General features: G+C 27.5%; 3 protein-coding genes across 6 annotated transcripts; all 3 read right to left on the bottom strand.

Annotated features, from left to right (window-relative positions):
- Positions 1-5,105: 5,105 nt before the first annotated feature.
- On the bottom strand, positions 5,106-18,113 carry LOC100202233 (dual adapter for phosphotyrosine and 3-phosphotyrosine and 3-phosphoinositide). 3 transcript variants are annotated; one of them, XM_065799133.1, is made up of 10 exons: positions 17,966-18,113; positions 17,756-17,875; positions 17,405-17,544; positions 11,677-11,807; positions 7,779-7,826; positions 7,634-7,696; positions 7,378-7,463; positions 7,134-7,221; positions 6,837-6,892; positions 5,106-5,668 (listed from the first exon to the last, which is right to left on the bottom strand). In XM_065799133.1, exons 1-9 carry the CDS (start codon positions 18,028-18,030, stop codon positions 6,857-6,859), a joined length of 777 nt encoding a protein of 258 aa, XP_065655205.1. In that variant the 5' UTR covers positions 18,031-18,113; the 3' UTR covers positions 5,106-5,668; positions 6,837-6,856. The 3 variants fall into 3 exon arrangements, with proteins under 3 accessions (XP_065655205.1, XP_065655204.1, XP_065655203.1); XM_065799132.1 differs by having other exon boundaries at positions 5,540-5,668; positions 6,818-6,892; XM_065799131.1 differs by lacking the exon at positions 5,106-5,668 and having other exon boundaries at positions 6,674-6,892.
- A 15-nt stretch (positions 18,114-18,128) lies between these two features.
- LOC100207114 (eIF-2-alpha kinase GCN2) lies at positions 18,129-93,985 on the bottom strand. Of its 2 annotated transcripts, none has more exons than XM_065799129.1 (21): positions 93,372-93,985; positions 85,006-85,121; positions 76,778-76,880; positions 71,728-71,898; positions 69,849-69,917; positions 68,399-68,534; positions 62,934-63,076; positions 59,711-59,818; positions 59,477-59,626; positions 59,205-59,402; positions 58,110-58,210; positions 57,778-58,039; positions 49,235-49,368; positions 42,139-42,372; positions 38,528-38,693; positions 22,455-22,670; positions 21,961-22,299; positions 20,291-21,823; positions 19,976-20,113; positions 19,704-19,865; positions 18,129-18,522 (listed from the first exon to the last, which is right to left on the bottom strand). In XM_065799129.1, the coding sequence occupies exons 1-21, from the start codon at positions 93,459-93,461 to the stop codon at positions 18,298-18,300; spliced, it is 4,794 nt and encodes a 1,597-aa protein (XP_065655201.1). In that variant the 5' UTR covers positions 93,462-93,985; the 3' UTR covers positions 18,129-18,297. The 2 variants fall into 2 exon arrangements, with proteins under 2 accessions (XP_065655201.1, XP_065655202.1); XM_065799130.1 differs by having other exon boundaries at positions 76,783-76,880; positions 93,372-93,907.
- Positions 93,986-104,336: 10,351 nt separating this feature from the next.
- Positions 104,337-104,912, bottom strand: LOC136081162 (uncharacterized). Its single transcript, XM_065798459.1, has one exon. The coding sequence runs from the start codon at positions 104,910-104,912 to the stop codon at positions 104,337-104,339; it is 576 nt and encodes a 191-aa protein (XP_065654531.1).
- Positions 104,913-123,848: the final 18,936 nt, after the last annotated feature.

Here is a 123,848-nt window from a genome sequence, read left to right as displayed (position 1 = left end):
TATATATATATATATATATATATATATATATATATATATATATATATATATATATATTCACACTTATAGTATCACTTACGGGGACAGATTTTACAAAAAAAGAACACTTATGGGGACATTTTTGTGTATCTGATAATTTTTTGTCCACATAAGCATTGTTTTTTTGTAAGAAAAAAATGTCCCCGTAAGCAACTTTTTGAGAGAGCGAAAAGTACATATATCGACTACCAAATAGCCTGACTCGCAAAAGACTGCTACATCGACTGAGGGTTTCGTTAGGGTCAGCATCAAAATCAGGCTTAGGGTTAGGGTTATGGCAAGGTTTAAATATGTATTGTTTAAATATACATTTATACAATATAACTACTGTAATTAATCATTTTTGTAAATAGATGAATATAAAAATGAAATATAATATATAATAAATAAATAAAAATAACAAAAATAAATATAAAAAAATATATTTTTAAAATAAAATAAGTTTAAATATATATAAATAAAAATGGAAATAAAAAAAAAACGTTACGCATAAATTAAAATTAAAAATCTTAGTGCAAGAGAACCAATGATTTATTTCTTCTATTTGAAAGTTAAATTCAGCATGACGTTTTTTTTTTTAAATTCCTGTTCAACTTTACCATACACCTTAATCGTACCCTGGTTAAGTCAAACTATTCACTAACTTGCAGAGTTTTTTGGGTCCATTTGACAAAAAACTTTGCTTAACAAGGACTTTTACTTTGAATTACATAAAAGTCTATTTAATAAAACTTTAAATGCTTAATAGGATCACCAAGTGCCGAGACAAGTTGTGTTTATATCATAAATAAACATTAGAAAATAAGTTAAAAGTTAATTAAACTTTTTAAAACAAATTATTGAATGAGATATTAACAAAAGCATTTGTTGTTTTGCCATTATACTTCTGGTTGAGAGCCTAATTTTAGGCTCTCAAATCTGCATAGTTTTTTCCGTCAAAAAAAACATCTGGTTTCAATTATAAATGTTTTCGCTCACCGCAGAGTCTTTAAACTCAGTTCAGTTACACAATTAGATTGGGTTTTCCCCTTAATATTACTACGGCGGTTATAAAAAACGTTTTACGGTGGTTATAAAAAACATTTGCTGTAGCATATTTTTGTTTTTTGTTTAACGTATTGTTAAGGGTGTGCCATGCTAGACAAGAATAAAATGAGGATAGAAAACTAGGAAAGAATATTTTCAGAATAGAATGTTTTATGATAGAAATGAAGAAACCTTACTAGAAAAGAATTTTTACAAAAGAATATTTTTTGGCAGAAATTTTGAAAAGAAACTTTAAATACTTTCTAAGAAAGAATATTTTTTAATAAACGTAAACAACTTGCTTGGAAAGAATTTTATTTAATAAATGCGAAAAACTTGCTAGGAAAGAATTTTATTTAATAAATCTAAAAAACTTGCTACAACAGAATTTTTTTTTATTAATCCAAAAAAACTTGCTAGGACAGAATTACCATTTATAATAAAAGTGAATCACTGATGAATGATTCAGAAATTTCAGATAATCTTTATTATTTCACAAAGATTTTGTTAGAATTATATTATACTTATTTAACATTTATTCAATTAAAAATCATAACTGTAATTACCAAATTGCGCGCAAATTCTTTCTTAAAATTTCTTTGCTAGAACGTTTTTAAAATTTCTTTTCTAGTACGTTTTTCCAATTTTCTTTGCTAGAAAGAAATGACTTTTACTTGTGCAATTTCTATCCTAAAAAAGTCTTTGCTAGCAAGTTTTTCATTTTTCTTTGCCAGAAAGGATATATGTATTTCTTTCTTCTTTCCTATCCTTCAATTATTCTATCCTAAAAAGTAATCATGTTTTTTTCTATCATAGCAAGAATTTTCATGTTTCTTTCCTAGAAAGGCTTTCCTGAATTCTTGTCTAGAACCGGCCACCTTGTTAAGTGTTTGAGTTAAATAAACTAGCATAATAAAAATAGTAATTTAGGCAAAGCGAACTTTAAAATTCTTAGAAAAAATTAATTAATTTTTTTATATAACACTAAATACTATGTAATCCAACATGGTTAAATTTTGAAACATTTTAAAATCCTAATTTTTTTAATAAATTGAGGAAACCGTTTTAAAAATAATCTTATATATATTTTTAACTTAAGTTTATAATAATTTATATTTCTAACTCAAGAAATCGTTTTTTTAAGATGATCTAATATATATTTTTCAGATGTTTATAAAATTGATTAAAAACTTAAATCTTATACTTTTTTTGTTTAACCCCCAAACGGGAAACCCCTGTAATTTAAACTTGATTTAAGTTTTTGAAAGAAACTTTTTGTATTGACGTCAAATATAAGCACATTAATCAGACCTGATTTAAAACATAAAACTAGTAAATCAAAAAAAAAATTCTTTTTTCAAATCCATGCTTTATGCAAGCAGAATTCTATTGGGCCTAGAAATTCTTTTTTTGTTATCTTTTGTAGAAGGAAAAATTACTGTTACGTTTTTAAATTTTTTTTTTATTAATTCAGTGTTCTTATGGGGAAATACAAATTAAATTTTTGTTAACTTAATTAACTTTTTTTGGTCAAATTTTTCCATTTCCTTGTATTGTCATCGAAAATGATTAAGTGTGCAAAATTTGAGCAAAATTGGTTGAGAAAAAAGCTTTCAAAAATTGATTTCAAATTTTGTGGCACACAAACATATATATATAGAAAGTAACCTTATATAAAGCATGGAAAAAGTCAAAGAGACGGAACTTTCCTTTGCCAGAAACAAAATGGCGTTAAAAATTAAAATTTTTTTTGTTAATATCTCATTCAATAATTTGTTTTAGAAAGTTTAATTAACTTTTAACTTATTTTCTCATGTTTATCTATGATATGAACACAACTTGGGGATCTTTTTAAAAATTATTTACTTTATTTATAATAATTTTTAAAACTAAAACTTTATTAATAGCTTTGTTTTCGTACAGGTTCGATCACATTCTATTTATTAATGACTACTATATATAAAATTCAAAAACATCAAATAAAATTCAAAACGTTCAAATATCAAATACTTCTGTGTCAAATATAATTTAACAAGCATTTTAAATATTTAAAAATAAAAATATTTAAACATAATTTAAATATTTTTACTGATACTTTTATATTTTTAAATTTATAAATTGGCTTTTAATAAAGTCTATTTCGTCGTTGGCCAGGTAATATCTCACTTGTGTAAAAAGCAAAATTTTACAGGAGACTGAAAAAACTATATATTTCAATGAAATGAGGTTTTAAAAGTAAGAGTAAAAAACAAATAACTAACAAATTATATTATAATTTGTTAGTTATTTGTTTTTTACTCTTACTTTTAAAAACTCATTTCATTGAAATATATAGTTTTTCAGTCTCCTGTAAAATTTTGCTTTTTACACAAGTGAGATATATAACTGGCCAACGACGATTTATGAAAAAACTTAGAAGCTAAACGAAAATAAAAATAAGAAGTATTAGAAAAATCAGAAAAATTCCAATTAGAAAAATTCAAAATATAAATTTCTTCTATAAATAAAATATATAATTCTAATATACAAAATGATAAAATTATTTATAGATTTTTACTTAACTTATTAGTAAAATTTTAGTAACTCTGTCATTAAAAATGTTTAACGCATGATTTTTTAAACTGATTTTTTAAGTTTTCATGTCCCACTTTCCAAATTTGCAGTTTAAAACTTTTTATTTTTCAAAATTCTATCAAGTTTTAATTTTATAATTAAATTCTCTATTCTCATTTGGACAAACATGTTTTGAAAATAGTAAACATTCCAATCTATCTCTTAGCAGTAATGACTTCATAACTTAACATTCATTGTTTATACAAAACAGATAACTGCTTTCTAATTTAAACTGAACGCCCAATTTAAGGTACAATTTTATTTAAGGTATAATTTTCTCTCTCAAAAGTTTAATTATGTAATATAGTATAGTAACTAAAACAAAAAACATAAAGTCATTTTTATATATAAAAAAAAATTAATTTCATAAAAAATTGCAATGCTTTTTGAATAGCACGGTTGTCGCAAAAAAAAAAAAATTAAAAAAGATTTAAATGTAACTGATAAATATAAAAATTATAGTGATAAAATATAAAATTAATCAACTGAAAAAAAATAAAATTATTATACTCTAAATCATTGCATAATAATTTTTATTCCATGCAATGAATTATATGTTTTATATATTAATTACTTTAATATACTATTCAGCTTTATTGTAGAATTTTTAATTGTTGTAATAATTGTTAAAATTCCTTTATTCTATTACAATAAGAAAATATAAAAAAATTGTTTATAAGCAGTAAAAACTTTTATAGTACTTTGTCAAATTTTTATATCAAATAAGTAATGTTGTATATAAATATTAATATAACAAATATATGTAAATGTTTTTAATAAATAAATGAAGAGCTAGTGTGAAAAGCCAAAGACAACGCTCTAAAGATTTTTTTATGGTGCAATAAATAACACTTGTTATGTTTATTCTTGTATTACAAAGATATGCTTTTAACAAGTATAAAACCAATTTTCATATTTAATAAGCAATTTTTTAAATGAATAAACAGAGAGATTGTGCGAAAACCAAAAGCTCTCGTACCAAGCTGCTTAGAGGAGCAGCTTGCATAGCTCGCCATGTTTGTTTTAGAAAAGCTTTTCTTCACTCTCGCACTCATTTACTCCCGCCGAGGCCTATATATATATATATATATATATATATATATATATATATATATATATATATATATATATATATATATATATATATATATATATATATATATATATATATATATATATATATATATATATATATATATATATATATATATATATATATATGTATGCTTAAGTTTTTTTTTGATTTGGCTTTTTATATGATTTGGCTTAAATCATGGAAAACCTGGGCTTTTCCAGGTTTTCCATGACTTAAGCCAAAGTTAACTGATTTACTAGGTTTTCAGGTATAGTATGAACCTTGTACTTTCACCCTCACAACAAACTTCTGAATTAGAAAAAAATCGAAGAATTTATTTCATATTTTTATTCAATACTAATACTATTTCAAAAGTTTTTCTTAAATTTTATTTTACACAGTTACTGTTTTTATATGTTTACAAAATTGAAAACTATTTATTTGACAACAAAATTAATTTAAAATAACTTAAAGGCTTGGAGATAAATGTAAGATCACCATGCAATAACAAATTTATTTAGTTAGTTGTTTTAAATATTGTAACCACTTCCTAGAAAAAATAAAAAAAAGGAAAAATTCAAAAACTTTAATTTCCTTTTCCCAATTAAGATAGCAAGATGACTTTATGTGACTACATAAAATTCTTTAACATTTTTAATATAAAAAACATGTTATTTGATAACAATTTAATAACAATATCCAATAATAATAGACATAAAATTTATTTAAAGTAATAAAAAAACTAAATATTTTCTTTTGCTATTATCAAATTAGTTGCTAATGAACAATAAAACACGCCATTCAAACCAGTATTAAATATTGTATTTATAGGCATGATGCAAAACTCTTTCATAGCTGGATGGCTCGGGTACACCTTTCATATTTGGATATTGAAATGATATTGATTCACTTTAGCTAAAATTTGTTTACAACAAATTTACAAATGAAACCAAAAATCACATAAATATTAGTTTCAATGCAAAAAACAAAAAACAACAACAATAACAACAACAAAAAGCATAAAAGACAAAAAAATATGAACTATAAATAACAAAAATGACAATCAAAAAATTGCTAAGGTAGTAAGTAGAACTATTTAATTAAAATAACACAAAATGAAACGTACAAAAAAAAACACCAGTTTCTCCAGTTGATCTATTATGTCATTGTATGAATCATAAAACCTTTCTCAAAAAGTATATGTATTATCCTGAACACTTTGTAGATTACGAAGACCGAAATATCTAATGAAACTCAGACATCTGGAAAATCATATAACAACTGTATTCATCAAATATAACAACTGTATTCATCAAATTAATTTCAATATATTAAAAATTCGACCTTCCAGACAGTGTATAGCTTCCAGGATCAGATGTATTATTTATTATCTAAAAATTCTGAGTCACCTACATATTCATCAGAACTATAAATCATTCTTAACTTCATCTATTGAATGATCCAAATTAATAGTTTTAATAATGGCTTTTTTTTAATATTTTCCCTAAATTTATATATTTTTATTTTTGAAAATAATACATTCCAAAAATGAAAACTTTTTTTGAATTCTCAAAATATAACTATTTAAAAAATATGTTCAAAAAGCAAATTAAAAATATACATAAAATATTAAATTTAAAAATTAAAAAATCTTGAAAAATATTTTAATATTAAAGTAACAACGAGGTTAACTTAATAAAAAAATAAAAAAGCATCCGACATTTAAATAGATAATTGAACTGAGAACTTATGTACTGTTTTTATTATCATAATATGATAAATAATTTCCTTTAAACAGAAAAAAAGAAGTTTTACGTGTTTAAACATGTTTTCAAGTCTCAAACATAACTTAATTTTTCTTGTCAAAATGAAAATAAGAACTTAATGAAAAAATCTGACGCGAAAAAATTTCAAAGAAAATAGATTTGAATATTTAATCTAAAAATAATTACAATAGCAAAAAATAAATACTAAAACATCTAAAAATATATAAAATAAACCTTTATAAAGTCTAAAAAATATAAAACTATAAAAACCATCTTCAAATAACTTAAATTTATAAACCTTCACATAGAATATTTACTTGGTCAATTGCTGCAGCTTTTAGTGAGTTTCTTGTTGCAATTTTTGATAGTAACTCTAAAATTAAAACAATCATGAATTAAATAAGAATTCATAACAACAGCAATGTATCCAAATAGCTAATATAAAATGTGTTTATAAGAAAAATTGAACAAGCTTAATGTATTCAAATAGTTTATATAAAAGGTGTAAACTGGTTTGACCAGTGAAAACAAAACAATGTGTAAATAAATGAGCGCATGAAAATAAAATATTTTTGGACAAATATTTTCCCACATTTAAAACAAATAAAAATTACAATTTTCCATTGAAACAATTCAACCCATTCTTTAACTTGAGCCGGAGATTTTCCAACAAAATAATATGTTCTATTAGGGAACACAAGCCTAATAAAAATATAATGTTCTATTAAAAAACAAAAACAAGGTTCAAAGAATACTATTACTTAGAAATAGTGCATAATTATCAGAATTTTCGGCATAAATTAATGCACATAACTATGGCTTTATAAATACTTCTATAAAGATTGTTAAAATCAAAACCTAAAACAGTGCATTTTATTATCGCAAGTATCTTCTCCAGTTTCTGTAGCTTTAGATAAATCCAATGTTTTTATTGGTTTCTTTGCCTTAAATAAAAAATTAAAAAAAATAGTTTTAATGTCGTTGCCAATGGCTAAAATAACAAAAAACAAAATTTTTACGAGTTTATTTTGCCCAATTTTTATAAACATATTTAAAAAATTTGGCAACAGCCATTTTTGACCGCTGCCAAAAATTTAATTATATAAAAACGTACTGTTTTTGTATGAAAGTATTGAAGTGTATTTTTCTGTACCACAAACCATCGCTCTTTCCAATTCTAAAAATAAAATTATAATAAAACTTTTAAACGCATTCCTCATCTTTCTTTATATCTAAAAATTATTAAAAAAAGAAAATACTTTATGTATTTCTCCACGCTTTGTGAGATAGCCTTCTTTTGAAGCTACCTAAAAAATTACACAAAAAATGAAATTAAACTACTGTAATCAAACTACTTGTGTTTTTGGTTTTATTACTTCTAAAAAACTTGAAATAGTTTTTACATTTAGAATATGTGAGGATTTCTGAATATTGCATTATTTGGGGTTAAATTTGATGAGTTATATTATATGCATCTCTTTATTGATTTAAACTTAATAAATCAATATATAACATTAGAGAGAGTTTTTTAAATTATCTAAATTTAGATCTTTTACTTTTGCAATTTTTCAAGTCGAATTTTAATAGTTATCTTGCTCTATAAACTTCCAACTCTAATAGCGGTTGCTTGCAGCCTTTTCGGAAATAAAGATATTGAAAAAATGTGTATATAACAAAGAACTTTGGCTCAATGACTTTATAGGATTGTTATATCTGTGTGTGTGTGTCTTGAATGTCGTAATTGCATAAAATAAGTAATTATTTTTAAAAAAAACATATTTTTTATTCTCGACTTGTTTCGTAAAATAAATCTACATTTTCAAAAGATTATTTTACAATAAAAAAAAACAAACTCTGAAATAAATATTAAAAATAGAAGTCTTTTCAGAGAAATATTACCAGACAAAAATTATGCATAATAAACCAATATATTTATTACAAAATAACTCAGTAAACAACCAATCAAAATAACCAACTGTCAAAAATAGAAACTAACAGTAAAATTAAATAGATAAGTTTATAGCATAATGTAAAGTTTGTTTATTAATTGAGGGACTTTCCCATTTAATGTATAGGGCTTCTTTTATCTTTAATTTGTTTTTGGTTGGGGCATTATCCAAAATCTCAAAAGAATCACAATCATTTTTGAAATTAATAGATAAATTTAAGTGTTTAAATAGATGAGACTTCTATTTTTTAATACTTATTTCAAAGTTTTTTTATTGTAAAATAATCTTTTGAAAATGTAAATAAATTTTATGAAACATGTCAAGAACAAAAAACATGTTATTTAAAAAAAATAAATTATATATATATATATATATATATATATATATATATATATATATATATATATATATATATATATATAAATTTAAATTCTTTATTTTAAGCTCAATATTTATTTACACATCATTTATAATTATCTAGATAGCAATTATAATTTATCTATATAACAAATTTAAGCTCAATATTTATTTACACATCTTTATAATAATAAAGATCTCCATTAAAAAACAACAAATTGACAGAGAATTAAGTAAACAATTTAAAAAATATATATAGTAAACTACTTGAAATGAATAATTTTACAACAAAAAGGATCATCACATGGATGATGCAAATTATTGACAATCTTTGTGAATTGTTAATAAGACAGCAAATGAACAATAACTTTTGTTGCGACATAATGATGATGCAGCAAATAATTTATAAACTTTGCAATGTGCGATGGAGAATATGATTGACAACCTTTGTTGCAACATGTTGATGGTATAGAAAATGAAAGGTGACCTTTGTTGAGCCATACTAATGATGCAGCAAAAATGTTGAGCCATGTTAATGATGCAGCAAATGAATAGGAGATGTTGTAGTTAAAAAATAGAAAAGTAAAAAAAGTTTAAAAAAAAAAAGTTTAAAAAGTAAGAGACAAAAAAAACAAACAGAATAAAGATAAAGAACAAGAGTATGTAGTGCGCTAAAAAAAGGCGTACAATCAAAGAAAAGAAAAGTACATTAAAATGTTTTTTACTTCTTTTGCACTATTCAATATATGAATATCTTTGTTAGAATATTTAATATATGGAACAATATCAATATCTTTGTGAGAATAAGAAAACAATTTTTAAAATTATTTAAAACAAAAAAAATTGAATTAATATTGAGCATCAGTTCACCAAATATTTCAATAAAAAATCAAATATAAAGTTGTGTAGGTAGTGTTGGTGGTGGTGTGAGTATGTGATGTTGGTGGTGGTGTGAGTAGGTGGTGTTGGTGGTGGTGTGAGTAGGTGGTGTTGGTGGTGGTGTGAGTAGGTGGTGTTGGTGGTGGTGTGTGAATTTGAGTATAACAGACTTGAGTGTCTTTGAGTATAACTGACCTGAGCCTTTTTGAGTATAACTGACCTGAGTGACTTTTAGTACAACTGACCTGAGTATTTTTAAGTATAACTGATTTCAGTGATTTTGAGTATAATTGACTGAGTGAGTCAGAGTATGACTACAAGTGTGCAGAATATATTAGTGTAGTGTAGACATAAATCCACAAGTTTATTACAAAAATCATTCTAGAGATACTTGTTCTTTTCTTGTCCTTTCAAGCTATAGCTATAGAGTAATTGAGATGTGCAAAAAGTTGCTCCTTTATATACTGACATAGGAAAGTGTTAACTTTATGAATTGAACAATGCCTTTTAAAACATGTAACAAATATTTGTTTGTAGAATTAGAAACAAAACATCATACAATTTTTTATTATATAATTATGAGAAACTTTTTTTTGGCTATTTAGGTAAATATTTAGTAATTCATAAGTAAAAATAATTTAAAAAGAATTCTTTATTTTTCAAAACTAATTTTGTTGTTAGAAAAGAAGTGCAGTGTGTGGTGCTACCTAAAACTAATTCAGCTGTTAGAAAATAAATGCGGTGTGTAAGTTAATAATTGGGTTCAAATCATGACCACAGAAAACTGCACCACTAATGCATTGTTAAACAAAGACATTCCAATCCAAATTAGGTTTGAGATTTTTTTTTTCACTTCTAATCAATTCTAATTCACTCCCAACAAAGCTGCAAGCAATCACTATTACTTGGGAGTTACTAGAAAACAAGGAATAGAGTTAAAGAGCAAGAAAAGGTTGACAGAAGACTTGTAGGCTGTATGAATCAGGAAAACATAAAGATGGGAGAATGTTCTAGAGGGTTGAACGGTTGGAAAAAAAAACAAGTCGAATAAAAGTTTTTAGAACATGCAGAGACGGATACATGTGACTTTACTGAATGGCAAGTCAAGTGAGAATGAGCTTTGGTTGATGGAACTAGAGACAATAGCTCTTTTGAGCAGCAACCATAAACCAGTATTTTTAGAAAAGAGAAAAAGATGCAACTTTATGACAATGGGTGAGGCTCAAGCATGGCAGATAAAGCAGGTCTAACTTTGTTTATAATGCATTTTTATACCTTGCCTGTATATATGGTATATATGGTTTCCATGAGAGGTCAGTAGTGAACAATAAACCAAGAAGACCTAAAGTAGGGGACTCAGTGAGAGGGTTACTATTTATTAATATAGGAACATCAACAGTATTGCGATAGTTGTTTGCAGTAAATAACTGAGTTATCTTGAAGTAAAAATTCACAAGCTACTGCAAGCTTGTAAAATCCAATATGTTACAGAAGTGAGATCTGATTCAAGATCAGCTGCTTGTTTAAAGCGATTGAAAAAGGAAGACTTTTTGTCAAGATAGGAGTATAAAGTTGTCAGGAAGATCATTAATGTTGATAAATAACAAAACAGGATCAAGGATAGAACATTCACGTACCCCAGAAGTTACTGGAAATAAAGAAGATAGTTGGGCTTTGAGTATGACTTTAATAAAGCATTTAGAAAAAAATGATTTGATAACCTTGAAAACTGTATTTTAAAAATGTAGTTTAAAAATGTAAATAAGGTGAAACAAAATAGGTTTGAAAAATTATTCTACAGATTGTTCCACAAAATGTTCCTGTAGAGTAAAAAATTAGGATGTAAAAGTAGTTTCTTTTAAGTTATTGAACTTTCAATCACCTTTTATTGGAATAGAAAGAGAAGTTTTAAAAACTATTGAATTAAAAATGAAATTCTTGAAATTTTTTGTTAAAAAAAATTTATACTTACGCATATGTCTATTGGTTCATTTTGCGGTGAATAAAAATCTTTACCAGCTTCTCCATGTCGAGATACAGGTGTGTAACTATGCAGCTCATTGTCTTTGTTTTTATAAGGCTTTTGCAGAACAACTGTTTCATCTAAACAATTTTAGCTATATGTCACAATGGTAATAAAATAGTAAATTCTTTATGTAATATCATGTCACATGTCATTTTTTAAATTATAGTAAAAAAGAAAAAATAAACAAGTAAATATATGTATATATATATATATATATATATATATATATATATATATATATATATATATATATATATATATATATATATACACAGTATCAGACAAAACGAGTGCAACCAAATAATGCTAATTTAGTTTCTTTATATAAAAGTGCTGCATTTTTTCAATTTAGAGAAATAACTATGTAACTGTTTAGAGACAAAGTTCTTCAAGTTTTATTCATCACAAAGTTCATTATTTGTACACAAAAATTAATAAATTAATCAAAAGTATCAAAAAAAGTTGATTTCCTTCTGGACAAAACAAGTGCAACTCGACAAAATGTTGACCAAGCTGTATTTCGCTATCAATATTTCGATAGCGAAATACGCTTGGTCATCAACCTTGCATCTTCGAGGCATAGATTCGATCAGGTGATCAATGAAACTTTGTGAAATCGCTGCCCAGGCCTTTTGGATTTGTTCAAACAGTTGATCCTTATTACGAACACCTTCACGATTAATTCTGCGGTTGACGATCTCCCACAGGTTCTTGATAGGGTTGAGATCCGGAGATTGAGGCGGCCAATCCATCACCGATAGGTGGTTTGTCTTGAAACCACTGCTTGACTACTTTTGCAGTGTGTTTCGGATCCTTGTCTTGCTGAAAAACCCATTTTAATGGTATATTCCATTCAGCATGAGGTAACATAACATCTTGTAGGATATTTTTATACATGAAACGGTCCATTATTCCATCGTTTCGATGTATTGGACCTAGACCGTTAGCAGAAAAACACCCCCAGATCATTACATTGCCTCCACCATGCTTCACGATCTTATGGAAGTAACGTAAATCGAGGCTTTTTCCGGCTGGTCGACGTACACAGCAAATGCCATCGCTCCCAACGATGTTGAACTTCGATTCATCACTGAACAGGACAGTTTGCCATCTCTGTACATTCCAGTCAATATGAGATTCAACAGCCGAGCTGCCTGTATCGGACCAAACAATCAGACGACGTGCTTCAACAGCATGTCGTCTGATTGTTCGGTCCGATACAGGCAGCTCTAATTGCTTTTGTATCCCGACTGATTATAAACAGGGATCCTTCTTGACGGATCTGACGATCATAGAATCCTCTCTAGAAGTGGTGGAACGCGGTCTTCCACCTTTGTTATTTGCTGCCAACTTCCCCGTAGAACAATATTTGGAACATAGTCTTGATACGGTCCATTTTTTCACGCGATATTTATCACAAATACTTTTTTGTGACATTCCACTTACGTAATCGCCAATATTTTTCTTTCTCAATTCCAATCCAAGACTGTCGGGAGCCATTTTTGCACTTGAAGTCATAAAAATAATAAAAATAAATAATCACTTCTCAAGGCTTACCGTGTTACATTTACCTTGTGATGATACAATAATGCTCTGTGGAACACAACGTCTTGGTTGGATGTGGACTGTATTGATGTAACACTTGTTGTATTTTACTTCTTGTATTGATGTTCTTCGATAAAACACTTTGATAAAACTCACTTCGATAAACTGTCTTGATAATACTGACTGATTGACTTATAGAGACCATATACTGACTGAATTACATGTCGATTTACATGTCTCTTATATAATAAAATGAACCTGTGTGAACCTGTTCTGGAAGATTCTAGATGCTTCTTTTTGATACTTCTGGAAGCTTCTGGATGCTTCTGAATGTTTCTGGATATTTCTGGATGCTACTGGATGCTTCTTCTGGAAACTTCTGGAAGCTTCTGCATGCTTCTGGAAACTTCTGGATACTTCCTTTAATTATTAAATAACTTCCGTGACGTTGACACAGACCAGACTTAAGAAAATGAAACATACCAAAAAAGTTGCACTTGTTTTGTCCGCTGCAAAATGGCACTTGTCAACAAAATTCTGCATGTGTGCTGTCACCTGTCAGCTGATTGCTCATGTCATGGCATGCTATGACTTTAGACTCCTGAACTGTTTGCTGTGGTAGTACAGTTCGTTTCGTTTTTAAGACATGTAAAATTAGGAACACTTTTTAGCATTGTTCGATGTTGGTTGCAAATGTTTTGTCCAATACTGTATGTATATATATATATATATATATATATATATATATATATATATATATATATATATATATATACATATATATATATATATATATTTATATATATATATATATATATATATATATATATATATATATATATATATATATATATATATATATATATATATATATATATATATATATTGTTCCCATCAGTTAACAATAAATATGAAGCCATAAACACCAAGATGCTGTAGATATATTTGCTGTGATGACATGACAGAGATAATTCATACTTTCTGGCTTTCTAGATTTTATATAACCTTATCTATATATGGATGAGTAAAATCTGTATTTTTTAACTAAAATCTGTATATAAAATAAAATACTGCAAAAAAATATTCATTCATCCATACTGACTTCCTAAGTATTTAAAAACATCAAACCCTGACTTTCTTTTCATTAAACCCACTGAAAAAATGAAATAATATCAGTTATTCTTTCTCTGTGATTTTTCTAAACGATGGCAAGGCTTTTGGTCCAAACAGTGTTCCAACTTTTATTTTAAAATTTCTTGCTAATGACATTTCTTCAGAACTTTCTAAACTATTTCATCTCTCATTCGCTACTGGTATATTCCCTAATCTTTTAAAAACTGCATTTGTTAAACCAATCCATAAAAAGAACTCAAAAATTGACTGCAATAACTATAGACTAATATCATTATTATCAAATATCAGCAAAATTCTTGAAAAATTAATGTATTCTCATTAATTGGTTTCAATTCAAAAGTAAAGTTATTAAGTATGGTGTCCCACAGAGTTCTGTTCTAGGGCTTTTACTGTTTTTAATATATATTAACGATCTGCCTTACTCTATAAATAATTTGATTGTTAATGATTTCGCTGATGACACTAACCTTCTATGCATAAATAAATAACTGGTGCAGCTTCATAAAAAAGTTAATTCAGATCTCCATCATTTGAGTCATTGGTTCAATAGTAACCGTATTTCTCTAAATACCAATAAAACTGAATTAATTATTTTTCATAATGTGAAAATTAATGGTAAAAGACTTTTCCCATCTAAATATATAAAATACCTCGGAGTATTTCTTGACAAAAACGATACTATCAACTAATTCAATTAAATAAAAAACTCTCACGTGCCAATATTATGCTGTCATTAATACCACACTATGTTCCCCAAGATATTCTAATATCAATTTACTATTCCTTGTTCTCCTCACATCTAAGTTATAGTTGCACTGTTTGGGGTCAAAAAGGTAGTTTTCTATTAAACCGTATAAACATTTTACAACGCACTTCCATAAGAATTATTACATTTTCTCCTTTACATATCAAAATAGGTTTTCTATATATTTCTATATATTTTTCTATAAATAGGTTTTTCTTGAATTAAAAATTCTAAAATTTCAAGACCTTGTAAATCTTTGTGTTTGATTTCCTTCAAAATAAACTACCAAACTCGTTTAATAACTTTTTTTATTAAACTAAGTGACACACAAATATTACACTTGAAATACTGAAAATTTCAACTTGCACACTTCCTTTTTCAACACTATCAAATATGGCAAGCTCTCTTTAAAAAATTAATGTATTTCTCACTGGAACCAAATAATTATAAAAAAAAAAGGTTATAATTAAGCAACCTTTTATTACCAACTTATTACTTCTTCCCAATCGAAACCAAATTATGAAATTTTTATTTGAGAATATATTTAATGAATATTAATTTTATCTTTTATTATTATTGCTTTTTTTATATTACTGTTTTTATAAAACTATTATTACTTTTAATTTATATTGTCTTTTTTAACTCTACTACTATTATTACTATTATCATTAATTTATCTTTGTTTTAGAAGCCTTATTAATATTATTTATAATGATAGTGATAATTTTTGCAAATGTTATGTTTATTTTTATAACTTCTGTCATAGTTTTAAACTTTACTATAGTTATTTTTACCATAGTTTTTATCATTATTTATAATTTTTGGTAAAGTTATCTTATTATAGTCACTATTTATAATGTTTTTTTATTCACATTATTAATAGAAATGTTTTTTTATTCACATTATTAATAGGCTCAATAGAGTAAAATTTGAAAGTCAGCATAAGGATCAGCTTTTTTTGTTTTGCCATAATACTGATGTCACAATATTATGTCCAAGTATAATCAGGGTTCCCACTATTAAAACTGAGGCCAAAAGTAAAGATTATAAGGAAATTTAAGGTAATATTTTCCGAATATTTAAGGAGATTTGATTTCGAACGACAATTTTTTATAAGAAAAAGTAAGGAGAATTAAAGAGAAAACATAAAAAACAGAATTTTATTTCTTTCAATAAATTTTAAATATAAACAGAAAAATTATTGTAAATTAATTTATATATACATATATATATATACATATGACTGCTGGCACCCCCTGAATATGTTGTATATAATTAAAAAAATGCTAGATCCCTCGAACATTATATAGGTCCCTAATATTATTAAAAAAAAAGTTTTTCAAAATTATGTCATGTTGGGTCTCAAATGAAGGGAAATTATATAAAAATTTTAAAATATTAATCATTTTTTAAAAAGACATAGATAAAAAAAATTATAATCAAAAAATCTTGTTAAATTCCCTATTTTTCATTTTAGTTTTCATCTAAAATAAAAATTTAATTATAAAATGATTAATATTTTTAAAATCTTTATATAATTTCCCTTCATTTGAGACCCAACATGACATTATTTTGAAAAACTTTTTTTTAATAATATTAGGGACCTATATAATGTTCGAGGGTCGGTAGCAACCCCTTAAAATATTTTTTATTCAAAAATTTCTTAAATCTAGCATTTTTTTAATTATATGCAACATATTCAGGGGGTGCCAGCAGTCATTTTCAGAAAACGTTGTTTTTAGAACCACCTTTATATATATATATATATATATATATATATATATATATATATATATATATATATATATATATATATATATATATATATATATATATATATATATATATATATATATATATATATATATATATATAATAGAAACATAGGTCTGCAAACTATCACAGAAGTATATATTTGCTAGATGATTAAAAAAATATAAAGAGAAATCAAGGAGAGTTTTTACTTTTATTTTAAATAAATTTTAAGGAAGTAAAATTGACTAATAAAAAAAAGTTGATTGTTTAGTTTAATAGTTGACATTACATGTTAACCTGATTTAAGCTGTTGCTGTTTGTATTTCCAATATCTAATGGAACATCTGGCAGCCAAAGTAAAGTTTATACTTTCATTAAATAGCAAAAAGTAGAGTTAAAGATGTTTTCATACTAATGCTTGTTTGCCATCAGACTACCACACTAGTTATGTATAGTATGTAATACAAGTGTAAAATAAAAAAAACAAAAAAATACTTTCTGCACTGCTAAGCACCGGATGTGATTCAAAATGATCCAAAAGTTCTTTCAAAGAATAGAATGTAGCTATTCCAAATACAAAGATATTTTTTTTTTTATCATGATTAATCACATAATGTTTGACAGAGTTCTGACAGCTGTAAAAAACAAAAAACATTTGCAAAATTATCCTTGTAAATGTTTATAAATTCATTTTATATTTTATCAAAAAATGACAAACAAATACATTTTTACTGTAAAAATGTTTACTGTGTTCTAAAATTCAGTATATGTATATTTGTACTTTATGCAATACTTGGCTGTGAGATTATACTGTATGTGCAGTATACTATTGATACAATGACTTACCGCACAGAGACAGAATAGTTTTGCTTATCAGAATTAATTCTTAACAAGTAGGTTCCTTCAGTTGCATTACTGATCAAAACAGTTTCTGCTGTTGAACGACTGATATCTCCGTGAAACCAACTAAAAGACCATTGTCATGTAATATTATAAAATTGTTTATATAACTCAATAATATGTAAAAAATTATTTAAAAAAATGTGGCCTACATACTCTAGATCTGCCAAAGATGTTATTTCTTTGACATCTGTTGTTGAGTTAATGTTGTTATTAGCCATTTTTTTTCATCTTTAGATCAAAAATTATTATAATAAAACCATTACAAATACACATATCCTTTTTCAAAATTATTTAAAAAAAAATAAATTAGATTGTATGACCAATCAGATCTTTGATTTTTCATAATATAACTATAAAGTTAAATACAAACTATTAAAACATACATGAAAATTTTTTATAATAGTAAATATAATAAAAAACAATAGTTTTTTTTATATACAATCAAGTCTGTTGGGTAAAACAACAACAACTGCAATATTAAAAATTTATGTAAAAACTTTATAACACTCTGCAACATAAGAATACAGTAAAACAACAGATCGGCTTTCAGTGTAAACTTTATGTATTGTATTGCAGACTCTTTTCATAAATTGACCACGTTCTTTAAACATATCCATCAATGAACGAACACTGGAATCAAACTCATCATTGGAACCATTTAACTCAAGATAAGCTGCAACAGACATCAGCTCAAGACGTTCTAATTTTGTCTAAAACATAATTTTTTATATTAGAAAATTAACATAGTAATATTAAAAAGCAAATACAAATTAATATATATGCAACATAACAACTACACACACACACACACACACACACACACACACACACACACACACACACACACACACACACACACACACACACACACACACACACATATACACATAAATATATATATATATATAAATTCATTACTTAGTCACCCATAAAGCAACATTTTTATATAATAATTTTATCACCTCATAAATGTATACTTTATAATAGTATAATACCAAGTTTCAGAAAATCTTGTTCAATAAATGAGACAACCAGCTTTAAACTCTCACATTTGAAGCAAAAATTTGAAAAAAAAAAGTTTTAACAATTTGGATGTACATTTGGGGTCATTATTCTGCTAAAATATCTAATTCTACAGCATTATTTCATAGTATACAACTTGATAATAAACTTTTTTTTAAATTTTCTTGTAAATAGAAGCGTTCATATTTCTGTTGATATCAACCAATAGACGGATGGAAATGTTTCAAAAACCATCACACCTCTTACACTGTATTTTTTGATTGAAATTTTTGTACCAAAAATTTTTTTATGCCAATAGGATGTCATACATGTAGAATACCATCATTTCCAAGGAAATTTAACTTAGATAAGTTAAAAAAAAATTTTTTTCTTCCAATCTTTGATTGTCCTGGTATCAATTTGGTGAAGATCATTTATTTAAGTGAAATTTAAACATGTAGAGCTTCTTATTTTTTTTACTTAATAATAGTTTTTTTTATATAAAAAAAGGTGCCACATCATTTAGTTTTTGTGTCCCAGAACTACAAACAGGTGTTTTTCGTAACATGTTAAGAGTCATGTTTCTGCTTCAATAAATAAAAACACATAACAAGCTATTATTTAAAAATTGCATCTTTGATCATCCTACTGTTTCAATATATATTATATGGTCGGAAACTTTTGCACACATAATGGTTACATATGAAATATTTGAAATGTTTACATACTGAAACATTTGCGCATTTATAAATTATATTGTATATTATGTATACACATGCATATTATGGATACATATGTATGCATAAACATTTACATACAAATACATCTATACAAACATATACATATATATTTCTACATAAATGAATACAACTTAACAAAAATAACTTACAGCAACTACTTGAATTGAATTAATTCCAAAACATCTGTTAACTTCACTCAGAAACTTTGAGCAAAAACTGTTCTCAAATTTTTTCTTCTTTCCAGAATCAATCTTATCAACAGAAACAAAAGTGAAAAATAAAGTTGAATTAATTGGTTGAAGATGAGTAGCCTAAAGTAGAAAAAACAATTAAGATTATTAGTATTCTGAAAAAAAGTCATTATGTTAGAAATCAACTTGAAGGAATAAAGCATAGATAAAAAAATTACCAAAACTGTTACCTTGGTTACTGTTTCCAATTCTCTAGATTCTGTTCTATGTTCTATTTTACATAACAAGCGTTGAATAAGGTAATCATTTAGTTCTTTTCCAGAAAGAGCACGCCAATCACCAAATTTTTCTTTCTCTCTAGATCGTACCTATGCATGTTCATAAACATATATAGTACTAAAAATATTAAAAAATTAAAAAAAAAAAGTAATAAAAAGAAAGTAATAAAAATTTTTTTTTTAATAAAAATAAGTTTACATTTGATTTGCAACAAAATTGCAACTAAAAAAGATTGCACTTAAAAAAGTTTAAACTGAAAAATTTACCCCTATAAAAGAATCTTTTATTGCAACAATATGATTTACACTATTTTCCTTGCAGTAATTTTGAATGTCTTCAATAGTATAACTTTGTTCAGACTCATAAGAATATAAGACAGCACTAATGCCTCCAGCCCACAAGTCACGTATAACATTAACTAAAGAGTTTAAATTAGTAGAATTTGTCAATGAACAAACAATGACACCACAATTACTGATGTGCGGATTCAATGAGTCTATTTTATCCTTACGTGCAGCATGTAAAAAATACTCAACTTCTAAACTGACTCCAACTGCATGAGGTAACGTTGATTCAGCATATTTACTCAACGATTCAATTTGTTTATCGTAGCATCCGCCTACAGCTATTATGTCCAGTCTTCCATATTTATTTTTTCTAGGATTTTCTGCAACATATTGAAATATAAGTCCTGAATAACAATTAGAATTGTAGATAAGTGACGTACAAATGTGAACAGGAATGTCAACGAACATGTTTTTTAAATGTTTTATAAGTTTTTCTATTTCAGAAAACGCTTGTTTAGCTAGGGTACTTACTTCTGCTTTTGATTTGCATAAAATCTGTAAACTCTCTTTCGCTTTTGCCAAACCTCCTTCAAAAGTAAAACATACTAGCAAGCGTGTTATAACATGCTCTGGAAGACCCAAGTATATAAAAAAATCTTTTAACATTGAATTTTGCTGCTTTTTATCAAAGACATGCTCAAGTATATGATATACTTCTTGTTGAGCTTCATCACTAAATCCATTTTGCAAAAAAATTGCTTCAATGAACTTTGAATGATTAAGTCGAATGTATAAATTTCTTTGAGTCAAAGATGGAAACTCTTTGATTATTTCATAAACACTATACATAATTTCTGCTTCTGGCAAGAAGCTTGAGAATGAGTTTGAAACAATATCAAAAGAGCAATCCCATGATTCAACTGGATGAGCTCCTTTAATACCAAAATCTTTATATAATTTGCTAAAACAATATCTACGAATATGGTTTATTTTATTTCTAATAATAAATCTTGAAAAACTAAGTCTAGAATCAACTGGAAGACATAATTGTAATCCACTAGGATCCAAAACACAAGCAAGATTATGAATATTTTCATAATTTTTTCCTTTAGGTGTTAGTAAAGGTGTATCAATAAATACAGCTCCATGTTTCTTAAATATATTAGTCATAATGCTTTGCACATATTGCAGAATTCGAGCTTGTTGTATTGTATGGTTTTCGTTTTTACCAAGCAAATCACTATCATATATCTGGTCAGAGACTGGAGAAACATTTTGAGTAAAAAAAGCTGATATTAGTCGTTGATATCTTGTTGAATTCTTTTGAAATAATGTGTGTTTAATTAGCTCATCTAATTGGCTGTCTTCAATTCTCGGGGGTAAATATCCACTTTCCATTAACTCCAAAGCAGTTGGACGAGAATCAGGGGAGTGATTGAGAAGCCAACTTATAAGGTACTTTTCTTTTTCATATTTTTTATCAGTAAAGTCTTGAGGAAAAATGATTTTATCCTGTTAAATAACACAAATCAAACATCAAGAAATTCAACTTAAATTCATTAACACTATTTCCAAATGCTAAGTCAGCCAATCAGCTTTCAACAATCCGCTGGAGTTTATTTACCAATAAAAACTTTAATACTACTTACCGTTCGAAGTAAGGCTATATTCTTAACCCTCTCCATAGATGTTTCAAAATGATAAAACATTTCAAACAAAATTATGCCTAAACTATATATATCAACTTTTTGTGAGAATTTAATACGACTATTTGCTTGTCCAAGTTCTGGTGCGACATAAAGAGCTGTTCCAACTTTACCTGTCATCCTATCATCGTTTGAATAAGTAGAGTCACAAGGTTGAAAAAGTGCTGCAGCATCAAGATTAAATGATGCATGTGAAGTGGCAAGCCCAAAGTCACCAATTTTAATTCTGTCAGTAAAATCCAAAAAAATGTTTACTGGCTTTAAATCACGATGAATAATACCCTAAAAATTATTTTAAATTAAAAACATGTTCATATATATTATCCATTTTTCAATATATTTTTTATTAAAATGATTTCTGAAAACTGATTATCTGTTAATAAAAAAAATATCTCTAATATAATAAAAAAACAAATATAAAAAGATTTACTATAAACCTGGGCATGAACATGAGCAATGCCTTCCACAATCTCTCGAAATAACTTCCAAACTCTATCTGGTTGTTTGTATAATCCCTCATCAATAGCAGACTTAAGTGTTTGCTTCTCACAAAATTCCATTTGAATATATAAAAACTGAAGAGGAACATCTGAACTTTCGGTTGTAGAAGTTACATTTTCTGATTTCTGCAAAAGTGCATCATCATCAGATTCCTATAAAAATTAGTAAACAAAATTTTCTTAAAAAATATTAAATATTATATTTAAAAATGTAAAAAATGATAATAAAGTATAAGTAAAGAAATCTTTGAAAAAATAAATATTAAAATGTAAATATAAAAATCATAAAATACTCCCACTCATATCATAAAACACTCTCTTTAACACACTACTAGTAAAATATCTAGAGATAAGTTTTTAACTTAATGAAAACCCTGGAAATTTTTTTTTGTAAAAATCCCAGAAAACTATTTTTATAAAAATTATAAAAAACCATGAAAAAATTTACGGTCAACAAATTAAAGTTATTATGTGGGTAAATTCTGAAACATTGGTAAAGAAATAAATAAAGTAATTAAAAACTAATAAATATAAATATTTTTTAAAAATTCTCTTAAGTCAAATATAATATCTTAGTTTTACCATGAATAATCTGCAAAGCAAGATAAATTAATTTACTTTTTAAATATAAAATGTCAGACAATGGTCCAGAAATCAACACTCTTTATTCCTATAATTTTTTGTCGCAAAATATTCACCAGCTTTTTTTTTCTTGCACTTATTTGCATGATCAATAATAGATTATTATACTATTTTGCACCATTCATTGGAGGGGATTTTTTTTTTCCATGCTGAATTTATATTTTAAAAAACGCTTCTGTTTTTCTAATGAAATTTCATTTTTTTAATATAGCAATTAGTTGCAGTTTGCAAATGAGCACAGATGTTTTTGTTCATGCAAATTTTGTTTTTTTAAGTGTGCTGTGGACTTGTTTGCTAATAATTGATACTTAACTGAAGCTGAAGCAGAGTATGATAAAGTATCAAGACGGTTTGTTTTTTTGTTAACTATGGTGTTCATCATGATAACTGATTTTCAACATGATGACTACGGAATATCCTTAGGCCTTAGGATAATTTTACTAAACTCTAAGTAATTTTTACACTTAAAAACTTCTGGCCACCATAGTCAAAATTTACAGACTTTCCATCAGCAAATACAGGTGGAATCGCTTTATCTATCTGAAGCTGCATAGCTTCTTGATTAAGTTCTACTTTATTTATATTAACAGTGACAAAGAAGGTTGGGAGTTTTTTGATCATTCTCTCTGTAATTTCGTAACCTTGAGTTAATCACAAAAAAGCATTTTAATAAAGGGTTGTTAAAAGGAAGTAAACTGATGATTCTAGCTTTTAGCAAGGTCTTAAAAAACAATGATTAGAAGTCAGGATTTTAAATAATTATTCTTGAAAAATAATTTTCTGCATTACTTCCAAGGTATATGTAATTCGAATGGCGATTCGAATCTTGTTTTAAACCCGTTGATTTTTCCCCTCATATAATTAGTAGAATCTGATAAATTGGAAACTGGATAACTTAATGATATTTCATCTTTGTTAAATAAATGAATAATAATATTGAAGAGACTTTCTGCGTTGACCTAACAAGCAACAATGAACCATAGTGTTTGAATACAGCTTTATTAGCTTTATTGTTTATTTTTGTTTGTTTGTTAGCTTTGTTGAAAAAATATGCTACTAGCATACAAAGAACTTTCTCATTTTTTGTCGAGAAACACTTATCTATGTTAAGGGAAAAATTTTTATTTTTATATCAAAAACAAGTTCAGCTAGAAAAGCTTTACCTGTTCTTTCTCCCAGCTTAAATGAAGCAGTTGTTCTGAACATTTTCAAATTTTTCAAAACATGATGATCATTAGATATTTCCTTTGCATGTTCAATCATATGGGATTTTAAAGATATTGGAAGATTGTGTTCACAAATAAATATGAGTGTCATAGCTTCTGCATTTGATATCCGGTCTCTAAAATAGGTTTAATGGTAGAATGGTAGGCATTACTCTACTTGTGCAAGTAGGGCAAATATGCATGTTATCCAGAGTGCTGTTTGGTAATATACATGTACCTATTTTTTTTTTAAATTAGAAAAAACGATATTTTAGCTTGATCATTTGAATTAATCAATGTGCAGCTCAGAAGATGTATTTTAGATTTTTAAGTGGCCAAGTAAAGGCTTTTTACCTTCACCTCCATAATAAAAGTCTTTACACATTGTACATCATACTTATAACATCAAATCAAATAATATATAATTATGATTAAGTTGTATATTACAGTGTCCGGTTTATTGAATAAACTTACCACTCCAGCTTTATCAATCTTTCTTATAAAGGTTGAATAATCCTTTTTATTATAATCTTTCTCTTAAAGCCAATTCCAGTAAAACTTGTTTTTAATAATTCTTACATCTCAGCAATGTAAAATAACCTTTTAATTTGCATTATTTTCTGCAATAACAAGAACTTTTTACTTATACTTGATTTTTTCTTCTTGATAGTGATAATTGACAACAAAAACTTTTATAAACTATTGAAACTGAATTTAAATCAATTTCTCAAGAAAAGGAATTTTTAACATTCTGAAAGTTCATTTAAATGAATTAAAAATAAAAAAAATAAAAAATATATTGCGAAAAATGATCTTGCAAAAATTTCAATTATAGAAAACGAAGTTGGTTAAATGCAAACTTTGCAGTATTTAAAAATATTAATTCACAAATCAGTAACAAAAAACATGCAGAAATTTCCAGAGTCATAAACAAATTTTAAGTGAGTTTCTGGAATTCCTGAAATTCACAGAAAAAACTCATCATCATCACACATTACTTTAATTATAGCAAAATCAAAAACTAACTCAAAATACAAGAAATTCTATATAAAAAATAATGCCAATACTAATAAAAAAAAGTTTAGTTGTAAGGATGATAGTAACTCAAACAAATAATAAACATAAAAGTTTTACACTTAAAAGAGAAACTAAAAACTCCTTGCTTACCTCTAAATATTAAAAAAAAAAATTATATATATATATATGTATATATACATATACATATATATGTATATATATATATACATATACATATATATATATATATATATATATATATATATATATATATATATATATATATATATATATATATATATATATATATATATATGTATATATATGTGTGTATATGTGTGTGTGTGTGTGTGTGTGTGTGTGTGTGTGTGTGTGTGTGTGTGTGTGTGTGTGTGTGTGTGTGTATATATATATATATATATATATGTATTAGGTTGTTCCAAAAAAAACGAGTTTTTTGAATTTAAACTAACATTGCTTTTCGTAAGGTGTCCCAACCTTGATATTACTAATAAAAAAATTTTTTTTCATGATTAGATCACTCCATGACTTCCCTCAATGGGTCCAAAGGTCATTTTTTTGCCCATATTTCGTAATAGCTGAGGGTAGTGTTACCATTATCCAAATTAATTTTTCTTTCTTTTTTTTTGCTGTTTTATCTTATTGAAGGAAATAAAAATATAATGTTAAGCGTAATTTTTTTTACTTGAACAATAGAGATCAAAGAATTAAAAAAAAGCATTTTTAAGCATTTTTTGCACTAAATTTGTGTTCTTCTTGTTAACAAGATATTTACATAATAAAATCATATTTATGATTAGTTTCTGAAGTAATTAGTTGTCAAACATAGTTCATGTTTAACTTTGTAAACAAAGAACTCTTTACATAATCAGATTTTTTTAATTGTTCTTTTACTCTTATATTTGTTTGATAAAGGTAGGTAAAGGTAAGTACCTTCTTTAGGAAGGTAAGTACCTTCCTCGTATCAATGAGGATAAAAGACTAGACTACGAGGAAGGTACTTTGTCTTTTATCCTCATTGATACGAGGAAGGTACTTTGTCTTTTATCCTCATTGTGCGATTTATTGATCAATTCCTATTAAAGAATATTTAAAAGTAATGAGCTCGTGAAATAAATTGAGATTTTTAACATAAACAGCAAGGACCAAACATAAAAAATATATACCTGAACTAGTTTTATAGCCCTCTCACTACAGTCATTTACTACTTGAAGATTATTCACAAATTGTTTGAACTCTGGGTAATAGTCATTTAGATCCCATGTCTCAGATGGAGTCTTAAGCCACTGTACTTCAGCATTTGCATGGTTTAAGATATGAAAAATTAACCAACTCTGGTCAGTTATAAGCGGGGTCAAACTTGGGGGAGCAACATCATTAAACATAAGAGAGTTCAGTATATTTAAATTAACTTGATCCCTCTCTATGGCATAAATTGTAGGTCTTGGAGTTGAGTACAACTTATTGGCAATGTCACTTTGTTCTTGTACATTTTTATCAACAAGAGACATAACTAAAATATTTGGGTCTTTATACCAGGTGTGTCTCTTTAGAGACTCTCTAACAGGTTTTGCCTGGACAGGATTAATTTTTGAGTATCTCACCATCTGCCAAAGAGCTTTCAAATCCTAAATATTTTTAGACTATTAAATATTTTTTGACTATTAAATATTTTTAGACAATTAAATATTTTCAGACTATTAAATATTTTCAGACTATTAAATATTACAAAAAATTTTCAAACAAAAAAAAGTAATAAAAACCAAAATGATCAAAAACTTTTAAAACATAGAAATGTCACCTGATGTGGAGCGACAGCCAGAATTTCAGCCTTTATAAACCACTCAGTGTAAAATAGAGATGTGAAGAATGCCATATCATTTATCTCTTCTCGAAATCTGTCAAGCTAGAAATGTTGTCTAGAAGGTGATACATTTTCAGAAAATATATTCCCTTTGCCATAAATCTGGCATGGTGTACAGGCCCAGGTTTTCTTAGTCTGTACTGTTCATCATTAGATAAAACTATTGTTGTCAATTCCACTAACTCTAGATAATCAGACCTACATCCATCTTAAATAAGACTATTTATCTAGACACAAAGTAAAAAAAGATAAGGCTTCCTTGAACTGTACCTGCAGCCAGCTATCAGAAATATCTTCAATTTTTACTTTGTTTAACACAATGGAATTTTGATCGATTGAGTTATATCTTTAAGCTTCTTAAACAATGGATTACCTGGGCCATTTTTCGTAGGATAAATGGCCAAGGTAATCGATTTTGCTTGGATAAATGTTCCAGCAGTGAATAATATACCTTTCATAGATGTGATGCCTACATGCTAGGAGAAGTAGAGGTCTACCAAGCTCTGCAGCTAATCTAATGCACACACTTTTTATTACCAGTATTTACAGAAGTTGTATCAAAAACGCATCCTTGTAATTTATCAAAAATATCAATTTATTTACCATTATTGTAATTGCCACTATTGCAGTGTGTTGTCTAACCGAAAGTCCCTCACCTACTGCTGTGAGAGTTGTTTTTTTTTAAAAATATTTTTTGGTAACAAACCAACAGAGGTAGATAGTTCTTTTTTTATATTGGTTTCATATTCACAGTCAGAATTATTATCATTACTTGAAGAGTTTTCTAAACTGTCTAGATTGTTACCATTGTTTAGTTTAATTTCCATGTTTAACATGGAACACAATTTTTTGTGGGATCTCTTAATAGTGTATTTAAACCTTTTATCATTTGTTCCTATTCTTCCCATCCCAAGTTGGTATAAGATGAACGCAATATCTTCATTTTTGGCTTTGGATGTCCTTCTCCTGTCTTTTATAATATCTTCAATTAGTTCTTCTTTTTTTTTACTAATTTAAAAGCATTTTAACATTTCTTCAAAAAAACTCCTCATTCCTTTTTGTATTTGTTGGGCTGTTCCTTTTGCTATTCTTCTTTAACTTGTAATAGTTGTTCACTATTTTATCAATTTTCTTTCTTCAAAATGAAAAATTTATCTAATGTTTAAAATAAAAATAAAAAGAAATTTGTTAATAAACTTTGATTTCATAATTTACCTGATATTTTCAAAGGTTATGATAGGGAATCCTGGGCCCTATCCTATAAAACAAATCTACAATGTAAATTTTTACAATGTAAGCTACATTGTAGACATTGTAAAATTACACAGTCCTTTAAAAAGTTTACGGCGATTTTTTGTGTACAATTTTACAATTATGTAAACTACAATTTTACACTTTCCGAGCGGTGTGTAAAATTGTAATTTATATTGAATTTTATCAAGTTAAAAATGTAAAAATATATCAAAGATATTGAAAATAAGTAAAGTACTGAAAATAATTAATATTTCTTATTTTGTTCCCTTGTTGGGAACTTTTGCAATCTATAAAGCTATTTTAAAAACAAAAGATTTTTTTTAAACTGCAAACAACATTGAACATTTTGCAAAGTCTCTTAGTAAGAGAGTTGCTAAGAATACATTTACGCCTTTTTTTAAAATTTGAAACATCTTAGAGATTCTTTAATATGCAGAATTTCGAGTCCTTTGTTTCTTTAGTGTTTGTTAATAGAAATACTTAAGAGAGATGCTTAGACAAAGAACAACACATTTTGTAATTATTTGTTTTCTTGTTAGAGTAACTTCAGAGTGCATTTCAAAGTAATACAAATTTTAATACAAAAATTAAATTTTTTGTGTTGTGTAAGGTTATTAGATTCTGCTTTTGGTTTTTCAAAATTGTATTACAAAATTATTCAAAGTTGCCAAGAATTTGTACCACAAGGAAGTAAAGCTATAATTAAACCCAAGATGGTTTTTTTTTAAAGTTAAAAGTAAATTTAGCAGTAATAACAATCAAAAACGATGCTATAAAACAAATTTTTGTTGTTGAAATACACTTATATTTTTTTTCTTAGCCCTGTAAAATGAACAGTTCTGAGTCAGAGTCAGAGATCTTGAAGATCTCTTAGATTTTCACAAAAGATTTACTGACAAACCACCTCAACAGGTAAAAACCAACAGTATTTTCTTAGATTTCAAGTTGTTAATTACAAAGTTTAATTCTTTAGTAAAAATGCAATGATATAATATATATATATATATATATATATATATATATATATATATATATATATATATATATATATATATATATATATATATATATATATATATATATATTAAAACATAAAATAGTTTCAAAAACGCAAGTTTCAAGAGAATATCTCTGAATCTGTCTTTGGTGAGCAGCACGAGTTCCTGCTTCAGTTTTGGATAGCCTTGGTGAAATGCTCCACGAGATCAAATTAAAGTATTTCTACATTTTCTAGGTATATTTTATTATTTTTTAATAATGACTAGACTTTACCGGTTTAAATTTTTGTACTGAATAAATATGTATCAAGGTGCTTGTATAAATTTAATTTATTATTACTGGAAAGGCTGCAAACATTCCAACAATTTTAATTTTTGTTTTCACCCACCAGTGTAAAATTAGTGTTTTACACTGGTGGATTTTTGTGTGGTTGGAAATATTCCTCATTTGTATAATTCAAATATACTCTTTTCCCAATAGTATTTAAAATAGTTTAAAAATTGACTTCCTAAATTTCAGAAACTGCATCTTTCTATCATTTTGAGCGAGATTGCCATGGTGTTGGAAAAGTTGTTATTAAATAATTAATTGACTGGGCAAATAAATAAAGAATAGGAATAAAGAGTAATACATAGTTATGATAGAGGTTTAACAATTCTTATAAAATAAACTTCTTACAGAGCGTTTAATAGAGCTTGTCAAGATAACTGGTATATTCTGGGAAATTGATCTTGCAGCAAAAGACTTTAGAACTGTTTAGACAGACATTTTAGTGACATATTTAGGCTAGGGACTGGATTAAATGAAAACAATGTCAGAATTTAATGTATTTGATTCTTGCCCAATTGAGATATCTATAAATTAGAGAATTCGTTTAAAAATTAAATGAAAGCACTACAAATTTTATTTTACACATATTGCAATTATCAACCACAGCATATCTACTACATAATTTAAACATCAATGTAATTTTTATTTAGGATATTTTTATCAATAACAGTTTTAACTAATTACAATAAAGTTTTTAAATTCTCTAATAAACTTATGCAAAAATTAATTTTCTAATAGCAATGCAAAACTAGTCTGGGATGTCTACAAAGTCATTTGAAGTAATGTGTTCATTTAGATTGGCATCTCTGGTGAGTTTATTCGTCGAAACCTTCTTTCCAACTCTAATGTCATCAACTTTGGCTGGGAGAATATGCGCTGATTCTCTTCCAATGATATCCATCACAGTGCATTCATAGTTAGAAAGTTGGCTACCTTCAGCACCAGATTTTTTAAGTTTCTTGAACTTATCCACGGTTGATCTCTTCAGGTTTTACCACTCAGTTGTCCGAATATGTTCAACAGTGACAGTAGAAAAAAGACCATGAGCTACAAGAAGTTTACCAACTTCTTGCCATTTTTCTTTTCGATCTTGATTGCTACAAGTTGGAGAGAGAAAACCAATCATTTTCTCTTTGTTTTGGAAAATGAAATTAACCATAACAGTTTTCTGTTCTTTTGTTAGCATATGCATAAAAATATTAGTTTTCTTATTAATTTTTTTGTTTTGTTTTCATGTAATTATTGTATAGAAAACAATCTCCTTTTTATAAAATTACAAGATCGATAAATTATGCTTTTGGTTTTTTAAAATCATTTTTAAAATTATTCAACAAGGAAGAATTTATGCAACAAGGAAGAATTTATGCAACAAGGAAGTCATATCATAATAAAAACCAAGATATATTTTAAAATTTAAAAGTAACAATTATAATTAAAAATGACACTACAAAGCAAATTACTCAGTAGCTATTCTTTTTCTCAACGGGTCTGAGAGTAAGTATACTTATTGTTTCAAACATACAGAGCCCGAAGAATCAGAACAGCATACCATTTTTTCCATCCGCTAATTTTAGTTATGTTCCGGTAGCCCTTGACGCTGCCATTCTACTATTGTTTATCCTAAGGTTTTTATCTTATTTATCTGTAAATAAAACTATAGTTTTTAAATTATTTAAGAACTTAAAAAATAAATTTGTAGAAAAAACCAAAACATTTAAATGTTTTTATCATTAAACAAATCATGTAAATTTATTTGAAAAATTAGTTATGAAAATAGGTCATTAATTTTTTAGAAGTTTCCTTTTTCAATTTATAAGTGTTGTTAAAGCGGTATCTTTAGTAATAATATAATATCAATAAAATATAAAAAGTCATGAAAAAGGCATTTGAGGTTTAGGCGGTAACTGGAAAAATCCTATTGGATGTCAATTAAAACTTTCTTTTATTTTAATTTGTGAAAAATTTAATTGAGATTTCAGGTGAATAATAAATAAAACACAAATAATTTATTTAGATAAAAATTTAAAATCTAAATTTAAACGTCATTAAAAATCATTGCAATATTCAGTTAAGCTCCAACTTGGATGTCTTCCATATTTAAAATCATTGCGTAATGCGTGGTCATATGCTGTATAGTGCGTGCACAATCACCTCTCATTATTGTACAGGTGGAATGCGAACAACAATCGCCTCCCATTAATACAGGTGGAATGCAAATAACATTTTTAACGTTTATTTTTATTTTGGACCAGATAGCTTCCACTGGGTTTAACAATGGGCTGTAGGGTCCTAATTGTAACAACTGAGCCTGTAAATTTTCAAACACCCTTTTCAAACAAGTGTGACATGGAGCATTGTCTGTTACGATGACCAAATCCTCTAAACGATTCCCTTCCTGGTTAAATAAAGCCAACATCCACTCGTTACAAGAATCTGCTTTAAGTTATCCTCTGCAAGTTTCCATCATGATGGTATTTGTTGGTAATATAGCTGCAATCAAATGTATGTTTGCACCATTTGAACATGGTGTTTTCATTACTTCTCTTTTCCCCTGTTTGGCGCGTCCTTGCATTTTTATACAAAAAATATTAAAATTTGTTTCATCCAACCAAGCTACCTGATGACCATTTGTGATGTGTTCATTAATGTTACTAACATATTCAGCTCTTTTTTGTTTGTTTTCATTATTATTCATTGTAGTAGGCTCCTTGTGGACTTTTTTAAATGAAAATAGTCTGCCTTCAAGGTAATTGGCTAATATTAAATTGTTTTAATACCCTCGTTTTAATGGCCACCAATGTCAACTTTCAATCCATGTTAGTGTTTCTTCGATTTGATCATTGGTTAAATTTTTGGTTTAAAACCACCTCTTCTAATAAAATTTAAATTTCCGCTGCGGACCCAATATATGATTTCTTAATTTGACACCTAAAGTTTGCGCCAGAGTCACCCAATCGTCGTTTGGCTCAGCACATTCAATTACTCTTCTTCTATCATTCGATGAAGATAAAACATAATGTTTTCTTTCAACTTGTTCAGTTGTATGTATTTCATGTCTATAAATTGGACAAGGTAATTCTGATTGTTTCAGAAGTGGTTGTAAACAAATTTGGTGAAATAAATGCTTGCACGGATTCAATTTAATAACAGACTTTCTATTCATAGTATATTGACAAATAACACAATGATCTTTCAATTCCATTACTGTATTACTGTATTGCTGGTGCATACAAATGCTAAATTTGATATTATTAACTTACCGTAAACTGGGGTTACTTTGAACGTTTTTGAGATATTTTAACTTGCTCTTCCTTCACTATTGACAATATTTGAAATTTAACAAAATGAATATAGGGGCTAAGATTGACTCTTACATAATTCAAAATCAAAATAATATTTAAATAAAAGGATTTTGTATAATATTAACTTAAATAGTCATTCAAAGTTACCCCACAAATGGGGTAACTTTGAATGCATCTTTTTGTAAAAGCAAAACCTATTCAAAAACGTACTGTTTTGTTTAAATATTTAATAAAAACAACAGTCAAGTTTCACACTAATTCATTTTTGCCAAAATAAAATAATATTATTTTATAACAAACACCCATTTAGTATTTTATTTTATTTTAATGGGTAAGTTTTAAGTGGACTAGCATAAAAAAAGTCTCATTTACATCAGTTTTACTGACAGACAATGCAAGTGGAACATCTTTACATTTTGCAAAGAAGTCCTAAAAAAAAACTTTTAAAAAGGGCAAAAGTAATTTTTTTTCTTCCCTTTGAGCCTGCTTTTTCCTTGAAATCAACATAAAACAATAGTTAAGTAAATTAATTACTGCTTGGCTTACTAAAACTACAACTACCATCTGGCAAATGATTGAAGATTATACTTATATCTAATGGGTAAATCCCATACTTCTTTCAAAACCACTAAGCTACTAAGTTGCTGATTACCTTTTGATCTGAAAAATGTAATGTTTATAAGCAAAGAAAGAACAAAGGAGATTTATTTTTTGTAATTGTCTGTTCTTTTTTTGGTTTTCGATTGATCAAGTATTTTCCTCTAACACCATTAAAGAGGTCCATACAATGTAACATCATGAGGTTGCAATAAATGGGTAGAGATACCAGTTATATAACAAGATACTGTTTTCTTTGCAATATGATACTATTTTCTTTAGTAAATTCAAGTACCTTTTTACTGCATAGATTGCTTAGATTATAACTAATAGGAACTTTAACTCCTACAATTTGACAAAAAACAAAAACAAACCCGTTAAAAGAGTGAATAGAAACAAACCGTCCAGACTTTAATTGTATTGTACATTAAGTGGTCCACTTTTGGTCCTTGTTGTCCATAAATGGTCAGCTTTATAAACATAACCAGAGACAATTTGACTAGAAGCACATTTTTGTATATTTGTATACTATGGATTTTCCATGCGTTTTCAGATTAAGTTTTTAAACTCTATTATGCAAGGTGGTTACTTGCACCCAATGAACATCTAATGCTTTCATCTTATAATGTTTATTGTTAACATAAAATTTGAAAACTGGCACTCAGTATAATTTATATACTGCCTTATGTCAGTTTTTTTTCGTATAAACTTGGGATAGTACTGCTATGAAATGCTAAACAAAAACAAATTTAAAGATAAACAACAGTACTTTCAACAAACTTAATTCAACACAATATTGAATGTTCATACACATATTACATGACATAATTTTCATACAAGATATAAAATTTTTTAGTGTTTTGCAAAAAAATTATTTAGATACACAGACACACACAGACAAATATATATATATATATATATATATATATATATATATATATATATATATATATATATATATATATTTATATGTGTGTGTGTGTGTCTACATCGACACACACACATATGTTTATATATGTTTGTATGTATATATATATATATATATATATATATATATATATATATATATTTATATATGTGTGTGCGTGTACATATGTTTATATATGTGTATGTGTTTATGTTTATACACACATGTATATAAATATTTATATATCTGTGTGTGTTCAAATACAGAAACAATGTGTATGTATGTGTGACTAACTGTTTATACAAATAATACTTTAATTTTTATTCATAATAATATTATATATAATACATGTATGACAAAAGAATTTTTTAAGTTGTTTCATGTTTTTGACTATTTATGTAGTGGGGTTACTTGAAACCTTATTCAAAGTTACCCCATATGCGAAAAAATGTATACAATAAAGTATGTTATGCTATAGCAATGGAACATAACTATAGTAGGCTAACAAACTTCTTTAGATTTTACATGCCTAATAAATTTATAAACAAAAATTATACAACTTAGACAACAAGCTGCTACACTAGCTGAGGTTGTGTACAAAGTATTCTGACTAATTTTTTTGAGAAAATTATCCGAAATATTTAAATCGTTTTTTAAGGAATAATAAAAACCAATAAACTAAGTAAAACTTTAAATAATCAAAATAAAAACTATTTTTAACATTTTGATGTTTAATGTTTGAACAGATTCGTATAAGTACTTGCCATAATTACAACTTGAAAAAAAAATAGATTTGTATTCAGCTACCCCGCTATTCAAAGTAACCCTGGTTTACTGTATTAAAATGCATGTCCAAGAAGATCTTTTATAATGACCTTTAAGCTTACATTGAATTTGCAATTACAAATAATGTATTCTCATTTACATATTACGATTTCAAAATTACAACTTTTGTTTTTCAAATTACATATTGCGATTTATTATTTACATGTTGGGTTTCTCAATTACATTTTAAAATTTCTTAATTACATGTTGTGTTTCTAAATTACATATTGCGACTTCTAAATAACATGTTTTATTTCTCAATTACATCTTACTTTTCTTAATTACAACTTTCAAGTTCTGAATTACATCTTGAAAAGGTGTAAGTTTAAAGTTTCTTTTCAAAATTAAATTAGCGCGCAGTTTCAAATTGCTTTTTGCGAGATCTATTTTTAGATTTTACAAAAAAACGCCAATTACATAAAAGCGTCAATGTTTTATAGGACACATTAAATTTTACTATGTAACTACACAATTTTCGGTGTAGTTACATTATTTTCCGCGTCATTACATTGTAAAGTTTACAATATTGTGAAAGTTTTATAGAATAGGGCCTTGCAAAATTCCGAGACCTTACCAATTTAGATATTACACAATAGTCAGCTGGTGGAGGGCATCTGAGCTCAAATGAATTAATTTCAAAATGACACCTAAGTAAAACCATTTTCTTTACTTTGGGATTCAAGTTTCTTAGAGTAGGATTTCTATAGGTAGTATTGCAAAACCTCTATGCCAGTAGGAAGCTTATAACAAAAAAGATTTTCTCTAACTTTCTTTACTAGAAATACTTCAGCCTTATTTCGAGTAAGCTTCAGCTTCTTTTTTGGTGGCATTTTACTTTAAGTAACTTTTTTTGAGTTAATTAGTTACTGAAAAGATAAATGATAACCAAAATAAAAAATAAGTTAAAAATCAAACTGCATACACAAGTTAAAATATAATTGTTCACAAAATAAAACAAATATATGTGTATATTTAAAATATAACAGAAAACACATTAAAATGGTACATAGGACAAAGGTAGTAAAAGATAGAGAATTATAGTACAATAAATCAATTTTTTTGAACTTTTTGATTTTCATTGTTCAAATAAAAAAACAAATTAAGCTTAACATATATATTTTTATTTTCTTCAAAAAAAAAAAAAAAAAAAAAAAAAAATTTATTGGGATAATGGTAACACTCCCCTCAACTAGTCCTAAATATGGGAAAAAAACAGGCAAAAAAAAAACCTTTGGGCCCATTGAGGGAAGTCATGGAGTGATCTAATCATGAAAAAAAAAAGTTATTAGTAATATCAAGATTGGGGCACCTTATGAAAAGCAATGTTAGTTGTAATTCAAAAAAGTCATTTTTTTGGAACACCCTAATACATAAATATATATATATATATATATATATATATATATATATATATATATATATATATATGAATATATATATAAATATATATGTTTACATATATATATATATATGCATATATATACACATATACACACATACACACACACACACACACACACACACACACACACACACACACACACACACACACACTCACACACACATATATGTGTGACCTTTTCAATTTTTAGTTTTTAACTAAAAATTGAAAAGGTTGTTTCAATTTTTAGTTAAAAAAAAGCACATAAAAGAATAGTTAGTGGATTCAAACCTAGTTTCCTGACAAATGGGTGAATTCTTATGAATGTTAATGCCCAGGCCAAACATGTGACTATTAGTTTAGAAAATTAGTGATGATGGTTTTTTGTGTTTTATAGTTTTTGGTACTTTAGTTATTTTTTAAATTTGTTAAAGATCTTGACTCAAAGCATAGATAGTACTATGTATACTATTTAATAGTCCAAGCAATTGCCTTATTACTATTCATAAACCCGAAGCTGTAACAGAAGGCTCCAAATGTGGTCTCAATAATGCACACCAAAAGTATGAACAGGAACACCATTAATGCGCTACATGGCATTGTTGCATTTACAGCTGTTGATGGAATCAGCCTCTCTGAGAGCTTCCACACAGTTCAAGAAACCTGACTACCACCCCACCTCGGAAGCATAAAAGTGAGTTTTAGAGCTATACTCTTATTAAGAGATAATAGAATGAGTTGCCTAGTCATAAAAACAGAGACACAAGCAAAACTCATGTATTGAGTCAAAAAAATCGAGCATTCAACATCCTAAATTGAAAGCAAGGTATTATAAATACATCTGTGCCAGTCTAATAGGTGAAGAAGGGGTGCTAGACTGGTCATCAAATAGAATTTGTAAAAGACCGTTCTCAAACAGAATTTGTTTGAGAATGATCAAATATTGAATAGAATCATTTAGCCCCCCAATTACAAGATCTCTCTCCTATCAGATTTTTATGGGAGGAATTAAAAGCAATATTAAAACTAGTGTTTAATGATGCATAAGATGTGAAAAAAACTTATTAGTTAGCGGTATAAAGTTGACTTCAAAAAATTGGATAAGTCGTTAAGTAGTTTGCCAAGAATATGTATGGCAGTTATTGTCACTGATTAAAAGGCAAGTGAATTATAAACTAATCTAATAAGATTTTTTATTATTTTTTTGTGAACCTAGTTAATAGGAAAATAACATACAATTCAGGTAGACTTTGTTTTCAGTTTCTCTTCCAATTGTAAATAAAACTTTGATAACTTATATAGAAAAGTAGGACCATTCAAATAACTGAGGACAGTAGTGTGTATATATATACACATATATATATATATATATATATATATATACACATATATATATATATATATATATATATATATATATATATATATATATATATATATATATATATATACACACACACAATATACAATAATAATAATGAAAATAATAATAACAATAAAAATAAGAATAATAATAAAAATAATAATAATAACAATAAAAATAATAATAAGAATAATAATAAAAATAATAATAAAGTTATAGTACAAATTTCACAACCCTTTTAAAAAAATATTTTTTTCAAAGGTATAAAACAAAAATAATACTTTTAATAAAAGCTACTCATACATCTGAATCAGATTGATTTAATGAGTCATCAATTTCAAAAACAACTGCCTCTGACATTTCTCCACATGAATTTTTTAACATATCTTTTGAAGATTTTGATTTCCAATTTCTGTTATTTTCATCAGATGAAAATGATGACGAGGATGAAGAAGATAAGCTTTTAGCCCTAAAATAAATATAAAAAACAATATAAAAAATGAATATGTATGAAAAAATACAAAACATATGTAACAAAATTCATGTAACATAAAAAAGAGGTAATCAGATGAACATAAGACAAAATTTTCTAAAGAAATAGTTATTGTCTAGAGGTCACTATTATAAATTTTTATTTTTTGACATATTTTTTATCAAAAAATTGTTCCAATAGACTTAATAGCTTAAAGGAAATTGTTGCATTGTATGCAAAATATGGATGACTTAGCACCAAACCAGCCTATACAATGAATATGTTGAAAGGAGATAATTTGACACAAAGTTTAAGTCTTTAACAAAAAGCACTAAACCAAAAAAATTAAGAGTAATTGCAGTTTAGTGCACTTGAAAAATTTAATTATAGTATTTTGGTGTTTGCAAAGAAACACTACATAAATCATTTTTTAATATAAACTAATTTTTTTCAACTTTGTTATATAGACTGGTTTGGCGCTTAACCATTCCTATATTTTTGACCACTAAAAGTCATTGTTTTTCATTAAATAATTTGTATAAATAATATAATTTTTACAAGAATAATTTTAGTTTACCAATTTGCCTTTATAAATAAACATATCTATATAAAAATTTTTCTGTATTTAAAATTTTTTAAACTTATAAAAAGAATTTGATTTTAATGTGTAATGTTAACATCAAATGTAATGATGGTAACATGTAACCCAGTACAACCTGCTTCATGTCCTGCTGCGTTGTAGGATATGCTTTTATAGGCAAAGGCTAGGAGAAGTCAACTCCAACTTAAAACACTCCCTGCCTTCGGGCTCTTGGTTGAGTCAAAGCTAGAGATAGTGTCTCAGTATAAATACTCATCTTGGGCAGATGTTAAATGCATTCCGCTACTGTCTTGCAGAAGACCTCCTAGGCAAAAACTTAAAGGGTAAACATATTTTATTTGTTGACCAGCCTTGCACCCCTTCTTCATCTATTAGGCTTGCGCAGATGTATTTTTAATACATTGTTTCCAGTTTAGGATATTAAATGCTGGATCTTCTTAACTTAATGCATATGTTTTGCTTGTGTCTCAGTTTTTATGACTAGGCAACTCATTCTAATATCTCCTAATGAGGGTACAGCTCTAAAACTCAGTTTTATGGTTCTGAGGCCAGCTTGTAGTCAGGTTTCCTGAACTCTGTGGTAGCTCTCAGAGAGGCTGATTCCATCAACAGCTGAAAAATATCAAAGTATTAACAGTGCCATGTTGCACATGGATGGTGTCCCTGTTTGTACTTTTAGTGTGCAGTGTCAAGGCCATATTGCGTTTATTAATAGTAATGAGGCAATTGCTTAGGCTCTTATCAGTGTACTGAGTACTGTCTATGCTTTGAGTTCTTTAACAAATTTAAAAAATGAATAAAGTACCAAAAACTATAAAACACAAAAAACCATTGCCATCACCAAATTCTCTAAACCAATCATTCACTAATATTCTTGGTCTTTGAAGTAACTTTTCTTCTTTAGAGTCTCTTGCAAAGTTTACCAGACCTACTTGCTCTTTGTGGGACAAATTTGAGTCCAGCTGTCCCATCTTGTGATCTTAGTGTTGATGGTTATCTTCTTTTGATTCGTAAAGACTACAATAGTCACATGCTTGGCCTGGGCATTTACATTCGTAAGAACTCACCCATTTGTCAGGAAACTAGGTTTGAATCCACAGACTATTCTTAAATATGCTTTTGTTTAGCACCACTTCACTCTACCTCTTTGTTCTATATCGTTCTCCTCTATCTCAAGACTGCACTCTTTTAAATATTGTTTCTGATCAAATTGACCGAGCCCTCTCCCTTTATCCATCAGCCAATATTGTTGTTGTTGGTGACTTTAATGCTCATCACATCATTGCAGACAACCCAAATCATTTACCTTCTCTACTCGACTTATGTCTTGTTTCTGATCCTAGTCAGTGCTTAGTTTCTCCACATTCACCCTTAGGAGTTTCTGATCACAATTTGATCTCTCTTGAACCATTATCTCATTCCTCTTCATCATCAGAATCTCCCTATCATCGCACCTCTTACAACTACCTTAAAGCTAACTGGGACTCTTTCCATAATTTTGTTCCTGATGGCCCTTGGGTAGAAATCTTTCCTCTTCCTGCTGACAAATGTGCTTCTTTAGGCTCTTATGACTTTTGGAGAATCTTTAACAGTGTCTTTAATAAGGGCAAACCTGTTATTCTCTCTTGCATAAATCAGATTTTGTTACCTCACCTAAAAACAAAGCTGATTTGTTTGCTAAGGACTTTTCATCAATATTATCTATTGATTCCTCTAGTTGCATTCTACCTGATTTAGCTGTCAAACAGGTTGTTCGATTGCTTGACATTCGTATCACTCCAGCTTCTGTATCTAAAGTGATTTCCTGCTTAGACTCTTCTACAGCTTCTGGTCTGGACAACAAACCTGCTATTGTCTTGCAGAAGTGTCTTCTGGAGCTGTCGTCTATACTTGTAAAACTATTTAACAAGTGCTTATCAGAGCCTTATTTTCTAGCCTGCTGGAAAGCAGCATCTGTTATGCTTATTTTCGAAAATTCTGGAGAGCGATCCAATTTGTCTGACTACCATCCCATTAGTCTTCTTTCTATTATCATATCAAGGTTTTTGAATCTTTAATTAGCAAACACTTAATCTCTCATCTTGAATATAATAACTTACTTTCTGACCATCAATACGGATTTTGATCTTCTCATTCTACAGTTGTTTTTCTAGCAGTAATAACCGATAGGTTTTATTGTATATTAGATAAAGGTGGAGAGGTTAAGGCCATTGCTCTTGACATTTCTAAAGCTATTGAAAAAGTTGATAAAGTTTGGGATGTTGGTCTTCTCCATAAGCTTTCTTTTTATGGTGTATCAGGTAACATCTATAAGATTACTGAATCCTTAATTTCCAATCACAGTATAAAAGTTGTCCTCGATGGACAGCACTCTTCTTCATATTTTGTAACTTCAGGGGTTTCTCAAGGTTCAATCATTGGCCCTATACTCTTTTTAATTTACATTAACAATATTCCAGATATTCTCACATCTAAGGTGGGATTGTTCGCTGAAGATACTGCACAATTTTTTCTGAAAATTTGGTCAAATGTTAATCTGATAAACTTTAATATGCACACTAAGTAATATAACATAAAATTTGTTATTTTTTAAGTTATTTTAATTTAAATTTGAAAAAAATGTAAAAAAAATAATTTTTTCAAGATGGCCACGTCTAAATGACACTTTAAAATTTTGAAAAATTTACAGATGGGATTTTTTATTATTTACCCAGTTATGAAACTGTTTTTGGAAAACTTATCAAGAATAAAACACCCTAATGTAACACATACAAAACAAATGTAACACATAATATCATAAAAAATTAAAAAAATAATAATTTGTAAAATAATTGAACAAACCTTTTACTGATTTCACACCAGGATTGCTCTGTACTCGTATTTTTCTCTATATTAAAATCATCAATCATACTCATTTTTAAAAGACTTTCTTCCAGCGATTTTTTTTTCCTTGGAATTTGTGGTGAACTATTTTGAGTAGGCTTGTCACACATTCCGCGATAACTTGGATCACTTTCTGTATTTGATTCTAATGGCAATTGAACATCTTCTGCTTCAATCCATGAGTTATAATACCTATAAAAGCAATCAGTATCAGTAATAAGTACCTCCAATTTTTTCCAGTTGCCCAGCAGGCGACTGAAATATTGTATATGTCTTATTTAAGTCATTTACTATTATAATCACTAGTCTGTTATTTTTAGTTTTGGGGTTTTTTTTTACTCAGGTGAAAAAAACTGACAAAAAAAAATTAATTGATTGACTACTAAAATAAGACTAATAAGAACTATTTAATGAAAAATTAATTATTAATATAAAAAAAGTGAAATCAAAGATTAGGAAATAGTGTAATCAAATGTTAAAAAATATTACAAAAGCGTAATATTACTGAATAAATAATACTAAATGTAATAAATTAATATACTGAATATATAAATGTTAAACACTGTTAAAAAAGTTACCAAGTAACTTTTGTTTTATTTATAATACATTGCTTCCAGTTTAAGATGTTGAATGCTGGATCTTCTATACTTAATGCATTGTTTTTGCTTGTGTATCTGTTTTTATGACTATGCAACTCATTCTACTATCTTGTAATTAGGATACCACTCAAAAAATCAGTTTTATGGTTTTGAAGCCGGCTAGTAGTCAGGCTTCCTGAACTCTATGGTAGGTCTCAAAGAGTCTGATTCCATCAACAGCTGTAAAATATTAGAGTACTAACAGTGCAATGTTGCACATGGATGGTGTCCCTGTTTGTACTTTTGGTGTGCATTGTCAAAACCACATTTAAAGCCTTTTGTTACAGCTTAGGGTTTATTAATAGTAATAAGACAATTGCTTGAACTAAAAAAAATAGTGTACTGAGTACTATCTCTGCATTGAGTCAAATTCTTTAACAAATCGAAAATGAGTAAAAAAGTACCAAAAACTATAAAACACAAAAGACCATTGCCATCACTAATTTCTCTAAATCTATCATTCACTAGTATTTGTGGTCTTTGAAGTAAATTTTCTTCTGTTGAGTCTTATCTCTTGTAAAGTTTACCAGACCTACTTGCTCTTTGTGAAACTAAATTAAGTTCGGCTGTTTTATCTTGCTAATAAAGTGTTGATAATCATAATTCACCAATTAGTTGAGAAACTAGATCTACAGACTAAGCCTTTCATTTTATTTTTCAGCCATTTATCTATTTTATTATTTAAGTTTATCTTTTCATTCGTTGTTTGTGAATTTAATGCTGATCACATTGAATGTTTTGGCTCTAGTGTCAATGACTCAGCTGGCGTTAACCAGCTCGCGTTAACCAACTCAGCTGGCGTTAACCAACTTGCTTCCCAGACAATCAATCTGAGTCATTTACATTCTCTATTCAGCTTATGTCTTGTTTCTGAATCTAGTCAGTGCTCAGTTTCTTCACATTACACTAAGGTGCTTCTGATCATAGTTTGATCTTTCTAAAACTCTAAATCTCATTCTTCTTCACCATCAGAATCACTTTACCATCGTACCTCTTACAACTAACTAAGCTGACTGGGACTCTTTCTGTTATTTTTTTGGTGATGGCCCATGGGAAGAAATCTTGGCCCTTGGGTAGAAATATATACTTCGTCTTCCTGCTGAAAAATGTGCTTCTTATGTAACTTCTTAGATTCAGGCTGGTATGGAATCTTTTATTCCTGCTTGATAATTCCAAGTCACGCTTCACTCTTCACCTTGGATTTCCTCTCATTGTGCAGCTATTTACAATCATAACCATTATTTCCATATCTATCACCAAAACTTAGTTTACTATTGCTAGAAACCATTGTAAAAAGGTTTTGTCTAATACCATAGCCCATTATTCTTATGACATGAAATTGTTTATTTCATCTTAATAATTAAGCTAAAATAAAAGCTCCTGAAACTTCTAGAAAATCTTTAACAGTGTCTATAATAAGGATAAATCTGTTATCCTTCCTCTCTCGCATGGTTCAAATTTCGTTACCTCACTTAAAGACAAAGCTGAATTGTTTGCTAAGACCTTTTCATCAACATAATCTCTTGATTCCTTTAATCACATCCTACCTGATATAGCTGATAAACAGATTGATCCATTGCTCGACATTTATATCACTCCAGCTTTTGTATCTAAGGTGATTTCCTGTTTAGCATCTTTTATAGCTTGTGTTCTTGACAACATACCTGTAATAGCCTTGCAGAAGTGTTCTCCGGAGATCTATTCTTTCAAAACTATTAAACAAGTGCTTATCTAAGTCTTGTTTTCCAGCCTGCTGGAAAGCGGCATCTGTTATCCCTATTATCAAAAACTCTGGAAAGCTATCTGACTTGTCTAAATACTGCCCCATTAGTCTTCTTACTATCATAAGCAAGGTTTTTGAGTCTTTAATTAACAAACACTTAATCTCTTATCTTGAATCTAATAACTTACTTTCGGATTATCAATATGGATTTGATCTTCTTGTTCTATAGCTGATTTGTTAACAGTAATAACTGATATGTATTTTCAGTTATTACTGTTAACAAATCAGCTGTAGAATGAAAACAAAAAGTTTTATCAGCTATCATTAAATAGATGTGGAGAAATACTATAATGGGTGCTGCTCTAAAGAGCTAAAATTCATTCTCATTTTACTTGTCATTCAATCAAGTCTCATCCTTTTACTGTGACTGTTCCGAAGTGCTTTAAAAATTCTGTTTTATCTAGTTTTTTCCTCAGTCAGTTTTTTCCTCTATCAGTATCAGTTTTTTAAAATTTGCTCCATTTGTCTTGTTTTCCTGATTTATATAAATTACAATATTTTAATTCAACTGTTAATTGTAATCTTACTTCTTAAACTTCATCTTTTCTCTTTCAGTAACTTCATTTAAATTAAACTTTTACGTTTATTAAACTTAACGTTTAAAAAAAGAATGTACTAGCATTTTGAATTCAAAAAAAAAGAAATTTTGAAATTTATTGTGAATTGAGAAAAAAAAGTCATTTAAAATGTGACAATGATGTTAAAATTTTTTTTTACATTTTTCAACGATGTGTACTTTAAATGCTTTTTTAAAGGTTTCTTTCAAATAATGATAAATAATAAAACCTTCATAGTTCAAAATATGATTTTATTAATAAACACTCTTTTGTAATTAAAAAACTGTCTAGTCATCCTGCCGGGCTATCAACAGGCATTTATTCTTTAAGTCACTCTTCAAGAAAACAAATCGTCTTGTACTGCTGATTTACCATGAGGTTCCACCCTTGAGTATCTTATGTTCAAACTTCTTAAGAAACAAGTTCAATGTACTTTTAACCTTCATTGAGTTTTGTGTTTAGATCTTATAGTGATTATGACATTTTTCATGTGCTAGAGGATATTTGTTAATAAACAAGTATATATATACATACAAACACACACATATAACTTTGCATACTAATAAATGTAATTGATGTTATGCCATGAAGGCCATTACAGTTGAGGCGAGGCGAGCAATCAAGGCTACTTTAGTCGTGGTTACAACCCTCCCTAAACTCTATAATTCTGAAATACGAAACTTGACAAACAAGGCCACTCCAAGGAGAAATAAGTTGAGCCCGGTACTACCAAGGACGTGGTGGGGATTGAAACTTCTCACTTATGAGACGAGCGCTCTACCACTATACCTGTACCGCCTGAGGTAGTGGTGTAGATGCCTTGAGGATTGGAATTACATAAGTTCATTTATAGATTTTTATAACAGTGTCAACTTCATCAGTGTGTCTATAATAAGTTTGTTGTTGTTGTTGGGAGCAATTTGATATAAATACAAAATCTCTACATTATGTAAACAGCACAGAGAAAAAGTTGATGAAATTATATGTATTTCATGTTTCGAAACTACTATGCTTAAGACTAGGAAAAATTCAGGAATGGCTTGGAGAGAGAAGATATCTAAGGTGAATTATATTTTTAATAAAAGATTTTAAATTTTTTTTCTGTTTTCATTTTTAACAAATTTAAGCATTGTTGCATTCATAATAAATATATGCTTTTTTTGGAAAAATACTTTTCATGAATAATATTAATTTTTTCATGAATAGCATTAATTTTTTTTATGAATAATATTAATTTTTTCATGAATAGCATTAATTTTTTTTATGAATAATATTAATTTTTTCATGAACAATACTAATCTTTTTATGAATAATATTAATTTTTTTATGAATAATATTAATTTTTTTTATAAATAATATTTTTTTATGAATAATAAATTTTTTATGAATAACATTAATTTTTTTTATAAATAATATTGGTTTTTAAGAATAATGATACATCAAATAAGTTTAATTGCTAGTTAATTATGAACTAATAAGTTTAAATGAATGCTTTAATATCTATATAAATTAAACTTTTAAGATTGACTAAACAAAGAAGAATGACATGACAAATGTTTAAATTAAATCTGAACTAGAAACCAAAAACAAAAAGATTTTATGTTCAAGTTGTTTATTTAGCATTGGAGGAGGGTTACCATACCACTGTGGGAAAAAAATTGTCAATCTTATTAGTTTTTTATCTTGGTTGTCTTTAAGCTGAAGAGGTTGGATGAGGAAGATCTAAAAAAGCTAAAGAGGTTGCAGCAGGAAGATCTAAAAAAGCTGAAGCGGTTGCAGCAGGAAGATCTAAAAAAGCTGAAGCGGTTGCAGCAGGAAGATCTAAAAAAGCTGACGAGGTTGCAGCAGGGTTATTCTATATGAAAGCACCTAGTTTTTCAAAAGTGCCCCAGGGTACCACCTCAAATTTGCTTCAAATTTTGACCACCCACAGCTTTTATGAAAAAAACATTATCTTGAAAATTTCAACTTGATTGACCAAACCATTCAAAAGTTATAATTGAATCAATATTGACCAAAATCGGCAAAACTTGAGTATCTGGAGCTTAAAGTAGATATTTTGATTTTTGACTGATAATAACTTTTTATATAAAATAGATGATCACCTGAAAATCTTTACGGTAATAGTTTTTAACCCAAATTATCTATTTTTGCAGGTGTTTTTGACTAATTTTAAGCAATTTTTTGAGTTCTTGTACCTCAAAGTTGCTAACTAATGCAATATTAGAAAAAATTTTGGAAACTTTAATGTACTACAGTTTAATACCAACAGACAAGCTGTACCAATTTTTTGTTACTTTTGTGTACTTAGAGTAATCACTTGCAGGAAAAATTAAAATTATGTGTTAAAAGTTATTTTAGCACATGCAGCAGAGCCTGTTAAAATATCACTTTTTTAAAATAATATGATAAATTACATTCACTTTGTAGGCATAGAAAGTAGTGTAGGCAGTTAAAATAAATTATGAAACTTTTTACTAGCAAGGTTCTATATATAAACAATCACCAAAAAAAAAATTAAAGACCTATAATCTATCTTATGACATGATTGTAGCCCTATGACTTAGGTAAAATACCTCAATTGCTTCAATGTTTGTATTAAAATCTAAATCTGCACAATATTTTATGGATTTTATTATTTTAGTTTTTAATATCGCAAGAACCAAAAACTAAAAAGTTTTGTGTATGCAGAAATAGTTATATGTAGAAATAGTTTATTGGTTGCATTTTAGACAGTTTTAATCACATTTGTACTTGAGATTTCATTCATACTGATTTTATTACTGGAAAAATATAAAAAGATTTTTTTTAGATCATGTTACATGTTAAACCCTCAATTTTAATATTTTTAGATTAGTAAAAAAAGTCAGAGAAATGTTGTGGGAAGAGTTTTTAAATGAAGATTGTGATAAAATGTCATATTGTAGAATGGTAGGAAGAATAAGACTAAAAGATACTGATATTAAAGTTTTAATTCAAAAAATGGGATACACTTTCGAACCAAATGAAGAGATATGTTTTCATCATGAAAAAGCCTATATTTCTAGATACGAAGCACTTCAAAAATACTGTTGTGATCCATTTAAAGTCCACAAGAAAAAAATTATCAAGAGATTGTGTAAAGTCAAAATATCAATAGCAAATCAACTTAAGGTCAAACCTGGTCAAAAAGTTTGTACTAACTGTATGAATGAATTCAAACTTGAAAAAATTACAGAAGTGATTTAAAAATTACAAATGTCTGTTTTCTGGAGAATTTTGGTTATAGATATGAAAGTAATGGTTACAATTGACAATTGACTTAACACCTGCAAAGTCACTGACACTGAACCAAGCCATTCATTGTGATGAGCATTAAAGTAACCAACAACAACCCTGTCCATTTGTCAAGTATCATATAAATGATAGTTTTAAACTAACTTGGTCTAGATAACAGATGGGAAGGACATTCCTAGCATAGGAATAAGTTTTTAGTAGCTGCTAAACATTTTCGGAACTTTTGTAATGTGTAACATAATTTTTTCAATTGAAAAAAAAAAATTAAACTAGATTGACTAATTGTTTAATTAAATTTTAAACTTTAAATGTAAAAAAACAAAACTTAAAATAATGAAGAAAGGACATTAAAAGCTGATTTTTTTTTTTTAATTGTGATTTCATTTGAGGAAAAAACTTTCCATAATTGAGTAAAAAGAGGTAACCAACTATAGGTTATTTTAAGTGTCAATATCTCTAATGGCTGGTTACTTAAAACCTTATTTGGATCATAGTAGCCCCTACTTCCAGTAACCCCTACTTCCAGCTGTTATTTCAGCCCTTTAAAAAAGTTAAATTTGTTCTAAACCAAAATTTGTTTGAGTGACACAACTTTTATCCTGGAGGTCTAAATGGGGAACAGAAAGACATTCACCTCAGCAAAGGGTTGTTTTTATTTTTCTTAGTTTTTATACTACTTTGTCTGGAGAATTGTCTGGATTTAAGTCAGCACTTTAAAACTTATAGTGTGAAACATTAAAACAGTGTATACACAAATTTCCAAAAATATCAAACAAATTAACTACTAAAAAAGAAATTACCTGACTACATTTTCATGATTTAATCTTGATAAAAGTTTAACTTCTCTGGTAATACGCTTGTTTAAATGTGAACTCTTTGGGTTCAATGGTATTCTTTTAACGGCATAAAAATTACTGTCTAATTTGTTTCTTGCCTGAATAAAAAAAACATAAACAACTTTCATTTTTTTAATTTTGAATAAAAAAAACATAAACAACTTTCATTTTTTTAATTTTTACTTTAAACTAATTAATACTTTAAACTTTTTTAGTTTTGCTCATTTAACAAGTATACTAATTAAAAAAATATACCAATCAAAATAGCTTGAAAATAAGCCTGAATAAATGGAACCAATGGTGTACGACTCGCTCTTTTTTTTGCAATGCAATAAACAAGGATTATAGAATGTCTAGTACAGCCAGATTTATAAATAGTAATACTTATGTAAAATCGTATTAAAAGATTCGTAAAGAATAATACTCTTGTAAAAATGGCTTAAATTGTTTTAAACAATAATCCTTTAATAAGATATAATACCAATTTTTGTTTTCTAAATGAAATAGTTTTTTTTTTTAAACGCATTATATAAGTTTTCAAAATGTTAAACATTGCTAAACTGTTTACAAACGACGAAGCAATTATTATATCGTTAAAGGAAGTAAAAATATATGAGTTATACAAACATGTTTTTTTTTTTTCAATAAATGTACATTTGAATTCTTAAATACCCTGTGCAGTATGCTAAAAGATTTTAAAACATAAAAAAATTTTTTTTACAACCCTAAGATGAGGCTATATTAAAGTTTTGTAAATGTTTCAAAATTTAGACATTTTATTTAGTAGATCAAAATTATACAGCTGCTGTATGATTTGTTAATTGAGCTCTGCTACTATAAAACATCTCAAACATTCCTTCTAGTGTTGATATGTTTTTAATATTGCTTTTTTTATATTTTTATATATTTTTTTGTTACTTTTATTTCCTTAATCTTAAATATGATAAAAGATTGTTAAGGATATCTAAAATTTAAAATTTCAATTTAGTAAATTTCAAATAAATAAATATATTCATTTTTCAACTAGATATAATCTTTAACTAGTTATGAGTTACGAGCCATTCAGCTTTCAGCACATTTTTTATAACATGGAACTATACCACGATTGTAAAATTTGACATAATAATCATTTGAATGTCAACAAAATAGTATATCATTTGTTTTTTTCGATACGATGCATGTTTCGGATGAAGATTATATAGGCAAGTATAATTGCAGTCTTTTTTAAAACTTTAATTAAAATTTCTGTTATTTTTTTGCATAAAAATATCTAAAATAGCGTATATATAACACATATAACTATGCATACACATATTTATAGAATGTATATATGTAAGTTACTTTTATGTATTCTACAGAGTGCTCAATTTTCTTAAAGGATAGAGCAATAATAAATTAGCAAAATCACTCACTAAATATCTTCTACAATCTGTTTCGCCTTGAGTAGGTTCATCAGAAAACTTTATGATGAACCTGCTGAAGGAGATTATATATATCTATCTATATATATCTATCTATATATATCTATCTATATATATCTATATATCTATATCTATATATACATATATATATATATATATATATATATATATATATATATATATATATATATATATATATATATATATATATATATTGATATTCTTGATCTTAATTAAACTTTAAAATCAAATTCTGAATTTATCTAAACCTTTATCGATGATCTTTATTATTGATGATCTTCGCAGTCTTATAAGTTCACCTACTATTTTTCCAATGACGTTTGGAATTTCAGAATCTTAATTGTACTTACTGATTCCAATATAACTGACATAGGTATAAATGGCTATAATATCGAATAATCCTCTACTGAAACTACTTTACTAAACTATATTTAATCCCTTATTATCTATGATAAGCTTAACTCACTGTTCTTATTCTTTTTTCCCAACAATAGTTCAACCAATGCAAACAACAATCTAAAACAACTATTGATAACATTTTTTTTAATTTTCAAATTCCCAATCTTTTATCTGGCAACTAACAATATCAATTTCAGATCACATGGCACAGTTTGTTTGTGTTCCTAGTACTCCTTTCAGAAGAAAAATTTTCAAAATTCATAACAACTAAACAATCATTTAGAAATTTCAATGATAATGTCAATAAATCTGAAAACTTCTTTTTAAAACATTTAACATAATTCTTGGTTGTCATGCCGGTACAAAAAACTCAAATCTAAACCTTGGATCACTAATGGAGTTCTGAAGTCAATTACAATTAAAAATAAACAAAAAGCATAAAAAATCTAAAAATCGTAACACAAAAAGTCAATTATTCAATAAATTTAAATTCTACAGGAATGAAATTAGCAACTTATTAAGAATTTCCAAAAAGTCTTGCTTCATCGCCTTCTTTAACAAAAATCTCTACAATACAAAAAATATATGGAAAGAAATAAAAGATATTGTTAACATCAAACCCTTTACACCAATTAAATCTTACATTCTCAAATCTGATTTTACCACTAGCTCTGTCAGTATGGCTGTTGCTAACATTTTAAACACTACTATAAAACAATACAACACCCACCTAAAAGTAAAACAATTTACATACGCACCCAAAAGTAAAACAATTTACATACCCACCCAAAAGTAAAATGATTTCTTATAAGAGTATCTTCTCTGACTACTTAAAAAAAATTCTAATTTTAATTCTTTCTTAATCCAGTGACCAAAAATGTCTGATTAAATATGCGGAAGTGGTAATGCGCTTGCCTCATGAGCGAGAAGTTTCGAGTTCGATCCTACCAACCCCTAGTAGTATCAAGGTTCTTAAGTAGCCTCTTCAACTATAGTGGCCTTCTCGGGCTTGGGGAGGTGAATTAACATAAAAATAAAAAAATACCTTAAAGATGATAAAAGAGGTCTAAATAGTATTCCCCATACACCTTCCTAAACTTACTTCTCATGTTATTTCCTAGCCTCTTTGAACCATATTGAATAATTCTTTTAATAAAGGTCTTTTTCCAGATGTTTTTAAGATAGCTAAAGTCATTCCTATCCATAAAAGAGATTCTCTAATGAACCACACAAATTATCTACCAATTTTTCTTTTATCTAACATTAGCAAGTATTTAAAAAAGTCACACACAACAGACTTCATAGCTTTCTTGAAAATCAATGTCTCTACAAACATCAGTATGGTTTTCTGAGCAAACTCTTTACAACTCATGAACATATTAAAATAACTGAAACTATTAGAAAAGAACTTGACAATCAATTTTTTGCATGTGGAGTGTTTCTTGACTTAGAGAAAGCTTTTGATTCTGTTAATCACTCTATCCTCCTAATTAACCCTTTAGCGCCCACCAAGGCCTAAAATTTTCAAATTTTCAAAAACTTCAAAAAGCAATTGTTTTAGAGCCTTGATTATGAACAAAAAAAAAAAAAAATTTAATTTCACTAGCAAAGCCAATTATGTCATTGTAGCATATCTGCTACAATGGGAATTGGAGGAATGAAATAATAAAAAAAAATTTTTTTAATTAAAGGATTCTGTTAAAAGAATTTAAAGCAATTTGAAAAATGAAACTTTGCTATTCATTTCAATTTACAAAATCTCTTCTAATCAAATAAAAACATGTAAACCATAACAATACTTTCATCCGATCATCCAAATTTTAAAAAGACAAATTTGATGTTTTTATGCTTTCATTATCCAATTATATTAACCTGGCTAAATCGGATCAACAAAAGTATGTTGTAAATATGCTACAAAAGTTGTTTTTGAGATCACTGTTATGTAGCAGATCTGCTACTTGGGGCACTAAAGGGTTAAATTGGAATATTATGGTGTTCCAGGTATTGCTCTCTGATGGCTTTCATTGTATCTTCTTAATAAATAACAATTTGTCTCCATCAATGATGCCAAAACTTTGCTAATTATTTATAATTGTAGTTATTATTATTACTAATACATCTTATACTGCTGATTTAGGTGAGAAGTGTGGCATCATACTGAAATAGCCTGCTGTGGGGGGCTTCAGTACATACATCGACTAACAAATAACCTGACTCGCAGCGGAGTGCTGCTACATCAACTGAGGGTTTGGCATGGGGCAGCAATTTTTTCATTCATTATTCTTTGTTTTTGTCTTCTTTTTCCAAAAAAGCCATATTGATTAAGATAAGTAAAAAAAGTGAGCAAATGCAAATAAATACACTATAGTAGATATAGATATAATAATAATTATTGTTATTACTATATCTAATAGAATCATTGTTATTATTATAATACTCCTTGTTAAATTTACTTTAATATTACTATATGATTACTACTATTATTTAATATGTGTATATATATATATATATATATATATATATATATATATATATATATATATATATATATATATATATACATACACACATATTACTGCCACAACAGATGAGGAGACTACTTGTGGTTATAACCCTCTATAACTCCGAAACACGAACAAGGCCGCTGCATGGAGAAACAAGTTGAGCGCGGTACTACCAGGGACACCTCTCGCTTATGAAGCAAGCACTCTACCACTACCGCATTTTTTATATATACAGTCTTGGACAGGAAGGCGTGTGATTTCACGCCAAAATATGACTACGCAAATACTATTTCATTTTTAAAACTTGAGCACTGCTGGTAATATGTTTTGAAAATTTGTATACATTTTAAAAACGCACAGAAAAATTATCTTAACTATGAAAAAATTTAAGAAAAAACTTAACTACAATAAAAAAAAAATAACTTTACTACAATAAAAAAAAAAAAAAATTTGAACTTAAATAAATAACAAACTATAACGATAAGACTATCTAAATTACGTTTGGAATAAATAACTTTGAATTGCTAATCTTTACTAATGTTTTTATAATATTATGTGAAACCCATTAAAGTAACAACTTACATCTAATGATCGTTTAATAAATGCGCTTAAAATTGTTTAATAAATTTATTTAAAAGTTTAAAAAAAGATTCTTAACAACTCTTTGCAGTAACGTAAACAAAAAATTGAAAAGTTGGTACAAGTTTTTTTTTATTTAAGGACATTTATAATAAAAAATACACACTTATATAAATATAAATAATATATATATATATATATATATATATATATATATATATATATATATATATATATATATATATATATATATATATATATTCTGGTCAATTAAATTTGCGTTTTTGTGGTTTTTTTAAAAAACGATTTATTTGTAATTAAATTAATGGTTTTTACTTTCGTCCAACACGCAAATGTTGGACGAAAGTCAAAAGTAATTAAAAGAGACGTATGTGTTGGCGTAAGAATCACTTTTTTCCTTCCGCTCTTCCCAAAGACAACAAACTATAGATCTATATATATATATATATATATATATATATATATATATATATATATATATATATATATATATATATATATATATATGTATATATATATATATATTATTCATTAATATTTTTATAAAATCTTAAGCAGCGATTTGTTACTTTATTTAAAGGCATTTCAATATTAGAAAAACATAAGTAAAAATCAAAGTTATTTAATTCAAAAGGCTTTCAAAAAAGTTAGTCTTTTTCTTCTCAACAAAATCTTTCTACTTTTTGAGTGAATTAACTTTTTTTCTTCTATAAAGTTTATTAAAGAGACTATTGCTGTTTAAAGTTGTTATAAACTTTAATTTTTTTTTTATTACTTTCTTTTTTTATTTTACTTATAAATAATCTTATATAATTATTATTAAAATGAATTAAAATTTTATAAATGAATGAAACTTTATTAAACTTTTATAAATGAATGAAATTTTTAAAATCAATTAAACTTTCAATGATACTTTAATTAAAATCATTAGCTACTTTAAAAGCATTTTGCTAATATAAAAACATTAGCAAAAATAAACATATCGAAGTTATCTATTTTCAACATAATTAAAAACCAATTTTTTCAGCGCATTTGTTAAAAACCATGGTATATATATATATATATATATATATATATATATATATATATATATATATATATATATATGTATATTTATATATGTATATATATGAGTGTGTGTATATTAGGGCTGTCCAGAAATTATTACACAACCCAGAACATAGCCTAGTGAAGTTTTTCCCATTATACTATCAATTCTTTATTGAAAAACATTTTTTACAGATTTATTTTAAGTCTTCTAGGGGTTGCTCAAAGCTCATGAACATTTTAACTAAAATATAACAGAAAATGTATTAAAACGCTATCTTACTTTTGTTCTTACTCAATTAAATTTATTAAAGTAATTATGGAAATTGTTATTTTTTATATAGTAATAATATGATGCACAACTTGTGCATGTTTGTTTACGTTCTACATATATTTCTGGAAAATAATTTAATATTTTCATAGTTTTTAAGGTCCAAAATGAGGAAAAATGTCGAAATTGTCAATTCAAGTTAGTAAGTTCAAGTTATTAGTTTCAAATGTTTAGTGTTTTTTTGTCAAAACTTGAAAACAGCTTCCGATGTTGTTCCACACCTTGCAATAGCCATGCTCTCTGTTGTTCATCTGGTGTTATTATTGTTGCAAATTCTGAGATTAGTTTGACGCCTTGTTCAGCAGCATCGTTGATAACTTTTACTGTTCGAACAAACTTTTCAGCAACTTCATCTGCTGCCCATTGATTCACTGGTTTAGCAAGCCAATCTCTTCTGATGTTGAGATCATATGAGGCATCAGCTTGAGTTTGTCCTTTAGAATCTCCTAGTTGTGGCACACCCAGCAATTTTCCCGATGAAAATTCTGGTGAACCTGACAGAAGAATTGCTAGACGTTCAAACTTATCACCAAGAGAGTCCTGCAGTAACTTTCCATCCCAGTGCATGGCACCAAATTGAGGTGGTTTTTCCTTTATTTTCTCCATTATGTTTTCTGCAATGTGCTGTCTGTTTGACATTCGCTTTCGACGCGTAGTTGAACGGGATACATCAAAGTCGTCTAGATTGCCACCCGCTGCTTTTATTATAGCTGAAACTATCATTGTAGTTTGATTGTCAGACAACTTTAACCGATCGGCTGCTGTCGTTAACTCGTCACATTCCATAATTTTTCTGGGAACTTGAAGTGTAACAAATTCTTGAAACTCTATTTTTTCAATAATGTGATCTGGCTCAAAATCCGGATCAATTTCCGTACAACCAACTTGTGCATCATCCTCGGACTCTTCAAAAAATTCATTTCCTTCTAGCTCTGCAGCTGCTCTTTTCTCTAGTCTTTCTGTTTCTTTTTCTTGTCGTTGTTGCTGCTGTTCAATTCTGGTCAGAAACTGTAAAGCCTTTGCTTCAAAAGTTTTATCCTGGCCATTCATACTAGACTTTCTTTCATGTTTCTGATCAAGATAAAACGCAATGTCATCATCTTTGTGTTTCTGAGATAGAAGTCTAGATTTTCTTATGTCATCAATTGCATCTGGAGCACCAATGTCGAAAAGCATATCAAGCTCTGAGATGAAGTTTTCTCCTTTGTTACCAGGGTCAGTGGCACGACTTCTATTTTTTTTTAAACTGGTCCATTCATTCCATAATCCAAGAACATCAAACATACAGTTTTGTCTTATTTTGGTTTTGATGCGGGCCATGTGCCAAAAATCTGCAACACTGTCTGCAACGATGTAAGAAATTTCTTTATTCTTAACACTGTTACCAACGCTATCAGGATCATGTCTCAGATATAAAACATACTTCATCACCTGTCTGCGTGTAGGTAACTTTGCTCCTGTAATTGATGAACATGGCTGACCAATCAACCAAAAATTTGTACTAGTTCTAGTGGTAGGTTTTGAAGGTAATGGCGAAGACGGTATAATTGGGTTTGTCACTTTTAATTCTTTTCCACTCCTAGTCAACATTTTCTATTTTTTCTAAACAAAAATGCAAAATTGTATGTACCCAATCATAGCATGCAGGTAAAATAAATAACTATTATAATAAAAACATTATTTCCTATGTGTTTTAGAAAATGACATACAATTTGTTTGATGTGGGCCAAATTTGGGTCAAAATTGGGTCAAAATTGTGTAAAATTTAAAAAAAAATACTCACAATAACTTAAATAATCATCAACTTATCAATTGGCATCCATAACTTAATTAATCAATAACTTAAATTGATCAATTTCAACATTTTTCGACAGTTATACTAAAAATAACATAGTGTTTTTGTACATTTTCTGTTAAAATTTACTTAAAATGTTCAAGAACTTTGAGCAACCCCTAGAAGACTTTAAATAAATCTGTAAAAAATGTTTTTTTTTTTTCGTTAAAAAAATAGATGACCCAGGTTAAGCCAAGCCCATTTTTAGTGACTATTTACATTTCTTTCTAGCATTCTTCAAACAATATTTTACAAAATTACAAGATTTAACAAAAATTTCATTTTAAAAAATGTTATTCTTATTTTTTATGATAAACTCATCTACCCAAACAAAAACTATTTTAACAAACCTTAAGAACACTCCCAAAGCCTCCTTTGCCCAACCAATGAATGTCTTCAAATTCACTTTTTAACCTTGACTTTCCTGATACTAATTGTTCATTCCACAAATGTATTTTAAAATCAACTTTATCTGATTTATCATACATGTCTTTAGAAACATTCTCTTGCATAAATCTTGATATTTGAACAGATGATAATTTTTCACAAACAAATTTGTGCTGAGCTAGCTCATGTAAACTTAGTCTTTTCTTTTCATCAGCAGCAAGACAACTAAATAATATTTACAGATTAGAACTTAATTCTAATATTAGAAAAATCCTAACAATATAGTATACAAAACCTTTTAAGAAATGAGTTGAAAGGTTCCGTGATAGTGTTAGGAATAACTATTGGATAGCCATGATCTACTTTCCCAGTGTACAATGATAGAAGAATTAATCCCTAAAAAGAAAAAGAAAAAAACTAAAAGTAATATAATTCTGAAAGAATAAGCTTGCAGAACTCTTAATTTCATTGTCCACGTGTTTTTTTATTGTCAAAGATAGAAGTTAAAATGTGCTACTAATTTGTATGTTATTGCATTATTTTTGATTAGCCAATTTTGATAATTTGACATGGTTTATTTAGAAAAATTTTGAAGTTGGTGCTTTGAACAATAAATCTAAATTTCAAAAAAAGAATAAATTTGATTTTCAGCAAAAAATTTTTTACAAACTTTAGCAAGTCATTCTTTCAGAAGAACTCTTTACGGTTCAAATCACCCAGTTGATTTATTTAGAACAGGTTTTGTATCATTACAACATTTCAATTTATATCTTTTGTTTATTTTCATATCATTATTCAATTATACTAACTTTTAAATAAACATTTAATATAGGACTGCTTTAGACTGCATGGCATTTTTCTTTAGTATTTAAGTTATTAAATTTACAGATTTGGTATTCAAATAACTAAACTTACAGATTTGGTATTCAAATTATTAAATTTTACCATTTTAGAGATTATGCATTTCTAATATATTAAAGAATTAATCATTTCAGTTTCTTATCAAATCTTGAATCTAAAAAATTAAATCTTGAAATCTTGAATTAAATACGATTAAAATGATAACCAGTTTGATATTACTATTTTAAAATATTCTCTGCAATCCCTTTAATATTAATTCTCTGCGATCCCTTTAATATTAATTCTCTGCAATCCCTTTAATATTAATTCAGAGTACTATTTTCATATTAATTTTATAATAATTTAATTTTATATTATAAATTTTAATAAGTACATCAAATTAAAAACCAAAAAAAAATTTTTTTGGGCAATAAAAGGCAATAAAATGAGAAATCTCATTGACAATAAAAAGCAATTAAAACACTTTGTTGGCAATAAAAAAAAAAAAAAAAATTAAAAATTAAAATAAAAAAAAAGAAAGTTGACTAACCATATAAAAAATATCTCCCTTTTTCCCTGGTTTAATTAAATTTTGATAACTATGAAAAAAAACATCTTCCTTAATCTTTGCTTCATTATCACAATTGATATCTTCAGTAAACATATTAACATAATCTGATATCCGCTTCATCACACCATATCCACTAATAATTAATTTGTTACTACTGCCAATAAATGTATTGCACAACTAAATAAATGTATTACAGCTAAAATAGGGAGACAAATATATAAACTAGGAGTCGTAGAAACATATTAACTCACATTTAAGTCCCTATGAATCACCAAAAGACTATGAAGAAATTCAAGCTTCTCTATAAGTTGCTCAGAAATCTCACGAATAAAAGAAATAGGCACACCACCTTTTTGAATAAAACTGGATAAAGGAAGACCATTTAAGTTGTCTACTAAAAGCTAAATAAAGTATACATGTCACCATATTTTCATGTTAGAAAAAAGATACTTTATTATTTATTATTAAGTAAATACAATTAGTACCTTAATGTTCAAGTTATCTTGACTTACTTCTAGCATATGATAACTTATGATGCCATCAAATAAAACCTTACTGCTTAAATGTGTACTTTCTTGTTCAATTAATTGAACCTAAATATATAAAATGAGATAGTGCCACAATAAGTTAAAAATTATTTAAAATTGGTTTAAACATTTTTTTTAGCATGTACAAACAAAAAGAGATTTTAATACTCATGTTGTAGATGCTAAGAGATTGAATGTGTTTCCAAATAACTTTTAAATTATAGCATTGCACACAAAAATAACATTACAGGACATCCCATAATTATTTGAACTAGTTATTTTGAAAAACTAATAACTGTATCAATAACTAGACTGTGAAAGGATCGGGGTGGAAGGGTAATGGTTAGATTGACTTTTAAAGGGGTCACAGAATTTATGGCAGAAAATATAATACTTGACAGAAAAGAGGAATGTAAGATTACTTAAAAGTTGTTGACATACTAATATGTGATTTATATGACACTAATATATATTATGTTTAATCATGAAAATTTTGACTTAAAAAAAAAAGTGAATTGATTTTTAAAAGCGATTTTAAAAAGTTCTATGAGAAGAGTAGGTCAATTTGTAAGCAGTCAGTTGGTTTATTATTTATAAATAAATATAAAATTAAAAATTATAAATATATATTTAAACTCTTCCGCAGATTGTGGTCCCGACCTGTCAAATTCCTTTTAAATCAAACTTCAATCAAAACCCTAGATAACTTCTGGTGTTCTGGTATTTCTGCTAAAAATATACTTACTGAAAAATTCACTAGGTCAAAAAATGTCAATAAGTTATACAGAAATAAAATTAGCAATTTGCTAAGATATTCTAAAAAATTGTACTATGCATCTTTAATTACAACATCAATAATGTAAAAAACACTTGGAAAGGAATTAAGGAAATCATAAACATCAAATCTTCTACTAATGCTCCTTCCAAATGTGTATTTTGGAGTTAATTTCGTAACTGAAAATTTAGGTATCTAATCTTATGAAATATACTATTAAAAATAATTAAAGTCTTGGTCCCAATAATCTGCCAAAATTTTTTCTAAAGCTGGTATCATAATCATTCTTTTAAAATTTTTTTTTTTTCCAGAAGCTTTTACAGTAGAAAAAGTAGATCCTATACTCAAAACACTTTTGGACAACTTCAATTATTTACCCATTTCTCTTCTTACTAACTTAAGCAAGCTGTTTGAAAAAGCAATGTTCTGTAGACTTCAGAATTATTTGGAGAAAATAAATGTCTTTACAAATACCAATAATCTTTGTAATAGAAAACAACTTGTTTCAACTAATGGTATTAACTCAGAACTAGCCAAGTCATTTAATGGTGTTCTACAATGCTCAGTTTTAAGGCCATTACTTATTTATATTTTTATCAATGATTTGAATGTTTCACTTGAATTTTTTAGTTCTTATGACCTGCGAATAACACCAACATTCTTCTAATTAACAAACCACTGAAAAAACTTACCAAAAATTTAAATCGCAATCCAGCCAATAATGGCTCCGTTCTAATAAATTATTCCTTAACTCTAAAAAAGTTGAAACTATTATATTTAAATCTGTTTAAATAAAAAACAAATAAGCAAATAAATTTCAGTTTAAGTGGGCAAAATATAAATCCAGTTAATTCTAAATATTACAATATCTTAAAATCAAAATAGACTCTAATTTATCTTTTGCATCGCATCTTCAAGACTTAGCATTGAAATTAAGCAGATCGAATGTAATATTAGCTAAAGTTATTTGTTTGGAAGCAAAATCATAATGACCTACCACTTACATTCACTAACTTTTTTAATTATAAGAAAAATTGTAATTATCGAACTAAATATTGAACTGTTCATTATGAATTCATACAATATAAAAGCATATAAACATGGAACTTATGGAATCTTCCTTCCCAACTAAAATCTCTTAAATCACTCTCAAAATTTACAACTGCTCTCTAACTATTTTTTTAAAAAATATTATTTATAAATTATATACCATTTCACAGCTCATTTTTTATAACAATAACTCTGAGCTTCTATTTAACTAATCTTTTTCTCTTTTCTGTTACTAATATAAATCTTTTACATATAATTTGTTATTTTAATCTTTTTTAAACTGAAATATTTTTACCAGTATTCACTTCATTAATATCGTTGTTACTTTTATTATAAATATTCTTATATTTATTGTTGTTATTACTATTGTTATTTTTATATTACTGTTTTTGCTATATTATTATTATCAACTCTCAGAATTAGAGTTGGCATTTGGTAATGCTGAACTAACTGCTAACCTCAAAGTGTTTGAGGTCAGCAACAAATCTCTAACTTTGTTTTTATGTTTCATGGTAACCCTTTAGTGACAAATTTTTTTTTGCCGACCTCTAACAGTTTGAGGTTGGCAATATTAATTTATATATATATTATTATTTTTATTATTATTATTATTTTTATTATTATTTTTTTATTATTATTATTATTATTATAATTGTTAACTATATTATTTATACTACTACTATTCCTACTTGAATTATTATTATTTTTATAACTATTACAATTTTTATTACTATTGAATTTGACAGGTGTTTACTTCATATTAATATTGAAATTGTATTGAATATTATTACTATTGAATTTGACAGGTGTTTACTTCATATTAGTACTATTTGTAAAAATCCTTGATGTAACAACTTTAATCAGAATATATTTTGACTTGATTTGATTTTTCAAAGTTTTTGATAAAAAATATCTTAAAATACAAAATCTTACAAAAGTGTTTTCCAAAACTTTTCTTCAATACTCTATAGACCACTTGCAGTTCCGACTTTCAAAAATTCTGAAGAACACTCTGATCACTCTAACTATCGACCAATCCTTTTTTTCTCTCCATTATTTTAACTAAAAACTTGTAACTTTAACTAATAAATTTCTAACTTGAGACTAACAACTTATTTACTGACAATCAAATTTTAATCCTATCATTCTGACTCGGCTGACTGGTATAAAATAAGGTTATTTTAAACCAATTTGGCTTCAAAAATCATGTGATATAAATTGTGAATCAGAAAATCACACATATAGTTTCTTTCTGAAGATTTTGATCAAATCAATTTTTTAGAGAAAAAAAACTGTTTAGTCTAAAAGTAATCAATCATCTTTCAGAAATTAAAACAAAAGATTAGAAATTAATACCTGCCTTGAAACTGTATCATTGGATGGCATTTTCACTTTTTCCTTTTTAAGAAGACTTTTAATATTCCATTGAACAACTGAAAATATTTTTCCAGAACAATCTTCTATGGCAGTTAAGGTGCATGCACCATGAAAATAATGAGCTAAATAACAGCGTTTGAAACATTCAAATTTAGTTTTATTTAAAAAAAACTTCTATCAAGAATCTATTAACATAAGACTATAATTAGAGATATTTAAAAGGTTTATACTAAGTACCAGATTTGTTAGGCCTGTTTTGTAGAGGTGAATGCATACAAAAAATTTTTCTTTTACTACAATCAAGAAGGCTTTTTTGTTGTAATTTTGTTTGTAACTCTATGAACCTTGAACTCTGAAATGCGAGGCCATTGTGGGGAGAAGCTCAGCACTGTACTTCCTGGAGTGTAGGATGGATTTGCACCTTGAACCTTATAATTTTGAACAAAAATTTTTAACACCAGTCTATTATTGCATATTTCTAGTTTGTTGCGCCTGATGAAATAGATTTTAAAATATGCAATAATAGACTGTTCAAAACTATAAGATTCAAGGTGCAAATCCATCCTACACGCCGGGAAGTACAGTGCTGAGCTTCTCCCCACAATGGCCTCGCATTTCAGAGTTCAAGGTTGATAGAGTTACAAACAAAATTACAACAAAAAAGCCTTGTTGATTGTAGTAAAAGAAAAGTTTTTTGTATGCATTCACCTCTACAAAACTGAGTGAGCTGCATCAGAATAAACTCCCTAAAACCTCAAAACCCTAATTGTAAGTGATATAATTATAGTTGCTGCATGGAGAAACATGTTGAGCAGGGCACTGCCAGGGACATGTCAATATTTGATCTTTGTAATTCTTGTCTAGATTTTTGTATGAATTAAATTTTAATAAGAATGAATAAGAATTTTAATAATTTTAGTTTTTTAGTTTCATAAACACAAAAAGAAAGGAGACAAATTTTTACCATTAGAGTATATCACTTATCCTACCCCTTTAAGATAGAAAATTATACTTTCAAGGTAAGAAATTATACTGAAAATGGTCACATGTAGTGTAATTTGCAACATTTAGGGTAAAATGTTCTACCTGTGCAGGGTATGTGGTGTTAGCTAGCCTAATGGCACCGGGTATAATGCGGAATTTCCAACTTGTTTAAAATTATTTCAAAAGATCATAGCAAAAAAAAAAAACTTTATCAGTCTCAGATTTAAAGTGTTAATGGTAATAAGTATGCACGACGAAGAAATGAACTAAGTTGATCAATTTTTTTAATGTGAAGAAAGGTGTTGTCATTAACAAGCAAGATTATTCATTCAAAATTTAAAAAAAAAAATTATTTTTTATTTGACGTCAGTTACTCTCTAGTTTAGATTTTCAATGTGTTTAATAAATTATTTTTTCAATTTAGTTTTATTATTGAAAAACTCTTTATTTACTTTTTTACTGTTTAATTATGTTAGGAACGTTTCAAAATTTTTTGCATATTAATAAGTAATAAATAATATACTTTAAAATAACGTATTTTATTAAGGAAATAAAAATAAGCTGTTAAAATTAGTTAACGTTTTTATATTAAATATGCCAGTAAAGTACACAGAAAATAACAACAACAAAAAAACCAAAAATGAAACTTGCAATAAAACGTATTATTTAGGTTGTATTTGCATAAAACATAAAAGAAGATAATTAAGTAATTATAAATTTTAATGATAATTTTCTATTTTATTTACAAAGGCAAAAGTTTAATTTACAAAATCAGTAAGTACTGTTAAACAGTATTTAACAGTGCTTAAATGCAATACATAAATACAAAAATTATATTTCTTTTAAATTTACAAATACAACGTAACTATTGTAATACTAAATATTTAAATGCGCCTAAATAATAAAATTTACTTGCTGTCTTTTTGTGCAGTGAACTCTGCCCTTAAAATTTTTACTATTCCTTAAATATCATATTTAATGCAATTTTAAATGACTATAAATTTTTTTAAAATTTAAACATTTATGTTTTTAAAATTTTTTTTTTTTAAATATCAAAGTATTTAAAAAGTTAAATATTTAAAAAATCAGAACAGTGTATTTATAGTGTTTTTATCAACAGTCATCAATTAAAAAGTCGTTTAAGCTCTTTAAAAAGTTACAAGAGGAGCACAAACATTCATTTCAAAATATTATAAAAAAGAGATTCATGGACATTCCTTTCATAATATCACAAAAAACTTTTTAAACTCAACTTCCCAAGACTGAGGAGGTCACTACAGTCTAGCTGGTTACATTTTTTTAATTTTTGAATATATATTGTTACAAATCTCTAAAACATGAACCTTATGGTTTGGAAATAAGAGAGGCCCCATCTCTAAACTTTAAAAACTAAATGTTTTAAAACATTTTTTAGATTAGAATTAGATTTTTTTGAATTAGATATGCTGTAAGTTGCTATTTCAGAGACTGAAAATTAGGTTGTTTTTTTTTTTGTTTTTTTTTAATTCACTCTCAACAATGTTGCAAGTAACCACTATTAAGATTTACTAGTACATTCATACTCTTTAATTATTGGATAAATTAAAGTTAAACATTGAAATAACCTGCTTTATAAAGAGAAGAGTTGAATATGAAAAAGTATAGAGAAAATGACTTTCAAATCTATATGCAGTAAAAGTGAAGAGCTCAAGCCTGAATCAAAATAACTTTGACTATTTGATTTGATACTTTATAACTGGATCTTGTTCAAAAAGCGCTTTTTACATGTCAGCTTTAAGGAAGAAACAAACTCGACAAAAGAACGGATATTAGGAAAAGAATAAGATCCAGGGAATTCCGAGAGAAAATTTTCTTCTGGTTTTAGATATTCCTAGACCTTGAGATTCTGGTACATCAAAAAGAGAAACTGTTGTTGTACACTGCCAAGCTGGTTGTCTAACATTACAGCTGGTAATGAATGCCCCAGGCATGCACAAAGTACTGTACAATAGCCATCAATTAATAAAATCCAAAAACCTGCTGACTGGGAATCATTTAAGGATATTGAAGAACTCCAGGACCAAAATCTCTACATCCTTTAGGGAGTCCTTTAAAAGACATCTCAAAGAAGGTCAAAAGCAAGGAAAGAATGACCAGGCTCCTTTGCTCCACAGATCTAATCATTAACTGATTGACTTTTTTTTTTTTTAATTTACATTAAAAAAAAAAAAATTTCACCTCCAATGAGGCTGCAAGCAACCACTGTTAGAGTTGGAAGTTACTGGAAGAAAAAAGATGAAGTTTATAAAGCAAGATACCCATTAACAGACAGATTAACTTAACATTAACTTTAAAGATATGAATCAGGATTCAGAGATCAAGGAAGTGAATCCCAAATTACATATGTTCAAGGAAAAAAAAACTAAACACATAAGAATTTTTGGAGCACTTAGGAACAATCAATGTAACATTATGAGACTTTATTGAATGACGAGTAACACGAGAATGAATTTTAGTAGATGGGCTTGGTCAATATGATCAGAAATAACATCAAAAAGAATGCGGTCTTGAGATAAAGGAGAGCGATAAAGAACAAAGAGAAAGGCGATAGAGTGAAGTGGTGCTAAACGAAAGCACATAAAAGAATAGTCTGTGGATTCAAACCTAATTTTATGACAAATGGGTGAATTCTTAATGTAAATGCCTAGGCCAAGCATGTGACTATTGGAGTCTTTACGAATTAAAGGAAGATAACCATCAGCACTAAGATCGCAAGATGAGACAGCTGAACTCAAATTAGTCTCACAAAGAGCAAGTAGGTCTGGTGAACTTTGCAAGAGATAAGACTCAACAGAAAAAAAGTTACTTTGAAGACCATGAATATTAGAGAATGATAGGTTTAGAGAACTTGGTGATGGCGATGGTTTTTTGTGTTTTTTAGTTTTTGGTACTTTATTCATTTTAAAATTTGATTGAAGAACTTGACTCAAAGCATAGATAGTACTCAGAACACTGCTTAATAGCCCAAGCAATTGCCTCATTACTATTAATAAACCCTAAGCCGTAACAAAGGGCTCAAAATGTGGCCTCCGCAATGCACACCAAAAGTACAAACAGGGACACCATCCATGCGCAACATGGCACTGTTAATACTTTGATATTTTTCAGCTGTTGATGGAATCAACCTCTCTGAGAGCTACCACAGAGTTCAAGAAACCTGACTACCAGCCGGCCTCAGAACCATAAAACTGAGTTTTAGAGCTGTACTCTCATTAGGAGATAATAGAATGAGTTGCCTAGTCATAAAAACAGAGACACAAGCAAAACCCATACATTGAGTCAAGAAGATATAGCATTCAACATCCTAAACTGGAAACAATGTATTAAAAATACATCTGCACCAGCCTAATAGATGAAGAAGGGGTGCGAGGCTGGTCAACAGATAGAACCTGTTTACCCCTTAATTATTTAATCTACAGATTTTTTTGTTTTTCCTGATAGCGATGAGGCGCTGCGGGGTTTGGGTCAAATTTCTTGATGCTGCATCCTTCTCCTCCTATTTGTGAAAGAGATTCAAGACGATCGCAAGATTATTACCATTTTACTCTGTTAATGCGGAAAAACACATGTTCTACTTAAACATTTGTAAACAGACTAAGTAAGAAACTCTTGAATACATTTCTGCATTCATCAAAAATTATATCTGTCACAAATATTTTTTTCCACATTTTCAAATAATATTCACGTAACAAATTTTTTAACATTGGAAAAATATAACTTTTTAAGACAATCCACTCGCTTTTAAAACAATCAACTCTTTTTTTCCCAAGCTTATAATAAAAGTTTCAATTTTTGTAAGCATTTTGACAATTGTTAATAAAGACAATGCAACTTTAGTAAGAGGTATTCACATTTTGCAAATGCAGTAAATTTTTCAATAGAAGAGAATTTAAAATCCTGATCGCAATTTAACTTTTTCCGTTCTTATTTGTAACGTTTTGTTTCTAAATTCTACTTCTCAAAAAACCCGCATTAATTTTAAAATCAACCAATAAAAATTATAGTAAAGTTTAAGTAGCAGTACTGCTAGTATCAATGTTTTACGTATAATTGTAACCACTTAAGAAGTTGGTGGTTTGATGTACCTTTGATGTTGTTTATATTTGATGTACTTTATTTAATATATTTCTTTAAATTTTTGTCATATAACAATAGGTGTTTGATTCCTGTATTTCTAATATTTTTTTCCTGTATTTGTATTTACCTATCTAGGTAGATACAAATACATAATACAGGTAAATACAGCTGCTAATCTAGCTAGATTAACAGCTGTTTCATACCAGAAATATATTAAACATGTAAGTTACAAGAGTCTCAGTGAAATTAGTTATATTATTATCATTATTATTATTTTTAATGCACATTTAATATTAAAATATTTTAACTCTAAATTCTTACTAAAACAAAATTGGAAAGCTTACCAATGCATGAACTGCAAAAGAATTTTTTTTCCATATTTTTTTTAAACACTACAACAGATATCTTTGGAGTATCAGAGCGCAAACAAGAAAATTTATTTATCAGAGAATCACTGCTCTGTTTCTCTGATTGACTGTTCTAAAATAAATTGATTTTTATTGTTAACTATAATTTATGATTTTGATATAACACTTCAGTTTGTATAAATACCATTTTTATAATATGATATTCAAATATACTATCATAAATATGCTATTTGAAGCATCAACACATTGTTAGTAAATGACAAAATTAAAAAAACCCTATTATGACTAAGTTCAAACTTCTTTGTACTTATCATTCAGATTTTTTTTAGTATTAGAATTAAATGTAGATCTGACTACATTCTTTAATACAATTTTTAAAGTCATTGACCAATGACTTTAAAAATTGTATTAAAGAACCAAAGAAAAACAATTATTAATTAGTAAACACAAAAATATCTGATAACTAAAAAAAATAATAGATTTACTCGACCTTTACATATAAATCTTAAATTAATAAAAAAAAAAAGTTCTTTTCTTAACAGAATAACAAAATGCTTTTACTCAAAAAAGTTTTTATAAATGTTGTGACAATAAATGCAAGAAAATAAGTTTCATCAAAAGTTTTTAAATTTTGAGTAACAAATTAATTTATTAAGATTTAAAACAACATTCATGATTTTTAAAATTTCATAAATGCAATATATAAAATAAATATCAAAAAAGTTAATAGTTTTAATTTTTTTAAATATTAAATTATTTAAAATTATTTTAATATTTTTTTCTTACCTTATAAATATTTTTTGTTTGATACAGTCAATAAGAAATTTATTGTTAAGGATTAACAATAAATAACAGTATATAAATTGATTTTAAAACACAAATTTAATTTTAATTCAAGTTAATTTTAAACTAATATAAGTCAATCAGCCAATACAAATCAATGCAAAACAAACGATTACAAATCATTATAAGTCAATGTTGTCATAGCTAGTTACTATGGCCTATAAATTAATTCATAACAAACATTTGATTTATAATTATATAATTTAAAATTTAACATAAAATGTTAAATAAAAATGATAAAATATTGTGTGAAAAATTAAAAAATATTAAACAAATTTTAAAACAAATAATAAAATGATATTAAATGATGACAAATGATAAAACTTGATAAATACTATCAAATCATAAGTTAAAAAAATAACAAATTTTTTTATTAAACATAAAGTATTGTTGTTGATATTGTTAATGTATTAATATATATTATAAGAGTTGTCATTAAATAATTTTAATTATTGTTGTGCATGTTGGTTTGGGTGTAAATTATATTTAAATTATTTAAAAAAGAAAATAAATACTTTATATGCTTTATAGTATATTATCATAATAAAAGGAATTACTTAACATAATTTATAATGATAATAACCTGACGCTTCTGTCTTTCATTTTTGAGTGCAACTTCTCTCCTTAATAATTCTTCCTTTACTTGCTGATTCTATTATATATATATATAAAAAGGTGATTATATAATTCATGAAAACAAATATATATATATATATATATATATATATATATATATATATATATATATATATGAAATATATATGTAATATAAATAAAAATATAATAACACCATTACATTATATCATTGTAATGGGATTAAAATTGGCTAAAGTAAAGGATACATTTATATATATATAAATATATGTATATATATATATATATATGTATATATATATATATATATATATATATATATATATATATATATATATATATATATATATATATATATATATATATATATATATATATATATATATATATACATATATATAATCATGATTAAAAGTTTGGAACATAGTAAAAAAAAACAATAAGTTGAATCTATTTTAGATTTAACTTATGTTTTATTATTTTGTTATTATTTACTAATTTTTTCTCGTAGATCCTCAGAAAATCTCTTGTAGATCATCAGAAAAGGACATTCTGAAGCTTGGCCAGAATGATGAAGCATCCTGACAGGATGCTTTACCATGTTGAAATTTGTGGGTAGTTGTAATATTCGCAAATACTTTAGGCGCATTAAAGCAATTTTTTTAACAAATAAACAGACAGCTCACATATAAACCTAAAAAAATTGAGAGGAGCTGCTCGCGTGGCTCACCATATTCGTTTTAGGAGAGCTTTTCTCCGCTCTTTCACTCATTTATTCCCACTGAGGCCTGTACATATATATATACATATGATGGATAACATGTATCTAAGGAAAAAATTTCTTATATATTTTGGGCTCTTTAATTCTTAAAATGCTTAAACTTTTTAGAAAAAGAAGAAAAAACAAAAATTAACAAAAAAAATGATTGTTGTCCCAGCCCAACACATCTTCACTTCCAACAAGGCTGCAAGCAACCACTATTAGAGATAGAAGTTACTGGAAGAGAAAAGATAAAGTTTATGCAAGATAATGATTGACAAACGACTTAAAAGATTGCAAATTATATAAATCAGAAAAATAAAATGAAGGGAGCGAATTCCAAAAAACTGATGTTCAAGAAAAAAAACTAGACGAAAAATAATTTTTGGTGCACTTAGGAACAGTCATAGAAACAGGATGAGACTTAATTGAACGAGGAGTAACACAAGAATGAATTTTAGCAGATGGCACAGGAGAGGCTAGCTCTTAAGAGTAGCTTCTATTATAGTATTTAAAGAAAAGAAAAAGAGAAGCAACATTATGACAATGTGATAATGGTTAAATGTTGACTACAAGAGCGATTCTAACTACATTTAAAATGCCTTTTTGCACCTTGTCTAAAAGAGAAAAGGCATCATTCAAATATTTGCTCCAGATATGGCAACAGTATTCCATAGAAGGACAGATTTAAGATTTTTAGAGATTTAAGATTAGAATCCAGAGTAAGAATGCTGTGTGCATGAATTTAAAGAGATGCAACCTTAGCAGATGATAGTTTTGCAATGGATTCAATATATGGTTTCCAAAAAAGATTGGAAGTAAGAGTAAATTCTAGAAGCCGAAGAGTAGATGACTCATCGAGTACATTATTGTTCATAAATATAGAAAAATTGTTCTAGATTGTTGCAAAAATATACATGAAATTCCTAAATAATATATTATAATAAGTTTACTTGAACTCAGAAATGACGACGATGATGATGATGATGATGATGATGATGATGATGATGATGATGATGATGATGATGATGATGATGATGATGATGATGATGATGATGATGGTAAATATGAGCTTCTATATATTTATACAAATCTATCAAACACTTACCAAACCCTCATCCTCTGCATATTTTGCTTCTCGTAATTTTTTTTGTTCAAGTAACTCCATTGTTTCTTGTTTCTTTTGGTTGGCAAGCATTTGATCATGAAAAGAAAGACTTGGAACATTTTGTGAATGAAGAAATTCTTGAACAAGGTGTGCTAATTGTAGCACCATAACCTAAAATGAAACTTGAAATGTTCATTTTTATAAATTCAATGCTTGTATTAAAAATAGTACCATTTAGTTTTAAAAAAACTTGTTTTAAAATTTAATGAATAAAAAAAAATATCTTAAATTATACTCAAAACTTCCTAATTTACATGTATAATGAATTATGTTAATAATAAATGCCAAAAGGTAATAAAGTATGTTAATAATACTTAAAAGATTCAGCATGTTTAGATTGTTAGTTGCTTAGAGGTGTTAAAAAAGTTAAAATAAGAATAGCATGTTGAATATTGATTCCTATTAAAACTATTACTTAAAAGTTTTGGACTTGTTCAAACTAAAAATTTATTTTTATATAAAAAATTAAAATTAAGAAAGTAAGGATAAAAAAATTAAGAAATTAAAAAAAAAGTTTTAAAATATTTTGTTTCAAAAACATTTTATAAGCAAATCAGAAACAATTACCAGCTTCCCGGTGTTTCTACTCTACAAAAATTGACATTAAAAATTTCTAAACTAAACAATGAATTAACTTTATGTGTATTTAGCAAACCTACTGATAGCCAAACGGAAATTGTGTTGCAATTCTGTGTGACAATATTAAAGTCAATGTTAAGTTTTTCTTTCTTTTTGAAATTGTTGTAGAAAAACTATGGTTGACTTTAAATAACATTTTTTTACTTAATGATTATGTTCATTTTAAAGAAAAACACAGAAAATAATTGGATTATTGAAAAAAACTCAAGAAAGCAAGACAATTGTGATTCTTTTAAGTTTAAAAACAACTTCAATCTTTCCAAAACTTGTTGAGTGACAAAATTTTTCTTTGTTTTTGAGTGTTTTTTGTGAAGAAACTCATTCTGCATTATATCAACACATCCTAAAATAAACTTTTTCAGTCATAAAGAAACTGAATTAAAAAAGTACACAGAAAATTAGATGAAAAAAAGAAAAAGAAAAGAAAAAGAAAATTACATTTAAAAAAATGAAGAATACATGAAAAATTATTATTGTTCATAAACTTAGTGATGAAAAAAGATTGTTAGACCTACTGCCTTTTTTCATTGAATAATCACACTTTCTTTAAAGGAGCCAGCTCAAAAGGAGCAAGCTAAAAAATTCAAAATAAAGTAATTAGATTAAAAACATTTTGATGTTTGAAATTCTTTTAAATAAAGTATTTTTTATTGAAATCATTCATGTTAATTCCTGCTAAATAAATTTAAAATAGTACTTCCTTTCAGTATTTTTATTTAATTGGAAATTAATTTGTTATAAAAATTTGTAAAAAGAAACTCTAGTTAATTAAACTAGTAATTTATAAATATAAATTAGCAAAAATAAAAAGTAATCTTTTGATAAAGTTTCGCATGCTGGTCTTCTCCATAAGCTTTCTTCTTACGGTGTATCTGGTAACATCTTTAAGATTACTGAATCCTTTTTTTCCAATCGTAGTATAAAAGTTGTTCTCGATGGACAGCACTTTTCTTCTTATTCTGTAACTTCAGGGGTTCCTTAAGGTTCAATCCTGGGCCCTATACTCTTTTTAATTTATATTAACGATCTTCCAGATATTTTCACATCTAAGGTGGCATTGTTCGCTGATGATACTACCATTTATTCTTGTCATGATAAGAAGCCAACACTCTCTGATTGCTTGGAGGGGGCATTTGAGCTTGAAAAGGATCTCACTTCTGCTACAGCATGGGGCTCACAGTGGCTGGTGAACTTTAATTTAGATAAAATTCAATTTTTTTCAGCCAATCAATATCACAATAATTTAGATCTTCCAATATTTATGAACGGTAATGTACTCTGTACTTGATGAGTCATCTACCTTTCATCTTTTAGGATTAACTCTTACTTCCGATCTTTCTTAGAAACCATATATCAAATCCGTTGCAAAATAAGTATCTGCTAAGGTCACATCCCTTTATTGAGCTTGACACTTTCTTACTCCAGATTCTATTCTCTATCTCTATAAATCTCAAATCCGGCCTTGTATGGAATACTGTTGCCAAATCTGGGGCAGATTTGGCAACAGTATTCCATACAAGGCAGATTTGGCAACAGTATTCCATACAATATCTTCTAATGATGCCCTTTCTCTTTTAGACAAGGTGCAAAAACGCATTGTAAACGTAGTTGGACCTGCTCTTGCAGCCAACCTCCAACCATTATCACATCGACGAAATGTTGCTTCTCTTTCTCTTTCCTACAAATACTATAATGGGCACTGCTCTAAAAAGCTAGCGCCTCTTGTACCATCTACTAAAATTCATTCTCATAATACTCGTCATTCAATTAAGTCTCATTCTTTTTTGTGACTGTTCCTAAGTGCTCCAAAAACTCTTATTCGTCTAGTTTTTTTCCTCAAACAGTTCTTTGCAATTCGCTTTCTTCATCTTTCTTTCCTGATTCATATAATTTGCAATTCTTTAAGTTGTCTGTCAATCTTTATCTTGCTCTACAATCTTTATCTTTTCTCTTCCAGTAACTTCCAACTCTAATTAGTGGTTGCTTGCAGCCTTGTTGGAAGCGAAAATGTTTAAAAAAAAAATCATACTGCTTGAACAGTCACGAAACCATAAATACAATCCAGATTACATTTCTTTTCTTTCTCTACAAATGCTACCATTGTTGCTGTTTAAGCAAGCTACCAAATTTGTTCCAACTAAAACTGAATATTGCATGACTTGTCATTCAACTTTTATTTGTAACTGATCCTTTTTTTTTTTTTTTTGTTTAAAAAACTTTTATTTATCTAGTTTTGTCTTGAACATCAGTGCTTTAAATTCTACTAAAATTACTTAAAGTTTACCTGATTTGTACAATTAAAAGTTTTTTAAGTCTTCTGTCAAATTTCTCCTTGCCCTATAACTCTTTGCTTTGCTTTCTGTTAAATTCCAACTTAATTATTGGTTGTTTACAGGCCTAATGTGAGTGAACTTGTTTTAAAAAAAAACCTGATCATTAGCCTAAATGTTGAACAATTAAACATTATAATGATATAAAGGTTTCCAAGGTGAAACTAGCCAATAAAAATGATATTTTCTAAGGTCTGAATATTTCAAAAAATAGAAATCAACCTCTGATTAATCAAAGTTATCTTTTATCAAGAGCTAGTGAGAAATTTTAATTCATGCATAAAATTTTGGAAAAAAAAACACATCTTAACTCAATTGGTGCAATATTTCGAACCAATTTTATGGCTGAAAAACAAGCTAAACAAAATGCAAATCCCTAAGAATTCTTGAAAAATTAAAGAATTATGCAATTTATATTTAATCTACTAATTTGTTTTGACAAAGCAGCAGTCCTATGACTTCAAGGTTCATTTCATAGGTCAAGAACAGTCAAAGCATATTGTCAGTAAAATATTCATGTACAAAACATATTGTTAGTAAAACATTCATCATCATTAATGGTCATCAGCAATGAACATCCCGCAAAATTCAAAAAAATTAGTTTTTCCAAAAAGTTTAAACAATTGTTTACAATAAACTTGTACAGCAGTAATACTGGTTTGTAAAGAACTTTTGTTGCAATTTTTGTTACAATTCACTTTAATCTCTTTAACTTTAAAACAGGAACCTTGACAAACAAGGCATGGAGAAAACAAGTTGATATATATTAATATATGATTTGTTCTAGAACCAAATGAGGGAGAAGAAGTAGGCTCCACATCCTCATGAACTTTTCACCTTAAACTTCTCAATACAGTTCCCCATGTTTTTCTTTACTACTTGAAAAAATGGCAACAAAAGTCATATAAATAAAAGAAAATATAAACAACTACTGACAACAATATTTAAATAACACAATACCAATAACAATAATAAAGAAAATATAACTTAATGATAATAAAACAAAACCATAAAAATAAAACAAGGATATAAGGTCTTGGTGTTCATTGCAAGACTCTGAAGTCTAGGAATTCCTATTATGAAGTAAAAAAAATACAAAATAAACAATCACCGTTTGGGATCTTGTAAATAAATTTAATAAAAAAAAACTAAAAAGCAAAGAATTGCTTTGAAAAATAATATTTTTAAAAGGTGTGGCGGAATAGTGTCACAAAATTTTAATTGTCGCAAATTTGATTATCAAAAATTAAAAAAAAGGAATAGTGTTGCAAATTGTCACACTTTTGATTGTAGAATAACAGAATAAGGAATAATGTCGCAAATAAATTTAATGAATAGGGTCAAAAATAAAGTAAGGAATAGTGTTGCAAAGGAATTTAATGAATAGTGTTAAAAACAAAAAAAAGGAATAGTGTCGCAAATAAACTGAATGAATAGTGTCAAAAAGAGAAAAAAGAAATAATGTTTTAATAAATAATGTCATACTGAAATAGCCTGCTGCCGGTGGCTTCAGTTCATACACCAACTATCTTATAGCCTGCTGCCGCAAAGGAGTGTCACTACATCGACTGAGGGTTTGAGGTTTGGTATCAATCTTTTCTTTCATTATTCTTTGTTTTTTTCTTTTTTTTCTGTAAAAGCTGTATGTTATAAAGATAAGCAAAACGAGTAAGCAATTCCTGAAATTAACTATTTGTGACACTATTCCGTTTTTACTATTTGCAACACTATTATTTTTTTGTTTTGTTTTCGACACTATTCATTAAATTCATTTGCAACACTATTCCTTTTTTTTCGTTTTAGACACTTCATTAAATTCATTTGCGGCACTATTCCTTTTTTTTTGCAACATTAGGCCTTTTTAATACATTCAACACTATTCTGAAGTTCATTTTTCAACACTATTCCTGTCACCCTTTTAAGAATCTATGTTCTGCAAGTTTTACTCCACATAAAACTTTATATATTAATCAAAAATATATCATATTTATTCATTTTGTTTATGATAATCAATTTAGTACCTCACCACACAGACTGAGAGCCATTTTATTAAGATTTCCCATTAGCTGCAACAAATTTTCATTTGAAATACCTTTTGCATTTTCCAATTTTAAAACGGGAGGACTAAAATAAAGTAAATGTATATATAAAATGCTCAAACATTTTTTTTTATCATTCTCTTTAATATGAACACAAGATGTCTCTGAAGTTTGAGATCCCTTTAAAAAATTGACAAAATAAATAGAAGAAAAACCAGAAAAACCTCAAACATTTTTAAATTAATGTAAACTTGATTGTAAGTGAAAGTTAAAAAATAACTTATAACAGCTCTGTTAATCTTTATCATTCCCTCCCATGAATAAATAGGCTAACACAAGGGCAGATCCATAGTTAGGGGGAGGACCATGAGAGCATCTGGCCCCTCCCCGCCCCCCTCCTCACTTGATTTTTTGTTTATATTTTTAGAGATTGATAGATTTAACACATTACGATGTTTAAAAACATAAGTAAATTAGGTTGTTTAAAAGTGCCATGAAATTTAATAAAATTTTGTGGTACAAGTTAAATTTTATCAAAAAGTTATTAGGATAATTAAAATATGATTTGCAGATGTGATTATTTCAAGATTATTGTAATTTTTTTTTTTTTCTTACATTTAGGATGCATTTTTTAACAACAATATTTGATGCAACGATAAAAGAACGAAACAGATAATATGTCTGAAGTTTTTTAAAATCTATTAACCTGAATTATATAAAAGTCTTTAATGTTTAACTTCTTATAAAAGTTAAAAAGGAAGTAATTAAGATTTGTATAACAAAAAAAACTATTTATAACAAAAGGACTTTTTTTCTTTTGGTGAACAAGTTTTTTTATTTCTCTACTTTCTACTAAATGATGAGCATAAAAACATTCTTAAAAAAGTTGTCACAGATCAACTGGTTTTGGTATAACCATCTATTATTGAAGTAACTACACCTGCAATATTAGAAACAGTTAAAGGATTTTTCAAAAAACAAGGGAAGGAATTAATTATGCAAGACAAAGGTTTATGTATAAAAAGAGAAAAAATTATATGTGGAAATTGTAAAAATTAAATTCCAAAATAATAATATTCATATAAAATTCAAAGAAAAAGCATCAATACACAGAAAACTAGATCTTCAACATTTTCTACAAATTTTCTGTGAAAATTTTCAATCTGAATATGAAGTTCTATGAATTCTCCATGAAAAACTTGGACTTCAACTGATTGATAATGAAACAAGAGAAATCGAGTGCAATTATACCACAGAAACCCTAATCTATGTAGATTTACTCTCTACCTTCATGCTCTATATGAATAAAGATGTAGAAATAACTAACAAAAAGTGGGACCACTACATTGAAGGAATGAGAAAAGCATATGAAAAAGACAAAATAAAAACATAATCATCGATCAAAAGAAACAACAAAAAAATAAATAATATTCAACACAACCAACAGTCACGATATTAAAACTGAAAAACAAGAAATAGAAACAATTACTTTTCAAATTAACGAGTTGTCTCCATCTAATAATAGTTTAACATCAAAAAAACTACCAGCAACTCCAACAAGCAGTAAAATTTAAAAAACAATTGCTAAAATTATAAATTTATCTAAATAAAATTATCAAAGCTTCAAATATCTTTATTATGTAAAATTTTGAAGTTTACTCCCACATTTAAAAACAATTTACATTCACTGAAATCTGATTTTAAAGATTTTACATGAAAATTAATCATTCATATACAATTTTAGAAGAAAAAAAAATACAGCAACAACTATTTAATCAAAGATAGATCTAATCGTGAAATATTCACATCTAATCCTCTTTTATTAAACATTGAACAACAATAGTTCCTGGTGTATTAAAAGTTAAGTATACCAAGCAAAAAGGAATGCAATGATTTAGAGAAACTGAAGAGTAACAAAGAAATTGTCATTAAATCTGCTGATAAAGGAGGTTGTTTGGATCGAATGGATGCAGATTACTATAGTGATAAACTTGTATCTGAAAATAATACCATTAGTGGCAGGTTCTTTTCCACCTGCACAATGTCTTAGTGAACCCATTGAAAAAATCACCTTTTGTACCAAAATTGAAGATATATCAAAGATGATTGGTATATCATTAGAGTACTAGCTAATAAAGAGATGAACACAGACCTGTTTTGGTACTGCTGCAGTGCTGTACCCAGCGATAGTTTGGGCGGTACCTCTCCGGAAAAAAAAAAGGTTGGGACCCCCTTGCCAAATACTTGCCAAAAAAAAGTAATTATGTGAAGTAACTCGTTTAATATTTAAATCTGTCTTTCAGTTAAAACCAAACGTTAGATTTAAAAAAATGAATGTTGGTACAAAACTAAACTTAAAAACTTGTTAAAAAATTTAAAGACAATGGAATGTATGAAAAATTTGTTTTTTGCAAGGATAGAATAATTTTAAAATATCCAAACTTTTGTTTGTTGGCAATTAAGAGTTTTTCTCTGAGAGTTTACTCTGCATAAACAAATGCTTGTTTCACTTTTTGTTTTTATTGCGCTTCTAATTAAATATATTCATAAACAATTTAAAAATATTTTAAAAAACTTTAATTTTCAAGTATGTAAAGAAAATTATTTATCAATTAAACTAATAATAAAAATTAAAAAAACAGACCTTATAATGCCGCAAATAATTCTACGCTATCTTTATTTTTTTTTTTAAAGAATATTTTTTTAAACTGTTTTTCATAATGTTTATTTTTAAACTTCAATGATTTTCTTGTTTAAAAAAATCAATAGTAAATGTAAATTTATTATAACACAATTTTGTAAACCGTTTTTACAATAGTATTAATAACATAGATCATCCAGGTTATATTTTGAAAACCCAGAAAATTGTTTGGGTAAAATATCCGAATGAATTTTGAAAATATTTCCCCTTATTTCCCTCTTAATTTTGCTTTTGACTGAGTTATGTTTAAATTTTTTTTCAAACTTTTCTTAATTTTTGTATAAATGGTGAGTGAAAAAGCCTAAAAAATATATGTACTGCTACTCCAGAAGATGCTGCTGTAGAGGCAAAAAAAAAAAAAAAGCCCGTAGCTAAAAAAAATTTACAACTTTCTTTTGACAATTAAAAGTTTTTTTTGATATAAATAAATGCTGCAGCCGTTTTTCAAAATGCCTTAATATGCTTATTACGTATTTCGAGAAAAATGCAATTAAAAAAAAATTATTAGAAGAAACTTTTTGTAAAAACGTTTTTTGAAAGGAATAATTTTTATGAATTTTTTCAGAACTCTTTGAAAATATGTATTCAATAAGGTTTGTAGACATCTAAACTAGCTTATTTTGTAAAAAAGTCAAAATTAATTTTTTACCTGAAGGCATTTTAAAAACGGCTACAGTATAGATGATACAATGAATATGTTGAAATGAGATAATTAGACGCAAAATTTAAAAGTTCTTAACAAAAGCCACTAAACCGAAAAAATAATTTATAAAATAAAGTAATTGCATTTATAAAAAAATAAGTAATTGCAGTTCAGTACACTTAATAATTTTAAGTATAGTGTATTTGTGTTTGCAAAGAAACATATGAATCATTTTTTAATTTTCATATAAAAAATTTTTTTCTTTAAACTTTGTTGCGCTTAACCATCCCTATATAAAAATATATATAAACAATAACGTAAAAATATATATAACATATAAAATATAAAAATAACATAAAAATATATATAAACAAACAACAATGTTATTTGTTTATGTATATTGTTTATAAAATGTAAAAAATCCACTTAAATAACGTTTTATTCAGGATCGTATATAATATAAGTAAACATTTCTAATAATTACAAGTCTTTTTTGCTCAAGCTATTTTGTTTTGATTTTTAGGTAGGTTAGGTGATTAGTAGGTATGTTATTATATTTTAAAAAATTGACAAGATTGAAAAAACATAAAACATATTGACATCCTATTTAAATAAATTGCAATTCAAATTGTTGTAATTGGTACTTAATAGTTATGTGTTGTTACCCTGTTTTACAATTTATTATTACTTTATTTTGAGTTATTTAAACCCAATATCATTGGTCAGCAAGTAAAGTACTGTACATATATGGGTTTTTTTTTCTGTTGAGTGTTTCTTGCAGAAAAATAGATCAATTTAATTATTTCACATTCTTAGCTCCACATGACCAGTTTTAAGGTCTCTCATTTCTATGGTACCTCATTTGCTTTGTAAATAAATATAGTCTTATTTAAAGGGTTGATATTTAATTATGGAAATCTCACATTTGTCATCTATGTTAAAAATTATTTAAATAAATTATTTTGTGTTTAAATAAATGCTCTAAGTTTTAACAAGTTCTCTACGTCTGTGGAAAGAGTGCGTATGTTAAATTTTTATGTGCGCATAAAGCAATTTTTTATGTATTATTTTTCTACCGCTTACTAATAAATATATAATAAATATTGAAGTAAATAAGGAATAAGCATAGAAATTATCGGTGCGGATATAGAATAAAGAATAGATAAATAAAGAAATTCATTAGTCAAATTAATAGTCATTGTTGAAAAATCTGTATTTACGAATCCAGACACCTAGGATTTAATCTATATGCATCTATATATATATATATATATATATATATATATATATATATATATATATATATATATATATATATATATATATATATATATATATATGTATATATATATATATATATAAGGAAAAAAGTATAGAAAAAGTAATTTACGTGTCCGGGCAACTTCGACATATATACAACGGAAAGTATAGAAAAGATTAGTGTGTAATGGACTTACAAAGACCTGTATTTTTACCCGTCTAATCAGCTTTAAATTTATTGGTAGAAGAAAACAACTTTTACTATCTGAGCTCCCTACTGCAAGATATTTTATGGGATTTAAATCAAGAATTCAGCATTAAAGCTAAACTAAAGTATCTTTGGGAAACTGCAATTAAAATTAGCTTTGGATATGTTGATAAAATCAATAAAGTTCATTTAGAAAATTGACAAAATTGTTGATATTTTATCTTGCAAATGTGAAATAATTTTTTAAGTATGGTTGTAACCATGACTGTAAAATGCATGTTAAATGCATGTGTGTATGAGAAAATAAATTTCCAGTATTAGAACTCAGATTTATCAAATCACAGAGAAATAAAGTTGGTAATTTCACATATTACCATATTGGTGGTGTTGACATAAGAGTCAACAAAAATAAAAGAAATTATAAAAAGAAGAGAGAAGCATCGTTGCAAACGATGCTTCTCTCTTATTTTATTAATGAGGAGAGAGCAAAGAAACGTAAAATAAAAGTAGTGAAGATCAATCAAAAATTTCAGAAAGATTATAATTTCTTAGAACAATTATTTATAGAATATTTTTGTTATGTATGTAGTTATTAAAGTAAAAGTATACATGAAAAAAATGCCATTTTTAAAAAAAACTACATTTTGTTAATAATTATGAACAATAATAATATATCAATAAGATAAGATATTCCATTTAATTTTAGATTGAAAAAACAGACGAGGTGCTTTCAGAACCAGATTTTTCTAGATATCCAGAACCTTCCAAGAATATTGTAAAAGTTTATAATAGGATGGACATAACAAACCTTCCAAGTGTTTATAGGTTTGGCCAGGAAGGCACGCGAAAACAAGCCTTTTTATGACCATGCAAATAATATATTGTTTTGAAGATTTGACCATGGTTTTTTATATTTTAAAAATGCGCTGAAAAAAATAGGTTTTAATGTTTTTTATAATAAATTGTTTTTTTATAAATATAATAAATTTTTATAATAAATAGGTTTTTTATAAATTTTTTTATAATAAATTTATAAAAAAAATGATAATAATTTAAATTTTATAGGCAACAACTTTAAACAACGATTGTCTCTTTAATAAACTTTATATAAGAATCAATAAAGTTAATACACTCAAAAAGAATTTTATTGAGAAGAAAAAAAAGACAAACTTATTTTGAAAGCCGTTTAAATTAAATAACTTTGATCATTACTTACATTTTTATATTATTGAAATTTTATTTTAACAATTTAATGAAATAATTTAAATAACTTTATTTAAATTTTTTAATAAATTATTTATTAAAAAATTTAAATAAAATTATTTAAATAAAGTAACGATTCACATTAAAGATTTTTTATTTAAAGTAATAATGAATATCATATATTTTTTTACATTTATTTGTTTTATTAATTTCTTTAAATAAAAAAACTATATCAACTTTTTAAAGAAACAATTTACTTATATTTTCTTTTGTTTACATTACTGCGAAGAACTGTTAAGAATATTTTTTTTTAACTTATAAATGCACGTATTTACTAAACAATCATTAGATGTAAGTTCTTACTTTATTTAAAAGGGTTTCACATAATACAATATTATTAATATTATATTAAAAAAACATTAGTAAGGATAAACAATTCAAAATTATTTATACCCAACATAATTTAAATAATCTTATAGTTATGATTTATTATTTATTTTAGTTAATTTTAAGTCTTCATTTTTTGAAAAATTATCAAAACCAAAATTTGATTTTAGCTTTAGTTAAGTTATTTTTATTTTATTTTTTAATATTTTTTTTACAAAGATTTATTACCTTGTTTTAGGATAAGTTTTTTTTTTTTTTTAAGTTTTTTTATAGTTAAAATTTTTTTTAAGGCATTTTTAAAATACAAATTTTCAAAATGTCTTAACAGCTGTGGTCAAGTTTTCAAAATCAAATAGTATTTGTGTGGTCATATTATGGTGTGAAATCGCACACTTTCCTAGCCAAGCCTGTGTTTATATTCTGAACTGATTCAACATAAAAGCCAAAACAAGTTGGGTTGGCGGTCCAAGACATACAACAATTGAAACTCTTTAAGAATACAGTTTTGGAAATTGTAATTCCTATAGTAAAAAGATCTGCTCAGTAGGCATATTCAGAAGCTATCTTGCAAGCAATGATACGTAGTGAGAATAAGAAAAAAAGAGCTGTGGAGATTACTCTTCGACTCCATGGAAATGAATACGAGCATAGGGCTATAATCACCAACTAATGTTGGTGATTATAGCCCTAGGCTATAATCACCAATATTAGTTTGCTTGTATTCATAAAAATAATTTGTCTGATAAAAAATTTTTCATAAAAATAATTCATCTGATAAATACTTTTTTTAGCTAATCATTATTGCATGTATATATATATATATACATATATATATATATATATATATATATATATATATATATATATATATATATATATATATATATATATATATATATATATACATGTATATATATATATATATATATATATATATATATATATATGTATATATATATATATATATATATATATATATATATATATGTATATATATTTATATATATATATACATATATATATATACATATATATATATATATATGTATATATATTTATATATATATATATATATATATATATATATATATATATATATATATATATATATATATTATATAAATATATATATATATATATATGTTGACTTTTGGTATCTCCAGTTTCCTGTATAAAAAACAGATGAACTTTGGTTTGAAAGTAACTTAAAAGTCATTGGTTTTATTTAATTTTTTAAAAAGGTCACCCACCATGACCCTTGATTACACACTGGCTCCCATATATCAGTAAATTTTATTCTTCAAAAGTATATCAACCTGGGTCTCAAAAGAACCAGAATTTCATAGAGATTTCAGAAATAATAATAGTTTCAAATAAAAATAAATTGCTTAAATTTTATAAACAAAAAAACAACAATTTTTAACTAAAATTTGAAAAGGCCATTGTCTATGACATTTTATTTGCAATATTTTTTTTTTTAAAGTTTCAGTAGAAAAGATTATGAATTTTGAAATATAAAATATAAAATTTTGGTTCTTTTGAGACCCAGGATGATATACTTTTGAAGAAAAAAAAATTCACTGATATATGGGAGCCAGTCAGGATTGTTATTTATGGAATTAAATGTTGATAACATCTACAACATCTTGAATTTCAAATTAAAATTATTTATCAAGTTGTTTTATGTAACTATATTTACCTTGTCTTAGATATATAAATATTGCAAGTATAAAAATAAAACTCATAATACAAATAAATAAAAAATAATTGAAATATTATGACAAAAAAATAAAACAAAAATTACATACTCATATGGGTAACGTGTGGTAAATAGAACTCGAAGATCAACCCTGGCATGAACATCCTTTCCCACAACACTTTGTAATGGTGTTAATTTTAAAACAATTTCTGGAGATCCATTGCCCTAATAATCAGAGTTAATTAAAATCAGAGTTAATTAAAACAATTTAAACAGTTCAATTTTTTTTTTTTTTAATTTTTTTTTTTAATAATACACTTGATATATTTTAATTTACCTTGTTTACCTTATCGAGTGTTAGACCTTGTTTCCCAAATCAAACTAGTCATAACATTTTGAAGAAATGTTTTCCTTAATAAAAGGAGAAATAACAAGGGGAAAAATATTTTTAAAAACATTTATAATGCTTTTTTGATGCAGAATTTAATAAATCTACTTTAAATGCTGAAATATGAATGGAACATGTTTGAGAATTAATAAAAAAATTAATTAATATAACCCATTTTTGGGGCCGAATAAGTATTAAATTTGATTTATAGACTCTAAAGAAAGAAAAAAAAACAGTTATGTTATATTATAGGAAGTCTGACACAATCAGATAGGAAAATTAATGATCCTAACTACTGAAAAACACATCCTGTTTTGTTTTTATATAAAAACTACTCTCGAGTCCTTAATACAAGGGGGTGAGAATAAAGGGGGGGGGGGGGATTTTAGTCCAGATTTAATAAATGAGGGGGTTTAAATAAAAGGGGAGGGGGAATTTTTTCATTTTGCAATAAGTATAAAAAGGGTTTATTAAAAAGGGTTTATTATGTTACAATATGAGTATTTTTGATAAAAAAATTTCACTTTTTTTTAAATCCAAACTAATATATTTTACAAAACAAGCATAAAACTATTTAATTCTTACATGGCTTGCGGTCAAATGCGCATTTTCTAACAGCTGTTTTATAATAACTTCAATAGGATTTAATATGTTGATATAAGTTTTATACTTTAGTGAGAAATAAACCAAAAGCTGATTTTCAACAAATCGAAATTTACTTGGTCGGCAATTTTTAAAGCCTAATTACACTGAAAGTTTTTGTTTTAATCAGTGACTGAAACAATTATTTTCTATTTTTAAGGCCAATTTTCACTGATTTTTGTTGTTGTTGTTGTTGTTGATAAGTAAAAATCAATAAACAGGGGGGGAGGGTCTTAAAAAGCTTGGGGTGGGTGGGAAAATTTTCCAAAAATTAATAAACATCCCCCCCCCACCCCCTTTTATTAAGGACTCGAGAGTAAGTGTGATACAGATTTGTATTTGTTTATTAAATTTTGGCAGTTATATAGTTCAGGGCTCAAATTAACACAAAAAACACTAATCACAAAAATCAAAAAAAAAATTTAATACCCGCTCCCCCTACCCCCACTTTGCGATTAAGAGGTTATGTTAATACAAAACTATTTCTTTTGCACTTTAGTTTGTAATTGCTATTTTTTTAACATGATATCTCATAATATTCTTGTTAAGCAGGGTTTATAATAGCTTAAGTTACTGTTACAATTTACAACTTATGTTATTTTATTATTTTTTTATAAAGTTAATTTAAAGCTTAAGTTGCAGTTATAGTGTGCAAGTGACATATTTAACACTCTTCCAATATTACTTTTAGTAATTGTTTTTACTTAACATGATACTTAAAAAAATAAAAGTAAAAACGCAAAAATCTTTCAAATATTAATCAAAAAAATTGATTGTTACTAAAATTAAATAAAGTTTATTTTTGTCAAATGAGAATTTAATTTTTTAAATATTTTCTAATTTATCTTGAGAAGAATCATTACTCTTAATAGGTTGTCAATGATGGTTAAATGATGATCTGTATGAAGTATAGTTCTAGAGTCAAGAATCATTTTAAGTGGTTTACTTTTAATGTTATAAAGTAAAAAGATAGTGAAGTCAATTGCAAAATCCTGCCACCATTTCCTTTAAAACAGCACAGAGACTATAAGCTTATAAAAATAAGAGCTTAAAAAAGCCCAAAATGAATTTAAAGCAACAATGCACTAAAATAAAAGACATATAAGGATATTTAAACTGATTTATAACTCAAATCATTACATAAATAGAATTTTTTGATGCTTTCTAAATAACACTTTCAAGCCTTGTGCAAACTCCAAATTTAAGTATGTACATGCATATGTCAAATAAGAATGTTTTACAAAAAATTAAAAATCTGTCAATGAATATTATATTGACTTATTGCCCTCAAATTTTGGATAGCTGGGGTGTTCCTTTTGGGGTATTTTTGTTCCTATACTCCAAGAACCATTTCTCATGGGGCTTGGTGATAATGCTAATTTATATCTTCTTCTTGTTACAGCCATTTATATAGGCTGTAGGCCGTTGTACAGAGAAACAAGTTGTCTACCCCGCTGACTCAAATGATGACATAAAGTTAAAGAAAAATAATGTACTGAGTAATCCTGCTATTTCAACAAATCCCGATATTTCAACAATGCAAAATTACTTTTCAAGTTTTCTTTATTTTTTTTTTTTTTTTTTATTTTGCTTTACAAAAACAGTATTATGGAGTAATAGAAAATCTATAGAACTAATCTAGGGACCTTTCCTATTTCTTATAGCTGATTTTTAAACAATTTAAAAATCACTTACTATAGGATAAAAAACCATATAGGATACATTTCGCAAGTAAAAAATATTACAAGTAACTGTAAAACTTAAATATTTTATCATTATTATTCTAAAACATAACAAAATAAAGCTTTTGAAAAACGTGAGGACTAACCTTATACATTTCAATTACTTTGAGCCAATCTTGACCTAGTTACCATAAGACATTATTAGAAGCAGTTTGAATATTGCTAATAGGAAAAAACTCTCCAAACATTGTAAACAAAAGATTGCTAAAAAAGAGGATCTTCCAGAGGAGGAACAAAGCCAAGGGTGAACAAGATGATGAGGTTTTTGCAATATCATCATTTGATGTAAAAAGACAGGAGATCAACAAAGGTCCTCAAAATTTTAATGTATCTCTTCAAAATCTAATTTAAAATCAATTACTCAACATATACTCTAAGAAGAAAAGTGAAAAGTTGCATGCATCAACAAAATGGTAAATAACATAACTAGAAAAAGACACCTCAATGTTTCCTCAAAAATATGTTAAGAAACAAATAGCATAAAAAATAAAGCCAAAAACTTTGATGAAATTATAAGCTTCATAAATGAGAATGTTTTCTGTTCCAACAAAAGGACTATTGTTTAACTTCTCACATTGGTACCACCAAGTTGGTCAATATCGGGAATAAAAAATATTTTTGAAGTTACAGAATACCAAATCAAGATTTTTAGACAGTTTTTTAATGAAAAAAAATTGCAAGCTATTTCTCTATTGTATAAAGGTAAACTAAATATTGTATAAAGATGTAGAAGATTACATTAAAATGTTTTATGACTCATGTGATTTATGTCAAACTTGTTGAACTATGCCTGAAAAAATAATGTATGCATTGGAAAGAACATTCAGAAACAAAAAAAAACTCCTTTAAATGTAAGACACTCAAATTTTACGTTATTTAACTAAACCTGTGCATTTTACTTGGTGCAAGTGGTACACATTTGTTTGTGTTTGTTTTTTTTAATGCCAAAATAAGGTTTTCTGTCTATATTTTAAGATGGATTTACCTGATTTTTCCACAATATTTCCTTAATTCACTACCTATTTTCTCTAATTTTTGATTTTGAAGTTACCCAAACTCAACTTCAGAAAAATAGACTAACATTCTTTTAGAAAAATGCTTTTCAATTCATTACAATTCAAAGTATAAAGAGAAGTTCATAAAACTATCTTCCAAATAAAATTTATACTACATGTTCAATATGGTGGTAACTACAATATGACACAACATGGTACTATAATAGGAGGAATAATCTAAAAATATTATTTGCCCACCAAATAAAACCTACTTTTAATATTTTACGATTTACCATTGGTAATAAGTTCGGACAAACTTCAAATTTGAATTGAAAAAATTTGGAAATTAATGTCAAATTTAAATTCAAATTTGTTAAATCTAAGGTCTAAATTCAAATTCAGTTGTCAGATTCAAATTCTGTTTTATTAAATACAATTTTGACAAAAATTGAAATTCAAATTTGAGATTCATGTTTTATCAAATTTGGCCATGGGCTGTTGCCCTGGGGGCGCAAACAGGTAAGGGGCACCAAAAAAAAACTCTATTTTTTTATAAAAAATTATTAAGTTTTTTTTTTACTAAAAAAATGTAAGGTTAGTTAAGGGTTTTATAAACATTCAAATAAGTAATCCTTCTAGGGGAAATAAAGTAAATTGTAGTGTAGCAATCATTAGCACTTGTCCAAAGACAATAACACATAACGCTAATTCTTGTCCAAAGGATGTAAAGAGAATTATGCAAATTGTTTTTAATTGTCTAAAGATAATTGTTTGTGTAGCAATGGTTACATTATGAAAACCTATAAAATCTGAAAATAAAATAAAACCACTATGTCTTGTTTGGAAAAGAGTTGTTTAATTTAAAAAAAATCTAAAGGCATGTTAACATTATTAAAAAAAATTAAGAATCATGAACTTACTATTCAAAAATCTAAGATCTCACTATGGAGGACAAAAGTCATCCCAAGGTCATTTGTCAGGTTAAGGTGATGGTAGGAACAAGACCAATTTGTGGAAAGATTATGTCTACACCAAACTCCAATTACAGCTCTCTGAGGACTCGCATCAGGTCCTTCTATTCAGATAAGGCCAGAGCAATTGTTTTGTTTGAGGCAGCATGGGATCAAAAAGACTGGATGAAACTAAGAAACTAGATAAACTTTACAACCGAGTGGAGAAGAGGATCTCTGATGTGAAAAAAGACTAATCTGAGAATTCAGATTCAATTCTCTGTAATTCTGAAACTGATGTTGTTGATTCATCAGCTAAGATCCAATTTTAATTAAACTAATTTGATTTTTAGATAAAACAACAACTCTTGACAAGATTTAGTATAAATAATTAAGACTTTTCCTTGCTATTTTAAACTTAAACAAACCTGATATCATTTGGTATCATTCTATTTAGATATCATTTATCCACACAGAGAAACACTGGAAAGTAGCTTACTCAAAAGTCTTCCAAAAAATGTGGAAGGGCCTTATTTGTCACAAACAGACCATTATTCTTTCAGCAGATTGTCAAGCACAATATCAGGTCACCAGTCCAGTTAAAATTTGATTTGGCTGTGATGAGGTATTTAGAACGCATTAATCTTTCCTTTATTCATATCATTGAAACAGCATTTCAAGCTTTTGTCAAATACTTGGATCCAAAGCTCCACAAGAAGTTAGTGAGAATTATGGTTAGATCAAAGCTTCCGCTTTTTTATTGATTGGTCAAGTAGGCTAATTGAGGTAACCAATAAGATTATAACAGGCCTAAAAGATAGCGCTGCTGAAGTAGCTTTCACAACTGATTTGTGGTCATCGAAGTAAGTCATTTTTAGAAAACTTGATTACTAAATTAGGATTTTGTCAATACATTACAGAAATGGGATTTTGTCAATACATTACAGTAGAAGGCAACAACATCAAATAAGAAAATATTAAATAGCCTGTTGTGAATAAAACAGAATTGGTGAAATAAAATTCAAATTAGCTTTCTTCAAACTATATTTAAGTAAAAATTGTTTACTTGTTTAGAAACTTTGATTCTTACCTTAGCCTAACACTTCACTATATCTTAAAGAACAGAACCCTGGCAAAGATGCTGATGTATTGTGGAAAGTGCAGAGGGTAAACATAATCTCAAAATAATGCTAAACACCTTGGCAAGGCAATTATAGAGATTGCAGACCTCCAACCTAATGTCTACAAGACCTGTATAAGCGATAATGCACAAATATACTAGCAGCCATCCCACAACTGACTGATGAAATTCAGGAGGGTTGTGGGATGCTACTAATTATTATTAATTCAAAAAATGAAATAATTATTGCTAATTATTTCATTTTTTGAACATTGTTAGTATTATATTTAGAACATATAGTTAAACTTGGTTATAACATTGGCTTAAATAAAAATATTTGGCTGGTCTGAAGCCATTTTTTATAACTGAATTTGACAGTAGCTTCAAATCAAACTTTGCCAATAACTCTTTCACTTGAATTTGTAAAGATCAATGCACCTGTTGAGACCAGCTGGAATTTTAGCTTGATGATGACAAGGTCTATCTTGAAGTTGAGGACAACACTTGAGAGACTCAGAGAAGATCTTAGCAAGAGAACTTAACAAGGGAAGCCAAGATATAGCATCCAACTAAATGAACTTAAACAGGTAATTTTGATTAAATTTTTTATTAACTAAAAACTAATAAAATTCTTTATTCCTAATAATTTTAAACTTAATAAACAATAAAAAAATTAATTTTTTTTTGTTTTTCTTTTTAATTGTTGCCATCATTGACCACATCATTAACCCACTTGCCAAGATTGTCTTTATTGTTTTCCTCTGACCAATAACCTACCAATTGCCTATTGTTTTTTTAAACTTTAAAATGCTAAGGGATACCTAAGAATGCTTGTATCTCTTAATTTAACAAGTCATCAAATAGTGAGGAGACTAAAGTGTTCTGCAAAACTTTGAAGTTAAAGTCGGAAAAGAGATTTCCAGTTTATGGGACCAAAACTTACAGAGAAATGATTGAGCTAATGATCAAGGAGATTAAATTTGGGTCAGTCCATGACTTAAATTGATGAATTCTTGGGGATGTTGATGAAGTTGACTACAGCACTGAAGCAAACATTAGGTAATTAGAACTAAAAAAAAATTGAAAAAGTGGCTTTTATAAAAAATCAAATCTTTTTAATTAATGAATCTTGTTTCTTCAGGGCTAAAATGAGGTTTTCTCAGTTGAGCCAGCCCACCCAGCCACTGTTTAAGTCAGCCGCATAAAATAGGGATACTCATTCCACCTATCACTTTAGATTATTTTTTTTTAATATTACCTAGAGATACTTATCAATGAATCATGAAAAAATTCAAAATTTTAACTCCTAACTTTGCACAGTTTAAGTTTTATAACAGTTTTAAACTCAAAAAATGTCTTTTTTTCTACCTGTGTTTACCTTTATGATAACTTTTTTATAATTTTTGGACTACAATGAAAAAATGAATACAATTGGATCAGCTGGTGGATCAGAAAAGGCATCAAGAGCAAGATTAGGATCTAATCATCACTACTTCTAAAAGCAAGATTTGTATCATTGAGGATAAAAGAAAAGTTATACACCACATGTGTCCAGAGTGTTTTGATTTAACCAGATAAATGGGGATCAGCATGCAGAGAGTTAGCAGTTAGGAGAAAAAGTATAGATAAGAAAACTTAGAAAGAGTGCATTACAATAGTACGAAAAACTTTATTTAAGGAAAGAAGATGCTTAAGATCGTTCATTTTTGTTTTTATATGCTCAAGATCAATTTTCAGTTTAAAATATTTCAGGTTTCACACTTAACTTATTCATTTAAATTCATTATAATTTTATGTAAACCTGTTTATATGGTTAAACCAATAAATAAAAAAATATAAAAATACCTAATAATAATAAATTCAACTCAATAAAAACATCAATTGTTTTTAATTTGGGCATGCTTCAAAATAATAACAATAAGCATTTTCAATAACAACATTTTTAATTCAAAAAATTATGTTTAATAAATAACACAGGTCAACAAAAAAAATTTTTTTTCTGGTGCCGAGCAAACAATTTGTTTTTTGTATAGCATTTCTTATTTTGATTTCACATATGTAACTCTTTTTTTACCATCAGGTCAAGTTGTAAAGATATTTAGGTTCAAATCTTAAGTATTTAGGGTAAAGTCCCTAATATTGTTGAAAAAAAAGTTATTCAAAAGTATGTCAACTTGGGTCTCAAAAGAAGCGTATTTTCATAGAGATTTTAGAAAACATAAATATTTTTCCTTAAAATTTATTGACAAAAAAATTATGTGAAAAAATGCTAAAGACTCTTAAAAAAAAGTCAACAGAATGTTATTCACCAAAAATACACAAAATACTTATTGAGACCCAGGTTGACATACTTTTGAATAACTTTTTTTTCGACAATATTAGGGACTTTACCCTAAATACTTAAGATTTGAACCTAAATATCTTTAAAACTTGACCTGATGGTAAAAAAAGAGTTGCATATTTGAAATCAAAATGAGAAATGCTATACAAAAAACAAATTGTTTGCTCGGCACCAGAAAAAAAAAATTTTTTTGTTGACCTGTGTAATTATTAAATAGTATCAGCCTTTTTTTTATATTAACAGAATTAATGAAATACAACAAGAACAGCTCGCATGTTTTTACATTTAAAAAACTACCTCAGAATAGTTTACGTAATCATCCATATATATAGCTTGTATAGCTTCTATTTCCTCAGTTTGCATTTCACGCCAATCTTCGCTCTTCATTGTTTTTATACAATTACACTATACTTTTTATACAATAATTTTATACATATTCTTTTATTAAACCAATGCTAAATTAATACGGCGGATAGGTATACTATGTTAATGAAGTCATAAGAAAAACTAAGGCAACGATATAAATATTATAAATTTGTATTCCTTATAAATAAAATAACTTTTCCTTGCATTACAGGTCGTACACAGTAGCATGTTTTGATTACTGGACTTTTCGATATTCGTATTTTTAAAATATCATTTACGGATATGCTTCAAGGACAAATCGCCTTCAAATCGTTAAGAAAACTTTAATACCAAAACAACCCGTTTAAAAAAAAACAGTTCATCCAAAAACTCAAATAATATTTATCACTTAGTAAATGCCATAAATTGCTAAACATGCGTGAGAGTTCTATACCTCACTTTAACAGCCTTGATCTATTTATAAAAACAAGTTAAAGTAAAAAAAAAAAAGTTTAAATGTTTCATTTAAAGAAACCGCCATTGTTCAAAAACCTATTTATTTTTGCTACAAAGAAATTTAATATTTGCCTTTTGACTAAGTTATTTGCTACCCGGATCGGTAAATGTAAGCAGCAGTTATTTACAAGTTCTCTTGAGTATTTTTAATCCGGCTACTGATGTTGTTTTAATCTTTAAATTTTTCTCAAAATTTAAAATTCTCAGTATAATAATTTTCCTAAAAAAAATTTTAAGCCGCAGTATTTTTTAGGTGCAGTATAAGCATTTTACTCCCGCGTTTTTTTTACTTTCCAGTAAAATTACTAATCAAAATATGAGATTTTTAATCTCAATCACTATACATACATTAATCTCATATGAGACGATACATTAATCTTATTTGAGATTTTAAATCTTAATCACTAATTTTAATAAAATTTAATATATTAAATTTTTACTTCCATTATGAGATTTTTACTCCCATAAAATATTTTGCGGCAAAATGTACTTTACGACTTAAAGATTGTGGCTCTTGTTGTATTTGTTGTATTTTGACAAATATTTTTTAACGTTTTAAAGTGTTTTAATGTGTTTTACAACTTTGTCTATTTTAAAAAATATTTTTTACGTTTTAAAGATTGTGGCTCTCTGAAAAGCAGTAAAGAAGCGATTCCGTTTAATATGAATATTCTTTAAAAATTTTGTTACGATTAAATTAATTGACAAAATGTTAGGTATTATTGATAATCAAAAAAACCTAACTCTTTGTTTGAAACTCCATAAAACGAATATATATAAACATATATAAAAAAGAGCTATTTATTAACTATAAAAATAATAAAACTGCTTTTTCAGACCAGTTTGTTTTATCAAATTGACAATGAAGATGAACACGAGCCAGTTTTGCTAAAGTTTTCTAACCGTATGCGCAACGAGATACACGAGGAAATTTTTAGGCGTTTTATATATTTTTTAATATTGCATAAAGATTTATTTATTATAAGATGCATGATAGTTTGTGATAGTAAATGCAATTGGGAACTGACGAGAATATAATAGAATGTGCTTCATTTATGCGGGGGGAGGGGTAGATATCCATATATATAAACAGTAAATATGGAGCGAAAAAAACAAAATTACAATAATTGAAATTAAACAACAATATTTAAAATTCGTGAAATAAATACATAAGTAAATACACTAGATTTTCAACTGTTAACCACAGCATCAAAGTGGATTCCAGTTGAGTTGTCTAGAAATGTAGAATCATCACTTAACTTATTAAGCTGTAAACTGCATGGGTAGGTCATCCATTTTGTTTTCGCTTCATATTTGCCGTATACTTGGATATCTACCTCAAAAAATGAAGCACATCCAATTATCTCCGCATCAGTTGCCCAAGTCGCATCTTCAAGCATTTTAGTTTTACAAACATGCGTTCGAATTGGCATATTCAAATATCCAGTTATTTAGTCCTAAATTTTGTAACACATGGTTAACTACTTCGTTTCTAATAGACTTATGTTCTTATCTTCATTTCCAGTTATGATAAAAAAAACTGCTCTAAAAAAGCAGTTTCCTCCTCCTTTAATTCTATGGATTCCCCTAGGACAAAGAAGTTAGGTTAATGTTTCCTACGGCAACATTGAGTTTCCAGACAATTTCAAACTTTTTTGCAATTGGTTTTCTCATATCAAAAGTTGCACATTTTGCTATTCTTTTTTTGAAACATTTGCACTTCTTTCATGTTGAGTATTATAGTATGTGTTGCTTGATTTGACGTCTTTGATAGTTGGTTCAGCTTTGACATCATCATTTGATAATTTACTAACTATTTCTAGTTGAATGCTGTCATTATTTAGGGTTTTTTCTTTGTATAAGGACAAACTTGTATGGGTATGCTTTTTTTCCAATACTACGTTTTTTTTCATTTTTTAAACTACAGTTATTTATAATATACTATTACTTAATATATTAGTTACTGTGTATGGTCCTATCCCTTCCTTTACAAGCTCTCCACCTTTTCTGTCATCACGTTTATGATTTCGTAATAAAACTTTTGCTGCAATAGCAATACTATTCTTTGGATTGACTTTTTTGTCATAGTCGCGTTTTTGCCTTATTTGTGACTTTTGGATGTTTTTGTAAGCTTAATCAAAAATGCACTTCTTCATTTCATTCATTTTATTGAAAGTTTCCAAAACTTCTTTTTTTTTATTTGAATCATCGCCTATCAGAGAAGTATAATCATTATATTCAATCAAGTTCCGATCTATATCAATCGGCAGGTTCTCTTTGATAAAGTAGTGCAAAGGGTGAAAATCCAGTGGATTTTTGTCTTCTTATTTGCAGTGAAAATAAAACGCCATTAATGATAAATGGCGATTCAAGAGCATCATCTTTTAGCACCTTTACCATTGTGCGTTTTATTGATTGGTTTTGACGTTTTACTAAACCATTTGCTTGTGGATGATATACACTTGTCATAAATTGACGAGTCCCAGTTTTCATGTGAAGTTTATTGGATAGCTCATTTACAAATACACGGCCTTGATCGTTAATCTGTATTTCAAAACAGCAGTGCCCACATATTCGTATATACAAGAATAATGCCACAAAATTTGCGGTTTTATCAAAAAGAGGTTTAGCCTCTACTCATTTACTGAAATAATCTACTAGCACAATCAGATGTTCATTACTATTCACTTCTGGCAGTTGAGTCAAATTGATTCCAACCTTTTTATATTGCCTTTTGGAATTGATATACTTTGTAATAATGGTTTAACTTGAAGTTTCTTGTTTTTTGCTTTTTGACAGTTATCACATTCTGAATCATAAGTGGTAATGTCTTTTACCATTCCAAACCAAAAAAGTCTATTTTTAATATGTTCTGTTGTTTAATTGATGCCTATGTGGCCAAAAATTAACCTCATTAGAAACATCATTACCATCATGCACAGGCTTGGTTATATGGTGTTGCTCTTCTTTAAACCAAATAACCTTTCTATAAAAAAATTTAAAATATATTCATTTATAATATTGATTTTGAAATAGGCCAAATAAACTAGCATTGCTAAATTAGAAAAGAATTAGAAAACTAGAAACATGATATAAATTTAAGTAACGCTATTTAGGTCTTTTGGAAATTGTTCTAAAGGTATGTACACTGTATATAAGACAATTTTATAAATTTTAAAATAACTATTTATAAATTTATAAAACTTATATACAGTGTACATACCTTTAGAACATGTATTTGTGCATGTACATGTATAGAACGTGTATTTAACTAGTAAAATACATAGCTTAGTTATACCAAATGAACATAAAAATTCATTGTTTTTGTGTTTATTAGGTTTTTAGTGGTTTTATCTCGGAACACCGCCATATTGGAATTAGTATTTAATGAGTAGGTTTCTCATTTCCAACCTAACCACCAACGTTTATATGCTTCGACCCCCTGGATTACGAGTACAACGCTTTAATTACTGCGCTACGGCTGCTAAAGTTTATAATCACGTAAAACATGGTACATAAATACACACATAAAAAATATAATAACTAGTTTGCCTATTGCATTCAGAGGAGATTTTTTTTTTTTTTTTTTTTTTTGGGGGGGGCTGTATACCCCCCCCCCCCTCCTCTGCCCCCGAAGAAAGTTATAATCAAGTTATAGTCGGTATTTTCATATAGTCAGCAGTTTAAACTCATTCGGCAAATAGGGTGTTCTGAAGACCTTTTTTCAGTTTTAAGAAAGCAGTCGGTTCTGTTTGAAAATTCACCTCTTCTACTCCGATCCCTCTAATACTGTTCTAAAAATCGCTCCTAATTGTATTCGCGAACATTCATTTAGCATGAGAGCTAACAGTTTAATAGCATGTCAACAAATCCTTTTTTCAGGCTTAATAAATTTCTTGTTAATGGATGTCTTATATATAGATTAAAGAATTATCAATCAGTATGTAAAACAGACATATAAAAAAAACTACTATTCAAGAACTTTAAAAAATTTCTTTGAAAACTACCTCACTGTGTAAAGGGGCATCACGCATTTATGAATTTATCCTAAATCACGCAAGTATAAAAAACTTTAATTATATAAATTGCTTACCTTATCGCCAGATTTACCCAGATGATACTACTCATTATCTTCAATTACAAATGGCTTTATTTTTCTTCAAAAATTCGATTTATCACCTTTACTAATAGTTGTCTTTAAATATATTTGGTGTCTTTAAATATACTTTTTTTAAAAGAATTGTAAACTTAAGCATATTTAGTATGGATCGTTAAGTTTTTAACAAAATAAAATGTCACTGCATTAATAGATTATAAAGGTTTCAATATTTTTGTTTTGTTACTCGCTTCTTTATAGCTTTTCAAGAAACCGTGGTAACTAAAACGTTTAATCGTATTCACAAAATACAACTTGATTTGCAAATAAACGTTGGCGGTTATGCTGGAAATGGAGAACCTACTCATTAGATGTAAATAAAAACCAAGTAAACATTAAAAAAAAGAAAAATTTTTATGTTTGTTAGGTAAAACTATGATATGGATTTATTTAGTTAGTAAATGTTCTATTCATGTACAAACACATGTTCAAAAGGTATTTACACTGTATATAAAGTAATTTTGTAAATTTGTAACTAGTTATTTATGAAATCATCATATATACAACAGTGGCGTCACTAGGGGGGTGAGGGCCGCACCGGGTGACACCATCACGACCTGACACAGAGGGGGTGACACCAAAATGCAAAAATGCAAATATAACAGAACTGCTCATGCTCGAGTTAATTTATTTTTGTATTTGGCCTCACTGATATTCTTTATTAATAACTCTGATATTTCTTCATTTTAACCAAAAATTTTCACCTTTTATTCAAGATCAATAGATTTTTGTATTTTGTGTACCCCATGCTAAATATTATGACTTTATTTTTACTTTATTTTTACTTTATTTTTTTCATTAAGTTGAAACCCGTGAAAGTCTAGAGGGGTGACTCCAAAAGTATACCGCACTGAGTGACACCAACCCAAGCAACGCCACTGTTATACAGTGTATATCTTTAAAACAAGTATTTAGTAATACATTTTCTAAAGATATGTAAAAGATATTAAAGTAGCTATATATATATTTTATTTATGTCTCTAATTTTTCAATTCTTTTATAATTTCGTAATACAAATTTAATATTTATTTTTTATATATATTTAAAAATAGATAGATGATTAAATATAAATATAAATTAAAAAATATATACATACATACATATATATATATATATATATATATATATATATATATATATATATATATATATATATATATATATATATATATATATATATATACATATATATATATATATATATATATATATATATATATATATATATATATATATATATATATATATATATATATTTATATACAGTGATGGGCATAGTTAACTAATTTTTTAGTTAACTTTTAGTTAAACTACTTTTTTTTAGTTAAATGCAATAGTTAAACTAAATTTTTTTATTTAAGTTAAACTTTTAGTTTAACTAACTTTTTTCCTAGTTTAGTTGAAAAAGTTTAACTAAATTTTTATAAACTAAATTTTTTATATATATCGCCAAATAAATCGTTCTATTTCTATGCACCACTCACCTGACCAAGGACTCCAAGGATTCTGTTATTACTATTTTTATGTATTTATTTATTTAGTGCATGAACTGGACTTTTCAACATCATTTCCGCTTGGTCTGTATCAATAAAACGGTTAGCGGAAACATAAATTCATCAACAAATTTTCTTGAGTTGAAAAAAAAAAAGTTAAAAAGTTGAATTTTAGTTAACTATTTCTAATTAGTTTAAGTTAACTACTTTTTATAAAAAGTTTGTAACTAAAAGTTTAACTACTTTTTTTTAGTTTTAGTTAGTAGTTTAGTTAAACTATAATAAAAAAGTTTGTGCCCATCACTGTATATATATATATATATATATATATATATATATATATATATATATATATATATATATATATATATATATATATATATATATACATATATATATATATATATATATATATATATATATATATATATATATATATATATATATATATATATATAAATTTTGTTAGGAAATAATACAAATATTAAAGCTTATTTCAAAATCGATATTATAAATTAAAATTTTTTTATATTTTTTTCAAGAGAAAAGTTATTTTATGTAAAGAAAAAGCGACACCATGTAATTAAGTCTGTGCATGATGGTAATGATATTTCTAATGAGGCTAATGCATGATGGTAATGATATTTCTAATGAGGCTAATGCATGATGGTAATGATATTTCTAATGAGGCTAATGCATGATGGTAATGATATTTCTAATGAGGCTAATGCATGATGGTAATGATATTTCTAATGAGGCTAATGCATGATGGTAATGATATTTCTAATTAGGCTAATGCATTATCTGACCACATAGGTATCAATTCAACAACAGAACATATTAAAAATAGATTTTTTGGTTCGGAATTGTAAAAGTCATTAGAATGTAATAATTGTCAAAAAGCAAAAAACAAGAAACTAAGAAGTTTAGAACTAAGAAATTAAGACAAAAAACTAAGAAATTAGGACAAAAATAAGATTACAGGCAAGATAACTATGAATGTTATCAATCACAAAAGATTAAGTTGAGTTTTATTAAAAATAATGCAATATAAATAAGTATGGCTGATTAATAAATATCAATAAAAACATAAAATAAAAAGAAAGCAATAAGCAAAAAAAGCTAAAGAAAATGTAATAATTTTAAATGGTTTATTTAATTCCAAACCTTTTAAATTGTTTTTAAAAAAGATATTTGAAACCTATTATATCGAAGTCCACGTTTAGTAAATGTTGTTTTGAATCAACCTTAAAACTTTCCAAAGTTTAAAACGAAGTATTGTTTTTCATTAAAAATATGAAGAAAATTTTTCCAAACAAAAAATCCCCGATATTGAATTTGGTACGAGCTTAATTTAAGATGGTTTATGGAAATAAAAAGGTTGTTCTCTGAAAATTTGGTAAGATATTTATATATTGAAATGTTATTGGAGATAACCCGCATTTTGCTTTAAACATAAATAATATTACTTGATGAATATTAATCTCATAAATATTTAAAGCTCCAAGCTGACGTAAAAGAGGTTCGCAAAGTGCATTCCTCTTTGCCCCAAATATTATCATGCAAGCATGTTTTTGTTGTTGAGAGCTTTTTTGAGTTTAGTGTGATTAGTGCTACCCCAGGCAACGTTACAGTAAGAAAGATAGTTGTGTATGAACAAAAAATATAAATTTTTTAAAGACTCGTTATTAAGAAACGGTTTTGTTCGATATAACGTGGAAATACTTTTTGAAACCTAACTTTCGATATATTTTATATGGAATTTCCACGACAATTTTTTTATCTAAAAGCACTCCTTGAAAGTTTATAGTCAACTCTCTTCTAATTATAATGTTATTGGTTAAAAGCTCGGGCAATTTAAGAGAAATTTTATCGGCTTTACTAGGTTTATGAAAAGGATAAACTTTGTTTTATCTACATTTAAGGAAAGTCGGTTACTTATAATTTAAGTTTAAATTGCTTTCTGTTAGTTAGATATGATTTAGGCCATATAAAACTTTTGTTTTTAAACCATAATTTTCAAGTTAATTTGAAAGTATCTCACGATTTAATGTATCAAAAGCTTTGGATAAATCAATAAAAACCCCAGTTGTATGGCAATTACTATTAAACCCATTTGATATATGTTTAATTCAATTATTACATGGTCAGTAGAACGGTTTTTTTTAAAACCATATTGATTACAGGATAAAATCTTATTTTCAGTTAAATATTTATAAAGTCTTTTATACATAATGTTTTCAATTGGTTAAGAAAAGCAGAACAATACTAAAATTGGCCTGTAGTTTGAAATATTAGTCTCATCACTAGATTTGTAAATAGGCATTGTTTTTTTAATTTTTAATATATCTGGAATATGACCTGATTTAAAATTATAATTTCATTCACAACCTGTATTGTTTACATTAAGGTCGTTATGTTTAATAAAGTCAATAGAATTGTGGATGTAAATGCTTACGCCACCACCTACGCAAACATCGCACACTTGATGAACTGATGCTTAGTTTGTTAACTCAAAATTAAAATTTTTTTCATTGTTTCTATGCCAAGTTTTTGTAAAACAAACTATTTTAAATTCCTGATTAAGTTCCTCCAATAAACATTTAAAGTTCTCGACATTTTTATTCATACTTCGAATATTAATATGCAAAATTGAAAACCTATTGTTAATCTTATAATAATATTGAGTAGATTCAGATATTGAGTAGTACTCACTTTCTGAAAGGTTTTTAATAAAATTATCAAAGTCATTCGTGTTGGCATTTTCAGCATTAATATTTATGTTATAAGAGAAACTGTTCTCTATTTCAAAAAGTTAAATTTGAACAAAAAAGTAAATTATTTTAAATAAAAATAAAAGGTACCGTTAAGCTAAAAGAATTATAAAAGATGTATACGCAAATTTCCCACTTTCTCAAACCTTTTTCATTTACATCTGTAATCCCATCTTTTCCTATTTGTACCGTCTCTGCACAATAATCCTCATTGATATAAATGTTTTTTCCTTTTAATTTTGGTGAATTTTTTAGGATGCTTACCTCATAACTAAGCAATTTTAAAACTATAGATCTGACTTTTTTTCGTCTCTTGTTCAATGTCTATGAGCCCTTTCTATTTTATTTTCTTTCAATCCAAGTGTTTCTTCAAATAACTTTGATATTTTTGCTTCACTATCACTCCTACTTTCATTTTCATTTACATTCAAGCCGTCGAAGGCTTCTTTTTGACCTTTTTTCAGTTTCTCTTAGTTTGCTATTTACCTTTAACAACTCACTATTATCTTTTAGCTTAATGTTTATCTCTTTAGTTTTCAATTTTAGGAGCTCAAATTTTTCGGAAGAAATATGATCACTTGTCTTTATAAATTGCTTTTGCTCCGGAAAGTCAGCCAATCAAAAGAGAGATGACTTTTTAGTTGTTATAACTAAATCGTCTTCAATTTTATTAATTTTTATAAGATTAACTATATTAACTTTTGCGTACTTGTTCAGTCTTTCTGTGAACATTTTAAAGTTTGCAGCTGTTAACCAAGCAAAGCTTTTTTCTTGTTTTTTAAGTTTTTTTCTTTGTTCTAAGTTTGCATCAATATGTTTCGCGAGTATATCAGCAATAACTTTTTCAATACTTTAATATCCAAATTATTATCAAGATTTTATCAAAATTTTATTGTTATTTATTTGTTAATAAAAAAACAACTAGTTTCCTGATACAAAAAACACTTTCGCTCACTTTAAAAGATGAGTAAGTATTGAGTTAAATCATTATTACAAAGCATATCAATTTCAAATTTCATAATAAAATCTATGGCATTATTCTTACATAAACAAGCATGAAGGCACGAATTTTTTCAAATACAGATTAACAATCAAGGCCGTAAGTTTGTGAATAAGCTGTTTAATGAACTTTACAGGAAAACTGGGGGGAAAAATATTACGAAATAATATTACGTATCGACATTTTTTAAGAAACGTTGAAAACTTGCGGAATACCAAAGGCCTTATTATCAAGAAACCGCTTTTTCGTAACTTATGAAATATTTTGTATAATTTCTTTACAATAACTTCATATTTACATGCCACGGCATGTCCACCGTCTGTTCTCTGTTTAGGTAACATAAAAATAAATGAATAATAAAAAGCAGACAATATTAAATCAACATTGTAATCGAGTATACATAAATATGATAATACATGATTTTCAATAGTTGTTCATGTGCGTCTATTTATTGAATACAAGTTAATAAATTTTTGTGTTCAAATTTTTTGATAATAACTTTTGAGAGTTCAATTTACTGTATTTTGTTAAATTTGTATTTTCGGATATTGATTTATTGTATAGATAAGGACCACAATATTTAATAGAAAATTGCGAGAGATTAGTTTTTTTAAAAGATACGTTAAAGTTTCCGTTTGCTCTTTCATCTTAACTATTTTTGCTATTTTGGAAGAAATTTTTTTGAAAGTATTGAGCTAGCTTTGTAGAGTGTTCTCATGTTTTTTGAAATTTTAGTGTTTATGTGCGCTTTCCATGAAATGTTATTATTATTATTATTATTATTAAGTATTCCTAAAAATGTTATTAGTTTACTCAATTTATTTATTATCTATTTTTAGCGAAGGTAATGAAAAGGGTATTTTTTTTGGCAAACATAATGACATCTTTTTTTCTTCCTTTTTTAGTTCTGATTCACTCCAAAAAAAGCTGCTAGCAACCACTATTAAGATGGGTCTTAATAAAAAAAAAAGAATAGAGTTATAGAGTAAAAAAACGAATAACACAAAAATTAAAAAGTTGTAGATTGTATCTAACAAGAAAGCATAATGATGGAAGAGAGTTCGAAAGGGTTGAAGTGCGGAGAAAAAAACTAGACGAATAAAGGTTTTTAGAGCATGCAGGGATAGATACAGTAAAAGAATGAGATTTTGCTGAATGACGAGTCAAGCGAAAATGAGAGTTACCATTCATTAATATAGGAACGTTGACAGTTAAGCGATAGTTGTTTCCAAAAAATAACTGAGTTTTGTTGAAGTAAAAACTCACAAGCCACTGCAAGTCTCGATTTGTTACAAAAGTGAGATCAAGTTCAAGATCTGTTGCTTGTTCTAAGCAATTGAAAAGAGAAGACTTTTTGTCAAGACAGAAGTATAAAGTAGAGTCATCTGCAAAAAGTGCTACTTTAAATTTAAGGTTGTCGGGAAGATCATTAATGGAGATAAAAAACAAAACAGGACCAAGGATAGAACCTTGAGGTACCCCATATGTTACTGGAAATGAAAAAGAGTGTTGGCCTTCGAGGATAACTTTAATAAAGCCGTTAGAAAGAAACATTTTGATAATCTTAAAAACCAAATTAAGCAAGCTTATGTAGAATACCAGCATAACAAACATTGTCGAAAGCTTTAGATATGTCAAGAGCAATAGCCCTAGCCTCTCCCCTCCATCTAATGCACGACAAAAATTTTCAGTCACAGCAAGTTAATTAGCTAGTTAACCGCAGAGAGAGACGATTTAGTACCGTACTGATTGTCTGACAGTAAGTTATTTCACTCATTATAAGATTTGAGAAATTTGTTGATCAAAGGCTCAAGGACCTGGCGAATAACAGAAAGAAGACTGATAACTGGAGGGTTCGGAATGTTCTTCAGAGTTTTTGAAAATTAAAACAATAGATGCCATTTTCCAAAAGGCAGGAAAACAAAACTTAGTCAAGTACTAATTTTGTAAGAGTATGACAGGAATGTTGTCTGGACGTTAAGTCAGAGAAAAGTTTAATTGATATATGACTTTAGCAACGGAAGCTGGAGTGGTTTCCATTTCTAAAAATGGGTTAACCTGTTAAATTGGAATGAAAGTAAGATAACAACTATAAGATTCAAGAGTCGAATTAAAAGAAAAGTTCTTTCCAAATAGTTCTTTCTTATTAGAGAGGTAATAAGACAGTCCCATGAATGAGAGACGGATTGTTAGACATACCTTTTGTAATAAGCTGATAAATACTCATCTTGGGCAGTTGACCTCTGCCCAAGAAGAGTATTTTTATCAAAATACCATCTCATGCCTTTACTCAACCAAGAGCACTCAAGGGATGGGAATTTTAGCTCAATGCTCGCAATATCTGCCAAAGATAAGTATTTTTATAGAGACACAATCTCTAGTCTTTACTTAACCAAGAGCCCCATGGCAGAGATTTTCAAGTCGGAGTTTGTTTCACTTAGAATTTGCCTAAAAAAGCTAACCGTACTAAGCAGCAAACCATGGGGCAAGTATCTAATATACTTGATGCATAAGAGAGATCATTAATATATATGAGGAACAAGAGGGGTGCAAGAATAGAACCTCGGGAACACTGAACTTTATTTTAAGTATATTTTATTTTTCTATTTTTATAAGTAGGATTAAATTATCTATGGTGTCAAATGCTTTAGATAAATCAAAAAAGACTCCAATTACATATTTTTTATTTTCAAAAGAATCACTTTTGTTATTTATGAGATCTATAATTGCATGTTCAGTCTAATGTTTTTTTTAATAACCAAATTGTTTTTTGTTAATATTGATAATATTTTTATTTTTTAGGTATGTATATAATTTATTGTAAAATACTCATTCCAAAAGTTTCGAAAATACCGTAAGAACTGAGATGGGTATGAAGTTGTTTAGTGCAAATGAGTCTCCGGTTTTTAGTCTTAGTATAGCTTTTGCTAATTTCAGCTTTTCCGGTTCAGATCGAGTAACAATTGAAAATTTAAAAATTTCAATAATGGTTTTTTTTTATCACCGGAAACACATTCACAACTCATTGCTACAACCTCGTCAATCCCCGGGACCTTATTTATTTTTAATGAGTTTTTTGTCATTTTTATAGTTTAGTCCGTTGAAGTTTAAACTACTATGTTGTTTTGTAATATATGTCTCGAAGGAATTATCCGGACATTGAATTTTAGAAGCCATGTTAGAGCCAATGTAAGCAAAAAAACTTGTTGAAGTTTTCTGCGATGGAGGTTTTGTTGTTATATTCTGTTTTATAAGTTATTAATGACAATTCTAATCAACTAAATCAACTATTTTCTAAATCAACTATTTGACTTTGTATAGTTTTTACCAAATATTTCTTTTAATATGTTCCAAGTTTTTTAAATATTGCCATTGGTCTTTTGAAGTTGTTTAGAATAGTAGATTTTGTTTGAATTTTTCTAAGTTTCTCAAGTAAATGTTTCTATTCTTTATATATAGATAGGTTTTCTTCGTTTCTATTTTTTTAAATATTTAATGTAGAATTTTTGCCTTTTTTTGTGACGACATTCTAGTCCTCTTTGTGGTCCATGGGGAACTCAAGTATTTTGTTTTTTATTTCTTTTTCTTTTATTGGGAAGTGTTTTTGTAATGTTTTTAGGGAAATATTTATGAAAGTATTACTTGTAGCGTTTTTTGTGTCCAAGGTTACGTTCTTGATATATATTATTCCAATCTACGGCCGATAACGAGTCTTTAAAGTTTTGAATAAAAGATTGATCGACTATTCTTTTATAGATTTTGATTTTAGAGTTGCTTATTTTTGCATCTAGTGAGAGTGAAAAATAGATAGGAAAATTGTCCGATATATCATCTGTCATGATAATGCCGGCTTTTAAGGAAACTTCTAGATATGAGTTTGTCAATATATTGTCTATAGCAGAGGCAGAAGATGTGGTTACCCCGGTGGGTTTGTTGATGATTGGAAGGATAGTTATCTGGAACATTGTCAAAAAAAGTTGAGTGATAGCATTTTCTTTATAGTTTAGACTAGCGCTAGCCAGAATTTTAGACGCGAGAGCCGCATATAAGTAATGACGTGTGTCAAAGAACCGCAATAAATATGTTGTTATGCCAACTTCATCTTTAAAAAAAATAATGTAAATTTAGATTTTTTATACATCAATATTTTGATTTTTTAAATGGAAATTGTACTTTTATAAGTAAACTTAGTATGTACACAATTTTTATTCAGTATTTAGTTTTCTTTACAATAAAGAAAGTAAAAGCTATTCTTTAAATGTAAACTTGGCTACAAAAAATCTGATTCCTTTTTATTCACACTAGAAAACCATTTGTAGAAAAAAACTGATAAAGCATCTCTAAATCATAATTTTTTTTGAATTAACACAATTACAACAACCATTCCTTATAAAAATAATTGTAAGCAAGATATAAAAATCTAAAAAAGAAAAGGTTTCTTTAAGGAAAAAAATTATTATAATGTATTTGAATTAAACACGCTTTTATTCAAATTGAATTTGCTTATAATCACTTAATAGCATAAGTTACTAAAAACTGAAAAATATCAAGTAAAAAAAAAACTTGAATGAACTTCTATTAAGTTTAAATAACTTTAATTTTTACAATTGAAAATATTTTTTCATCATTTAGCAAAAAATTAGACATAACAGAGAGAATTCTTTTTATAACATCAATTACACTGTACAACAACGAAAAAAAACCGGAAATGCCATTGACACTACCTTATGTATTTTGATTTGGAGATTACGAAAATGATGTCCGTTTTGTTGTGTGACCTACCAATTTTGGTTAAGTTCACATTTTCAAATTTTCTATTTTCACTATGAAAGTTGTCAATGTGATTTTTAATATATTTATTAGCAGTTGTTTATGATTTATTTATTAGCATTTCTTTATTATATACCTATTTGCATTTGTTTAACCTTATATTAGACTAAATGTAAGTCTGTTTTATTTTAGATTAACTACAGTTAGCCAAGTGATATATAGATATAATACAGTGTATATTGAAACAAGAAATGCCCAGAACTTGTAAAAATCACGCCGACAACTTTTGCTTCATTTGTGGCGAACTGACTTTAAAGAGATGCAGACAAAGATTGACACCACATGTGAAAAAACTGTATGAACTATACTTTGGTTGCAAAGTCGGCGACCAGGATAAGAACTAGGCGCCTCATACATGCTGTGTGAGGTGCGCTACTTCACTATCGTCGTGGGTGAACAGGACTGGTGGAGGACCAACATTTGGGGTGCCAATGGTGTGGCGTGAACCCCAAAATCATTGCTCAGATTGCTATTTCTGTTCTGTTAACATATCAGGTCGCAATTCTAAGGGTAAGAAAGCTATAGTGTACTCAAATCTACCTTCAACTATTCGTTCTGTTCCTCATTCGGCTGAACTCCCTGTTCCTGAGCCTCCATCGGAAATCCCAAACACGGACAGTTCTGATTCAGACGAGGATACTGATGACGATGATAGTTACGAGTTGCCAGAAGATACAGAGCGTAAACCCCACTTCATAACAGGATCTGACCTGAAAGATCTCGTTCGAGATTTGTATTTAACAAAGCAACAGAGTGAATTGCTGGCTTCACGTCTCCAGGAGTGGCATCTGTTGGCTGGTGATGCAAGAGTGTCGTCATTTAGAAAGCGATCACGGGAACTGCAGCAATACTTCTCTATGGATGAAGAACTTTGCTTCTGTAATGACATTAGTGGATTGTTTGATGATCTAGGAATACAATACGATTCATCTATGTGGAATTTGTTTATTGACGCATCACTTTATAGTATTAAGGCAGTATTACTGCATACTGGAAATGTGCTGCCTTCCATTCCCATAGCACATTCGGTAACCCTGAGGGAAAGCTATGTGAATATATTACTTATTCTGGACAGAATTAAATACAGAGATCACAGATGGTCCATATGTGCAGATTTGAAAGTTGTTGCTATACTAAATGGATTGCAGGCTGGTTTTACTAAGTACATGTGTTTCCTCTGCAAATGGGATAGCAGGATGAAATCAGAACATAATATGAGGAACTGTTGACCACAACATTTCCTCATATAACGAGAAACATTTGAGGTTGGTTCCCATAACGTCATTCATGAACCTCTTGTGGATAAAGAGAAAAACAGTTTGTAAAGGCGTTAGATCACGACAAACCAGCATTTCAGTATTTGCAGACCAAATTTCCTAAAATCAGTGACGCCAAAATTAAAGAGGGCATTTTCGTGGGGCCCCAAATACGAGAACTGATGCTGGATGAAACGTTTTCGGGAACGATGGATCAATATGAACTTGCAGCATGTCGCTGAAGCTCCACTTTCTTCATTCCCATCTTTCCTTCTTCTCTGTCAATGGAGATGCATATGATGAAAATGGCGAGCGCTTTCATCAGAGTATTGCCACAATGGAAAACAGATACAAGGGAAAGTGGAGCCCCGCCATGCTTGCAGATTACTTGCTTGCTGGAATTTGCAGCGCGATGAACCTGATGCAGCATTCAAACGCCAGGCTAAATACAATTAAATTCAAGCAAACAATTTGTGTTAAAAGTGATAATAAACATGTTCATACACTTATTCATATGTATAGAAAAATGCATCTTACGTTACATCTTTAAATCGTTATTACATAAAAAATTGTGACGTGCTACAGCATAACTGATTACATATTTGGAATCAGCACGTCTGAATTAATAAAGATAACCTAATTTGGTTCTTGTTTTTTTCAAAAAGTTAAAAATTGTTGTACAGTGTTATTTTTGTAAAAGACCATTAGAAAATTCTTCTTGTATAATAACTTGCATAATTTACTATAAATTTGTTAGGCACTAAGATTTTCAACAATACTGGTAAGTTTTTTAAAATCTGGTTTCAAGCTTGTAGTTGATTTTCTTAGCAACTGCAACAAATTCACGAGTTAGATTGGCAACAGGTTCACGAGTTAGATTGGCACAATTCTTTGATTTAACAAATTTTATAGTCGAAAATAAAGATTCACATGTATATGTTGAACCAAAAATTGAAATAAGTTTTATACTAATCCTTTCTAGTTGAGGATACTTAACTTCGGGAGCCATTTTCCAAAAATCTAATAAAGCTAGTGTTTTATGCAGCATTTGAAGATTTTGATCTTCTTGGAGATCTAGTAATTCTATTTCAAATTGAGATGTTTCTTCAAGCATATTTTATGGGATTGGACAACCATCACTAATAATATCAATTAAAAAAGGGTTTACTAAAAATTCTAATGATGATTTATGAGCATACAAATATTTCAACCTGTTTTTAAGGTAAGATCTTTCTGAAATATAGCAATTTTTTTCGGAAAACTAAATATAGTCTGAGCAAGATCAGATACATTTTTTTCTTTTCCCTGAAGCGACAAATTCAGATTTTGTAAATGTTGTATTACATCAGTTAAAAATAAAAGATCTTGCAAAAAATTCACATCGTCAAAGATTTCAAATGTCTTTTGCTTTTCAAGCAAAAAACATTTAATTGGTTCTAATAGTTTTACAAACCTATAAAGAACGTCACTACTTGAAAGCCACCTTACAGCACAGTAAAACGACAAGTCACTTGGTTTGTCAGCAAAATCCAATTTACTAATGAAATTTTTAAACTCTCTATAATTTTTTGCATTAGATCGAATATAATTTACAATCTCTAGCAATTATTTAAAAACAATTGGAAAATTAAAATGTTTTGCTGCTAAATGTTCTTGACACAATGAACTGGGATAAACTCTGGATACGAAGGGTCACTATTTAGTAAACCCGTAAGCCCAATGTGTTTTCCAACCATTGCTGTTGCACCATTTGTAGCAACACTAACAGGCTTGTTCTTAGGAGCATTGGCTTTCACCAGAACAGTGTCAAGGGCTTCCTTTAAATCGATTCCACAAGTTGTGTGGAATTCCGCTACTTGGTCATTCCTGGTTTAGACAATTTATGTTTATGTAGTTTGAAAGCTTAATTATTTTACCTTCAGGAGATCTATAACAGGTGGAAACTGTAATATTTTTTGATTTGTTTTTGGTTATCTCAACTGTAAAGACTTTAATAGATTGATTATTTCGCCTGTATATTGCAATCCCTTCTCCCCTTTTGTTTATTTTTTTTTTGAAGATAATTTTTTATTGTAATTTGGAATTTGAAAATTTGAGTTTGTTTGGTATGTTTCGTCGGGACACCATGTTTCTGTAATGCAAATCATTATAAATAAGTAATTGCAGCCATCTAGAAAGTGTTTTAGCTTGTCGATATTTTTATTAATACTTTTTATGTTTATACGTATCGTATTAAAAATATTTTTTAAAATTTCGAGTTCACTTTTAAAAGATTCAATTTCAAAGCATTTCGAATCATAATTATTTCCATTAAAAATTTGCACTTATACTACTGGTTTAGGTGAGTAGTTTAATAATAATAGCCTGTTGCCGGGGGCTTCAGTACATTCATTCTTCTTCGTTTTTTTCTTCTTTTTCTGAAAACTAATTTTTTTTTTTTATTTATTTTATTTTTGTCAAGCAACTATTTACAATTGAAGATCATTTCCGACATATAAAATATTTAAAAATATTAAATACAAAATACACTTTATGATATATAGTAGTTTCAAGACTGGAGAACCTGAAGAAGATAAAATTTTATCATCAGTAACCTTTGATAATAAAAAAGACAGTAAAAGTTTATTGTTAGAAAAAATCAACTAAGGAATCTTGATTGACAGTTAGTTCTTTATGTCAATTATGTTCTTTTTGAGTCAATTTTTAGTCAATTATGTTCTTTTTGAGTTTTTGAGAGGTATTGGCTTCTCTTAGTTTACAACTCATGCTTGTAAAATGGTTTCATTGCATTGGGCCACGATAGGAAATGGCAAAGCTCGTAAGTTTTGATATAGGGAAAGGTTTTTTATAATTTCCGGTTGATCAAGTGTTGTATCGGTTTGATATTTTAGGAAAAATATTTTCGAAAACCTTCGGAGTTTTTTTAAACTGATGTTGGAACATAAATTGTGTGATTTTGAATACATTTATTTCATGAATATAAAGTGCCCTCATACTTTTTAGAAGAGGTTTAGCGTTTGTGAAGCGATTTTGAAAATAAATAATGCGTGCTGCATGATTTTGTTGTTTGAGGAGACATTTGAGTTTAGATTTGTTTGTACTACCCCAAACAATATTGCCATACGATAAATAACTATGTACGAATGCAAAATATAGCTGAGTTAGGGTAGATTTGTCTAAGATTTGACGGGTTTTATGTAAAATACCAATATTTCTTGAGATTATATTGCTAATATATTTAATATGATCGTTTAATATGATCGTTGCTCTCCAGGATAAGTTTTCATCTATTAAGACACCAAGTAATTTATTTGTGAAAGAGCGCTCAGTTTCCATGTTATTTATATATTGCATTGGTAAGGATTTAGGAATATATTGAAACTTTCGTTTAGAATGGAATAAGGTAAACTTAGTTTTAACAGTGTTTAAAGATAGGCTGTTCGCGTTAAGCCAGATTGATATTTGTTCTAGTTCATTGTTTGCAACTTGAAATAGAGAAATAATGTTATTGTGAGAATAAAATAAAGCGATGTCATCTGCAAACATGATGGTAGACATAGTATTTGATGCTTTATATAGATCGTTGACGTATATTAGAAATAGTAGAGGACCTAAGATGGAGCCCTGTGGAACCCCACATAATATTTTAAGTTTGTTTGTCTGAAAACCGTCATTTAGAGGTATAAACTGTTTTCTATCAGTTAAGTAACTGGTAAACCATTTATGGTATGTATGGCATATTCCATAATATTTTATTTTATCTAGTAAAGTTTGATGGTTAACAGTATCGAACGCTTTTGACAAATCTAGAAATATACCTAAAGTGAAATTGTTATGAGAAGATACTCCACTGATAACTTCAACTAGTTGCATAAGTGCATGCTCCGTAGAGTAATTTGATCGAAAACCATATTGGTTACAATAAAGAAGATTGTTTTCGTCCAAAAAGGAAAATAACCTATTATACATGATACGCTCGAGGATTTTAGAAAAAACTGGTAACACTGAAATAGGTCGATAATTTGAAACCAGACTTTCATCTCCTGTTTTAAAAATGGGTGTAATAATTGCAATTTTAAGTTTATCTGGAAAAACACCTGTATTGAGCGATTTGTCAAAAATATCTAATAAAATATCTTTAATAAATCTATAGCAATCTTTGATTATGCTTGCTGAAATAAAATCATAACCTGTTGCTTTATTAGTATTAAGTTTTTTCATCGAATCTTCAAGTTCTTTACTAGTGAGTTTTTTAAATTTTAAGTTTTTATCAGACTTCGATAGATAGTTCGAGAAATGAACAGGAGTGTGTTTAATTTTACTGGCTAAGTTTGGACCTATGTTTACGAAAAACTCATTAAATTTTGTTGCAACCGATTTACCATCAGAGATCTGAGTGTCGTCAACGGTAATCACGCTTGGTAAGACTTTATTGTGAATTTTTTGTTTACCGAGAATCTCTTTAATTGCATCCCATGTTTTTTTCCCGTTACCTTTTAGGCTCAATAGCTTGTTTTTGAAATATGTAGTTCGGGCTATTTTTTTGGTTCTTTCATATAGACGTTTGTGGTTTAAGTAATTATGCTTGTCGCGATTTTTCTTTGATTTAATAAAACGTATATATAGCTTTTGTTTTCGCTTCGAACACTTTAAAAGGTTTCTTGAGAACCATGGGTTGAGAAGTCTTTTAGTTTTAATTCGGTTAGTTTTGTTAGGAAAATGCTTGTCGTACAAATTAAGAAATTTATTTAGAAATAGGTTGTAGCTTTTGTTAGTGCATGTCTCGAGAAATACAAAGTTCCAATTTATAGAAGACAACTCTAGTTTAAACATATTTTTTGCTTAGGTGGTAAAGATTCTTCTTTTTAAGAATGAATTTTTCTTTAGTATATTTTTTGGTTTTTTGAAAATTGAAAAGACTGGAAAATGATCACTTATGTCACTTCGAATAATGCCTGATTTAAGTGTGTTTTTAAAGTTGCTTAAACTTCCGTTTGGTGGTCGGTATGAAGTTGTTACGATAATATTTTTTGATGGTTTGTTATAAATTTCTAAAGTGAAAGATTCGTAATCCGGCTCAGAAAACGACAGGTCATATCTAATTTTATAAGTAAATTCTTCAAGCACATATACACATATACCTCCACCTGTTTTCAAAGATTTACGTTCAAAGCTAATGGCTTTGTAATTGGGCAAAATAAAATTAGAATTTTGATAAAATGATGTATCTAAAATCCAGCTTTCCTTTAAACAAATTAAGCTAAAGTTAAAGTTTAGATTAAGTAGTAGGATTTTGAGTTCTTCAAAGTTTTTGGTAATACTACGAATATTTAGATGAAACACTGAGCATTGATTAGAAAAGCATAATTTAAATCTTTTAAGAAAAATAGTGGCTTTATCCGAGTCAAAGAAGTGTTTTTGTCGAAAGGTTGAATATGTTTAGATTTTATTTGAGTATAGTCATTATTTATCATTGTTTTAAGGTTATTTTTGATGACGGTTCTAAATTAGTGGTTGCTTGTGGCTATTTGTGGAAAATTCTAGTAAGATTATCATTTCTAATACCGTAATGAAACTTTATTTTTTTTTCTTCACTTCTTGACGCGTTTTTTTCGTTTCGTTCTATCAAATTTTTTTTGAGAATGAATCTTTGACTTGCTGTTAGATCACGACCTATGTACACATTTACATATTCTTCGATTTTTCTTAACTTAATTGATGCTTTAAGAACCATATATGCTATAAACAAATATGCTATAGTAGATAGAAAAAAGTATTTTTTATCTGTTTTATTTTTTCCATGATTTTTTCTTCTTGAAAACTCAAGCTGACTTTAACGTCGTTTAAATCCTCTTTTGATATATGAAATTTTTGATTTGTTTTCTTAAATTTCTTGCTCCATCTTGTCAAGTTTATCTGATAAAATTTTGAGTTGAGATTTTGGTATTTTGGTTGAGGTCGTTGTAAAGTTCTTCCTGAAATAATTTTATTATAAACGGCATTAAAATTGATGTTATTTCTAGTAGGTACGTGGACTGAAATTTTTAAATTAAGCATATACTAAAATGTTATATATCATTAGAAAGCCCTTTAACACAGTATTTAAAGATAAAAAAATTATCAAAAACGAACATTTCAAAAAAAAGTTATGACGTTTTTAGTAGCAAATTTTAGATATATGGATTTATTGAATAAACTGGTTCCATAATTATTATTTTTTTCACTGAAGTTGTTATAACTTTGTCAAATCTTATCCAAATGCCTATAACTTGGTATCAGAAAATAGATGTAAGAGTAGGCTACAAGTATATATTAGTCTAAAGATATAGGGGGTGTCTAGAGAGCCAGAGGGGGTACAGCACACTATCTTCAGTCTTTCAACCTAAAAAAATTTTTTTTTTGAAGAGAATTGAAAAAAGGTTTTAAATTGAGTTTATTGAAAATAAGAAATTAGTATACAAGTTTATTTTACTACATTAGTTAGGAAAGGGGCGTGTGCCACAACTAACACCCTCCCCCCCCTTCTCCTTCATATTCAAACTTAAAAAAAAATTTCAACAGAAATTTAAAAACGTTTTTAAATTGCGTTTATTAAAAATAGAGACATAACTTTACAAATTTTACCACATTACAAGATGCGGGTTGGAGTATCCACCCTAAAAAAAAGACTTCATATTTGTCAACTTAATAAAATATTACACATAAATTTAACACTGTATTTAATATGTGCTATGAAATCCTCAAAAAGTCCTGATCGTATTTAAAAGTCTATAACTATTTATACTTCATTTTTAAATTACTTTGGGTAAAAAAAATTTAAATAAATAATTCAAATGTTTGAAAAAATTTAGACAAAATGGAAAAAAAACTTGATGATATTACATATATATTTTTAATAAAAAAATAAGAATGGTGGTGCCTAATGATTGTGTATGCCACCATTCACCACAAAGCTGCCATCATGCTGTCTTTGCCTGCGAACTTCTCCACAACAGTTTTCTTCTTCTGCTGTAGCTCCTAGCATCCCTGTTAGGAGGATGATAGTTCCAGCTAAATGATTCCCCATCATTCCCTCCTAATTGGACCCATCACAAAAATGAGTGACTGTTAGTCTGTCCAGGGTGATGATACATATATCTCCGATAGACATCATATGTAAGATCTAATGACAATGAATCGTAAATAGATTAGTACTGAATGGCATTATGTAACATTTAATATAAACCAGCTATTTGTGAAAATTATTGACTGAACAAATAAAATGAAAGACTAATAAATCAATTATAGCTTTAAAATGTAAAAATTTAAATACTGCTCTTGATTTTACTTCTACTGCACTTTGATGGATAACATAATAAAAATGTATTAAATATTGTATATAAATAGAAATATAATGAATTTACTAGCAGAAGGTTGTGCTGATTGTGGAGAAGGTTGTGAAACTAAATGGAAAAATAAGTTGAAATAAAATAAAATTTTATTTTAATCAAGTTGTAATAAAAAATGAATTTGCAATTGTCGAGAAATGCATACATATTAAAAAGTAACAATTGTTAAAATTACCACTCATTGCAGATTATATTTGTAATTCTATAGTCAATACTAAAAATTATCCAATACAAATTTATCAGTGGTAGACTGTGTAGATTGGACTAAAGATAACAAAAAATTTGTAAAATTACACAAAACACTATGTAATTGTCAACAGTAAGTAACAAAAGTAACAATCGTCAAATCAGTTCTGTGTAGGATACAACCTTATTAACAAAATGAAAATAAACAATGAAAATATAACAGTAAAAATATAAAAAAAATATATTCATAAACAATAAGCTAACATTAGGAATGTATATACTTTGGTTTATTACGGTATTTATTATACTAATGGTGCATACTTTGTTTATATATAAATTATGTTAATTTGGTTGTAGTTATATATAAGCGATAATATTTATACTTATGAAATCTTAAAAATAAGCATAATATTTGGTAGGTTCTAAACAATAAGTAAACATAAGGAATGCTAGTATATAGTATAATGATTTAAATAATATTCCAGTTAAAGAAGTATACAATCGAAGTAAAAAAAGATAATAACAATAATACCTTTTATTATAGTTGAAAAACACTAACAAATTTTTTGTTAGTAATAAACTAATGAAGTATTTGATTTGTACACTTATTTATATATGGTGTGTTAATAAAATTGTCAACTGATACTATCACTTAACAATCCATTCAAAAGCAAGAGTCTTAATTTGAAACATTATTCTTTTTTATATGTAACATAAAAAAACAATAAGTTTTTACATTTATCATTATGTTTCAAACATAAGTTAACTATAATATTATTATGAAATAAAAGAAATTAACTTACTCTCTGTTAGAGAATCAAAAACACTTTTATCTAAAAAGGGTAAACTTAATCTAACACAAATTAAACTATTTGCTGGTATTTTTTTTTCGTTGAAATTTGGCAAGTGAATAGGAAATGCATGTAGAAAACTGTTTTAATAATAAAAAAAGGGGGATCAACATTTCTTCGACTACAATTCCTTGTGTGAACATCAACCAAATATTCAGGAGCAAAATAATACATAAAAAAGTTTAGTAACCGTACATAAAAGTCTTGAAAAAATCAAGGTTAGCTCTTTTTCTTTCAAAAAAGTATCTATATGTATATATGTTTTTAAAAAAAAATTCTACAAAAATACATCTGCTCAAAGCTGCCTAAAAAAGAGTTAAAAAACTAGAACCAAAATTTTAGCTTAAAAATCGGTTCCGTAAAAGGCGATTTCCGCGTACCTATTTCTAGAGGTGTTAATTGTCTATTTTGTTTACATAAGAGTGTTGACCTGTTTTTAGCCTTTGATGTTTTACAAGGATGTTGACTTTTTTTTCCTATTTTTATTTATACCAGTACATTTAAACCAATGAATAGTATCACTCACTGGTAATAGTATCACAATAATTCTTGAAAATGTATGATAGAACGACCATCATTTTCCATAGTGGCAATTGTGGAACGTGTTTCTAGTGATAAATCAGATTTCATTGACGTTTAATAATATTTTCTAACTTTAAAATTTTTAAAAATAACCAAAATGTATAATTGTAAATTGTAAATAAAAAATTGCTGCATAGACGTCGTTCAATTAAACTCTGCAAAACAGCCCATCGTCAACGTTACAAACACAGCAACTAGCAACAACGCCGATGCTAGCTTGACCGGCGCGTCAACCACAACCGCCAAAATTCAAACCTAGACCAGACAAAGCAAATATCAAGACCGTTAAATAAAAAGAGACTGGAAACACAACAGTTTTAACGCCAACTAATTTACGCTTCTTGGTCAACAATTCCTGCTCTCTAAACATTGCAAAAATGGACGAGCTAATAGTAAGACTAGCAGCTACGTCAATATAAAGCCATCCGCACATTATGTTTTGCTTTGAAATATGGTTCATCAAAATATTGGATACAAACATAAGTGGTTACCAGCTGAATCGTGTCAACAGAAACGGCAGAGGAAGTGGAGTTGCTATCTACACGAAAGACGACTTGAAGACGTCAGAAGTCAGGATAAAACAATTGAAATCAAATTCAATAAAACAAGTGTGGAGAGTAATAAGTTAAGTAGACATGTGTTTGTGCTAGTTTGCATCTACAAGAATCATGATCACAACAACTTATATCATTTCGGAGTCATCGCATCAATAGCTTCAGCAAAAAATGCACTGATGATAGAAAATTGTCAGCTATGCTTCTTTATGTCAATTTTAATTTTAGTCACAGTGGTATGAGTTTATCAACATTGGGGGTAGTGTGGCTACTGTTGGTCACGTGAATGATAAACAATCTCATGGCTTTTGCAGAAGCACATTTTGACACAGCTGATAACAAAAAATACAATGATGCAACCACGCTCCACATTCCCATAACATACTTTTTGCTGCAAAAAACAAAATATGGATCACACCAGACATTTTTGCTCCAGATTACAAGAGGCGCAAACTTTGGGCAAAACATTGAGCGTCTGGTAAACGTACCCATTGTACACTTTGCAAGGCACATGTTGCTGCATCTAGAAATGTGGCTATAGTAGTGAAGTTGGCAATATTGCCTTACAAGGAGACACTTGTGGTAGCATCAAAATGAAAATTAATTAAAATTTTTCTACAAATTTTTTTAAATTTGTAAATAATAATGAGTAAAAATTTATCAATTACTATTAATTAATATTATATTTCTTTTTTTATTTTAAACAATAGACTCATTGTAAAATTTTGTAAATCGATCTAATAATTAATCTATTTTTTAGTTTATATTTTCTTGTTCATTTGTAAAATTTCTAAATAATAAAATAATTTTTCTTTTAAAATATTCTTGTAAATTATTTGTAATGTTTTATTTGGATATGCGTATATATGTGTATGTGTATATATGTGTGTATGTATGTATATATATATATATTTTTGTCTGTTACTCACCTCCTCAAGACCGATAAGGCCACTACAGATAAGGAGACTACTTAATAGTGGTTATAACCCTCTTTCAACTCTATAACTCCGAAACACGAACCTTGACGAACAAGGCCGCTTCGCGGAGAAACAAGTTGAGCGCGGTAATACCAGGGACGTGGTGGGGATCGAACTCCGAACCTCTCGCTTATGAATCGAGCTCTTTACCACTACACTACTACCGCATATATATATATATATATATATATATATATATATGTATATATACCCTATCATGTATATCAAATGAAAAAATATCCAAAAAAGAATTTAACAACGTTCTGACTGAACTAAAGCAAAATAAGTCGAGCGGATATGATGACATTACTAGCAATCTAGCAATTCACTTCATTGAAAGTATTAGAAAACCCTTATTTCATTTAATATCATCTTTTTTTGAACACAGTACTTTTCCTAATATGTTAAAAGTTGCTAATGTCAATCCTGTTTATAAAAATGGACATTGTAATAATATGCCTAGCTACCGTCCAATTTTCCTCTTACCAGTGCTCTCTAAAGTTTATGAAAAAGTAATCTACAATCGAATTTATAACTACTTGAAGTTAAACAAATTTTTATTCAAAAATCAATTTGGTTTCCAAAGTTGTTGTTCAACAGAACATGCTATCATTGAACTTACAAATAAAATATTTTAATTTTTCGATAAAGGAGAGCATGTACTGGGAGTATTTATAGACCTTTCAAAGGCATTTGATACAGTTGACCATAACATCTTACTATCAAAATAAAAACATTATGGTATTAAAGGACAAATATATAAGTGTAGAGCCGTGGCCACTGGGGGGCCAGGGAGGTCTTGGCCCTCCTAAAACTTTTTTGAATTATAGTTTATTAAAATTATTAGGAAAAAAATATATTTAAAATGTTTTCAACATATATATTTTCATATATGCAAAGATATGTTTCAAGACATTCCATATCTTTCATTTCTTTTAGATTTTTATTTGTCTACAGAATCAATCAACTTTAATGTCTTTGCTGAATGCGGTGAATTTAAAGTGAACGGTGACAACGTTTCGTCGCACTATTTGTTACTAAATGTTATTGCAAATACTAAATGTTATTGCAAAAACGTGCGGAACGTAATGATATTCTGTAATAGTCATACTAGTACCATAGAAGCTTACGTTATTAAGAAATAATTTATTTTCACACTATTTGTAAAAATAACTCAGTTAATTTAAAATAAGTAAATAACTCATTTAATTTAATATAGATAAATATATATAACTCATTCAATTCATCAAGAACAATGAGTTTGTAACGCGTGCGTATATATATATATATTTTTTAATGTAATTTGGAAATAATACATTCGAATTTTTTTTTTGGTTTGTTTCACTGTAAAAAAGAGAAGTAAGTAATGTTGAGCAAAAAATGAAACAGCATCTGAAATTTGCAAACTTATCAAAAAATCACCTAAAAGAAATTCTAAACTTGATGCTATTTGAGAACTAACAGAGAACAATTCAAAGTTTATCCATAAAAGTTGTCTAACAAGGTGAACAGTGCGTGGCGATATTTTTGAATTGTTTCTAGAAAACTATCGTGAGCCAATGGAACTTTGGAAATGGTCATTGCAAGAGTTGAATGATACCAAAATGAAAGCAAGAATTCGGGGAGTGAAGTTTGTAATGTCGACATTTAACTTTAACTTTTGTTGTTATTAATGCCTCCTGAAGCAAACAGACAATCTAAGTAAGGCACTCCAAGGTCAAAGTATTTCGAAAGCGAAAGGACAGAATTTAGCATCTCAAGTTGTTAATGTTCTGTAAAAATTGCGAAGCAGCGAAATTTGCGAACTGTTTTGGGAGCGTGCTATAAAATGGAAATTCCAGCTTGGTGTTGCTCACCCTAAACTGGTGAGAAAAATAAAAATGGCAGATTATTTAAAAACAACTCTTAACCCACAAAAAATCCGTTATTCACCAAAATCCCATTATCGCTAATTATATTTTGGAGCTTTCGATCTCATTATCAGTTTTATAAAACAGAAGTTTGATCAACCTGATTATAAGGTATATATTGATCTTCAGGAAGTTCTTCTCAAAACAATAAAAAGGGAAAGTTGGGAAAATCGTCTACAATTAGCTTGTCACTTGTCAAGACATTAACCAATCTTTAGCTATAACACCAATTGCTCTCCTCCCAAGCATTGCGACATTATTAGGTTACGACATCAAAAAAATTGCAATCAAAGATCTCATCTTGTTTTTCAAGAGTTTGGGATCACTCTAAAAGAGCTTTACTTACCAAAATTGTAAAGACTGCCAAGCTAATTTTTGACATGCCAACTACAAATGCTCTGAGTGAAAGATCTTTCTCTGCTTTAAAAAGAGCTAAAACCTACCTTTGAAAAACGCTTCGAAACGCTAGTACTTCATACTCACATGGAAGCAGTGGACAAAATTGATTTGGTTGAGATCGCAAATGAGTTTATTAATAAATGTCAAACACGAATAAACATTTTTGGAAATTTCAGTTAGCATTTTTGTAGAGATAAATGATGTTTGGTACAAGTAATACATTTTTTATTTGTTTCATAGATGTGGAGTTTAATGATTACTAAATATACATTATAAATGAAAATCAAAACTTTTCGTTACCCCCTACCTCCTTTAAAAAAACCATAGGCCCCCCTAATATCAAAATTGTGGTTACAGCTCTAAAATGGGTAAAAAACTATCTGAGTAACAGAAAGCAGTTTGTAATAAACAAAGAGTCAAATGTTTTTTATATTGAGTGCGGGGTCCTTCAAGGCTCAATCTTAGGACCGTTATTGTTTTTAATTTGCATCAATGTTAGGCATAAAGCATCATCTAAAGTATTTTTAATAATGTATGCTGATGACACAACTTTGTTTTATAATCATAGTAATTTAAAATTGATGTTCGGAACAATCAATACTAAACTGGAATACTTTAATTTATGGTTCAGAGCAAATAAACATCCTTAAACTGTGAATAAACTAACTACATTTTATTTCATAAAACAGGTCAATCAATGTCTCTACCGTTAAAAATTCCAGAGTTGCTCATTAACAACATAACAATGAAACGGAATAAAATATGCAAAGTTTCTTGGTGTTCAAACAGATGAAAATTTATCATGGAGAAATTATCTTGGGCGCATTGAATCAAAAATTTCATCTGCAATATGTATTTTATATTAATCTCGCCCATTTCCTGATCTCTGTTCAAGAAAAAAACTTTACTTTAGTCTAATTCATAGTCATCTCATATATGCTAATACAGTGTGGTTTAATACACACCAAAACAAAATTAATCAAACTACAAGGCTTGCAAAACCATGTTTGTAAAGCAATTCATTATCTAAGTAAAATGGATAATCCTTCTAATGCGATGACAAATATGAAAGTCTTACTATTCCGGTCAGTTAAACAGATTAATCCATTGTGAAACATCCAAATCACTCTGGCTTCCAATGCTAAACTTAATTTTTAATTAAACATCTCTTAATTTATATCAGATTTTTATTTTTATGTTCAAATATAAAAATAATATGCTACCGAATTCTTTTTTAGACATATTTTCGTCATCATTTTCTCAAAGTTATAATTTGCGATTAAATAGTTTCCACAAGTATTATATTAAAAGAATTAAAACCCGGTGTTCTGAATTTTCAATTATGTCAAAAGGCCCCAAAACATCGAAAAACTAAAAAAATTAAAAATTAAAAGACTTAAGTGGAGTATCGTCGTTAATACGGCAAGCAAAGCTGCATATTCTCGGTTTGTAAAAATGATTGCAATCAATTAAAAAGAAAAAAAAGAAAAGAAAAAACGAAAAAACGAAAAAATAAATAAAAAAATAATGATAATAACTGTAGAAATAGTAATTACA

This window comes from Hydra vulgaris, chromosome 06 (genome assembly GCF_038396675.1).
Source record: "Hydra vulgaris chromosome 06, alternate assembly HydraT2T_AEP".
Lineage (NCBI taxonomy): Eukaryota > Metazoa > Cnidaria > Hydrozoa > Anthoathecata > Hydridae > Hydra > Hydra vulgaris.
This window is presented reverse-complemented; position numbering and strand designations above follow the sequence as displayed.

What these genes read in the sequence shown, in the direction of transcription:
- LOC100202233 (XM_065799133.1), bottom strand. Translation starts at nt 18,030, where the DNA reads ATGGCTAATAACAACATTAACTCAACAACAGATGTCAAAGAAATAACA. An exon ending in AATACTTTCATACAAAAACA is followed by an intron (nt 7,464 to 7,633) that starts GTACGTTTTTAT and finishes TTTTTATTTAAG; the next exon opens with GCAAAGAAACCAATAAAAAC. An exon ending in AATTGTTTCAATGGAAAATT is followed by an intron (nt 6,893 to 7,133) that starts GTAATTTTTATT and finishes TTTTAATTTTAG; the next exon opens with AGTTACTATCAAAAATTGCA.
- LOC136081162 (XM_065798459.1), bottom strand. Translation starts at nt 104,912, where the DNA reads ATGTTTCTTTCTAACGGCTTTATTAAAGTTATCCTCGAAGGCCAACAC.
- LOC100207114 (XM_065799129.1), bottom strand. Translation starts at nt 93,461, where the DNA reads ATGAAGAGCGAAGATTGGCGTGAAATGCAAACTGAGGAAATAGAAGCT. An exon ending in TTCAACTCATTTCTTAAAAG is followed by an intron (nt 58,040 to 58,109) that starts GTTTTGTATACT and finishes AATATTATTTAG; the next exon opens with TTGTCTTGCTGCTGATGAAA. An exon ending in TTGCTCATGTTCATGCCCAG is followed by an intron (nt 22,300 to 22,454) that starts GTTTATAGTAAA and finishes AATAATTTTTAG; the next exon opens with GGTATTATTCATCGTGATTT.